We start from the raw sequence: 117,614 nt of genomic DNA, 5'->3' as shown, positions 1-117,614 counted from the left end.
TTGCATCTTCTTCTTCACAATACCCCATAGATTTTCTATGGGGTTAAGGTCAGGAGAGTTTGCTGGCCAATTAAGAACAGGGATACCATGGTCCTTCAACCAGGTACTGGTAGCTTTGGCACTGTGTGCAGGTGCCAAGTCCTGTTGGAAAATGAAATCTGCATCTCCAAAAAGTTGGTCAGCTGCAGGAAGCATGAAGTGCTCTAAAACTTCCTGGTATGTGGCTGCGTTGACCCTGGACCTCAGAAAACACAATGGACCAACACCAGCAGATGACATGGCACCCCAAACCATCACTGACTGTGGAAACTTTACACTGGACTTCAAGCAACGTGGATGAAGTGCCTCTCTTCTTTTCCTCCAGACTCTGGGACCTTGATTTCCAAAGGAAATGCAAAATTTACTTTCATCAGAGAACATGACTTTGGACCACTCACCAGCAGTCCAGTCCTGTTTCTCTTTAGCCCAGGCAAGACGCTTCTGACGCTGTCTGTGGTTCAAGAGTGGCTTGACACAAGGAATGCGACAGCAGAAACCCATGTCTTTCATACGTCTGTGTGTGGTGGTTCTTGAAGCACTCACTCCAGCTGCAGTCCACTCTTTGTGAATCTCCCCCACATTTTTGAATGGGTTTTGTTTCACAATCCTCTCCAGGGTGCGGTTATCTCTCTTGCTTGTACACTTTTTTCGACCACATCTTTTCCTTCCCTTCGCCTCTCTATTAATGTGCTTGGACACTGAGCTCTGTGAACAGCCAGCCTCTTTAGCGATGACCTTTTGTGTCTTGCCCTCCTTGTGCAAGGTGTCGATGGTCGTCTTTTGGACAACTGTCAAGTCAGCAGTCTTCCCCATGATTGTGTAGCCTATAGAACTAGACTGAAAGACCATTTAAAGGCTTTTGCAGGTGGTTTGAGTTAATTAGCTGATTAGAGTGTGGCACCAGGGGCCATCAATTTTGAACCTTTTCACAATATTCTAATTTTCTGATATGATGAATTTGAGATTTTCATTTGTTGTCATTTGTAATCATCAAAATTAAACAAAATAAACATCTGAAATATATGAGTTTGTATGTAATGTATGAATATAATATACAAGTTTCACTTTTTAAATGGAATTACTGAAATCAATCTACTTTTTCATGATATTCTAATTTTATGACCAGCACCTGTATATATATATATATATATATATATATATATATATATATATATATAAAAAAAACTGGCTGTGTCACTAGTATACCAGCCTATTTTCATCTACTTTATTCACTAGTACAGGGAAAAGTAACACGACAATCAGAGCAATGTGTCACTCTATAACATGTCTAAACAAGGAAAGCTGACTGACCTACCTCACACAGCTACTGATCTCTCCTAGAAAACATCTCTTTAAACGTTACTTCATCACATAAAGGGTTTTCTATTTTTTATACTAGTGTCAGTGGTTCCAAAATTTGAGAAATTTAGTGGATAGCCAAAATCCCTATTTAAGAGGGCTTGATAAGCAGCATGATATTCTGGGATGTCACCAAGAACATTAAGTCTTAACACTAACCTCGACTGTTAAAAATGTGTTTCTACCTAATCTAGTAGACATCGCAGGTGACAGGCAGTCAAATAAAACTACCTTAAATGCAGAGTTTGGACTAAAAGGGAGGGTTTAGTAACTCAATGGATTTATAAGTGGACAGATGTTGGCCACCTGCCATCTACTTTTATGCAGAATGGAAGAGCGCATTGATAGCAGAAGGCCTCAGACTCTGATTATGCATGGATACTCAGGATGTTGAAATGTTTCCAAGTCTTTCATTTCTGTGGTTTGAGGATCAGTTGAACCCTTCCTCCTTATTAGGTACACCCATTCAGCTGCTTTTTAACACAAAGCCAATCATATAGTGGCAATTTGTTGAAGAAACTGTTGCTTTAGTAGAAAATCAATGCATTGCCATCACTGAGGATTACAGTTAATGGCTCAGAAAAGAACAAAAATTTGGTGTGAGTGGGAGCTTTGCAGTTTCAAAGGGGCTGAATGGCAGCCAGTTTCTAGCACTGTTGCCTAGCAAGCGGGTAACTGGTTCAATTCCTGGCCTAGGGTCTTTCTCGTGGAGTTTGCATGTTCTCCTTGTGCATGTGTGGGTTATTTCTGGGTACTCAGGCTTCCTCCCACAGTCCTAAAATCATCACTGTTAGCTTAATGGAGTCTCTAAGTTGCCCTTATGTTTGAGTCTCCATGTGCATGGTCATACAGTATGTCTTTGTGTTGTCCTGCAGTGGTCTGGCAACCTGTCCAGGATGTCCTATAGAATGCTGGAGTTAGGCTCCATCCTCCAATGAAGGATTAAAATCTGCTTCTTTTTAATGTCATTAGGGTGAATGCTTCAAGATAATTTGAAGACCACAAAAGCCCAAACAACTATTTCTTACATCCAAAGAATGCAAAAATCATATCAGGAGGTTCCACATATTCAACCTTGAAGCAAAATATGGAACCAAGGCTACTTTTAACAGAGGCTCAGCAGATTGGACATAGCGGTAATCAGATTGTAAAACTGTTCGCTGCAATGATTATTCTTAATTCCAGCTGGGACATTCTGATGGAAGGGTCAGAAATAATTATGAACTACAAGACAGTATGAATTTATCCTTAGTTGAATTAGCTGTTTTAGCTGAAGGTGTAATGGTTTTCGAGATAATTTTTTGGAAACCATTTGGCCCTTTAGTACTGAATGAAAATTATTTAAAAAGTTAGACTAGTGTCGACCTGTAATGTAACTGTATTCATCGTACTTTTCAATTACTTCCTTTAGCAGGATAATGTGCCATGTCCAAAGCTTAAATTATCTTAAAATCCAATCAGGTGCTAGCAGGATCTACTTAGTCAAATGGTCTGTTTGTGTTTATAATGGAGGCTGTCCAGGTGAAGCATCTGCTGTCAAGTCACAGAACACTCAATCACTCATTTTGATGTATTTAAATGGCAAAGCAAAAGGAAAATCAAGCTTTTGGTGTTAATCAATATGCTGAACGCCCATCAATCTTTTCAAATTTGGCTGGCAGCTGGTTAGCCCAGATGTTGGTTCAAACTGTCGAGCCTCTGCGGTCAGAGACCTTGAAAAGAGGGTGTGAGAAAAAGCAAGGCCTGGCACAGCTCTGTATCCTCATTAGAACCTGAAATGTGAAGAGGTGACTTTGTTACAGCAGGAAAACGATGACGCAGCTGTTCTTTCTTCACTTCCTGAAATCTTTGCATAGTACCTGACACTAAGGATCTGAAAAGGATGTGGTGGGAAAAAATGCATACTGCAAATTTCCTCTCCTGGGACAGAAGATATTGCATGATACTGGCTACATGGATACCCTTAACAGTCATTGCTGAACCTGGTCATTAAAATTATATTCAGTCTATATTCTGAATCCTATATGGGTTAGACATACAACTATTTCCTAGAACTTTTAATGCAATTCAGCATTTTAACTGAGATGTGTGAACAGTTTGCTCATTTTTAGCTGTACATCTTTATTCTTTGCAGTGTGACTCAGGGTTTATGGATAATTGCACTGCAACAAACATCACAATATCCAGTAAACTAAACATCTAAATTATGTTCAGCTTTTTAATGGCAATTACTGATGTTCACAAACTGTACAATACTGAGCAAAATGCACCGTGCATGCTTGTATGAGCAAATATTACAACATGCAGATTTGAGGATTATCTGTTGTTATCCCTCTCTCAGACACGCAGGTATGATGCAATGCATGTATCGCAAACTTTATTTAAAAACAATTTTGCACTGATTTCAAGCCCCAAAGTAGCACAATATAAAATGATGTCAGCATACACGTTTTCTATTTACAATATATATGTTTAAATGTGTTGAAGCAGAAAAAAAAAAAAAATATATATATATATATATAGGATGTCACTGAACTGTACAATTGAACCTGTTCTTTAGTAGCCTCTAAACAGGTACTTGTGCCTCTACAACCCATCCAAATGATAAACAGCCATCTTAATAAATAAATAAATCATAAATGTATCCTTATGTATGCCCATATTATTTTGGATTATTTCCATTTAACTAAAAACTGAACTGTAACTGAACAGCTGTAAAGAAAATAAACTATTACTGTATAATGTAAATAATATTTTTTACTCTATCATTTATTCATATCTTGGAATTCTGTAATACACAATAGATTATGCTTGTTTTGAAGCTATGGAAGCAATAAAAGGAATAAAAAGAAAGTTTGAAGTTGTGTTACTCTTTTTTTTACCATTTTCCTTAGCATCTTAATTTACTTAAAACATAAGATTTTTGTTGCATGTTTTAAATGTAATATGATAATTAGAAATATATTCAATCATATTTTCTAAGCTTAAGGTGTTGTTGGGTTAAGACAAGTGCTAGGTGAGTAAATGGGTGGCTGTGACCATTCAGGGCTGAATAATTGGGATTTGATTGAATGACAAAATGATACAGGTTAAGAATGAGGGATTGATCCCAATCAAATGTATTTGCATCTAAATTGTTGTCATAAGGAGTAATAAGGTTGGTCAAGCTTTGGTCTTAATCTAATGTATTATTCTGTACTTCTAACCACTATATGTACAAACTCTGAATGGTTGTCAAGGTTTTGCTGGTTTTGGGGGCGTGACTGCGGGAAGATGGGGCATGGAAAGCTAAAATGGCTTGTCCAGACCAGAGGGCTGGATAAGGGGATTTTTGGTGCATGTTATCTGCCTAATCTGAGAGGATTTTTTCTGCGTAAACAACAAAAACGTGCTCTGGGAGGCTCATTGTTATGGTTCACAGGGGCAAATTACTGCAAAACTAATAAACTAAGCTACACACAGAGGCATATATTTTTAACAACTATTTGAAAACGCAAAATTCAGCTTCTAAAAAAATGTTTATATTGCATAATACAGAAATGTTATGTAATGGTCTACATGAGGAAGACTCCTGACAGCAGACAGCTACTTACAGGCTCTACAGGAAGGAGAAGCCAAAATGGTACAGCTGACTGTTTGCAGAGTGAGCTATCCAGGCCTCTAAATGGAAAGTTAAAGCTACAGTGTGTAATTTTCAGCGACATCTAGCGGTCAGACTGCAGACTGCAGCAACATGAACGTCTCCCCCCCACCGCTTCTCCCCCCCAACAGTACGGCGAGCGTTGGGACAAAATGTCTTCCACGACGTCCGCATCACCTACCTTCTCAAGTGATGAGGTTTGTTTACATAGATAATTTTACAGATAGTATTTCATTAGTCTGTGTAGGGTATAGATTTCATGTAGACTTAAGATAATAAATATACCCGTTATTTTTTCTACGTCGTTGTGACGTTTTGGTGAGCTGCTTTGCATGGTGATATAAACAGACGAAGTAATTGTAGTCATTAGTTTAACAGCGAGATTGTGTTCGCTGGAAGAATATATATTCCCCGTTTACAGAGTCCAAGTCTTGTTTGTGGCACGGGGGTTACAAGGCAAGGAAGAGGGAAAGGAAGAGGGCAGAGAGGCCGGGGTGAGCGTGCAGCTGGGGCCAGGCGAGAGAGGGGAGCCAGCGGGGTGAGAGCAGAGGAGGAAAGGCTTGAAGATCTCCAAAGGAGCCGGAGAGAAGTAACCGAGGTATATATCCAGAAAATTATTTTACAGAAAATTACTGAATCATTACCTGTGAAACGTCAGGGACGTTGCTGAATAAGTATACTGGAGAGTAACAGCATCATCACGCAGCATGTTATTGTTTTAGACAGGTCTGAGCATCCTGTACTCCAAAAACTGCAGTGATATTAGACAATTGTGTGTGTAGGATTAATTACCTGTCCAAGAGAAAACTGGCAACTTGAGCGTCACTTTGAAAACCTTTTTCCTCCATCAGTGACTTCCATCGTGTAAATGCCGTGCCAATGTTGATCCGTGTTTTTTGTCGTTTCTTGTCACTCTTGCGTTTATTCTCGTCGTGTTTCCGCTTCTTAGATGACGGGGGTTCGGTGTCCGCCGCTTTTCGTTGTGATACAGAGTAGGCATGATCCTCCATTCGTCTGATGTTTGGCCACACAGTGCCAAACAGTTTGCAAAGTCACTCACGCCTGCCGCCTTGTTTACCTTTCTTGTTACCGAGGCGCAGTATACCTGCTTCTTCTTCTTCTTTGGTTTCAGGCAGACTAAACGCTTCTCAGGCATAATACTGCCATCTACTGTTCAGTACCGTCTCAGTTCATCTCTCTCAACTTGCCGTAGTTATTTTCGAGCGTCATGGGAGATCTCGCAATCGCTAGTTTGTTGCCTCTGCGCTGCCGTAGCGCAAAGATGTCAGCCTCCATGGCTGCGAGACCCGCTCCTATGTAATTATAAATAACGAATTCTAAGGCAACGCAAATGTTATGGTTGAAAGGCTGAGCTCATAGGTGATGATAAATAACATAGTTATGTATAATATATTAAATTTCTGAATTTATATGCCTGTAATTATTACAGACTGTAGCTTTAAGTGGAAGAAAAATGTGTGGTCAAAAAAAGCTGTACAAGCAATAGGTATAACCATAGCCTTAGATGATTTTGAACAAAGCGAATTAAAAAGTTTGGGTGATATTCACAAAACAGACTGCAGCTGGAATCAGAGTTTCAAGACCCTCTATTGTCTTCATTTCATTGTGTCATTAGGTTAAGACTGGACTCACTTGATGAGATAAGTGGAGTGGAATTCTCCTGATGGAGAATTTCAGTTGAGCCACTGTATCATAATGATCGTATATATAAGACAAAGATGCACATCTATTTATACAGAGATCTAAACCCTCTGACCCTGCCGCGGGAGCGGGCGGCTAAGACAATAGAACAGCTGATAGAGCTGGAGCTGGTTGCTTCCCCTAACTGACCAATAGTTGTGGAGCTTAGCTGTGAAGGCTAGTGCACCTTATTGACAAAATGAGACATAAGTGCATGAATTAAAAGATAAAATGTTAAATACATTTTATTAAAGAAAGTTTAAGGAGAGAAAAAAGGGGGGGAAGAGTAAAAAGAAAATAAAGGGGGGACACAAAAGAAACAGATAAATCTATAAATAAAGTAAAAGAAAAACATATAGGCCCACAATAAGAACAAATCACATTATTTAATGTAAAGAAATGCAGAATAAAATAAAGGTAAACTTATTCATAAAATATGTTGTAAATTAAATGTAATATAAATTGATTCAAAAATTTTTTAATTGTTTTATTGGTGTATATTTGACTTATTTTGACCATTGTTATATTTAAACTTTTATTATTAATTATGTCAGTGCTGGGCTCCGTATTTCAGAGTCTCTATATAATTCACTATATAAAAGCTTTTACTAGCAGTATGTGACAACCAGTGGTGGTTCTAGACCAAATGTACCAGGGGGCCAGGAGGGGGCCAGAGTGTTTTCATGAGGGCACAGAAAAACATGAAATAAAAAACATGGCAAGGGATTCAAATGTATTAAGAGAGCTGCATGAAGTGACATTTTTATTCAATGAGTTTGAATTAAAACTATATTTCTTAAAAGGTCAATATACATTGATAATTTAGGAATTATACATATTTTTCCATTTCATTTAAGATAAAAATACAATTTTCTATAAAATCTGAATTAGAGCTAAAGAAAAACTGATCAACTTAAATGTAAAAATAAGAGTTTTTTTTGTTTTTTTTTGTTCTGAAAAAAATATTGAGCAGATGAAAACTGGGATCCTATCTCAATAGGACTGAAACTATCACCTGATTGTTTTTAAACAACTAGTTAAACATAATTTGTAAAGAACAAAAATTAAATAGATCCAAAGGACCTATCAGTAACCATTTCTGTTCCAGCGCATATCATCATTAAAATTTCTTTTAAGTAATATTTCTTCAGTACAGGGGCCACAACAGGGGCCAGGACATGATTTACAGGGGCACGTTGGCCCGTCTAGAACCACCCATGATGACAACCTTTAAAAACACTAGAAATAAGTAATTTAAACTCATCACTCTTTAATTATTTTATATGAAATATGAGTATTGTTGTAAATTTAAACAATAGAACAAATTCTGACGCACTTATAGTAAAGTGTTGAATCGTTTGTTAAGCGTGGTTTAAATTACTGTATCCAACAGTGCCATCTAGTGGCCTCTCTCAGTAATTACCTGTGTTCAAAGAGAAAACGGAAGTAAACTAGTTTTGCTTTCCTGGGTTTTACGTGTCTCTGAATAATCAAAAGGCTTGGACTTTATTTTGATCCGCAGCGATAGCCTCTGTTATTACAGCTGAGTCACGATGGATTCCGAAAACGACGAAATACACGTACGCCTTATTGAAGACTTAAGACATAAACTTGAAAGTATTATAAAAGTAGAGGAGACGCTGATATATTTACATTTTATTACACAAGAAAGAAAGGAGCGGATCAGCCAGAAACTGAAGGCGGAGGGTAATGCTTCGGCTGCAACGTTGCTTATTAGTGAGGTGGTTGAGAAGCCGCATACACAGGGGTGGTTCAGGGCCTTTGTTGACGCCTTGCGTCAGGGGGGCTCTGTGCTGGCTGTTGACTACTTGTTAAATCCCCCAGACCCCGAAACAGAGGCGGAGAATGATTACTGCGTTAAGCTAATTCAGTTACTGGCGCCCAGCCTGGTGGACATGAAAACGGTCGAAGTTTGTAATCACTGTTTTTCAAAGGAACTCATTACTGCTGCTGACAAAGAGCGGGTAAGTTGGACTGTAGAGAGCTGTACAGAAGTTTAAATAACAATGAATGAAATCGGGGCTTTCCGAAATTGTTTTAAATATACAGCTGCATGGCCACAAGATGGCGGTATTGAGCCATTAAGATTTTATGGACGTTATGGTCTAATTTATTCATTGATTCTAAATATAGATTTTGGCTGAAACGAGAAATAACGGGAACAGAAGTGGAGCCTCTGAACTTCTGAGCAGAATCGTGAGGTGCCGACCGGGTTGGATCTCTGATTTTCAGGAAGTTCTGCGCCTCACTGAACACAAGGAGCTCTATGAACTTACTGGAGGATCAACTGAGTGTGTGAAGCCAAGTAAGTGTGTGGCTAGCTGACAAGCCTTGGCTGGAGATATATATATATATATATATATATATATATATATATATATATATATATATATGCATGCATACATATATACACATTTATATATACATAGAAACATATATATACACATACCGGTATATACATATATACATTCATATACACACACATATATATATATATATATGTGTGTGTGTGTGTGTTTTATTTAATCTTTGAATGAGATCCTGCCTAAAATGTAACATTTTTGAAGTAAAGAGAAACATCTTTAATAGTTAATTATATAAGTAATAGATAATTATTTAACAATGATAGAAAATTATATTTATTTATAGATTTCTACTTGTGTGACATGTTTGAATTGGACCACAACATGTTCTGGTCAGCATCTTTAAATATTCAAGGCTGTACAATAGAATTGTCTATTTATTCACTTCCACCCCAGAGTTTTTGCAGCCAGTGATGGAGCTGCTTCCTGACTGTGTACAGAGGGGAAGATTCAGGTTCTGTATTTTCCTGTCTCCACCTGCAGCACAGCCAGCCTTATGTATAGCAGCTTGACAAACTTCAGAGAAACTGCGACAGCAGCATAACCAGTTAGAATAAATGGCTTTTGGGGGTACCTCCCAATACTGTTGTGGATAATTGAAAGAAAGTAATAAAAGATTTATGCTCATACAGATTTTATGAAACTTAAGAATGAAGCTCCAATTTCCTTGTAAACACCTTTAAAAAATAATAATATTTGTGGCAAAAGATGTAGGAGGCCAATTCAGGGCCCCCACTCTACCCTGGACCCGGGAAAACTGGCCCCGGTAAAGTTTACTGTCCAAATTCTTATGAGCAAATATTTCTACTGCTTTCTAATAACAGTAATAACAGTGGTTAACTCTAATTCATTGTTCGTCTGCAAGAATTTGGTGTCAGCTTAATTTTGAGCTGTAAAAATATTTATTTATTGATTTTCAGAAAATGGAGCTTCAGCAGAACCGTTGGCTGAAAGCTGTCCGAGTGTGGAGTCCATGGAAATCACCATCGCCGAAGAACCTGACTCCACAGGTCTTACAGAATATGTTTGATCACTATTAGATATTTAAAACTAATCTGGGCCTGTGGTTACTGGAGTGAGCACAGCCAAAGTTTAAGCAGCTTCTGTAAAAATGTTCACTATTGGCCTTAAAAAGATTACATTTACAGCTGAGACAAGATATCTTTGTAAAGTTTACAATATAGCACATCAGAATTTTACTTTTTTAAATAAACTTTTCTTCTTCTAGGTTCAGTTAGAATTCCATAAACTATTTTTAATTTACCAGAATAATAATTGGAAGATTATTTTAAAGATTAGATTTTTCACCTTCTCTAAATGAGGTTAAATTAAAAAACAGTTTGCATGCATTTATTTGGTAGAATTACCTTTTTAAAGCTCTTAAGACTTGGAGCAAACATTTTAGACCCTCTTTCCTTGAGCTTCTTATTCTTATTCGGTGGAATTTGCTCCATTTCTCATAGTAAAACTGGGTTAGAATATTAGACAGCCTCAGTTGCACTGAGATCAGGGCTCCTCCAGTAATTGAGCAACTTCTTTAACTTAATTAGTAATATGCTTATAGTAATTGTCCATGAGGTAGACCCATTTGTATCCTGTCTCTGATCTCATGGCTAATGCCTTAAGCTGCATCCTTAATATTTCCAGTGATATCATCTATTTTGTGAAGACTCATGTAGCTCCACAATACTCAGCAGCACTGCTGCTTACATGTTATTATAGTAGACATATTCATTTTAAGAAATGTACATAAGCAAAGCCTTCAGTGGCCCTGGCAACACATATTGTACTTTTTCCAAAAAAAAAAGACCAAAAAAAAAAGAGAATATTTCATAAAGCAATAAAAATTTGCATCAAAAAACACATCCCAAAATAAAGATTATCCAAATGGGGAGTTTCTCAAAACGTTTTCATTGTTTTTTTAGAATAATTTGTGTGATGATGTTTCTGATCTAGTTTTTTTTTTTTTACATTGTCTTTTCTGGTTTTAACCCTCACTTTTCAACCCTTTTGTTTAAACATTGGGGAGTTTTATTTGCAGCATGTTAATAATCTTTTGGATTTACTTTAGTTTTCAACAGAAAGTCCGACACAAAATCTGGCCTAAATTAGGATGAACAGACACTTTGATCTGTATTCTGTGCAAAAATGAGTTCAGATTTTTTGATTTTCATGAGTTTTTTTCCCAGTAAATATCTTTTTTTTTTTTTTCCAGGTCTGTATGCATGTGCTAAGCCTTTGAAAAGCGTGGAGGACATTAGGCCAGGTGAGACTCATTTCCCCTCACCAACATTCTTAACATTGTTACGACTCTGAAATGCGCTGCTGTCCTGCCAAACCTAAGCAGCCAGTGTTAAGTTAGTTAAGGTAATTGTATGGGGAAAACAATAGGCATTTCTTTAGTTTGTAGTTTAGTTTTTAGCACCAAAAAAAAAATGAGATCAGCTGGAAGATTGTTGTGGAACATTTTCATGCCTTTTGGTGGGGCATGAATATGTTCCATCTGTGAAGCTTTAAGAACCACAGAGAGGTCAAAAAGGACTGAGCGCAGCAGTGCTTTAAATGAGAACCACATGCTGACTCAGTATTAGCAGATCCAGAAGGAATCTGTGGAGTTTAGCCTTTCGTTAACTTTCCTTGCATGCTTCGTTTTGCCCAGTCTTACAGGAGAGTTAGGAAAAGTTAAGTTGCAATGTTCTACATCTGTCATCAGCCAAGAGGTAGTGTACACTCTGGACAGAACATCATATATCACAGAGACTCACCGCCATCCATTCTATATAGACTCTTTGTATGCCAGATTTTGGGCTTTAGGAGATGACAGACATGTACCCTCTTTCCCAGGTTCGACACAGGGATATTGTCAATGTGAGGAGAAGTAATTCCCTACTTTTTATGTTCTCCTTTTTAATCAACTTCCATCAATGCAAGTTTATATTTCTTTCCAAAATCTTGATTCTAATCCTGTCAGTTCTCATAGTTCAAACTGAATCTGTCACATGTATGCTCGCTGTTGTCTGTCTTTAGTTTCCCATTGAGTAAAATTTAATAAAGATGAGTATATATAACAAATAATTACAGTGTTTTTGACCTGCTGGTAAACTCGGAAGCGCCTCTGGAGCACATTTCCTATTGTTGATGTTCAGGCTCTATCTCTCTATCAGGACATACTTGTATTTAAGCTGATTAGGATAATTAAAAAGTGCCTGCACTGAGAAAGAATAAGATCTCTGAAAAGCTTTGAAAAAGTAGTACAAAAAAGTACAGACATTGGTTTACTTGATGTCTGTGGCTACAAAGCAGCTCTCGTGCTCTTTGTGGACAGAGAGGGTCTATTAGCAACAGTTGTGATGTTTTGCCACATATTCCACTGCAGGTTTTGGCGGGACTTTGACTAAGCGATTCTAACACATTCCGAAAAACCTTGTCAGTCTTTCAGTGATGCCTTTAAGTAATGGTTCTATTAACTCAATAAAACATGAAAAAAACATCCAGAAATACTTTATTGGTCTCAAAGGGAGATTAAATGTTGAAAAAATCATGAGCACCTTTTCAACAAGTTGTTATAGTTATTGATAGACCAGTTTCTCCACATCAGGATGCTACCATCACCCTGTAAGATGGGGATAATGTGATTAAGTTAATTAGTGTTCACTAGAACATAACGTTATTTAAGTTGTCCAAAATGCTCTATTTTGGTCTCATCCTTGCAGAGAATCTGTTTCCTCTAAAAGGTTGAAGGCAAACCTCAACCTGGATTTCCTGCACCTTTCAGTAAGGAAAAATGTGTTTTTTTTTTAAAGGTTGGATTCATTTCCTCATGATAAATAGACTTTAACTACTTATTAGGCAACTACTACAGCTAATCAACTGCTTTTGAGTTTTGGGGTAAACAAGTAAACTGGAAGTTAGGGCTGCAACTAACCATTATTTTTTGCAAAATCGATTAATCTTTCAACAATTTTTTCAATAACTCGATTAATAATAAGGGAAAAAAGAAACCAGGTTAAACTAAAACAGACAAAAACATATTTTTTTATATTAAATGCAAAATGTTTATATATTTTGTTACAATTTTGATATAGTTACTGTTCTAAGTGGTTCGCTCTGTCAGCTAAAGGCATTTTCACAGTTTCTATACTCCAGTTAACGGTTAATTGATTACTAAATTAGTTTAATAAATGATTAATCCTGATTAACCCAAATCATTGTTTCAGCCCTACTGGATGTCCTGCCTGTCAGCCACACCTTTTAGATTTTCATTAATAGAAAGAAGCTGAAAGCCATGTTTAATTCTTATGTTACTCAAAAATGATTAACTACTTTGTGTTGGTCTTTGTGATACATTAAATCGCAATTAAACAACACTAAGGTTGAAGGTTATAAGCTGACATAGCAAAGACTTTAGTAAGCCCCTTTATTTTAAGGCTTTATAAAATCTGGTACAATAAAAGTGTTAAATGCCTTAGTGGTGCATTGCTCACAGTCCAAGCAGAACAAATTACTCACTTCCTCCCAGCAACTTTAAATCCAGCCAGTGTGGGTCATATAAAGTCTGGTTTTCCTCAACAGTGTGTCTAAATTTTGCCCTATACAAGCAACAGTTAAAATAATACCGAAGTTGAATGCCATAGTATGGTGGAGTTTTTATGAATCATTTTAAAGAAATATATTATTTTATGCATAATTTCTCTGGTTGATGTCAGGGTGCACTATATTTTTTTTATAATTTATAGCTATAGACAACATGCTCTGTGAAAAAGCAGGCTGATAATTTTAACCGGTTCATCTGTCTTTCTTTCTGCTGTACTTTGTGTAAAACTGGTGAATTTGAAGTTTTGAAACTTCACATATTTTTCAAAACATGTTTATGTTATAAAAGCACAGGAAAAGTGCTTCTGTTTATAAACCGCTGAGGATATTTCATAACCAAAGTGTAATTGTGGCTTCCTTACATAGACAAAAGTTGTTTTTCCCCTAAACCTTTGCTATCCTTTGCTCTGTTTTGCAGATCTGAGTGAACCTCCAGCAGCAGAAACAGCAGGAACCACAAGCGGAGACTCAGAAGAAACAGAAATCTCTCTCCGAGATTATCAGATGGAAGTAGCCCGGCCTGCCTTGGAGGGGGAAAACATTATTATTTGCTTGCCGACAGGAAGCGGTAAAACCAGAGTCGCAGTGTACATTACCCAAAAACATCTGGACAGCAGGAGAGCAAAGGGGGAACCAGGAAAGGTGGTCGTCCTGGTGAACAAGGTACTAGAATCAAGCTCTGGTGTGTCTTGACTTATAGGCTTTTGCCTGCTTTGCTTCATTCAGATCCAAAGAAAACACTGAAGACATCCACCGCAAATTCCATGCCATATGTTTTATATATCTCAGTGCACTTTGCTGCTATTTGGCGTGTAGTAGTTCTGGACTGAACTTGGAAAATGAAAACCATGGGGGGGGAGGGGATTCATAAGGCCATAAAACTATCTAGTAGCAGTTTTTAAAAACAAGTATATAAGTAACTGAAAGCCAGTTTAGTTTTTAATCTTCATTCCTGAGCAATAAGTAAATCTGTTTCAAAAACACAAAAAAAGCTTGTGTGCTCACTTTGTAAACAGTGTGCAACAAAATCCCCTTTAGCCTCTAATTAGAAACCCTGCCTTAAACAAAGAGAATAAAGCTCTGAACATATTTAGCTGTGGTGGGCGTCAACATTGCGCCCTTTAGATCTTGGACAGCTCTATAGTGGCCAGAAGTAATTTAGTCATTTTATAAAAGAAAACCATTTCTATAAAATATTCTCTTTTGCCCCGTAGATTCCTCTTGTGGAGCAGCATTTTTCTACAGAGTTTACACCCTTTCTGAAGCCCAAGTACAAAGTGGAGAAGGTCAGCGGAGACTCCCAGCTCAAAATCTCCTTCACTAAAATTGTGGAGAAAAATGACATCATCATCTGCACGGCCCAGATCCTTGAAAATTTTTTGGAAAGGGCTGACAGCGGAGAGGATGATGGGGTGACACTAAGCGGTATGGTTTTCTAGCACTTCATTTCTAAATCACAAGGTTTGGTGTGAATAACTAGTGTGGATTATTCTCAACTAAAATCAATTGGCCCGTGGAAATGGCTTATTGGAGTTTAATAGTGTTTAACTTCCTGTAGCAGGTAGTGATGCTGCAGTGACAAAGCCAGCCTGAGTCTAAAGAGCACATTTGGTTTTATCATGTTGTTTTCATTGTGATCCTCTGCAATATCATGGCTGGAGCAATTTCTATTTGAATATATATTTTTTTAATTGAAAAAATATGTTCTTTAGGACGGAGTATTAGGGCTAGGCTGGAGATTTTTGTTATTGTTTTATTTTAAGAATAAATCGTAATATTATGTGAATAAAGTCATAAAATTCCAAGAATAAAGTCGCAACATTACAAGAATAAAGTCATGAAATTACGAGAATAAAGTCGTGAAAGTATGAGAATAAAGTCGTAAAATTACAAGACTAAAGTCGCAACTTTACGAGAATAAAGGCGCAACATGACTAGAATAAAGTCGTAAAATTACAAGAATAAAATCATAAAATTATGAGAATAAAGTCCTAAAATTACGTGAATAAAGTCATAATATTACGAGAATAAAGTCTTAAAATTACAAGACTAAAGTCGCAACTTTACGAGAATAAAGGCACAACATGATGAGAATAAAGTCATAAAATTACATGAATAAAGTCGTGAAAGTATGAGAATAAAGTCGTAAAATTATGAGAATAAAGTCGTAATTTACGAGAATAGTCTTAAAATTACAAGACTAAAGTCGCAACTTTACGAGAATAAAGGCGCAACATGACTAGAATAAAGTCGTAAAATTACAAGAATAAAATCATAAAATTATGAGAATAAAGTCCTAAAATTACGTGAATAAAGTCTTAATATTACGAGAATAAAGTCTTAAAATTACAAGACTAAAGTCGCAACTTTACGAGAATAAAGGCACAACATGATGAGAATAAAGTCATAAAATTACATGAATAAAGTCGTAAAATTACAAGAATAAATTTGCAACATTAGGAGAATAAAGTTGTATTTTATCACAACTCTTACAAGAAGCACTTTTTTCTCTAAAATGAGGAATGTTGAGCATCATGTGAAGTTATGTTTTGCCATCAGTCTGTCAGATAAAGAAATCTTTTACACACCAGCAACTTTATTCTCATTATATTACAACTTTATTCTCATAATGTTATGACTTTTATCTCATAGTTTTTTAACTTTATTCTCGAAAATAAAAATTAAAAGAATCTCTAGTCTGGCCCTAATACTCTGTCGTAGTTCTTTCTTTGTTGCTGCTAACTCAAGTTAATGTTGAGTTATGGGCTAATGAACAATTGTATAGGGATTTTTTGTAATTAAAAAATCTGATGTTTAAATGCTTCTTATTCCTAGTAGACATACAATGTACAATCAAGCTGCATATTGTTGCAATGTCTGGAAATTCTTCCAAAATCTGTCCTGGACATGACTTCTGACACTGATGTATTCTGGAATAAATAATCCCCCCCGGGGACTCGGAGGAGGGTTTTCCCTCGAGAGGATCTTGTCAAATTCTTCCACCTCTGGCGTTTATTCCTGTTGGCAGTCACCAGTCCAAGGTGGAATAGCCACCTCAGAGGAACATATGCTGTTTATCGAAACACTTGAAATCATACCTTTTTTTTTTCCCTCTTCCTCCTGGCTCTCAGTCCTCATGTCTGTTTAAGCCATTGGTGTGTGGCTGGATATTCACAAGAGACCATCTATCACAGCCCATCAAGCTGCCACTCTGCTTCTTTTTCTCTTCTGGGACAAATTTGAATCACGCAGTTTAGACTTGAGTAATTTGAATTCACCTCACTTAGATCACTTTGAGTTTCTCAAAAAGTAGTGCTTTTTGTGGAATTATAATTTTTTTTTTTTTATAAAAACTATTTCTATAGCACCTTTTCAAGCCAGGGGACTCCAAAGCACTTTACAATAAGTTATTCACATTCAAAAATTGATATGGCATTAAGGGGCTTAAATCAGCAACAGAAAATATAGCTGTCTTTGCATGGAAAAAGATTGTCTTTGTTGTTCTAATTTCTATGATGTCTTTATAATTTAGGGTGTAATCCTTTATGTGGATATGAATGTCTTCTAATATGTCTTTGTCTTTTGCAGATCTGTCACTGATCATAATAGATGAATGTCACCACACTCAGAAAGGAGGAGTCTACAACCACATCATGATGCGGTACCTGAAACAAAAGCACAAGAACATTAAGCTCAAGAAGGAGCAGAAGAAGCCCGTGCTACTGCCCCAGATCCTGGGCCTGACTGCCTCTCCAGGAGTCGGGGGTGCCAACACACTGAGCAAAGCTGAAGAGCACATCCTGCGAGTAAGTGCTGTGCTTAGTAGTTTATCATCCACCGTTCCTGTAAAAAAATGAATGTATACACATTTCAGGACTTAATTCATTGCAATTTATTTCTTTCAAGTTAGTTGCTGCTTTCACGACTGATCTAACACCTTAAAAGTTTGATGGGTTTTAACATTTGGATCTTTTATGCCAAGCTTTCAGATTCCTGATTTAAGGAAGGCTTCAAAGAATACTGAAATTGTCTATATCTCGACTGCATCACAAATAATTGCAAATTTATGTTGTTGTTTCTTTTGTTTGTTTATTTTAGATTTGTGCAAACCTTGATGCTTCCAAAATCATGACAAGAAGCCTTGGAGGAGATAAAAAGGTGCAAAGAAAATCCATTCTGGCTGTCGAACCAAGAAAAGAGGTAAACTATCTTTTCAGAGTAGACTCAATGGAATATTTACACTTAAACAGTTTGGTGTTAGTTTTGTGAAGCGGAGTTGATTCTGCATTTACCTAAATATCATTAGGATCCCTTTGGCCGTGTGATCAAGACAATCATGAACGCCATTCATGAACATGTTCTGCTTAGTCCCACCTGTGACCTGGGCTCTCAGAATTATGAACAGTGGGCTGTTCAAAAAGAGCGACAAGGTAAGTGGAGAACATTGCCCTATTCTAATTCTATTCTCTACTCTATTCTTATTACTAAAAGTTATACATCCTGGCCTTTTTTTTAAAGTAAAAAAACTATAAAATTTTCAAAGATTAGAAATAAAAAAACAAGGTTGTGTTTGAAATTAGTTGAGAAATCCAAAAATGAGTGCTATATTCAGGTATATACAGCTTCAGACTTTTATTTTTATGACATCGATCTGACAAATTGTAAGTGCCCTGTACTTGTAGGGTGTTTCGATGAGTCTAAGAACCCCAAAGCACTTTACAGTACAGTCATCCATTCGTACACACATTCAAACGCTAATAGTGTCAAGTTACATTATAGCCACAGCTGCCATTGGGCAGGCTGACAAAAGTATTGAAAATCTGTACATTTCCCTTTACATCTGTGGGCCTTGTTCCTTTTAGCATTATTTATTGTGCCTGCCAGTTGGGGTTTCATTTACAATGTTCTAAAGTAATATTACTTCATTCTATTTTAGCTGCCAAGGAAGGTGACCAGAAGGTGCGGGTCTGTGCTGAGTATCTGCGGCGGTATAATGAAGGTCTGATTCTGAGCAACACCATTCGCATGTGCGATGCCCTCAGTTACCTGAACAAATTCCACGAGGAGCAGATCAAGAAGAAAACGACTCCTGATGAAGAGGAGAACATACAAATCACAGAGACGGAGAGATTCCTGTTCAATTTGTTTAAAGGTGATTTTTTTTCCCCCATGGTATTATGTGCATTGGTATTAACTTTGACTATAGATTTTGTTTTTTCTGTATTTATTTTGATTGATAGTCATTGACCTGTCCTTGCTTACTTAGCTGAGTCTAGAGATGAGAAACTAAGTTAAATATTTCCTGCAGAGCTGCCAAAGTTGATGACTGCATCAAATTCTTTCATTTATATTCAGTCGAAAATCCATAGCGTCATGTTGTGTTTCTTGGATGCACATATATGAACTAGAGTGACGTCCCATTTTTGATCCATTATGTTTAACATGATGTTGCTAAAATCACTTTTATTGTTCTGGAAAAGCTTTTAACAAAATTAAGGGACATATCTATTAGAGTTCTGGGCTGTTCCTCTGAAAACATATTTGTGAGGACAGACACTGATGTCGGACAAGAGTTCCTGCCTTGTTGACCCTACTCTGACTCTTCCCAAACATTCTCTGTCAGCTTGAGGTTAGGGTATCCAAACTTCTCATTGACCCGCTAACAATCAGCTTTTCGCTCTTTCCCCATTTGTCAGCAGTGCTTAGGAGTGGTGGGGCACAGTGGCCACACAGCTTGCCAGCAAGTGGCCACTGTGCCCCACCACTGCATGTCTGATGATGGAATCACTGTTGGGTGAGCGTTGTCATTGTGGACAGTGTGACGAAAATAAGGGAAGTAAATTAGGAAAAGCAGCATAGAGTGCAGTGTGCGTGAGCCAGAGTGTAGTCAGTATTCTTTACTATTTTGCTTTTATATCTGTCCGAATGTCTGTTATCAGTGCTGCGCCATGTTTATTGAATATAAACAGAGTTGTTTCGGCTTGTGAGCTCAGAGTGGTCTGGCACGGTGTGTTGACGTCCGTACCTTGCGTTAAATGGTGTCACGTAATTTGGCGGGTCAGCCCGGTTCTGGTGTTCCCACAGCATACCGATCAGAGACATGCTTCAGTGAGCTGTTCCCACTGCTACTAAAAGTTGATTGTACCTGCGTTTAAATGGGTTTTTCAGCCACTGTGAAAGCGGTATCAGGGTGGTTCTATCTGTGTTTCTATCTATCCGGCTGGTCGATTTCTCGCCAGTGTGGAGTAGAGTAGATCATTCAGACAGGAAGTAAGTTGCTCCCAAGCAAAGTGGATCTGGTGGAGTTTAAAAGTTAAGCACTACATGTGCACATGCATTTTACTCTATAACATCAGAACAACCTTACCTGTGGCTCCAGCACAGAGCTTGGCAGATTCTGCACCACGGACATTCCGTACCTCTAATGCTTTCTGTGGAACCCCGGGTTAGGGGCTAAGCTCAGCCCCTGAAAATTAACCTACATACATTTGTCACCATTGACCAGTGTCTCCTTACCCTGCTCTGTGATTTTGATTGGTCTATAACTTCTTGGTTGAGCTTCTGTTTTTCCCAACCTCTTCATTGTTATATCACCAGCAACAGTTGGGTGTGGAATATTTAGCAGTGAGGAAATCTCATGAGTGAACTTATTGTCATCATATCACAGTACCAAGCCGGATTTCACTAAGCCCCTTAGATTAAACCTTTTTTGCACAATTGTTTGCAAAAGTAATCTGCATGTCTAGGTGTTGGATTTTATATACCTGACTGTGGAAGTAATTAAAACATCTTAATTCTTTGATTTAGATTTAGCATTTTGTTTCCCCATAAAATAGGCAAATTGTTATGCTCTGTACTTAATTTTTAAGTTTGTGGACTTTGTTTGGGAAAAAGATTTGACTTAATGTTTCAACTTCTCACTGCAGAAAAGAAGGAGGAGCTGGAGAAACTTGCGAAGGATCCAACGTATGAAAACGACAGCCTCTCAAAACTCAGAAGTAAGATTTTACAGGAGTTCAGCAGCAGGAAGGAGGCCAGAGGGATTATTTTCACTAGAACACGTCACAGTGCTATAACTCTTAGCCAGTGGATTCAAGAAAACCCCAAGTTTGCTGACATTGGAGTGAAGCCCTCTCATGTCATTGGAGGAGGAGACCAGAGCGATACTAAACCAATGACAGCTGTAGGTCCTATACACGAACTGTTTTCTGGCTTCCGTGTCTGAAGTACTTGATATATGACGTGCAGTCTTATTCCTCAGGCAGAGCAAAAGGATGTCTTAAAGAAGTTCAGAACTGGTGAACTCAACCTGCTTATTGCTACAACAGTGGCAGAGGAAGGGTTGGACATACCGGCCTGCAATTTTGTTATCCGATACGGCCATGTGACCAATGAAATTGCTATGATTCAGGTTAGTGGAATAAATATCAGTGTCTACAGTCAGTGATTAACTATGTGATTTGATTCATATTTTATTTAGTACAAACCATATTGCATGAAGAAGATATTCAGTAAACCCTTTATAAGCTTTAAATCTGGCTGCACGACCCGCGACCCTGCTTGGGATAAAGCATGTCAGAAATTGGATGATTTTCCTTTACTCAGTAAGAGTGTCATACTGAAGAGTGTTGTTACTGCAACACTTTAGTGTTTAGGTATATTGTGTTCACTTTTTAAGAAATCAGTATTGAAAAAGTTTACTGTATTTTCTTCTGATAATTTCAAAAAGCCATACCTAAACTAGTTCACACAAAAGAAAAAAATCTCAAATGTGGTTAAAATAAATATCTGTTGACTCTCAACAGAACTTGTATGAATTCCAAAGTCATGTTTATTTTATTTTGACCATTAAAAGCAAAATACAAAAAAAAACAAAACTAAAAAAGTTTTACCATGCCATGAGTGCAAACTTTTTTTCTGAATCTTTACCACAGCAGACGGATCTGAAGGACAATTAGAGGAGATTACAGATGACCAACTTTAAGAGCCAGGGCTTGCATCCGAAATATATCAGCAGCAATGGATTCCCTAAAGGAAATACAAAACTTATGTTTGTAGTTGTCAAAGTTCAATTTAGCCTCAGTTCAATTTTTTGTTCTACTAATACTTTGGTTTGCCAATAGATGAACCGAAGTGCATTTACTTCATTAGTGGAGAGAAAAAAGAAAAAAGTTTGATCAAACTCTGTTGTTTGAGGTTAAAAACTGTTACCCCAACAACGTTTTAGTTTGCTGTTATAACTGAATAGTAAATAAATAAATTCATAAGTAAATATAATAATCATTTAAACAATCAAATTATTCTCACCTTATTTCTCAGATTTTTCATGAAAAGGTATAAGCATTCACCAACAGTGAGTTTTAAGGCAGTTTGCAAAATAAAGTCTTGATCTTGGATTCTAACTACATACCTGGGCTAACAAATACACCGTTTTTGCACCTTCATAGTACATTATTATAGTTTGCAAAAAGCTAGTTTAGAAATTGGGACATTGATTCTTGGAAACCAAGCCTCTGACTATACATTTTGCCATTATTTTACTTTTCACTTTCAGGTCAGGAAAAAAGAAAGCAAAAACAAACATATACAAAAAAAAAAAAAACTTTTTTTAATCCAGATTTTTTCTTTTTTTCCTCATATGTCCTATAGGGCTTCCGTAGAATCCAGCTGTAAATTCTAGCAGCAGAGCATAAATGCATATAAGATGTAGGTTGATGTTCAGCGGAACAACTCACCATTTTTTCTATTTTGTTTTGCAGTCTCAAGGCAGAGGAAGAGCTGACGACAGCACATACACCGTTGTGGACGTAAAGAACACTGGGGTGGCTGAAAAGGAGTCTGTCAATGAGTACCGTGAGCAAATGATGAACAAAGCCATTCAGAAAATTAAAGCCTTGAATGAGAAAGATTACAATAAACAGGTACAATAAACAAGTATTTTTATTAGGTATGCATTTTCTTCCAAAGACTTCTTTTTCATTGTTTTTTTTCTGCACGTTTAGATCACTGAGTTTCAGATTCAGGCTATAATGGAGGAAAGAGTGAGGCAGGTGAGGCAGAAGAAGAAGGCTGTCAAGGATGAGAGCCCATCTGCTCTAGAGTTCAGCTGTCGAAACTGTAGCCAAAAAATCTGCAGCGGTGAAGACATCCAAGTTATCGAAAACATGCACAAAGTCAATGTTACGCAACAGTTCAGGTACAAAAATTTTTTTATATTTATGACTAGTGTGTTTAATTGAGTAACTAACTTTGCTTTTGTGTTTTTCAGGAAACTTTTCATTCAGAGAGAAAATGTATCTCTTCAGGAGCGTCGTTTGGATTATGAAACCAACGGTGTGATAGCTTGCAAAGGCTGTGGCCAGGTACACATATTGTATGGTTTATAGATTATCTGTGTTGGGCTTTGTTAAAGGAAAGCTCTTTTCTGTATAAACTCTTTAAATAACACTTCATAAAGTAAATTTATTGAATAACCATGAGACATGAAAACATAGTTTGAAGAAATTGTAATCTTACTCAGACCAGAGAAATTGCTTAGGTTTAAAGATGGCAGCGCTTACCAACCATGAAGTGGGCCCTGAATCACAGTTGAAGAAGTATTTTATACAACTCCAGTATCACAGCCTGCCACATCCTCACAGATCACATTACATGTTGCATGTTTGCAAGGTGGAAACGTCCCGCTCCATTAAAATAATACCATCTTCTTTGGTCAAGGTCATTCTGAATGCCCATTGAGAGATTGCTTGCTATTAGGATTCATCCACTCTGCCTGTAATCTCTGTTATGTGCATAATGAACATATTAACTACATATTCTGTCAGAAGAACTGTCCTAATTAGATGAACTGCTTGGAAAAACATTGGTTAAGATGTGTAACAGGCAGGTAATATTAGGGTTTAACAGACTCCCACATCATCAATAAAAATAATCCTAGCAGCTTTAAATAAAGATTCATGCTAAAATCCTCATACCCATGAATCCCTATTTCATATTGTCACATTACCATCCAAAACAGTAATTTGCTTTATTGGGATTTCCTATGGACGAATGCAAAACTCAATTTTTTTTATTTTTATTTTTTTAGCTTTTTTTTCCATGATGCATGAATCATTTTCATCCCCAAGGAAATAACTGTAGGTTTGGTCTACCAAATACTAAAGAAATGTAAACCCCTGAATTTGAAGAAAGACTTTAGAAATGCTAAAAACCAATTCTTACAGTTTGGACATTTAGCAAATAGAAGTGATAATGCTAATTGTATCTGATTTATACAGGAAGCGTTAGGTCTGACTCAATGTCAGACAGTGAGGGGAAAAGAAAACATGTGGCCTTTTATAGTCAAATCAAATATCTAGAATATAGCTGGCAAATTTGCCATTTGCAATAAAATTGCTATTTTACAAAACACAATTTTTAAATTGCAGAGGCACTCAGTTTAGTTCAGGTAACATTTATCAGGAGGAAGACAATGACTTATGAGTTATGATAAGCTAGCAGAAGGATTTACAGATCTGAGATAGATTCAGAAATAATTTTTAAGTGCAGCAGTTTGTCCTCCTGGGTTTTGGATGGAAATATTTGTAAAATAAGCTTTAAATGATAAATCATCTTCAGCGAGCTACCATTTTTCTAACAAACTTCCCTGAACAGAACCATTTTTACTAAAATTAAAGTAAAGACAGGTGGCTTTTTTTTACTTCTGAGATCCTTTGCAGCTGAAGCGCTAGATTTTCTTTTGGTAAGTCTAAGTTTTATGAGCCAAAAACCGCTAAAATCAGTTGATGTTTGAAATTGTAACATAGAAAATTGAACAATGATTAGGGGGTATGAATATTCTTTCTAGACAACGTATATATTTCTCCTGGTAAGAAATATAAAAAGAATAAAATTTTTGAATACTTTCCATTATATCATATTATTGACATTGGCTAAAATGTGCTCCACTTTTGTTTTAACTTGTGTTGCAGACATGGGGTTCAATGATGATGTACCGTGGAATTGACCTGCCGTGCCTCCACGTGAAAAACTTTGTAGTCAGTATAAATGGGAAAAAGCACAGCAACTACAGCAAGTGGAGCGACCTCCCCGTTAAGTTTCCTGCCTTCGACTACATTGAACACACCAGCCAGATGGTGCAGAGCTCGGATGATGAAGAAACAGAATGAACCCAACAAATCAGTGTACTTATTTGAGCTGTGGCTTAGTTTTTCTTCTGATAATGCAATTGGCCTCCTCTGCAGAATGCATGGATGATGGCCTCTTTTACTTAAGTTAGTGTTTTTATTGATTTCAAGTGCACTTTTTTTCTTTTTTGGCACTTAGGTGGGGTAACGCTTCATTTTATTTTATTCCGAATCGACTGACAAAAACAGTAAGGATTACACGCTTTTCAGAAATCATTGCTTTCCCATGAGATGGGAGGCAGTGAGCCTGTGATTGCCCCTCAGAGCCCACCTGTCAACTCAGATGCACACAAACAGCTGCTGTTGACTCTCTTTAAATCACCCATCAGTGAGTGACTCACAACTGTTGAGACTGAGCTATTTAAGGAGCCAACAGTTTAACCTATGTGTCTACATCCCTTTAGTTGACCTAATCGATTGAGCAAGTTTTAATGATCTTTCAGGGTTGTACAAATGAGCACTTTTGGTTGAGAGGAAAAAAAAAGCTTAGGATAAAATTGCACTGAAATTTCTGTAAAAGAAAGTAAAAAAAGATAAACACTTATAATTGAAAAAAAAATATATAATAATCCACACAGTGCACTTTACGTATAATATGGAGCCTCTGAGTGTCTTGAATATGTGTGACGAACACAAAAACGTTTTTTTTTCTTAATAATGTTTTAAAATGTCAAGTTTTCCCCACAAATGTATTGAAATACTCCCTCTGCTTTGTTCCATCACCATCCTGTTGTCAGGAATTTATCTAGTTTTATATTTTATATGAATGCCCTCCATATTTTAAGAGACAGTGAACCATGACATTACAAACTGAAGATAACACACATTATCTAAACTCACAAGAAAAAACAAATCTTTATCTTGCAAGAAGAGAGGTATTGTTGAAGTTTTTTTTTTTTCTTTCATTTACAGTCTTCAAACTGCCCTCTTAGATTTAAAAAAGACTCTTATGGTTCTTATATATAATAGAGTCATATAAAATAAGCCTGCATTGTAACCTAATTTCGGTTTAGGTTGTGGGACTGTTTCTGGAATAATGTTTAGGATTGAATGAAAGCTTACGAGGAGGCGTTTATTGTTTGATTGAGAAGCTCCTTTTGGACTTTTAAGGAAATATTTACGGTATCTGGAATAAAACAAGATAATACAAACATTGTCTTTAAATTGTTATTTTTGAAGTTTTATGTTCTTTCCTCATTAAAGTATTGATTTGCCTTTTGTCTATTTTCTTTATATTGAACAACCAATATTAGGGTAATTTGAGTTGTTATACTGAATGACCACAATTTAGTAATGCATAAAAGTGGAATTTTTTTTTTTTTTTTTTTTATGTTGTTTTACAATAATGTATAAATGGGGTTTGCATCTGTATTGAATACCTTTCTTTTGTCGTTACGCCTAAATAAAATCCTGATAACCAACTTGCTGCCAAAATCATATCAGTATTAAGCTCTAAGTTTGAAAATAATTGTTTTGTGAAGGTCTCTGTAAAGAGCTTTTTTTTTTTTAAGAAAATGGGGCACAGGAACCATCATAAAGACATTGGCATGCAGACTATTTAGGGATACATTTAAGCTTAGACAGGGGTCAGGCTCTAAAAAGAACAACTCAAACTTTGAACATTACTGTTTTGATGATTGAGATGTTTTTCATCTGAAAATGAGGAAAAATGGCACAACTGCAGATCTACCAAGAATAAACCAACATCCGAGGCAAGGAAAGCATTATTCAGAGCTCAATTGGAAATACACTATATTGCCAAAAGTATTTGCTCACCTGCCTTGACTCACATATGAGCTTAAGTGACATCCCGTTCCTAATCCATAGGGTTCAATATGACGTCGGTCCACCCTTTGCAGCTAGAACAGCTTCAACTCTTCTGGGAAGGCTGTCCACAAGGTTTAGGAGTGTGTTTATGGGAATTTTTGACCATTCTTCCAGAAGCGCATTTGTGAGGTCGCACACTGATGTTGGACGAGAAGGCCTGGCTCTCAGTCTCCGCTCTAATTCATCCCAAAGGTGTTCTATCGGGTTGAGGTCAGGACTCTGTGCAGGCCAGTCAAGTTCATCCACACCAGACTCTGTCATCCATGTCTTTATGGACCTTGCTTTGTGCACTGGTGCACAGTCATGTTGGAAGAGGAAGGGGCCAGCTCCAAACTGTTCCCACAAAGTTGGGAGCATGGAATTGTCCAAAATGTCTTGGTATGCTGAAGCATTCAGAGTTCCTTTCACTGGAACTAAGGGGCCAAGCCCAGCTCCTGAAAAACAACCCCACACCATAATCCCCCCTCCACCAAACTTTACACTTGGCACAATGCAGTCAGACAAGTACCGTTCTCCTGGCAACCGCCAAACCCAGACCCGTCCATCAGATTGCCAGATGGAGAAGCGCGATTCGTCACTCCAGAGAACGCGTCTCCACTGCTCTAGAGTCCAGTGGCGGCGTGCTTTACACCACCGCATCCGACGCTTTGCATTGCACTTGGTGATGTATGGCTTGGATGCAGCTGCTCGACCATGGAAACCCATTCCATGAAGCTCTCTGCGCACTGTTCTTGAGCTAATCTGAAGGCCACATGAAGTTTGGAGGTCTGTAGTGATTGACTCTGCAGAAAGTTGGCGACCTCTTCGCACTATGCGCGTCAGCATCCGCTGACCCCGCTCCGTCAGTTTACGTGGCCTACCACTTCGTGGCTGAGTTGCTGTCGTTCCCAAACACTTCCATTTTCTTATAATACAGCTGACAGTTGACTGTGGAATATTTAGGAGCGAGGAAATTTCACGACTGGATTTGTTGCACAGGTGGCATCCTATCACAGTTCCACGCTGGAATTCACTGAGCTCCTGAGAGCGACCCATTCTTTCACAAATGTTTGTAAAAACGGTCTGCATGCCTAGGTGCTTGAATTTATACACCTGTGGCCATGGAAGTGATTGGAACACCTGATTCCAATAATTTGGATGGGTGAGCAAATACTTTTGGCAATATAGTGTATGTGTGTCTGTTCGTCATGCACTCCCCTAGGAATTGTTGATTATTTTGGTAGCCTTAAGTTTTCCATTAGTCAAACTAAAAATTATAGTTTTAGGGAATTAACATTTTAAAATAAACATATATATATACTTCATTGAATTACACCTGTATGAATATGCAAATATAAATCTAATTTATATAGAAAGAAACAATTGGACCCTTAATGACATTTTTATGTATATATATATTTTATGTTATCTTTCAGCAAATTGCATTCTTAGTCTGTGTACCTTTACTCTAGCTAACAATTCGATTTGATTACCAAATTAGTTGACAATTTCAATAATCGAATAATCTGATAAGTTGTTTATGCCCTATTCTCCACAAATTGTAAATGAACTGAATTTATTGCTTTTTCTAGTCAAAGGACCACTAAAAAAATATCTCAAAAGAATTTAGCTTCAACTTAAATGAATTGCTTAAATTGGTAACATTTGATTGAATTAAGTTTAGGCAATTTAGCTTTTTTAAATTTTATTAAAAAAGAAGTTAAACCATATTGAAATATTGTTATGATAAACCTAATTCAGTAACTTTTTACCGATTGAAGCAATTTGTTGAGGTTGGAGTTGCATTTTCTTTTTAGAGTGTGCATTGTCATATTGAGCCACTCAGACAATCACTCCTTCATTAACCAATATCAAGTGACAGAAGGAATTTGGAAGCAAATGTACAACTTTGGGGATTCAAGTGGACCACTTTTTCTTCCACCGGGAAGATGTTTTATTCCATTTATTCTGCAGAAAGAAAGCCATCGATGAAACAAACTATAAAAAGTCTCATTTACTTTACTCTGAACACTCCATTCCCCTGGTGAAACACAGTCGTGGCAGCATTATGCTTTAGGTGTATTTTAGTAGCAATATACATGCAGTCATTTACAGATAAATATAGAACAATCTTGCATAAAAACATTCAAGAAGCTTCGAAATACTTGGAACTGGAACATAAATGCTATTAATGTGAGAATGGATAGAAAAAGTAGGCTACATCTAAATAAATAAAAAAGACATTAAATGAATGCTCACATATGTTCTCTACATTTTACTTTGAAAATTGTCATGAATTACCATAAACAATAAAGTTAATGTGGATGTTTTAAGGTGACAAAGTGGGTATTAATATTTTGCAATTGTACCTCTAGGTAAATAACTTTAGAGACAGAGCCGGCTTTTCCTGCTTTACCGCGCCAGTTGCGCTCTGGGTAAGGAAGAAGCCACTTCCTTTAACCAGCGGCTGCATAAAGTTGTGCGCTCCTGGAAAGTTGTCCTCCGGACTCCAAGCAGCTTTCTAGCGCAGTGTGCGGATGCGTCAGGGCTGCCTCTAGGTATGCCCAGGCAAGGATAGGAATCTTCGGAGCTCAGCTTCATGTAATTGAATTATAATTCAGTGTTGGCGGTAGTTCTGCGAGGGAGAGTATGCTGAGCAGGCTGCGTGTCCGAGGTGAGACTGCAAACCGCGACTTCTGAGGAACATTACGCGCAGCGCAAAGCGGCAACTTCATCTCCATCATGGTCAGTAAACCTTTTAAACCCCACGCTAGATCTGTAAAAAAGAATATATCAAAGGAGTGTTGTTATTGAGTGTGAGATGTAAATAATAAGAAAGCTCCAAAAAAGGATACTGCAGCGTCAGCTTGCCTTTTTTTTCCCCTTTCTTTCTTTCAGGGCTGCAGTAACAGGCTGAAGTTGGGAGTGATAGGGGCGGCTGTCGTCATCACGTTAATAACAATACTAGCAGTTTATTACAGCAGTAAGTTCTGATTCTGAAATGTCCTGTCTGTTTCTTGGATGCATTAAGACTTAATCCATTTGCCAGGGTGACAGACCCTTTCCCCTCCTTCTATAGGCACTTTAGGGGTTAAATTATTCCACTGTGAAATGAAAAACTGTTCCAGAGTGAACACAAGAACTCTGGCATTTTTTGGGATCTAAGATACTCAAATAAATCTTAAAAAAAAAAAAAATCCAGTTCTTTTTTATTCAGGGTAAGAATGTGATGCACAATGTCCATAGCAGTTCCACTGTTGTATGGGGCCTTAGGGAAATTTGATTTAGGGCCCCTTTTATAGGAAGAAAAATCCAAGAACATACATTTTCAAAGTAAGACCAGTCTTATAATGCTTGCACTTAAAACTTCTGCTTTCTTTTTAACGTACATGGATACAAAAAAATAGAAAGGCTCAAACTCTCCAGTCTAAAACAGATCAACCCAATTACATTGTGGAAGATGGTAGTTTATGCTTGTGCAAGAATTATACATAATCTAACAGCTTTTTTCTGTAACCACAACAGTCAGGATTGTAGCCATATGCTCTATAATATGTGAGTAATGAGCTATATGGATCTTTAAACTTTCAACTGGCTGCTATAAGAGGTTTACTTTAAAAAAAAAGTTTTTGCTTAACATCCATAGGTATCTGACTGGTTCTAATCTGTTACCACTGTCTCTGTTAGTCTAGTCCTTTTCCAACCTTTGAAACTGGGCTCTGTCAGCTCCTTTCCAGTTAGTCTGGCTGGCAAGGCTAAGTGAAAACAAGAGCACACCAGCAAAGATTATAACCTTGCCAGCTGCACACTGTCATTCCATCAGCTGGAATGGTTGATTTGTGATGATACCAGTCCAACCTGTATACAAGCAAAAAGAATCCGCAAGCAGTGAAGAGTAAGTTGCAAAAGGACATTATGGATCTGTGCACAGAGCAAAAGGAACAAGCCAGAAGACAAAGTACCTTTGCAAGATTTAATATATTTAAAGTTGATTCATGTTTTTAGTGCAGACATTACACGTTTGCACTCAAAAGTTCAAGCAGAAGTTTTGACCGTAAGCACATCAAGATTCTGCTCTTAAATTAAAAAAGTGTGCTCTTAAATTATGACAGAAACTGCCTCCTGTAACCTCTTTCTGCAAAGAACATCACCAACAGTTCCAATGCAGAAGCAGAAGACTCTAAGAGGGCTCCAAGTTAATATAAAATCATGCATAATTGATTATTATTTAAGATGAATCTGTGAAGAATAGAAATTTAGATGCATAAAAAATGTTAAACTTGTAAAGAATAGTCTTTGCTCTATTATAAAATAAATATTTATATTTGGCTGTGCTCAGGAGTGGGTATGATCAGAGATGTGTAAAGCTGAGAAACCTTGGTATTGGTACTGAAAAAGCAGAAATGAAAATGTTTGGAAACTTCGTGTTGAGTCGAGCTAAGCCAGGTGGAGCCTCAAACACCAGTGAGGTGAACAATAGGGTTACATTTTTAATGCCATAAACATCAGATTTTGGTTTAAAAGAACTTGTGCATGTTCTCTGTCCAGGACCGGGGGCCCCCAAAAGACCATTCACTCTTCAGGATTACTTTAATGACACCATCAGAAAGAAATCCTACAATTTGTACTGGCTATCAGGTACAGTAATACTGTTTGATGAATTGTCTCTCTCATCATGCTGGTTCCATTATTCCACAAAACTTTGCAGGTTTTTTGGTTAATTTTTTTTATTTTTTTTCCTTCTCTTAATGCTGCAGATACGGAGTATGTGCATAAAGAAAGAGATGGGAATGTTTATCTCTACAGTGCTGAAACCAAGAACAAGTCCCTGTATTTGAGCAATTCAACATTTGTAATGCAGCAACTCATTCTTAAATATCAATTTTACCAAAAAGGTTTTTAAACCATTGCTAATATTAAAGCTATTATACCTATTTTAACTTCAGGCCAAAGTGGATGCCACTGACTACTGGCTGTCAGGGGATCATAAATACATTGCCTTCGAAAGCAATTACACTAAGGTAAGCAGCCCCCAATGGATGTTTTATGCTGTATGTTTGCCATATCAGATTTACAAGTATAAAACAGTTTCTGTTTTAAAATTCTACAGAAATTTAGACATTCCTACTCTGCTTCATATTCCTTCTATGACATGGAGAAATCGTGAGTAGACATTGCTTTGTGACTTGCAGCTGTGTAAAAAAAAAATCCATTTGAGGGTTTTAAAATAGGCAACAAACCTACAAGAATAGAGGAGAAACATAGAATATAAAAAACTCAAGAGAAAGGAAAAAATGTTCGGTTGTACATAAAGGGAGAAAGTTTGATCTCTTTTAAATAGCAAAAACCTGAGATTTATATTGCCTTGTCTTTGATATTTGACACCCACTTCAGTATTTTGCAGAGCAGTCACACAGACACCACATGGTAGCACAAGTCAGCAGCCCGACTTCCACTAGGAATTGTGCAAAGACTTTAACTTTGACACTATCCATCAATGAGTAATAATCTTTAAAATGTATTTTTCAGTGACAAACATTATAGTCATTTGCATAGGTTAAAAAAACAGACATAAACAGTCAAAGAATCACTAAACAGAGTACACAAAATGATGAATGGGTAAAACTATTATAAAGACTATAAAAGCACACTTAGAGCGCAGACCTCCGCAAAGCAGCAAACACCTATAGCTACAACTCACATGATGTGGATCATTACCGGATTTTAATGAATTGTTCCTTGGCATGAAGAGCTTATTTAAAAGTTTATAAATAAGGCACGTGTGCCTGCAGCCTCTGGTGTTTGTCCTGCTCTCACCTTCTTTATTTACTCTTCTTTCTTGTTTGATCAGCACATCTTTGAGCAAGGAATGGCTCACCTTTCCTTCAGATAGTAGAACGTTTTGTCCTCAGTATAACACTTCTGGACTTTTTTGAGTCCGACGCTGAAGTTGTCTTTTCTCACTACTGCTACTTTCTGGTTTAGGGTGGAACTGCTTGTTTCCCCAAATAATGTAAAAGAATCCCAAAAAAAAAAAAAAAAAATGCCTGCATCCGGATTATAATCTGGATTATGACCAAAATTTCTTGAATTGCTGAAATGAAGTTTCTTAGTGTCAAGTAAAAAACAACAATACCTAGACGTACGGTAAATTATGAATACATTTTATTACAATAAAATGTACACTACCAATTTGTTATGCCACATGTTTTCTGAATCCACAATTTTTGACTAGTGCATTTACTGTATGTTATTAATACATCAAATATTAGTTGTGTGGAAGAAAAATACAATCATGCCATATGAGTGGTTGTAGTGCCTGCACTAAAACACTTGAATTTCCTAAAAATGCTAGCTTCTTTTGAGACAACTTTTAATCTAGCTTTATTTGTGTTTCTCTCCTATCTTGTCATTCACTTGACAAAGAAATTTTAGATGTATTTAACTTTTTTGTATTTAGGTTTTTCTTTCTTTTTGTTGTGTATATTGCAACTTTATCCCTTCTGGGTTACTTTAAGCTCCATGCAATAACAATTATTTTTCTAAATGTGTTTTTATTTCTTTTCAGAACATTTGTTACACCAGTGAGCCTTCCACGTGTGTTGCAGTACTTTACCTTTGCGCCAAAAGGGAACCAATATGTGAGCCTACAGTCTTTGTTCTTTAAGATATAACCTTAATTAAAAACAGTGATATATAATGATTTGAAAATATGGCAATATTTTTTACTGTGTGTAAAAATCTGCTTATAGTCTATTCATTCAAATTTTGGACTAAACCTTTTGCAGAAACCTTTACAAAAATAATTTATAGATTCTACTGTCTTCTACTCTGCAGGCCTACGTCTCAGACTTCAACATCTTTTTAAACTCTAATGTGACTGCTCAGCCAGTACAACTGACACATAACGGGAAAAAGAATGAGATCCTTAATGGCATCCCTGACTGGGTTTATGAGGGTAAGTAAACTTGGTGTTAATATGCATGAAAAAAAGTTCTAAGTCAAAAGCCACCAAATTTCTTTTGTTTTACTATCCCAATCCTGGGTTCAACATGGGTCAACCTGACCCTTGATTGTTTTAACTCCACAAGTTCAACTAATTGCAGACTAATTGCACATTTTACGACTAACAAAATGTTGGTCAAAAATGTAATATTATACTGTAATAAAGATGAGTCTGACTTAGCAATATGATGATAAACATTAAATAAAAAATCATAACATAACAATCATAACATTAAAAAGATAAAGACAACAATTAAATATGAATTTAATTTCTGCTCAATATTTAACACACACTCCCAAATATCCATTTATTTCTCTCCTCATTACATTTTCGGATTGAAGACATCTGTCCTGTCTTGACTTAAAGCTGCCGTAGGGACTTTTGAGAAAACCTTGGACTTAGCCAAAAATGTCAACTTGCACCCCTTATAAATGAAAGTGGATAAATAGCTATGGCACACACTGGTCAGGAACAAACATCACTGATGTATTTTACATTGACAGCTGCAGCACATCAGCAATATTGGCTTAGCCAATGCTACAAAAGGGGCTGTGCAGGGGAAAAGTGCATACACAATTGTGATTGATACTGCTAATACAACCTTTTCTGGCTCTTCATTGGTTGATTTTGAGTGGATTATTTCCGCTAAAAGCAGTAAGACCACTGGAACGAGAGCTGGATTTTTTTCTAGATTATGTCTTGTAAGTTAAAATCAGGACATAGTGACAATCTTAGCTAATATATACAAAAATAAATGTATTATCTTTAATAACCAATTCTTTGGTCAAGTTATGAGCTTTGAATACTGCTATATTAGCTTATACTGACTACGTAGTAGGTAAAAGGTAAATAAACATGTTCTCTCTCATGAATCAGTCATTATCAGTTGAATATCACCACAATTTTTTTTTGCTAAAAAAAGATGTAACCAAAGAATTTTTCAAGACAAAAATGTGGTAACATAATTAATTAAAAAGATAAGATCTAAAAAGATAAGGACAGAAGAAGTTAAACTTTTGACTACAACCGAAGGGCAAATGAAGGGCTCAATAATATAAAATAATATAAAATTGTTTGAAAAAGTAGCTAATAATATGAATTTGTGTGCCATTAAATGTGACAAAATAATAAAAACAAAATATTCCTTCAACGATTGACCAATTATTCATCAATAAAATGTATATTTTAACTTTCGCTTTTATTTTTACTTTTCTTCTTCGTTTCGATGCTGTCCTTATTTTTAACCCACTTCTTTTCTGTTATACATTTTTGTTGAAGTCTTTATTTTGTCTTTGTGTATTTATTGCAAGTGGGGTTTTTTGTTCCGTATTTCCACTCCACCCTTTTATTATTTTTTCATATTCATTCACACCAACATTTTTAAAAGATGTTTTTATTTTTGTCTCATAATTATTTACACCACAACATTCTTAAATCATGTTTTTACACCACCATAAATATTTCCTTCTACTTTATTTTAACCTTCTATTTCTGAAAAAAATATTTATTTCTACCTCTGACTTTTCTGTTTGTTTTTTTTTACCCTAAGGATTTACGCCTGCCCTTTTATTTCCTTCTCTTTTTCCACTTTGTATATTTCTACTTTGTGTATTTTTACTTGCTCTATTTCCACTTGGTCCGTAACAGACCGGAAACGGTTACTGAGCAGGAGTGCGCATGCTTGGAATCTAACTCATCCAATCTGTTGGCAGCCTCTCTTAATAGATCAGAAATGGAATGTCTCGACGGTGCCGCCATACCTAAGGTCCTGGTTCAGTTTACCAATGGAGGGAGGCTAATACCAATTAGGGAGGCTAATTTAAGTGCAATGCAGTGTTGGCAGTTGTTTTCACTGATGCTAAACCTCTAAGTTACCAGTCTACCAACCCTAATGGCTAAAAGTTACATACTGTTGTTTTAAGAGAGCGATGGGGTTGTATAAAAGTTGTAAAAATCGATGGTATTCAGGACCATGTCAGGGCTGGACTATTAATCGTATTTTAATTAGTGTTGCACCGATGCCATTCTTTGGCCCTGATGCAGATACCTGGCTGTGCAGTATTGACTAATACCGATACAATCTGTTTGAAATTGATGTGTGTGTGTATATATATGAAGAACTGTATACTACTTGGATATAAAATAATTGCCATCATGGCTTTGTCAAGCTGCTGCCTACCTTTGTGAAGCAGGAAAAAGACTAATACAAAATGAATCCAGTAGAACTTTTTATTGCCTACCTGGAATGGTTAATTGAATAAACTTTAAAAAGGGTATCGGTGCTCTATTTGTCGGTACTCGCCGAAACCAACATTTTAGTGCTTGATCAGGGCCCCGCCCGATACTGGTATCGGTATCGGTGCAACACAAATTTTAATGTTGATTACAATATGGGTTTTAAACTATCAAAACAATGAAATGATTGATCATTTTGTTTCCATACAGTTCACTCTGCTGTTTTCTGTTGCATGTCAAGCAGCCCTCACATTGCAGTGCTCTGCTGTAGACTTGTTAAAATTAAGTGGATGTTTTTTTAATTTAATATTACTATCTGTAAGTTAAACTCTGATTGTCGGACGAAGATGTAAAAAACAACGTGACCAAGCTGCTCTTGTACCAGTAGCAGCAATAGCAGCAGCACTCTCCTCCAAACTGTTTACATGTTGGTCAGATGGCTCTAGAGGCTCTTTGCTGTGGGTGCATATTGCATCTTTGATTTTAAGTCAAATGATCTGGCAATCTCTGAGGAAGTGTTCTGTTTACTTTGTCTTAAATAAGTCATGGTCAACTGTGTCAACACAAAAAATCTGAAGCAACAGTGGAAAGCAGCGCATTGTGCTGCCAGTTTAGCTGGTTAATGCCATGAGTCGTAAGCGCAGCTGTTAGATGACATCATGTAGTGTTGCAGAGAGGAAATGATACAGAGTTCAAGATGACGTTTTATGAATATAGAACTCCTTAACTGGCTACATTCAGTTCAGCATCACAGCCTCCTTCAGAGAAGTCAACTTCTGGATCAACAGGCTGCTACGTGTATCATATTCAAATGAAGCATAGCCAGAAGTTCAACAGAAAAAATTGAATCACCTATCCACATTCAGTTAGAGGCTCATCCGTCTTCAAGCCAGTGACATTGGAAAGCACCTCCTTAAAGTACAATCAACATTCAGAGTTCAGCTTTAAAGACTTATAAATCCACAACTCATCCTGCTTCCCAACCAGTCGTTTGCACAGTTATCAGATGACCCTGATTCAACCTTCCATCCCCTTTTTCCTCATCTTTGACAAACTTCCTCTGTCTTCCTTATGCTGCTGTACTTATTCAGGGGTTTCCTCCGGACTCATACTGCATTCAAGAAACTTACCCTGTCAATCTTGGCAGAAGACTGCCATGTTGAGATTTGCCAGAGATTTCTTCCCTTAAGGGAGTGTTTTTCTCTCTATTGTCACTTCATGCTTGCTCATCATGGAGGTTGAACCTGCGCCTTATCAAGCTCACAGGGTGAAGCTCCAGGAACAGCTTAATGCAAATAACTGGGTCTCACCGTGTTAGCGCAAGCATATTTTCTCCTTAACCTACAGTTATAGAATGAACTATTCTTCATTCTGCCTGCGTTCCACCACCAGTTTCAGGCCTAGTGAGATTCATCCCTGGCCTTATTCATTAGCTCATGTATATATTCAAAGTACATTTTAGTGCAAATTTTTTCAGGATGATCTCCAGTTTGGCTGCTGATGTTTTGATTTGTAGTTCTTTGGGACTCAGGCAGAATCGAAATCTTGTTAAAATCGAGATATACATTTCAGTCAGAATAATCATGATTATCATTTTTGCTATAATCGAGCAGCCCTAGAACACGGTCTAGATAAGATTTTTCTACAGGATAATTTTTACAATTTCTTATGTCATCCTTTGGAGAAGGTATAATCAAGTCTAATCAGACTGTGAATTTTAATTAAAAAAAAATTTAATTAACCCTGCATTTTGTTTTTCTTTTCTTGTGAATTGCTGTGAAAAAAATCTATTTTCTTTTGATTTTCAGAGGAGGTCTTTGCTTCAAACGGGGCAATATGGTGGTCCTCAACGGGAAAATTCTTGGCTTATGCACAGTTTAATGATACAGAAGTTCAAAAAATTGAGTTTTCTTGGTACGGATCCGAGCAATATCCCCAAACTGTGGCCATCCCATACCCAAAGGTTAGATTATACGATTTTTTTTTTAACATCATATAAAACAAAAATTATACGTACACAGTCATTTAAAATTCGAAATGTAAGTGGTTAATAACATATTTTATTATGGGAAGTTTATTCATTATTTTTTGCATTCAGTTTCATAAATTATCTTCCTTGTAGGCTGGATCAAATCTTACCAAGGTGAAACTGTATATTGTTGACACAGCATATCCCAGCCGCCAATCACATCTCGCTCCTCCTGCTTCCATTGCTATTGGGTCTGTATATGTATATATTTATACATTCATATTATCACCCAAACCTCATTTTAAGTCAGAGGTATATACCATGTTTTACAATGTACAACCTGCCCCTGCTAAAGACCTTGTCACTTTCTCTTGACTTTTATGCAGTGATCACATTTTGTGCTCAGTGACCTGGGCAACAGATGAACGTGTCGCTGTGCAGTGGCTCACAAGAAGGCAGAATCATGTGGTTGTTGCCGTCTATGACTTCGATGGAAGCAGCTGGACAGAAAAAGAGGTGGCTGTCACGATTTTGATCACCTGAAGCATCTGGAAACTTTCACTTGTTTCCAGTGAGATGATGCTAAAATTAAAACTAATGTTTAATAAAAACATGTATTTTACAGACATTTGAGCAAAAAAGCACAACAGGCTGGATTGGTCATGTGAGTTTAGAAAATTTTCTTTTTTTTATTTTCTTTATAATAAATATTCAATGTGTAATTATTAAATAATTATTCCCCTCAGTATATGCCACTGCCTCTTTTCTTTGCTGAGGATAAGCTCAGTTTCTACAAAATAATGAGTGACAATCAGGGCTACAAACATATTCATTACGTAAAAAATGTAAGTTACATATATATTAAGCAAAAAATCCCTTTTTAAATAAAGTTTGAACGCTTTTTTTTAAATTAACTTGTTTTCTTTTTCTAAGGGTAAAGCTACACCCATTACATCTGGAAAATGGGAAGTTATTTATATATCAAAGTTAACCAAGGATGCCATGTAAGTGAAACAAACTGCACATTTATTGCACTAATATACTTAAGCAATTTCAAAAAATACTTATTTTGAATTTTTTTCTATAGATATTTTGTAAGTAATCAGCACCAAGAGAGCCCTATCAAGAGAAATCTGTACAAGTAAGTCATTCTGTTAATTATGTTTTTACTGAAGAACACAGGTAAAGTGATTCGGGGGTGTAATGTAAGAAAATCATGTTATGATTCATGATTTAATATTACGATGAGATATTTTCTCACTGCTGTTTTTCTATTGTATGCTTTTAACTATCTTGAACGATATGATCTGTGTTAGATAAAAACATCTACTTTAATTAGACTCAGTGAAATTGCCTGAATGTGCTATTAGCATTCAAAATGTTCATTAATTACACTTGCTATATGTATTTAGTAATAGCAAACAGTTATTTTATTCCAATATCTTGCAATTGCTGCCAAGTCATATTCACTCTGCCCACTTTTTTCTTATTAATCCAGTCTTTATTATGAAAAAAAACTCCCATTTACTCTATAAAGCTGCATAATCTTTACATTATGTTATTTACGCTAGCTGTTCCAAAAGCGGGGTTGCAAGATTCTTAGCATGTGGTCATAAGGTGATTTTCTAAATCATTGCCAAAAGGGAAAAAATGTAAAATATATTGTAAAATAATTAATATAAATGTTCAGTTAGATACTTAAATGCACCAATATATGGTCTTTTGAGTTATTCAGTTTTCCTTTTATTATTGCATACATTACACATTAATTAAGTATACGGTAACACTGAATACAGAACTGCCGTATTTAATAGTTAAATGTATAAGTAAATATATAGGAGAACATGTAACAATTAACTTACTTTAGTCATTCGTTTTGCCCATCTCTTCAAGGGGTAAGATAAAGCATGGAGGGCTCAATATATACATTTAAAAAGAAAAATACTATTGAGGATGCTAACTAGCTTCTTATAAAATACTATTTAAATAACTTAAATAAGAAATCCTGTTTTTTTTTTTTTTTTTTTTTTTTTTTTTTTTTTTTGCATCAGGATTATGCTTGGAAGCACCTCATCAACCCCCCAGTGCCTCACCTGTGGCTTGCATGGAGAAAGGTGTCAGTACAACTCAGCTTACTTAAGCGTTGACGCCTCTTTCTACCGAATGGACTGCTATGGTCAGTTAGCTTTATATATTTTCGCAGACAATAACTCAACCATGCAAGAAATATTTGTGAGCAATGATCAAGGTTTTAACATCACACAGATGACTTATATTGTTGTCTTGTGTCTTTGTGGATCAATGTCTTGTTTTGTTTGGACTAGGACCTGGATTGCCCCTTTATACTCTTATGGACAATAGGGGCCCAACTGAAGGAAAAGGTCATTTTTATAAGACTTACTGAATCTTTTGTGCCTTCAAGTGCACAAAAATGCATAAAAGTCTATAACTTTTTTAATCTGATGTTAATTTTCTGTGTTCCATTTAAAATATATGTGTATTTTTTTTTTTTTTTTTTTGCAGAGATATCAATTTTGGAAGACAATCAGGATCTGGAAAACCTTCTGTCTGAATTTCAAATGCCAACATGGAATTATGGCACCATAAAGATTGCAGGATTAGGTGAAAAAAAATGCATATCAAAACTTATAAATGTGAACTTTTATTTAAAACTGCATGATTCTTTCATGCATCACTTAAAACAAGATGATAGAGTTCTTCCTTTGTGATAAAAACAACCTTTTCCATTTAATAACTCACAGTTTAAAGAATACAGTAACTGAAAAGTTTGTGAGCTCAGAAAAGATCTGAAGCTTTCATTTAAAGAAATATAGAATAGTATAGACTTATTTTCTAATGACATAATTTCAAATTACAAAAAAAAAAACAAAAAAAAAACTTGCAAGTTGTTACCTCAAGCAAAAAAAAAACAACAACCTAGATACATATTAAATATATATTATGCTGGTATGAGGCTTCAGTAAAAGCCTATATTAATACTTAGACTATGGTTCTTCCTGTTTTACAAATAATTTTTTTCTATCAACAGATCTGTGGTATGAAATGCTGTTGCCACCAAATTTCCAGAAGTCCAAAAAATATCCACTTCTCATAAATGTGTACGTAAAAACTGCTCATACCTCAAACCTTACCACCTTTGAATGCATTAGTGACTGTCTCTCCCTTACAGGTATGCTGGCCCTTGCAGTCAGAGCGTGAGCTATGAAAACAAGCTAAACTGGGGCACATACCTCTCCAGTTCGCATGGAATCATCGTTGCCAGCATTGATGGAAGGGGGAGCGGTTATCAGGGCGACAAAATACTGCATGCACTCTACCGGCGCCTTGGTACATTTGAAGTGGAAGATCAGATATCAGCTGTGAGGTGAAGCAAAAGCACTTCTGATTCACTTTTTTGATTCATGCTTTTTTAACTACTTTCTTGCCTCCGTTTGGTATTTTAAGTCATGATTTCTATCTTACAGAAAATTCATTGACATGGGTTTTATCGACAAAGATAGAATTGCAATATGGGGCTGGGTAGGTTGCCTTTTTTTATGATTCATTTTCTCCATCTTATTGATCATGTTTGCTTTATTTTTAAGTAAACATCTCTAAAGCGGACTTAAATTGGAGGCAACTGGATTTTCACTCAGTATTTTATTTATTTATTTTTTTTGTCTGTAAGACGTTTTGAGCCAACAGAACTAATAAAGGCCGCTGGATCCAAATGTCTTACAAAAAAAAAAAAAAAAACGGAATAAAGTCCCTCCGTTTTAAGTCTTTTTCCTAGTTGTCATGACCCAGATGACTGAGAGTTTACAATGGTGTATACATCTTGTCTTCAGTCATATGGTGGTTATGTCGCTTCAATGGCTTTGGGTGCGGGCACTGGACTCTTCAAGTGTGGGATTGCAGTAGCCCCAGTAGCCAAGTGGGAATATTATGGTATGTGATCAGAGCTTTATTGCTAGTACTTTAGCACTATTGTGTGTTTCCATTGCCAAAGCATTGATTTGCCCCCAAAAAACAAAATTTCTGTCTCATTTTTAAAGTTATTCCTTCCTCCCTTTCTTATCCTTATCGTATCCCCATTTCAATCCCCTCTGCTCTCTCTAGTCTCTTTTAAAGCCCTCCTGCTGTATAAATATCTACAACAAGAGTGGGATTTGCTATGTTGTATCTTTTTAACTGTCATTAAAAGCCAACATATATGAGGAATTGTTTTATATTTTTACTTGTAAAAAATATAGGCTTCCTGGAAATAGTATTCATGGTTCTGACTGAGCATCTTAATATGGGTTAATAAAGTGTTTTGTTTTTGCAGATGCAGTTTACACTGAGCGCTACATGGGAAAGCCATCAGAGAATTCAGACTCTTACCAAGTAAATAACATACTATCAACCCTATCAGTCTTTTCCAGCTTGTAGCTCACTTTACCATTTAATATGGAACTTTTTAGCTAGCAGGTTTTTTTTTTATTACTTATCTATTTGAAAAATAATGATTTATATTGTTTTATAATTTGAATATTGGTAGTTTGCATTGTTCTAAAAAATAGTTACCCTTAAGGATGCAGTGTTCTGATTTAAGATATAATGTGCTTCATTAACTCTGCATTTTGTCCTTCCTGTTTAACAGAACTCCACAGTCACATCAAGAGCAAAGAACTTCAAAAATGTTGACTATCTTCTTGTTCACGGCACAGCAGACGGTACACTCAGCGGTTTCTCTTTACTAATTCCTGTTTTTGAACATGAGCTAACCATTTTTCCCATCACCTGGTAACAGAATAAAGTCATGCACAAATGATTTGTATTTGCCTGAAAAAGATCTCAACCCAGGCATTCAGTCACGTACCGATTTGCTGTTCTTCCTTTAGACAATGTCCATTTCCAGCAGGCTGCGCAGATCTCCAAAGCCCTGGTGGATGAGCAAGTCAATTTTAAGGCAATGGTAAATATTGGCTGGGTGAAGTAGACTAATGCTGGTCTTGGATGTGCTTATTTTAAAGAGTCTCAAATGGAAAAAAAAAAAAAAAAACATTAATTACTACAGTATGTAGAAAAAGCAACATATGTTTGATCATGTAGTATTCAATATCACAATGTCTTTACTTTTATCTTGTTTTATTTTTGATTTCAGTGGTACACTGACAAGGATCACTCTCTCAGGGGACCAGCCTTTCATCATACATATACCCTCATGAGCCAGTTTCTGCAGACATGCCTTGTGAAGCCTGAGTACATGTGAAAACTCACACCTTCTTTATAAATTGCTTTTAAGCAGTTATTTTCAATGAAATGTTGAGCAGTCAGGTCAATTTTCCATGTTTCATTACTCAGAAAGTTCAAACTCACAAAGGATCTTCGACTTTTAGGAAAAGCCATTGCATGCATTTAAACTTGTTTTTATATGTGAATGTGATAACGTACGGCTGATTAATCACACTGCACTGATTTTTGTGGGGTGGTGTCTTTACACTTGTGTATTGCTATGATGAGGATATAATAAACATTGTATTTAAATATGAACAGGGTCGTTACTTTTCACATAAGCTTGTCTTTGCTTAAAGGACAGAGGACACATTTAGAATAGTTATCATTTTAAGGACTACATTTTAATGCTTTGTTTTAAGAAGCAACAATATATAAAAATTGTTAGGTTGATGAGAGTTAATAAAATCATATAACCATTGATAATACTGCCAATGCTGTCAAACAATTAAAGGATGAAGAATTGGGAGTCTGTAGGGAAGTAAAACAAAACCAGGTTCTCGGTGACGGTTTTAGAACAAATTCACCAAGGGGACCAAGATGGGACCAATATTATTTGATGGGGACCTAGAAAAAAAAAAAAAGAAAAAAAAAACAGGACAACTGTTTATTATTTGATATATGAAGTGAGAACAAAACGGAACTGAACAAAAGAGCCACTTCCAGCTGTGAAGCGAAAGAAGTGGAATGTCCATGTCATTAAGTTAAATTCAACTTTATTTTGCTCCAATTGATACATTTTATTTCTGGATAATTTCATTATGCTTAAAATAAAAATCCCTTACTGTAGAAAAAAAATTTGTCCAAGTAAATATCTGCTTCAGGTGAAAGTTCAGTGTTAAATGACCACATGATGTCTCTCAGATTTTCTGGTAAATGTGAATTCATTAGATGACAATTTGATGGTGGCTATGGTCAGCAATGCAACCCCATGATCAAAGTTGCCGTTACACAAAATAATGGGTCGTACTCATTCATATGATAGTAATATGTAAAAATGAAAGAATTTAATTTGTAAAAAAATACGTATCGATTGCATTGCTGAAAGTCTAAGAACAAAAATGGGAGCCAATCAAAACTTTTGAGATAAAAGACTTTTCTCTATGGCCAATAAAGGAAGTCGAAATAAAATTATATTTTGAGTTTTACAAGACTATTTAAAGTCTTTGGAATAAAGAGTAAAGAGATAAGATAAGGATATTCTTTGGAATATCTTTTCAATATACTGTACATTCAGAAATAACACACATTTTTGACAATTTAAATGTGAATGATCAGTTTTGATTAATTAAAGATTAGTAAATGTAGTAAAATCATTGTTAAAACCGAAATAAAAAGGTTAAAAAAGGCATAGGTGCAAGGAACCAATCAGTTAAGGTTTCTTTGCCGTTGCATATCATCATACAGTAATAAATTTTACATTATGTTTTTAGTAGGAGTAAAAAAAGGAATGGTTCTATGGGGCCATTGGCCCCTGTCTAGAACCGCCAAGGCAAAACAATACCTTTAAAACACTTTTAAACATGTTATTTGTCATCTATAAAAACTATTTCAAGTTACACATAAGAAAAATCTGTTTATTATATCTGAGTTTAGCTTAAGGTCTTCAAAATTATATATCTAGAGAAAAAATAGCAGTGTTTTATGGAAGCTTATCAGGCAGTGATTTTTTTTCCATTGTTTTTAACTTGAGGTTAATAAATTGATCAATGGTCTTATGTGTTAGATTACATCAGTTTTATCAATGACTGTATTAATAATTTTTCTCAGGTTTAGCCTTTATTCTTTAATAAGGACTATATAGTTTACTTATATAGCTACTTTAACATATACATGTTAAAGTCGCCTATGTGATATTTTGTTTTTAGACACTTGAAATAGCAGATTTCTTTCTCTTTGACCATCCAGCTGTCATGCTGTCATTTTTTAACCAAAGTTAAATATGTTCAGGGCACTGAGCCAGAAGCTGACTAATGGCTTGAGAATAGCCAGGATGTGCAAACGTTTTTGTGACGGAGGGAGTCACCTGAGAGAATACTCCCTAGGTCTGCTATATAAGAAAGAGCAGATGAGGAGGGGATCATGAAGAAGCTCCAGAAACACGAGAGAAGAACTATAACATTCAACACAAAGCAAGAGCTATCTGTTAAGAAATCTGCACAAAGGAGCTAAGGTGAGAAATCTTTTTAAAAGCTTAAATACCTAAGTAAAGTAAATGTACTATTTTTTATTAATTTGTGCTTATTTTCAGGCAACTCAAACAATGAAAAGTGCTCAGTCTCTTGCTGGACTTCTGCTCCTTATCATTATCCAAAGCAGCTGGCAGGTGCCTGACCAGGACTCAGACCGAACACCACTGTAAGACCCTATTCCTATGATCTCTCTTTTTCCTTTATCTTGGAATTTTATTTTTATTCTTAATAATGTAGTAGTTCTTTTTATGTTGCTTAAGAAGAGTGAAGTGAATATATATATATATATATATATATATATATATATATATATATATTGTCCAGTTTTCTCATTCACCCACTTTTTATTATTGATATTGCTATTATATAAGCCAATAAAAGGACCAAACAGCAAAAATGTAGACAAGCATTACAAAATAATTACATATTTTAGTTTTACATTTTTACACCCAATTAGTATAGATAATAATAATAATAATAATAATAATAATAATAATAATAATAATAATAATAATAATAATAATAATAATAATAATAATAATAATAATAATAATAATAATGTAGTTATGATATAAAGTGCAGTTAAACAAATATTTATATCCCAGGACAAATGTGTTCACCTGCATCTTTCTTGTGAACGGATGTATTATTACTTGGAGTGACCCTGTCAGAGTTAAATCTGAAGTTAAATCTTTTGAAGAAGCTAAAGATTCTATCTTACCACCAAAGATGTAATTTCAAACTATTAGTCGAATTTAGAAAAGAAAATGCAGTTATTACTTATCTAGTTTTCCACTGGTTTCTGTGTGGTGGACTAATTTTTCCAGCAGGGTGCCTGTGTTCTGAAAGTGCTGCAAGTTCCCTGATTTGAATCCCACAGAAACACGGGGGTCCTTAGTCAAGACCCTAAACCCCAAATGACTCCCTGGATGCTGTGGCAGTCTATCGCTCCCTATAGGGATGGTTTAAACGCAGAGGACAAATTTCCTTGTAATGTTTAGAAATGTGCAGAATGAATATCAATTTTTTCGCATTTATCTACGTATATCAATAATATTTCCAAGTTGATTATTTATTTATTATTTTTTTAGAGATGCCTCTCTGATGTTGCACAAGAAGCTAACTTTGCTGAGTAATATCTTTGTAAATCCAAATGTGAGTCAAAATTTTAAATCAAAGTGCAAGTTTCAACTCAGATTTCTCCATTTTTTGTTGTTTAGCTTGTTGAGTGAAAATTCAATTTTCACTGATTCCATCCCATTTCCAAACATGAAGAGGCACTCAGAGGGAACTTTTTCCAATGACTACAGCAAATACCTGGAGACAAGAAGAGCACAAGACTTTGTCCAATGGCTGAAGAATTCAAAAAGGAACGGGTGAGTGCTTTTAACTGTTAGAATAAAGTCTCTAGCATATAATTTATGCAATGTTTTCAGGTGTAATAAAATAAAATGTGAATACTGACTGAACCCTGCAAAACTTGTTTTTATAACAGGAGCTTATTCAGGCGCCATGCTGACGGCACCTACACCAGCGACGTGAGCTCTTACCTGCAGGATCAGGCAGCCAAAGAGTTTGTCTCCTGGCTGAAGACTGGCAGAGGCAGAAGAGACTAAACGTCTCAAGCTGTTGTTATTCTAAAAAACAATACGTAAAAATCTGAAGCTGTTTTTTCACTGAATCTGTTGAAGTACACATGTCACAACCTGTACACCATCTCCTGGTAACGCAATTAAATTCCTCTTCACAAGAAGCCTTATCGGCCTTCCGTGGATGAAGGAGATCCTTTCAGAAGCATAGAAAAAAAAACAAATGGGGTTTGAAATGTTATGGACTGGAACATCAGCCAAATATATATATTTGATTACTTTATTATTTACATAAATATTTAGGATTTAAATTATGTTGTAGGTCCAAACTAAACATCTAGCATTAAAATATCTTTTCATGTGTTTTTCAGTAAAGAAATGTGTACAAGTTTTAAGTTTCCTCTTTAATATACTAGCAGGGTCTATGTCTCTCTAGAGGATCCGAGATGTTTTTTTTACACAGGTTCCACTTTTTAAGATCCTTTAAAAAATAATCCAATAAAATGCAATTTAAATGCTGTTCCAAGAACCTTTTTCTTTATCTTCAGCGAAAATAATCGTATGTTGGAATGTTAGTTAATGCTATGAGATTGGAAGTTCCAGTGAGCGACACTTGTTTCCTGTTGTGTTCCCTCGATCATTCTTGTTTAAGGAGGCAGAACAAAAATCAATAAACATATTAATCCCCTGGGAGAAAAATTCAGAGAGATTTCTGCAAGGTACAGGGATGATATATTTCACCTGTCAGCTTCTTACTGGAAAAAGGATCTCCCTATGATGATCATGCCCACCAAGGACATTTATGCTAAATAAAGGGAAGTCATGTCAATCAGACTGGCAGAGATGGGTGGCTAGGTTAACACTTTTGATTTCCTTGTAACGCTGAAAAGGAAACAGTAATTCACATCAGTAACCAGCGTGACACGCTCAGGGGAGGTTCCACCTCTCCAAGCTGTCATCTGCAGCACATCAACCCATCTGTTGATTGCAAAAGAGAACCTTTGCCCACTCCTGTTCTGCTTGATGGCCAAATCTGTGATGGCGAAGCATCTCCAATGACACTGGGCGTTCTTGTCATGTCATCTACAACAAATGCATGCATGAACGCATTGGGACTAATCTGCTCGAGGTGATTTGATGATTGATTTGAGGCTAACACTGGTAATAGAAACATTTAAGTTAAAAGCTGCAGATTAATTTCATTTTCAAATTTTCACATCATTTCTTAACATATTCTTTATTAGGATTTCTCTCAACTATATACAGGAGAATTTCATCATTTTACAATATCCATTAAACATTCAAAAAGTGAAACTTCTTTCATTTACAGAGGTCAGTACAATGACAACATACAGATAATAAAATATTTCCATTAATACTTTCAAAACAGTGTACTACACAAGTCAGTTTTATCCTTGGTAAAACATTTGACAAAGTAAAATGACTTATTGTTTCAGGTAATTTAATATTATTATAACACTAAAGATTGAATAACTGTCACTATAACATAAATACAGAAATAGCCATATGTGGTGGCAGGTACTGTTGCATTAATATGGGTGAAAATACCCTTACAAAACATCTATCACATAAACAGAAATTTGTGCACATTACATGTAATAACCATATGTATTTTTAAAGTTGCAGTTTTATTGGTTTTTAACTAAACTGTTTATATATTAATTTAATTTGAAAGTTTAATCCTTAAAGACTGAAAATGGAAATACATTCCATCACCGAACAGAAAAAATCTGATAGATAGATAGATAGATAGATAGATAGATAGATAGATAGATAGATAGATAGATAGATAGATAGATAGATAGATAGATAGATAGATAGATAGATAGATAGATAGATAGATAGCAGAAAATGCTAGATAAATATCTAAGTCAGTATCATTGAAACACAGTGTTCCTACCCTGTTCATGGCCACAGATTTGTACATTCAAACGTTTAGGCCCATTGATTCTACAAGCATTTGTGAAAGAAAGAGCTGCTCGCAGATACTTGATTTATTCTAGTGTGGTACTTTGATAAAACCCCAAACATGATATAACTCCATTCATAAAATTCTTCCCTCCTAAATTCCACAATGAGTCGCTAGTGGCGTTATAACAAAGTTGAAGCAAAAATGAAAATAGCAATTTAGCCACAAAGTGCTAGCCAACATTAAAACACAAATCAGCTCAGCAGATTCAGAGGCGTATTGTGTTTAAATGTGTGTGACCATTCTCCAGGGTTTGGGGTCAATTCTTTAGTTTCAGTGATCGAAGCTCTGGCTGTGTGAAAAAAGCTTTGGTATGTCTCCTTTCAGATATATATTTCCTCTGTTTTTTTAGATTTACTTTACACTTGAAAAAAAAATCTCTACAGATAGTTTTCATTTCTTATGTTACAAACTCTTTACCAATCTGTGTTTACAAGAATAAACAACCTTACCAAATAACTTTGAAAGCCAGAATAGCTGGTTTTATTTCTGTTGTATTTTCCTCATTCATTGGCATTCCAAGTATTTCCAAATGAGCCTTTTGACATTTCATCTGTGATGTTGATGATGGGAATTCCTCTGTATAAAATTAATGAGAAATGGTTAAAAAAACGTAAAAATAATTTAATTATCTTTAACTTTCTTTACGATGATAGTGTAACTCACTTGTACCCCTCGAGTGGCACTTCAACAGCTCCTTCATCTTCTGCAAGAATACTTTGCTCTTCTTCCTAAAGATAAATTGCCAAGAATTTTAAAACGGACATTGGCACACATGTTTTATAGTAATGGTACATGGTGAAAGAGTTTGTAAGAAGAGAGTTTTCCAAAAAGAGAAATTTCACCTCTTCAGCATCCTCGAGCTTTTTCTTCTTGCTTTCTGGCATGAGATCATCCAGCCAGCTCAACTCTCGCTTGGTAAAGATACAGTCCAATAACTTCCTGATGAACACCAGAGCCAAGACCTAAAGATTTGACAAGGTATTCAAAAAATACCTCCAAAGGAACCACTGTATAGTGGAATTGATAAAAACAACAGAAAACACTGACAATAATTAGTCTACATGTAGTCACAAAATATGTGTCATGTCTTGTCAAAAAACCAGCAACCCTAAGGTAATTCCTTATTTTTTTGTCCTGGTGAATTAAGGTTTAAGTATAATCTAAAATAATTTCAGTACTTGGTCATGTATTGTAAATATATATATATATATATATATATATATATATATATATATATATATATATATATATATATATATATATAGATACTGTATATATGTAACACATATTAAACAAAAGAACTGCAAGGACAAAATCAGAAAATAAATCAGGAAATAAAAAAGCGTGATTGGCTCTAAGGAGAGCGGAGACACCCAGAGTTTCCTGAATAAAACCTGTTCCCAACCAGGTTAGCTCTACTGTTACTACAGTAACAGACGTTGAGGAAACTCTCTTTGTGAAACGGAAAACTGATTTCAGATTTAGAAAATCTAAGAGTTTTCAGTAAACCTGCTTCATGAAACAGATCCCTGTACTTTGTTGCACATGGTACCTTTAATCTGAATACCAAATGTCTCATTTTACACACAACAAATTCTCAGAACTTAAAGTTAAAAGGAAAAAACAACTTATGCTGTATAGGTAAAATCAGACCAGGAAAGTCAGGACTACACCTGTAAGAGGGAGGTTTTTACAACCAATCCAAATTTTGAAAGGAAATATATTTCAACTCTTTAAACCTGTAGCATTAGCTTGGGAGTTAATGCATTCCTGGAACCCAAACTTCCTCATGCCTTGACAAACCTTGTATAATTTGTTAAATACTAAAGTTTGCTCACAATAGGCATGCCAACTTTAATACTAACTTTCAAAATGAAATGCAAACACTGTGGACAAAATCAACTGACGTTGATTAAATTAAATGAAGGATATTGTAATGGCACGAAATGTTAACATTTCTAATGAGTTTAATCAAAAAGCAAAGCATAGCAATTAAAAAAATTATTTAATCCTTTACAGCTCTAAGGCTACGCTCACCGCACATGATTGAAGCAGAAAAAAAGCACGCGTTGTTTCATTTTTGATGCTTGTAAACATTAAGGTCCGACGATTTTTTTCAGTCGTTGCTACTGCTGACAGCTCACGATTTATGTGAGCGGCCCAACGCTCTCATGCGACCTGCCTGCTCACACTGTACGACTAAATACCATGTCGGATTCAGCTCCTCAGTGAGATGGAGCTGCTCTGACTCGTCTATCTAGAAGCCAAACAAATAGAAGAGGAATATGAATCCCACTAGAGTGAAACGGGCTGCCATGGCAATTTGTGCAATTTTGTGCTGAAAGCCCTAAAAAGAAAAAGCGACGGTTTATTTGGAAAAAAGACATGGCTGAACAAACATGGCTACTATGGTCTGTCAATTTTACAGACAGAACTGCATTTCACTCATTGCATCCCTGCCATGCTGCTGTGTTTACAGAAGAATCCTTGTTTGCGAATGCGCGCACTGAGCGATTTGCCCACGACATTCGGGAGAAAATCAAACATGTTTGATTTTCTCCCGACCTCACGATTCCTGATTGGGAGGTGGTCTTGAGTGGCCCCTGTACACTACACGACTCATGATCAGGCTGAAAGTCGGCCAGATCGAAAGATTGTCGCATGACTGGAAAATTGCTCCGAAAATCGCACAATGTACGCCCGGCTTAAATTGTGTCCAGATGCGTCTGATGTTTCTGATGCTCCAGTGTTAAATAACAGAGAACGGCTTTGCTATATTTGCCTCAAAACATCATCTGTGCAGTCAGTTCATGAAGAAACGATCCTGCCTTCAAATATTATTTCGCTGTCGGACCAGCACGAAACCCCCCTACACCCGTGGTTCACTGTCACTGAAAATCCCCAGCAACAGTTACCTCTGGCCCAGTCGCCTCTTGGGGGTTTCCCACTACTGTTCGTGGTGGCTTGAAGGAGATGCTAGCAGGTTTTCAGGTACGTAATCCAAACTACAGGTACAAGGATAATAAAAGCGAATATATTTTGCTGGCAGATCTCAACATTTTATGTTCATTCAGGCGTTAATAAATAGTTTCAGGTGAGTGATAATAGCAATCTCCATCAGCAGTGCTGTGTCTATCTGCCTGCCAGCTCCTAGATCAACTTCTCTGATTGGATGATGTAGCGCATTGAGCAGCAAAAGTTAAAATTTTCTAGCTCCAGCAGCTGCTGCTTGCAAAGGGTTTCAAGTGCTTTAGATAATCAGAAGCTGATGAGGCACTGCTCCTGCTACTCTAGATGCGCTGCAGGACTTTTTGGTGCACTTTGATGCACGTCAACTACAGTTTGCATGTATACCAGCTGCTTTTTCTGCTTCCATCGCATGTGGACTGAATGTAGCCTAAGCTTTAAACCCACACATATCACATTAATTTGAGTGGAAGGTTAGCAAGATCACATCTAATACCCACCATCATGGGAAAGACAATGGCAGCCCTGGAGGTCTTGATAACCCAGAGAAGAACCAAACAGCTAAGCTGGATGATAGTAAAAAGGTGCACCTTCCTTAGGGGTACATGTCGTAGGTAGATGAAGTCTGGCTGATGCTTGGCTGGCATCCCAAACAACGTGAGACGATCAAAAAACTGCAGGAGATCAATTGAACACCAAATTTCAGGTTACATTTGGGTCATAGATATGTATGAAGTATGAGTTTTATGAAAATCTCCCAGAAGTACATACAGGCTTTGATGGGTAATATCGTACCTAAAATGTATTTAATATTGTCTCATTTTTTGATTCAGTTTTTTTTTCCTATTTGTGTCCGGTTCTATTCAAACTAACACAATATAAGATGTGTAGTTTATTACCGATTTGAAAGACTTGTTAGCTGCCAGTTCTTGAAATAAATGAACTAGAATCAATGTTTTTTGTATAATTTTTTTAATATCCATTTTTTAAATCTCATTTATTGAAGGAACCCTAGATACAAAAGACAATTATTTCATGGGTTTAAAAATATGTGTACTTTTTCCATAATGTCAAAAACAAGAAATCAATCACTCAAAATTGCTTTAATATATTTCCTTGCATTAGAAATAAGAAATTTAAGCAATGGGAACAAATTCTTATTTTTGTAATAAATGTGATGAAACACTCCTCTTGATTTAATTCTTTATCTCTCCTTTTATTCCCCTGACTTTGTGTCTTTACAGTACTATTTAATTCAATATTTTTCTATCCTTTAGGATAAAACACAAAATCTTGTGTTTTGTAGATGACTATGCATGTTTAGTTTAATGGGATCCTTGTTTAGATATTACATTTAAGACTGAGTCACACTGGGTTACTTCTATCTACGACGTCGATAGTCTAGCTCCAAAATCATCCTACACATGAACTGTATTTGATAATCTTGTTGTTGTCAAGACTTATATCATGTTTGAATTCTTTGTTTTACTCTTCCTTGTTATCTCTTTTAAGCATTTTGTGTATTAGTTATTCCTTTGTGTAGTTTTAGTTATTATTTCTCTTATCATTAGGTTATGTTTTCCATGGCTTCAGTTATCTCCAGTCCTTTCTCTTCTAGTTTTTTTTCATTGGTCATTCTTTTTTCTAGTCATTGGTCTGATTTCCCATTTTGCTTCCTTTATCATTTCCTTTTTCAGTTTTAGTTAAGCCATGTTTAATCATTGCTGCCACTTAGCTGCTTCTGTCCATACCTGCTCCCAATTAGCTGATCACTCCACCCTTTGTTCTCTCTCCTACATATACTCCTCCTCTGCAGCTCCTCAGTGCTGGATTCTCTTCATTTCTTTTTGTTTGTTTCTCCTGAACATCTCCTAGTATTGGTTTCTTGAGTTCCCTGTCCATTATTTCTGGATTAATGTTTTTGCACCATTTCCCTTCCCACTAAAATTGCAAGAAACATCTCTGCCTTTGGTTCCCCTACAAAACTCCACAGATCCTGACAGATACACTGTGTTATATTAAACATCTTTTTTTAGAAAAGTTTTTTTTTTTATTGCCATAATTATCTGACCTTAGATATGAATATAATGTATAATCATCATGAATTATTTTGCAATTCATGAGCCTAAATTAAACAGTGTGAAACCAAAATAATTTTACCTGGATGCCTCTGAGAGAAGATGCCCCCATGTAAAGGAAAACTCCATATAACACTGGCATAGGAATGAACTAAAACCAGCAAAAATTAAATGAAATTTGATTTTAAAAATGAATGTGTCCAACAACAATCGTAACAAAACTGATGCTGTCCCACCTTTAGCACTGACGTCATGAAGACCGAGCAGCCCATGAGCATGAAGATCATGAGGCCTGTTACACGTTGCTCCCTGATGCCGAGGAATTTCGGCTGCTCCCCAGGGGCCGAACACTGAGATTCCAGTTTTAAGCTGTTAACATGTGTGATGGAGAGGACAGTAGCTGCTACAAACCATGGCAATCCCATTATGGAGCACACACCCAGCATCATCCCAACCATCAACAAGTCTAGGTGGTACCCACAACCTTTCTGTGGAAGGGAAAATCAGTAAAAAAAAAAAATTAGGCAGTTTTCAGATTTCACCATGCATGTCATGAATATAATGGTGAGAGGAATGCAGGATGACTAAACCTTGAGTTTGTTTTCCTTCCTGTTTATGATGACTGCTGTAATTTGCTGGTCCATGAAGATAAGGATTGTACAAAGTAGAGCTGGTATAACAGATATGACGGCTGTCCACCAGGGGTTGGGTCCCAAGGGGTTTATCAACCAACCTCGATCATCTCTGGTTGGCTGTTAAATCATTAATAGTGAATTATTTAGCTTTTTGATACATTTTGTTTCATTACAACAACAATGGTCTGTTTTATTATGGCAGTATTTAACATGTTTACATAAAAATCTGAAAAGCAAGACAAACATTTGCAACCAACAGACATCACAAGTCACCTCATATCTAAGGATATTAAAACTGCATATTATAAATTCTATGCACAAACAGATATTTTCTGTGGATTTTTCTGAGATTTATAAGAGAAACTTAGTGGATAAACACCACCATAAAGACAAAGGACCACCGTACAGCAAACAGGCCCTAAGGTAGAAAAAAATTATTTGCACTTCACCTAGACAACATCTTCTGCAAGCATCATAGTAACAATAGTTTTTGGTTTGTTTAAAGAGAGCGAAGAGGTATTTGAGAGTTAAAAAGTATATTAATTGAAGAAAAGATAAGCCAATTCTAAAAGGAATTATGTTTGTAACTGCAGCAGGCTTAAGATGTCAATAAATATTCACCTTCCAACAAGACAATCATCCTAATTATACAACCAAAAATATTCCCACTGAGCCTGGTTCTGCTGCTTTCCAGTATCGCAACAAGCATGCATGGTGAGAGGAATTGCCTTTGAGTCAAGAGGTCAATGCACTAAGCTAGACTTCCTTAGATATAAAACTTTGAACCAATCTGACTCTATGATCTGGTTGTATTGTCTCTGTAAAGTGCCTTGAGATGACATGTGTTGTGAATTGGCGCTATTTAAATAAACTGAATTGAATTCATATTAGAATGTTTCAGACCTAGTCCAAAGTCCATGGCTAAATAAAGTTGGGAACCAATGAAAATATCTTTTGTAAAGATCACTCTCTGAAGTGTGTTACCTTTAATTAGAGTAAAATGTATTTATTCATGCTACTTTATTACTGGGGCTGAATAAAGACACATGCCACACTTTTAAGATTTTTATTTGTAAAAATGTAGATGCCAAAGTAGAATTTTTTTACATTAAATGAGAAGGAAAACAAATCATGTTGGTTTATTAATAAACCTTTGTAAGAATTTCCATGTCTGTGGTTCTAATCTGATTCTTCATCTCCTTTAGGATGACTTTTAACATCCGTCCAGTGACTGCAGATGAGAAATAGCCCTGGTTAAATAATATTGATTCGTATGCATTGTCCCCTTACTGAAATCAGTAATTAAAATTTAAATTAAAATGAGAACTGTTCTGTATAGAACATTAAAAGTTTTAAAAATAATTGAAAACTCATTTTGGCAACTGACTGTATTTTTTAACCAAAATACATAATCTCCACACACTGGAGCCAAGTTTGTTTTTACCTCCCTACCTTAAACACGTTGGGCACCTTCAGCTTTGGTGAGGGGATCCCAAGAGCATAATCAACCAAGACCATGGTGAGAATAGTGATGAAAACAGCAAAATCACTGATGATAGCCCGCACCTAAAAAGAGATGAAAAAAACAAAACAAAAACAGAAGTGCTAAAAAAACAGAAGTACGTTTTGGTGAAAGCCTGTAAGGAAAAAACTATAGATATTTCCATGATTGAAAACATCTGGTGTCCCCTTGAGCCAGCAGAAATATAGAAATCGAATTACTAGAACCGCCGGATCCATCTTTTCTTGTCCTTGGCTGAGATGTTCTTCCAGAGAGCTCAGGAAGATGTTCATGGACCTTCCAATTCCACACATTGATGTACCTCTCCTTTGTCCTGTTTCTTGTCCCACTCTATTTTCCTATATACCTGTTCCTCTTGCCAAGTCATTCTCTCTCTTTTCCAACAGCTACTTTTCTTCTCATGGGCTCTTTTTCTACACTTGAAAACATCAGTCCCAAAGATCAAGACTTTTATATCAAACTAAAAGATCCTCAAAACATTTTAACATTTTAGAACTAAAATCAACATGTATGTCAGTGAATGTGATTCTCTTTCCACTACTTTATGTAAAAATATATAATTAGTTAAATGTGCATTATTTAAATTTAGTTAAGAGGTTTTAATTTTGGTTTTGATTCTGATTGCAGCATTAAAGACTGCATTTTTTTCTATTTAAGTGACTCCCTTGCAAACATCTGCAAAAAAGACAATTATCTGTGTTTGCTATCAGTATATTTGGGCTTAATGCATGCTGTTGCAACACCTGGCCTATTGAGGCTCGGCAGGCATGTTTTTTGTTTTGCAGGTTCAACTGTGACAGAAACCCCTTCATTGTTGGCTGCCTGAAGGCTGCAGAGGAGCAGTGACCTCACTGGACCAGCAGAGATGATGAGGCCCACCTGCACAATATAAAGGGCTCCTGAAAAGCATTCAATTGGTTTACAGCTAGTAGGAAGAGATTTTTTTAAGCTTGTTTGGATATTTTGTAATTTAATTTGCACTTAACTAATTTGTTGGCCCTTTTCTTTTGTTTTTGATTCTGTCAAACCATGTTAAGTACTAAATAATTTTACATTCCTCTTATTTTCTCTGGAACCCGTTGACCTTTGGGGCATAAAACATGTGGTAAAACAATGTAAATAGTTTAGAAATGTGTTCACTGGCTGAATATTGAAAGAAAATATTGATTATCTTAATGATATGGCTATCTCAGGCTGATGGCTATTTGCATTTAGACTTCAAATTGGACAATAAATTGTTAGGAACTGAAAAAATTCTCAAGAAAACATCAATGATAACTTTTTAAATTTATGCAATACAAGTTAGCTACCACAAGAGTGTGCTGCTGTACTTTGCAACCAATGCATCCTTTACCAGCTTGAATCATAATACTAGCAGAATGAACATGCACATATTGATTCACAGTACCTTTGTTGGGAAGTAATTGCTGAACTTGAACTCCTTCAGGAACGCAGACATAATAACGGTAGAAAAGAAAAGAACGACACACCAGAAGAGAACATCAGGAACGTAGGGTCCATTTGGACCGCAGGCAGTTCCTACAAACTCCCCTCTCTTTTCAATACAGTCCTGATGGAAAAAAAAACAGGGCAGTCATTAAGGCATTATATTAGCAACAAATTACAGGGTTCATGAATTTTTATGCCCATGAAAAAGAAAAAACCTTCTCAGACCAAAAATGTGCTTTAAAATGATTTTTAGTCTCCTTTAATCTAATATAATCCAATATGATCCAGTCCACATGTCCTTAATCTCGTCTCATCTCATCCATCTGGATCAGCATGCCACTTTAAGATAAGAAAAAAAGCTTTTTTCCCTCCCTGTTCTTTTGTTGAGCAAGATGGGTTTTTTTTTAAATTTTTTTTTATTAATTCAATAGTGTTACCCCATTTTTTAAATTCAGTTTTTAAGGAAGCTTTATAATCAAGCAGCAGTTAGTTATACCTTAACCTCCAGGGCTTCCCAATAAATTTCAGAGGCAGTTATGTTGTTGACCTCCCAAAACTTCACAGTGCCATTAGTGGGGTCTGAAGGCTCAACACAAGCGCATCTGAAACAGCAAATGAAAATGTTGATCCCTTAGTAATCCAGGATCATTCACTTATGCAGTAACTTCAAGAAATATGCTGTCTACATGCTTAAGATGCATACTAACGAGTATGTGGTGAGTTTGTCCAAATTGTTGTTCTTGTTGAAGGGATATTTTTCACCCAGGCGCAAAAGTTTTTCTAATGCTTCATATATGAAGATGATGCAGATGAGGGAGGCGAACGCTTCCTCTGTGAAACGGGTGATGTAACAAACAAGGGAACTGGCATCTGTGGCCACCAGCAGAATACAGAGAAAAGCAGTCCACAGGCCAATACAGGTTCTCAATGACAGATAGGACAAGCCATACTCCCTGAGGGGAGATTAACACAGAGAATAATGGTATTAATTATTGCCTGTAATGTGATTATTTAAATTATCACAGTGACATTTGAAGTTCATTGCAAACTACAGAATATAAGAATATAACATGCAAAATCTGACAATATACAAAAGCCATATATTATGTTAGCGGCCAAAAAAAAACAAAAACTTGGAACTTTGGAAATCACAATATTTTAAAAAGTGATTATAAAATGATTTTTGGGGTTGGACTAAAGCAGGCTAAATTAATCTGAATTAGCACTGCAGAACTTAACACAATTTTTCTTGACAAAACGTAATTTTCAAATGGTAGACAGACTAAATTTTGGTCATATTACATTTAAAGGGAGTAAGACACAAACTTTTTCTCTACAGCCCTTTAGGTGGTTGTAATATGCTGGATTTGCTGCCACACTGAAGGGAAGAGAGAGTTATTGCTAGTATACACATATCCATGCATGGGTTACGATAAAGTTCTGCAACAATGGACTCTGGACAAGCAAACATTTAAGTTTATTTCCATGCATGTGCTTAATGCAAGAAAAAAGAATTGCAATTGCAATATTGGAAGAAAACACATGCAATTCTGAATTTTTGTCAATATTTTTCATTCCTAATATGTATGAATATGCACATGTATATCCCAAAGAGCAACTTTAAATTATGATAAGGTCATAAAAACAGTAAATGGTGTTAGCAGGACAAATGCCATTCTTGAAATAAATTTGCAACTTTAAGGGTTGACCTTTTTTAATTAAATTTAAAGACAAACATGTAAACTTTCCTGCTTTCCAAGAGGTTTTAATTTAATAAATTGTTTATACTTGTCTCTTTAATTTGCCATTGGAAATAATTATAACCATTGTGAAAGATAAAAAAAGTTGATTATATTTGGGCATTAAACAAAAGAAGCTAAAAATGAATCATCATCTCAATAATAATACACACATTTATTAAAATCTAAAAAAGCATACTTGCAGAATTTAAAAAGTATTTTTTCAAACACCAGCACAGGGCCTGTGCTTCCCAAAATGGTGAGAGGCTGTCCAGCAAACAGCGAATAGACTATTCCAGTCAGTGAAGCTCCAAACAATGACTCAATGGCACTCTGGGGATGAGAGAGAAACAAGCCACGAACAAGCCAAGCACAGGTTTGAGAGTTGTCAATTGTGCATTTGTTTAAAAATGAAATAAAAAAGAGACAAATAAAAAACATACTATTCTTCCCTCTGTTGCCTCGCCCAGCAGTCCTCCAAAGGTGATGACAGGAGACATGCAGGCACAGTAGAGGAACAAGAAGGAGGCCACACACTGCAAGCTAAAAGCATCATAGTAGTCTGAAAGGTAGTGGGGAGCCTTCCGTTTGATGTCCAGAATAAGGCCACCAAACCATCTAAACAAATAAAAAAAATATATAAAATACTTTCATTTTCTTAATCCTAAAGTTCCAGGAGGGAACGAGACTGAGAAAAAATCTTGACTTGGTGTGATAGGTTCTGTGATGAAAAGAAGAGCTGCGAATAGAGATTTTGAAGAAAAAAAGTTTCTATGGAAACCACTTCCTGGCAAAACTAAAACTCAAATTTCTCCAGAAATAGTTAGTTAGCAGTAGAATGTAATCTAAAATCACAAATCTATTAAGATATTTTTTTCATTATTGGGCAAATGAAATGAATCTAAATCAGAGACAGCAGTTTACTATAGTCACTATAGTATAGCAGTATATTTCAATCAAATGTCACTATAGAGAGTCCCTATAGTGACATTTGATTGAAATGCAGAGACCACATCTTCTCTATGTTTCATCCTCCTAAATCTCTCCTTACATCTTAAAAATGATTCATGAAGGAATCAATAAACTAATGAATGAAACTATATATAAATTGATTACTGAAGTTGTATTTTATTATTACAAATGTCTATTTAAAAGAATATTTAAATCCCAATAGGCACCAAGTGGTGTATAATGCACTAATTGATATTCAAAATTTCTCCACTTTCCTTGATGGGTCCTTGGCTGGTTCCCTACAATTTCTTTTTAAACATCAATCTTGGTACTAAAATACTCTTTCTGTTATGATTTATGGACATTAAGAGCTAAAGAGAAGCGTTATCTCATGGTCAGACCCTGAAATTCAGTGAAAGAGTGAATTGTGCGCCCAGGAGTAGGCTAGTGGCTGGAAGTTGGATGGGATTTTGCTGGGAGCTTCAGGGAGGTGGGCTGCCATTTGGCTGGCTCTGTTAAATTGTTACACTTCCAACTGAATATTAATAGAATTTATTGACTTAATGCCAATAGTAGTATTGCAGCCTCTTGTAATACATTTTCTTTCCCAAAAAGGTATGCAGAAACTGTCTAGAGATGATAAATGGGAAATAAAACATTTCCTTCAACACTTTGCTTAAAGTTAATTTTGTGATCTTTGTGCTGTTGTATTATATGTTAGCATCCTCATTTCTGAATACCTTCCAGTGCGCTGCAGTTCAGGACCACCATGGCCACTGTCTTCATCCTCCTCTTCACCCTCTACTAAGCCGTTTGGTAAAAGGTTGCTTTTCTTTCTCTTTTCCTGTTGGACAATTAACTGATTATTTTATCCTGTTACACTTTGTCAACCGACCATATCAAACAGCATTTATACTGACCTGAGAAGGTACATTTTTTGGTGGCTCTATGCGTATTGAGGGATCCCATTCTCCTGGAGGAAGGACAGTCACTTGATCAAGGAACTCATCAATCCCAGCAATTAGGTCATTCCGGTCTTTAGCTTTGTATGCAACATCATGGAAAACCTAGACATAGAGAAAGAATTTAAAGCTCTGCTTTTAGGAATCATACTGATTTAGATGCTTTGGTTCACATTGCCTTGGGAAAGCATTCATGTATTAATGTAGTTTGTTACACTCCAGCTTGTAGTTTATGTGTTTTTATTCTTATGTGATGAATCTACACGAAAAAAAGTGGTATACAAGCTAACATTTAAGAAAATAAATATGAGAAAAAATATGAAGGCATGTTTCAGGCCCACAAACTTAATAATTCCCACAAATGTAACAAAGCACATACGTAGTAAAAATATACAGCTTTTGTAATACTCTAATACTTTTTACACGAATGTACCGGTAATAATTGCTGCATACTACAAATGAGAAAAGCGATTTCCCACAGATGTTATACCTATTACATTTGCAAAGTATATAATTTCCTGCAAATGTAAATAATGTAGCGAATTGTCATCCCCCAACCCTGCTCACTCATTTTCAGCATAAAGTAAAATACAGTGCATAAATTACATCCAACATACAGTAAACTAATTAATGACCAATAAACTTTTTTATATAGGCCTTCAAGCTTTGCTTGATAAAAAACATCAGCTTTTCTGCTACGAGCTACTCTTCAATCACAGCTTCAAGACGAGGGAAAGATGGATGATGTTAAATCTAGGGATAGCTTTAAACTAAACCTGTCATTCTGCATGAAAATGACTTTAAACATACTATTAAATCAACACTCGAGTAGTTTATTGTGAGCATTTAAATGTGTTCAGGAAAGGGCAAAAATCTCAAGGCAAGTTTTTGCCCTTTTGTTTGTTTCTTCATTAAACAAATGGCAATCCTTCAAACTTAGTGACATGTTAAGATAAGATTAGAGCATACGTTTTTTTTATTAAAGTGCCCATTATCAAACAATACTTAAATAAATAAATTCCAGGTGCTGAGGCAACAAAAGATTAACAATGTGAATATGGCTCTGAAAAATTTTGCAGACCACTATAAAATGTTTCTTTCTTGTTCTAGCTGTTTTTAGGATTTTAGTCATGCTGTGGGGTGAACCCTCTACCCCAGGCTTGAGTTTTCTACAGATTCTAACAATTCAAAGATTGTCTTGTATTTTGCTAGATTAAGTATCTCATCAACTCCTAATAACTCTCATGTTTCTGCCCAAGAAATGTATCCCCTTAAAATGATGTTGCCACTATGTGTGGAGTACAGATTTATGGAGTGCACAACTGATGGTTATCCCTTCAGGAGACGCCCAAACTCTAGCTGTGAATCTCTTCAGCTACACAGCTGTGTCTTGGTATCTTGGAAGTTGTGCAGAACACAAACATTCTTACTGATATTAAATTTGTCAGATGGACTAAAACTGTTGTCAGGTGGCCTTTAAAGGTGACTACGGTAGTAACACTTTTTTTACTTTCTTATTTGAAAGTAATTTTCCACAGCAGCAACATTAATTCAACATGGACACAACAAATGAATAGAATCACTGGACCTGTACAATGTGAAACTACCCTTTATCACAAGTTTCTGTATATATTTTTTTCAATTAAAAATCCACTTCAGTCTGGATATTTTTTTTTTGACAGTCTTGGAGGATGCAGCATAATTTCTGGATAAACTTGAGGGCTGACTAATTGCCAACATCAAGTTATGAAAGCTCTGAGCTGTGCTTCACACTTAGTAATGTTCCACCACTTTAGGGTTTGTTCTGAGTTCGGCTGAGCTGCAAATTATTCAGAGTGTCTGAGAATCTGAGAATGACATCTGACTAACAATAAATTAGAAAATATATTTTTTATTGTAAATATTTGATTAGAATTGTAATGCATGTAGACTTCAGGGAATTTTTACCTCATCTGTCATGAGTGTTGCTATGGATCTTCCAATCTCATGGTACTGAGCCCCCCTACCCAAAGGTCCGAGCAAAATAAACAAAAACCTAGAAGCAAAAGCATAGATAAATAAATGAACAAATACAATGAACATGTTAAATATAAATACGTATCATATGTGATCAACATTGGCTGCTTATGCAACACTGGATGTCAGGTAGGGTACAGAGGGTAAATCAGTGTGCAGAAACCTTGTGGCAATCGGGACTTCAGTCAAGCCATTTAGCAGGACTGCAGGAGAAAGGCGAACAAATGCCACCACTGGCTTGTTCAGAAACTCCAGCTCTCCAACCATCACATTACAGGCCTCTGCCCCCGGTGGGATTTTCTTCATGAAATGAAGGTCTATCTGGAAAATAAAAGGCACAAGGTGCAATATCCTGTACCATTAAACTATGAAGGTGTGGAAATATTCTATGTTTTTTCTCTGTCTTTTCCCTCCTGTCTGAAAACACAGCAACGTCATGTGGCAGAGCTTCTCTATGATTGGTTGGTGCGTTGAGCACCAACCAAAGCACCAGCTGGAGTTGCTTCTGAAGCTCATTGCACGCATCAGATGCTGAGAAATTCATGACGCGCTGCTTTAGCTGCCCAGATGCGCTGCTCCTGCTACTCAAAACGCACTGATGGAACTTTTGCTGTGCCTTTATATGCATCAACCATTTAATTTGGATGTAAACTAGCTGCTTCTGCTGCACCTGCTGTGTGCGGTCTGAACATAGCACTATATGTTCCTTCATTGAGATGATGCCTCTAAAGAAAAAAGGCTAAAGATAAATTCCACACTGCAAAAAAAATGTAATCTAAGTAAATTTTTCTTAAAATCTTAATCTTCTTAAAAGTGCATTTTTTTCTTGAGCTAAGTGTGACACTTTGCCAAATGAATAGGACAATTTACATTGAAGATAAGAAAAAAATATTTCATTTTCTTATTTCAATATATCTTGTTTTGTTAGGGCAAAGAATTCTAATTCCACTGGCAAATAATCTTATTTACCTGCTCAAGTTCAGGTTCAGGTTCGTCCTGCTCAGATCATTTTTACAGCGCAATGGTAACTTTGTTTTGATCTCTATTATCTTTAATTTCAAAAAGGGATTTGTTTTCCTATTATTTTATAGAGAGATTCCATTAATAATCTATAATCTCTTCTAAAGATTAGCACAGTTTATCACAAATGTTTGTGGACTACAGTTGGCATTAAACATAAAACCAAAACACTTATTATGGAAGTTTCTGCAAGTATGGAACGAAATAAACACTCACTGGCACAAAATGTTGAATTTATATTTTCAGAATATTTGTCTTTGTTTCTTTCTTTGTGTTTTGGTACTCAGTGTTGACACACTTTTTATTACCTAACATAGTTATAATCCTAATCCCTCACTCAATGGTCTTCCTCTAAAAGATAACCTCCTAATGCATTTTCCAAAATGGACAGTTGCATAACAGTCTGTTCTGATGTGTTATATAGGTCTGCTCCTGATGTTTTATTCCATCCATCCGTTTGTCCATCCAAGATCGGGTCCATGGATTGGGATTCCCCGTCCCAAGCAACATCCTCCTGCTCAGTCTGGGGTATCCCAGGGCATTTCTAGATCAGATAGACTATACAATCCTTCTAGCTACTCCTGGCTTGTGTTTGAGGTCTCCTTCCAGTGGTCTCCACTACTCCCCTCTAAAAGAACCCAGGATGCATCCTAATGAGACGCCTGAACCAATTAAATTGACTAATTTCATTGCAGAGAAGAAATTACTCTACTTCAGGCTTCCTGAAATCCGGCCCTTGAGGTCCTGTGTCCTGCACATTTTTATTGGTCTCTGCTTCTGCACCTGAATTAAATTGTTGAATTACCTGATCCGCTGCAGTCAAGTTTTCCAGAGTGACCCTAATGACTTGATTATTTTACTCAGGTGTGTTGAGAAGCAGTCACATCTAAAAGGTGCAGGACACTGACCCTAAAACCTTGAAGGATGAATCCAGCTATCCTACTAAGGAAGCTAATTTCAGCTACTTTTATCCAGGAGCTTCCTTCAAGGTCCATGTTTCATGACCATAAGTGAGAAACATAGACAGACCAGTAAATCGAGAGCTCTGTTTTTTGACTCAGCCATTTTACCACTACAGGCCAGCAGGGCTCACTTTATTGCACGGACAAGCTGCCTAATAATGCTCACACCTCTCTGTCTTAAATATATCTACTAATGACCAGTAAGATTTAAACTTTTTACATACTCCATAAGGAGCGATAATTTCTTTTCTCACTCTCACAGTCGTAAGAAAATTGACATTTTGATTTCACAGCCTGTCTTAGGGTTTCTAACACAATGCCCGGGATGAACTTTTTCTTGCAGCATGTACTAGAACAGATGTGCCATCAGTCTGGATTTGGGTGGGTATTGTTTAATAGGAAAAGCTGAGATGATTTCCCCCTTTTTATATATATATATATATATATATATATATATATATATATATATATATATATATATATATATATATATATATATATATATATATATATATATATATATATATATATATATATATATATATATATATATATATATATATATATATTTATTTAATTTGGTCATTACACTCAAGAGAGAATGGTCCGAAAATGCGCTGGTTTTGTTGGTCAAAACAAGTTTCTACTTGCTAACATTGGGTTGTGGGGAATAGGGAAATTTCTTTTCATTGGTGTATTGGCCTTCTGAGTGATTATTTGTCATTTCCTACCTTCTATTTTAAACCTGATAAAATAATCTTTTTCTGAAAATTGTGTTTCTTTGACATTCAAATAATAATTTTTGAGGAAAAAGAAAAAGAAAGCACTTTTAATTGTTGAAATTAGTACCAGAATGCTAAATAGCAAGGCAGTTAAAGTGGAGAGCATTTAGTATGGAGTATTGCATGTCAAATTAAAAAGTTTTCACCACTGACTGCCACCATCAGAAAGATTAATTGGCTGTTGCATGAACAAAGGTGGGCACAGCCACAGAATTTGAACTTAAAATTCATTCAATTAAAAACAGACGTTATTCAGATTTTAACTTCACAATCAAATTGTTTTTTTTTTCGCTACCAATAACAGAGAAGTGTATGTATCTACAATCCAAGAAACACTTTCTAAGTTGACTGACAAAAGAAGATGTTAAGAGCGAAGATTGATGTCAGACTAAAATGCCCATAGAAAACAAAGACAAAGTTCAAGACATCTGAAATACTGTTTTTTGCACAAATAAACAGGGTGTAATATATTCAATACTTTAAACACAGGTTAAAAAAAATAAATAAACATGTAGTCTCACTACACATACCTTGCTAAAGTCCACAGCACTGCTGTCTCTGCTGATGTCACCTTTGCCATCAGGACCCGCTAACTGGGACTGAGACGCCGTTAACTGACCTGGCCAAACCACAAAACAACATTTTTTATCAATTCACTTCATTTTTAAGCTCTAAGTATCATATCAATAATACCATTGACGTATTTACAACTAGGCAATAATAATATTAAATATTAACTTTTCCCAAATGAAGCTTGGTAAAACTCATGTTCATTTAAATTGCCAAGAGAAATCTATCTATCTATCTATCTATCTATCTATCTATCTATCTATCTATCTATCTATCTATCTATCTATCTATCTATCTATCTATCTATCTATCTATCTATCTATCTATCTATCTATCTATCTATCTATCTATCTATCTATCTATCTATCTATCTATCTATCTATCTATCTATCTATCTATCTATCTATCTATCTATCTATCTATCTATCTATCTATCTATCTATCTATCTATCTATCTATCTATCTATCTATCTATCTATCTATCTATCTATCTATCTATCTATCTATCTATCTATCTATCTATCTATCTATCTATCTATCTATCTATCTATCTATCTATCTATCTATCTCCTGTACCACATGCTTCTGGAGAATGAAGGATTACTAATTCAAAACTTGAATACAACATCTAGCCCTTTCATAATTGAATTAAACTTAAATTATTTGCCCCTGAATTATTTTGAGCGATCTGAATTAAATCCGGACCAAATAATAATCGATATATATTTCAAATAAAAAAGCAGCTGAATACTTAAATTCTTGGATTTAGGCTTTGAATGTCATCGATCCAATTACACACAGAAGCAGAACTAGCTTTTTTCTTATTTTGTCATGTAGAATCCTACAGTGTAAATTTATCTTTTCATATTACATTTCTTATTTGAAAATACCACTGGTTGTTATCTTTAAGATATTCCATGAGTTACGTTCGTTACGGTCTGTAAAAACCACTTCTCTCACCATTCTTGTCCAGATGGAGCTCTGACGCTCGTCGGCCAATGTCAGCGATGGAGCGCACAATCGGCAGGCGGTTAGCCAGCTTCTTTTGGTTCTGGTGATGGTGCTGCTTCAGGAGAGTTTCGTGCACCTTTTTTCTAATTTCATCTCCTAGTGGTGAATATAACTCTTGGTGATCTAAGACCATTTCTGGGGAGGAAAAGAATATTAGTTCTGCAAGAGAGCTAGAGACACGTCTGAGATATTTGGTCAAGAGGAAAACCAACATTTTTGGGGTGCATAATTCACACACAATTCATTTCTCAGTGATTTACAACAACAATAAAGAAAGAGAGGTGGAGAACATAAAATCAAAAAGTAAAACAAATATTGCCATGTACATTTAAGCATAATACAAAGAGAAAAAGAACTGTTAACACAAGAAAAAACACTGATATAGGGATTTCCTTTTGTGGATCTGAATAAAAATAAAAGTGACCATGGTGACACAGACCCTGCATGTGGTAGAAGATGCTGCAGAAATCTACAATATGATTGCTCAGGAGCAAATAAATATTACATAAAAAGGACAATATAATGCTCAGATCAACAATTGCCATACGATAAAAAGAAGTACAGATCTGTAAAATAGGATCTGGGGTGGTCTACTAAAGTATCACATTTTCCAGGCTATAAGCCAGCATACTATGGTTAACTTAATTTTAAAAAAATAGATATAACCACTGCATCTATGAGAGCCTCAAAGTTCAAGGAAAAATCCTCTATCATTATAATACACTATAATACTTTCTTTCAGTAACAGAGGTTCCAAATGATAAAAATCACATTACAGCAGTTACCTGCAATCTCTTCAACGCAATTTGCCCTCATGTCGAACAGTACAGTGCCATTAATGATGCAGCTGCGCAGTTCAAACAGACTGTGGAGAGACAGCGTAGCTACGTAGGGTTTGCTCCATCGCTCCCCCCCATCCTCCACATCCTCCTCAAACTTCAGCCACCTGTAAGAGGAGTTTGAGCTGCCATCAAGTACTGCCAGCAGACGGCAAACTGGCTGACCATCTGTTCTAGCTGCAAAAGCAGCACTCGTTTATTCTAGAGGCCCTCACATGTAGCTCTCATTTCTCCTTTTCCCTCTCAGCTTTACTCATTTACTCTCATGCCTTATTGCTTTTTACCAGGGTATCAATGTAAATAAAATATGTGTTATTTACCAACAGTACACTTTACACCGTAATTTTATAAAGGTCACGGATTAAATATAAGAAAATTATGTGGAAATACAAGAACAAGCTGTTTAAATGCAAACATTAGAATATGCAATCTACATTCCTCACAGATCTCTTCCTCCACTGCTCTGCTAAGACTCATTTGACACTGTTTTCTTGATATCAAGCTAAAAAAAGTGCTCACACCTTTTGAGGATTTTCATATTTTGAGACGTTACAACCAAAAACTTCAATCTATCTTTGGATAAGTTGTACTCAAAGACATCAAGTCTTCATTAATTGTTAAATTCATCATTGTTGGAAGGAAAAAGAGATTTTTTTTTTGTTAATTTTGTTTTTCATTGTAGATATGTGTTTGTTCCCCTATTTCAACACTTTGTACGAGTTCATTTCACCCAATTTAAAGCAGCTTGAGATTTTGGTATTTCTATAACTGTTTTCCACTTCAGAGCAAATTGATGATGTATTAAGGTTGTGGTGGCCCAGCTTTGACAACACGAAACATTCCACAAGAGCCACAGATGCACCTTGGACAAGTAATGTACACAGGCAAAAATAAATAATTTCTTTAGGTAAAGTCCTTTAGTATTGGGGTTTATTTTTCCTTAAGCAAGCAAATACAAAAGAACAAAACATTTCCTCCACGCCTCTCTTTTGCTGGTAAAAAAAAAAATATATAAACTGTTAGGATTCCAGTATGTGTGGTTTTTTTTTGTGTTTTCTTTTGTTCTCCCTTTCCACCACTAGATGGTGCCCTCTCATCGTTTGGGCTCCTCGCACACCTGCGGCTCATTGGGTCATCACCAGAGGAGTATTTCAGCAGCGGGCTGTCACTAACTCGACGCCAGAGTGTTTGCCAGTATTGGGTACTCTAGCCAAACTGAAATTAGCTGAGTCTAATTATTGCCTTGTCTCTCTGAGTCTAAGCTTGCCTTTGTCTTTGTTCTCCGGTTGGATGCCTTCGTGATCCACTGGATAAGCCTGGACCTTCTACCCCCCCTGGAAGGAATTATTTGATTCACATTGAGCAAGGGGAAACCTCCACCAGATCCGTTCAAGTCTGCTTCAGGAAAACTGGTGACAGTCCGCTCCATTGCTCCTCTGGACCCAATGCTAGTCTGCCTGTCCGCCCTCCAACGAGTTCATTCATCACTGGATAAAACCCCATAAACTGGATCCTAAGGAAAACCAAGAACCCCCCAAACGTGAGTCCCATTTCCACATATTACAAATCTCAGTCAAATTTCCTATGGGCCTTGAACTGATCATTGTGATTTCCCCTCAGAGTTTCCGGTTCACCAGTCCACTGAGGCTCAACTGAGTTAACCGTGCTGTATAACCTCTCACTCTGTTTTTGTTAACCTACAAATAAACCAGTTAACTTTTAGCCTTGGTTATCTGAGTGTGTCTCTGCATGTGGGTTAGAACCTTAAAACCCTTCATGACACATACACCCACCCATATACATGCTGGTCCTACTATTGACAGCCTATTTATAAACTTAATTCAACCAAATTGCTCATAACTAACCAGAAACACAGAAACATAACTAAATAACCAAAAAACATAATCTCAAAACAAATATCAAACAATAGAGTAAAATAAACAAAACAAATTATCCACAAAAATAAAAACTTAATTTACAAAAACTAATTGACTCCTGCAAAGGTAATGATTTTACTCTATTCTATTTAGAAGTGTTGGAAATACAGGGCCAGAAAACAAATGCTTGAGTTCAATTGTCAACAAATGAGTTCAATTGTCAAACATAATTTCTTCCACTTCGCAAATATAACCTTCTTTTTTTATTTTTAAAGTCTTACTGCAACAAAATGTGAAAAAAATCAAAGGGTGTGAATGCCTTCATTGGGGTCTCTATATGGATGTGTATGGAAGCAGTCACATGATCATTCACATCACCTGGCACTTTCCCTCCACTCAGAGTCCTCTCCATCCCTTATACAGATTTCATCCATTTCTGTGAAGAGGTCATGGGGAATGTGTTCCTCATCATCGTCTTCTGCTCCCAGCAGGAACTGCACCCTCTGGGAAGGAGTGTCTGCAAGTATTTGCAATAAATTGCAAGACATCCCAGCAGATACATAATGATTTTATTAAATATAATTAAATAAAGACCAAGTATATCTATGGCCTATACCATAAAGTGGTGACTCTCTTCCCTCCACCAAGGGAAAGGTTCGCTCTCTGCTCCTCCTCCAGTGTTTCTTTCCATGGTGACGGTGCCTGTGATGACTACGGTTCCTGATACTACCTAAAGGGACGTGAACCCCAATGTAGAGAGTCCTGTGTCCTGGAAAAAAAATCCCCAAGGATTAAAGGCAGGAATAAATAACCTCGCTTTGAGAGTGCAGTTTTTTCAGCTTTGCTGCCTGTTATTAATTGTAATAGCCTCTGTTACATAGGATGGAAAAGGAATTACACCAGGCTAATTTTTGCTATGTTTCAGCCAATTCATTTTTCAGGGTTCTATGTTTTTATTTCCTTATTGCCTGATTTGTTGCTGATGGGTTTGTTTTGAAACCTTTTTGAAATATCCAAAGGAGTTTTGTGTTTCTGTGCTATTAAAAAAAAGTTATAAATAAATAAGTGGCTTTTTAAATTATGCATACAGGTTCTAGAGTTGAATAATATCTAAAAACCCTCCAAATATCTAATTTATTTTCTTATTTTTCTTTCTCTGGCTCCTTCTGAATGGTGCAAAGTAATGCATCACTTAGCCAAATTAATAGTATCTCATCGGTCACCATTATAACTAGTACAACAGCTGACTAGTTCTGACTAGAGCTGGCAAATGGGGGCAGAACCAGTAGCTTCCCATTGCCAGTTCAGTTAGCAGAGTGACTTCCTGATGTTCCTGTCAGCCATTAGGAGCTATACACTGTGGTGGATCCTTCTACCTCCACCACAAAGTTTGTGTAGTTTCATAGTTCTGAAAATGCAGATCAGCTAAAGGTGGAAGCAGCCAGGAACAAACCACTTTCCCAAGAACTGAGGGGGGGAATTTGTTTAAGTTTACTTTAGTTTTTTTTATCACCTTGATATTAAATTAATTGTGCTAAGTTAAAGAGTTATTTTTTTCATGTTTTAGTTTTGTATGGACTTTTTATTTATTTATTGCTTTTCTATTATATTTGGGAAGTTTAGGTTATTCCACCCCTATTTAAGCAGCCTCTGTTCTTTTTCAGTAGTTCAGTTTTTTTTTTTTTTTTGAGTTCCAAATAGGTTTTAGTCCAAACTAACCAATCATCATGTGCCATGTGTTCATTTTTGTAATGGCATCTGAATCCCCTCAGTTCCACTGGATGTAGAAGCAGGCCATATTATGCAGCTATGCTGAGCTTTTTACCAGGTAACCTACTCCACTGGGAGCAATTTCAGTGTGGCGTAACTCTGTGCCTATATCTAGGCTTTATTTAAATCAATAAATGAGTAGTAGTTATTTGGCCAGTATTACCCGTGTCTCGTGTACCTCCTCTTTATCCAGTTACCTTAACTTGTTTTTGTTGAATCTATCATGTTTTTCCAGTTATTTTTCTATTTCAGTGCTCAAATTTGTTATTTCTGTTGATTAACTCTATAAACCAATTTGCTATTGAATCAAAGACCAGACTGTGATCAAAAGTCTCTTCATGTAGTATTTTGCTTTCAAACCTGACTCGTTTTGCTTTTCATCAATTGACCTCCCTAAATGACCTGCTCTTGAATGACATATTTTGGGTGCTTCAGAAACATGCTACACCTGTTAAAAACCTGGAAAAATAAATGTTATGTTCAAAAAAAGGAGATAATAGGATGCAGTTAATTTGTGCTTTCAGAAAACAGTTGATATTTGCTTTTCACATGTCTGAACAGTGGAGGCTGTTCTTAACGGTTTCCACTTAATTCGAAGAAATTATCATTTGAATACAAATTTTGGTGATTCATCTTCATATTTAAGTTTGAAGTAAAAGCAAAAAGAAAAATCCATACACAGAGAAACGAGTAAAAAATAAACTATCAATGTTTTTGACAAGATATTAAAACAAAGTTACAAGTATATATGATCAATTACCACCTGTACCTCTTGGTTCTACTTTTATCTGCATACAACTTGATTATAATCAATAACCTTTTATCATTTGAGAGATAATGAAAGCTTAAAATCCCTGTATCAAAACTTACTTTAAAAAAAAAAAAAAAAAAAAAGATTACATTATTTTTAATCAATTCCTACATTTTTTAATGACTCGTTGACCTAAAGTACTCAATATAATACAGTTAAAAGTTACGTTTAAATGACCAGTTATCTGTTACAGCATGCATACTGCTTCAGAGACTGTACAGCTAGTTATCATTGAAAAGGTTCCTTCACAGATCTCCAAGTTAAAAAGTATAGTGACAAATTAAGATTTCTACTTGCTTAAATGTCAGAACTATAATCATGTCAACATCAAGGTTACATCATAACAGCAAGTCTTGCTTGCTCTTATCAATGAGTTCATACCAACATTTAACAGTTGGCTGTCACCTTTAGCTTTTTATTCCATGGATTTTTTTTATTGCACTTTAAACACTTAATTTCTTTCAGTCAACATTGCTTTCTAATTACTTGCTGTGACCGGCAATGGTTTACATGCATAAGTTAATTGTGCATGGTTTAAAGGTTTTTTAGAGTAGATTGGACTTAGCGGCTTCTATCACATGGGGAAAAAAGGACAGAAACACATCTCTGTTATGTCGTGGATTGTGATATAAAATGTCAATGATTGATAGGTTATTGATGTACGTAACATTATGACCATTACCCTAATTATTTTTTAGTCACTCTGTACTACAACAATAACCCAGGGGTAGTTGGTTAAAGGGACCTCAGACAGGTTGCTGTTGTCGAATACTAAGATGTTATCAGTAGCTTGTTGCAAGGTGGACCCTTTCTTGATCACACTTTTTGTTCATCATCTTCCAAAAATTCTAGTTTGACTAAGATCTGAGAAGTCAGTGGGCCAAATGATTTATTTCAAAATTATTCTTCGGTTTTTGAACCATGTCCACTTAGCAGCAGGGCACACTATCCTGATAAAAAAATGATAAACCTAAAATGAAGTTTTCTGAAATTACAATACTTAAGATCTATGTCTATATTTTGATTACAGTTTAATGGAAATGGTTCAATTCTTTTTTAGCAACGAACATTTAAAGTTTTTGTTTTGATATATTTAATCATTTGCAGATTTTAAGTTTGTGGTTTGTGGTAAGTGTTTAGTTCAAAATAGTCTTCTGAATGTATCATTTGTAAAAGCTTGCTATTGAGTTTCTTACTGAGGTATAATGTTGAAACATTAAAGAACTTTGCAAAATTAAAATAACTTCAATTAAATTCAAGCATGTTTGTCTCAGCTGATTGTACTGTTTAACATTAATCAATTTCTATGCAATAAGATTAATAATGCTTATTTTTTATAGTTAGTTTGGTGTGTAAGTTATTTAACTTACACTTAATTATGACACAAATAGTTTTGATTAGACAAAAGATTTGTATTAAATGTACTAAAAAACAACAACATGATACACTGACTCAGCATATCTGATTTGAAATATTTGAGTTTCACCAGTTGGCTTTACAGTGTACAAGCACAACATATTTTGGAACTGCTCTGAACCAGTCATTCAGCCGTAAATACACATCCAACCCACGCCAAACAAATATATATAATTTTAACATAAAAACCTTAAGGAAATTGACTTTCTGTCCAACATATCCTGCCTACTACAAAATACTATGATGAAGATAAATAATGTTGTAGTGCTCTTCGGTGATCTAAGTAGGACATGACATAATGCTTTATAAGTCGTGCACATTTCAAATGAAAATAGATATGCTATCCAAATTGTTGCTGTGAGCGAAGGAGCAAAAGCAGTAGGGTGTTTTTTTTCAGCTTCATGTAAAAATGGTCAAAAGGTTTTATGGTTAAAAGTTGGGCAGGTTGTTTAACTATTTACAATAATCTGAAAAGGGCTGAGATGAAGCTTCAGAGGCAATGTTATCCTATTCTGCAGAGAGAGAACATTTAGCTGTGCCTTTAGTCATCCTAATTTACTCAGCCCCACCATTTGTAACTGTTTAGGACCTCTTTGTTTTTCTTTGAGTGACGATAAAATTACTGATGCAAACTGAGCTCACCCACAGTTTCTGCCTCCTACTCTACTCCTATCTTAACAGCAAAAAAAAAAAAGAAAAAGCTGTCAAGAGGGAAAGCAGCAGTTGTTAGGACAGAGTGGGTGGATTTAGCAGCAGCAGCCTGCTGCTTTGTGCTTGTTGGTACCTTCAAAATCTTCCTGCTCAAAGTCGGCTCTTAGCTGAGACCGCGCTCCCCCTTGGTCCACCACTGCCTCATCATCATTCCTCTGTGGGACACATGCACCAAAGAAAGGAAAAAAAGATCAGCACAAATTTGTACAGCAGTAGAGATGGAGAAACAAACAAGGATATGGAAATCCTGCAATGTTGCCTGGAAAACAGCGTCACATAAAATCTCTGTTGACATGGTGTTCCCTTACAGCTGAGGGCATTATGAACACACATTACCCCCCTTTGGATAACACAGTTACCTTGGAAACTAATTGCATGTCTTTATGTTGAGAAGAAATGGTCCAAACAGAATGTTTGTTAAGATGGGAGCCATATAAGACCCACTAACTGCAACTTCTATTTTACTTCTGTTCATGAAGCTTGACTCATAGCACTTTGAACCGCTCTGTCATTTAATCTCATCTCATCTTTTAGATATTATGAGCATAAATACTTCAAAAGAATCAAACATTTAGTGTTATTACAATTATTGCTATTTATTGTATAAATTAGGATTACAAATTGGCTGTTTGATATAATGATTTTTATAACAACTCAAACTTATACTGAAAGTGTCTTGTGAGACACCATCTGCAAATGAGAGCTGTTTGCTGATAACTAGGGTATAAATACCACTTTGCAGCAGAAAAAAGAAAAATCATGACATCACATGTTGTCTGCAGGGTCTGCAAGGTACACCTCTGTCTAAAAGACGATTGTAACCACTTCATAGAATACCACCGGTATTCTTTCCTACACTGTTTGTTATGTTACCTACTGTAAATTAGGTAAAATAAAGTTTACAAGTGATGTTAAAGAAGTAATAATCTAATAAAAAGGTTACAAGGTTAAAAGCTTATTGAAAAAGTTACTAAGCTAAGTTAAAAAGAAAAATGTAAGTCCCTGTATCAGTATTAATGTTCTGAGGGCTATGTTGTAAGAACATTTGTTTATATCTTTCTTCCTGTAAGTCACATTTTGTATAACAGCACTTTTTGGATTTTATTATTTACCACATCAGGACTAGTGTTGCGCCGATGCCATTTTTTGGCCCCAATACTGATACCCGATACCTGGCTCTGCAGTATCCGCCCATACCGATACCATACCAAAATGGTATTCGTGCGCTATTTGTCGGTACCACCATCCACATTTAGTCCAGTATCGGGACCCTGCCCGATACTGGTATCAGTGCAACACTAATCAGGACAAGTGTGTGTTTTTGGTAATTACACTGACCTTGATTTTTGCATTGAAAATACTTTACTACTTTAAATGTCACAAAATTAATAAGGACTTGTTCTGTAATCTGATATCCTCCTTTAGTTGAAATTGAATTTAAAAGTATTTCATTTAGTGTCCTATAAATGGTAAAAGATGTATTAAAAGACATATCTCACCAAAAATGGCAGATATTTTTTTTTCTTGCAGTTGGCAGTCCAAAGTTGGTTGGAAAAGACGCTGAAAGGGATCCTTCATTGTATGAATATCAGTTATAAATGACTGATCTAGATAGCAGGTTGCACAAAAACAGCTTTAATATTGGAAAACAGTGCATTGCTGCAAGGTTGCAGAAATACTGTGACACCAGATAGCTACTGTTTTGGAGTGGAGAGGATAACTGCTGCAGGAATGGATCAGTAAAGTTAACACAGCTTGGTGTGAACTGAGGATTTTTCTGCAAACTGAACAAGTAACATCTGAATTTGCTGTAGACGTTATGTCAGAGGGTCTGATATTTTACAGACCAAGAGGACCTGAAAGGGAGATGCTACTTCTATGGATGTTGATATATCTAATGTGAAAAGCTCGTCTAAGAAAAGGTTGACACTGGACAGATCGAGGCTCAGCAGGTAAGAAAAGGTCCTTGTTTCAAAAGTAACCTTATGGTTCTTTCACACTGAACTGGCTGCGACAAGAGTGGTAGATTCACATACTGTCCCTATGAAAGTTGCGTGACCAAGAGTAGTAAATTCCATGCGGTGAGAGTGGGAAGGCACCACAGAGCAGAATGTTAACAGCCAAAGTTGAAAAATGTGAACTTTTCTGTGAAATTGCATTGCGGTAATGGATCAGGGGCTTGTTGTGGTTGTGATGTAGGTTTTTTTACTGCCACGTGGCGCCGACGGATCTGCTAGATGCTCCAAGACATACAGAGCTGTGCTCTAAACTTGTGCGCAATAATCTGATACGATTGATGTTCCTGTTCTTACTCTCTTTTGTCCCTTTATGATAGTGACTGAAATGTATCGCTGGAAACATCTAATTCTTCACCTCTGTGTTGTCACTGCAGAAGTAGTCAGTTACATTCTGAGGTTCCCTTTCCATGTCATTAGAGAGCACAAAAAAAAGTCTTGGGGCTTTTTTTAGAATGATTTCAACCATATTCATCAATAATTGCTAATTTTACAGTTGAGACAATTGTTTCAACAACATATATTGGACTTTGGAGAAAAATATGTCACAAGCACTTTAAGCTAAGAGAAAATCAATTAATCTTGAAATCTTGAAAAAGGATGATGATATTGCTTTGATATTTTTTGATTTTTCTCATTTTACATCAAAATATCCTATATAGTTTTGCCAATCACCAACAAAAAGCAGTGCATAATATGATAAAAAAGAAAAATGCAGTACTGGTTTTTGTTTATTTGCTCTTTTCCAACACCATACATTTCCATCAAACTACAAAGCTTAAGAAAAACATCTATTTGGTTTTAAATTCCCCTTTGAGTCAGAGTCTGCTAGTGTATGTTTCTACCAGCTTTGCCTTTGTCCTCTCTTCTTTGCAAAATAGCTCAAACTTAGTTAGATTGAGAATTCGTTAACATAAACCTTTAGGTGTTACTGCAGATTATCAGTTGAATTTAGGTGTGGGATTTGACTAGACTGTTCTTAATCATTCACTGGTTGCTCCAATGCAAGAATATGAGCCACAAACTCAGGCTAAAGGTCTTTGCAGAAATAGGTTTCCTTCAATGGCTCTTTTACACTGGGTTTCCTGTGACTATGGTGCAGCTGAGGTGTGGGGAAAGCAAGGACCCCAAATCAATAAGATCAATATGTACACCCAAATACACCTTGCAGTGAAGCAGAGATACCAATGCTGTGCGGCTCAACAAAGAGGAAAGAAAAGGAAAGTCCTGAATTTCACAAGCCAACTGGAAAACTCTGGTGCCACAAAGGAAATAACCCTGTTGAATGTCATAATAAAATCAATTGGCCAAAACAAAATAAGCAAGGAAACCGAGGGTTTATTGGAAGACAAAAATAAGGATATTTATGTGCACAGATTACCAGATTTACCCATGGACTTGCAGAAAGAGTATAAACCCATGTAAACTGTTTTTCTGCCAGCCTGATTACCATCAAGTGTTGGTGACTTTTTTGCAGCACCTCAGCACCACGGCTGCACCATTGCCAGTGTGAACCCAGGGTGTTTAGCTCCATCCATTTCCCTATCAACTTTAACCAGCTTCTCTGTCTCTACAGAAGAAAAACACTCCCACAGCATGATGCTACCACTACCATGTTTGCCTGGAGAAATTTTTAAATCAGATCAATCTGAATCTGGAGTCGTACATTTTCACCACATAATGCGTTTTGATTTCAATACAGAAATCATTTGGCTCTCATCTGATGATAACACATTCTTCACCATATTCACTTTTTTACCCATGTAGTTACTGGGGTAAAAAAGCATGTAAGGCTTCTTATAATTTTTTTGCTGATATTTTTCTTTTTAAAAAGGTCTTGTTCATGTTTGTCTTGTCCTGCCAAATGGCTAAAAGAATATTTGCAACTTCTCTAGTTTTATCACAAGCTTTTTACTGCTTCTCTGGTTAATGCCCTTCAAGTCAGGCAGGCAATTTATTAGACAACCTTATCTTAGTAGACTAGCAGTTGATTCATACCAATAAAGAATCCAGATGATGGTTACAACCCTACAATCTGGGTGCTATGATATGTTGACCTCTGTAGACAAATGGTTGCACTAAATATGAAATATCAGAGTTAATGGGGTTAAAATGTTGAAGTTTTTTATTTGTAAACTTTTTTTCGAACCATGTATATTTTTAATTCCGCTTAACATTTATGCACTACTTTGTGTATCGCATGAAATCCAAATAAAATACATTAAAATTTAGGCACAAAATGCGGAAAAGTAAAGGGATAGGGATGCTTTCCCAAGGCACTGTATATCAAAATAATATCTACTGATGCAAATGAAAAGATTTGGATCACAGAAAAGAAAAATGACAGTTTGCTGTTGGGGTGATTATGTAACACTTGTGAAAGGATACGAAGAAGAGATGATGAAAAGCTTTTGATAAAATCAGCAGACACCATTAAAATCCATTCAACAGTGTGTAAAATCATATAAATGTATTATTTTACCTTTTCATTAACAAAACAAATCTTGTCCTGATGGGTTTTTGTTAGGTTTTTGTTCAAGATAAAAATGTTTATCACATTGTGGAGCCTTCCAACTACTAATCACTCAAATTCACAAATTGGCATGAACACTCCAAGTTGAACTGTGCAGCCTCACAGACGCATGGCCATGAGGAACTCGGTGTGTACAAAGGTGACATAACCAGTGTGATAAGTGAGAAGGAGGAGGAGGAGGAGGAAGAGAAGGAGGCAACTAATTCATCAAGTTCAGAAACTCTGTGTTTGCACCTTTAAGCTTTCCTCTCCCCGATTCTTTCCTGAGAAACTCTTTAAATATCACTTCATAATAATTCTGTATTAATTAACAATGAAACATGACAACAGATTTTGACATTAATTGTAATCTTTCTCAGACCAGAGACATTGCTTAGGGTTGCAGAAGGCAGCGCTCGCTTCTCCCAGAAGTCCATCCCAAATCACAGTTAAAGAAGCATTTTCAACAACTCCAGTATGTCACATCATCACATCATTACATTATACACGTTTGTAAATGAGGAGACATCCCTCGCTGCAGCCATATCAAAGTATTACACAATGTCCCAGATAAAAGCACAGAGAACTCGCTGTTAAGAAAGATCCACTCTGTCTGTGACCCCATTTTATTTCCAAATCTATGTTGTTTACATTATGAACTTCAAACTGCATATGACAGAAGAACTGTCCTAAATAGATAAACTGCTTGAAAAGACATTATTCTTCATGTAACAAGCAGGTAATATTTGGGTTTAACAGACTCATATCATTAATAAAAATAATCCTAAGACAGAGAAATATAAGCATTTCCTCTGTGTTAGGAATCCAGTTTTTGTGGGTTGTGTTTTTTGTTTATTTTCCTCCACCACCAGGTGCGCCTGGTTCTCGTTGGCCTTCTCACACACCTGCGGATTGTTGCCTCATTACCGGAGGACTCCTAAGCTGCTGACTGCCACTACCTCGATGCCAGAGTGTTTGCCAGTTTTGGGTACTCTAGCCAAGCTGAGTTTTGCTGAGTTAAACTGAGTTTTCTCACCTGAGTCTTAACCTTGTTCTTTTTGTCTTTGTCTCTCGGCAGGAAGTCATCCTGCAAACTGGATGTTTTGGACCTTCTCCCCCTGGAAGGAATGTCTGAGCGTCAAACTGAGCTGAGGATTCAATCTGGTGGTTTGGATAAACTTTTCCCCAAGGATTGTATAGGCTTCTCTCTGAGCAGGGGAGTCATCTCCACAAGAAACCGTTCAAGTACCGCAGGAAATCTAAGTGGCTATCAGCTCGTCTGTTCCTCAAGGACACACCTCAACCTGGTTAAACCCTGTGCGCCCTCCAACGAGCAAGACTATGACTGGAACAACCCACAACGACTGGATTCAAAGAAAGACACCTTTTTCTGGAAACTCTCGGTTCGCCAGTGTTCAGAGCAGCACTGGACCCTTCTCTACCAGCTCACAATAAACCTGTTAAACCTTCCCCTGGTCTCTCTGCATGTGGGTCAGATCTTTGGATAAAATCATGACACTCTGATTTGAAAAATTCATAAAGAGATAGAGTCAAGTAACTACTTACAGGTAAATCTTTTAATCAGCAGAACAAATACAGGTGCTGGTCATAAAATTAGAATATCATGAAAAAGTAGATTGATTTCAGTAATTCCATTTAAAAAGTGAAACTTGTATATTATATTCATACATTACATACAAACTCATATATTTCAGATGTTTATTTTGTTTAATTTTGATGATTACAAATGACAACAAATGAAAATCTCAAATTCATCATATCAGAAAATTAGAATATTGTGAAAAGGTTCAAAATTGATGGCCCCTGGTGCCACACTCTAATCAGCTAATTAACTCAAACCACCTGCAAAAGCCTTTAAATGGTCTTTCAGTCTAGTTCTATAGGCTACACAATCATGGGGAAGACTGCTGACTTGACAGTTGTCCAAAAGACGACCATCGACACCTTGCACAAGGAGGGCAAGACACAAAAGGTCATCGCTAAAGAGGCTGGCTGTTCACAGAGCTCAGTGTCCAAGCACATTAATAGAGAGGCGAAGGGAAGGAAAAGATGTGGTCGAAAAAAGTGTACAAGCAAGAGAGATAACCGTACCCTGGAGAGGATTGTGAAACAAAACCCATTCAAAAATGTGGGGGAGATTCACAAAGAGTGGACTGCAGCTGGAGTGAGTGCTTCAAGAACCACCACACACAGACGTATGAAAGACATGGGTTTCTGCTGTCGCATTCCTTGTGTCAAGCCACTCTTGAACCACAGACAGCGTCAGAAGCGTCTTGCCTGGGCTAAAGAGAAACAGGACTGGACTGCTGGTGAGTGGTCCAAAGTCATGTTCTCTGATGAAAGTAAATTTTGCATTTCCTTTGGAAATCAAGGTCCCAGAGTCTGGAGGAAAAGAAGAGAGGCACTTCATCCACGTTGCTTGAAGTCCAGTGTAAAGTTTCCACAGTCAGTGATGGTTTGGGGTGCCATGTCATCTGCTGGTGTTGGTCCATTGTGTTTTCTGAGGTCCAGGGTCAACGCAGCCACATACCAGGAAGTTTTAGAGCACTTCATGCTTCCTGCAGCTGACCAACTTTTTGGAGATGCAGATTTCATTTTCCAACAGGACTTGGCACCTGCACACAGTGCCAAAGCTACCAGTACCTGGTTGAAGGACCATGGTATCCCTGTTCTTAATTGGCCAGCAAACTCTCCTGACCTTAACCCCATAGAAAATCTATGGGGTATTGTGAAGAAGAAGATGCAATACACCAGACCCAACAATTCAGAAGAGCTAAAAGCCACTATTAGAGCAACCTGGGCTATCATAACACCTGAGCAGTGCCACAGACTGATCGACTCCATGCCACGCCGCATTGCTGCAGTAATACAGGCCAAAGGAGGCCCAACTAAATACTGAGTGCTGTACATGCTCATACTTTTCATGTTCATACTTTTCAGTTGGCCAACATTTCTATAAATCCTTTGTTTTTATTGGTCTTCAGTAATATTCTAATTTTCTGATATGATGAATTTGAGATTTTCATTTATTGTCATTTGTAATCATCAAAATTAAACAAAATAAACATCTGAAATATATGAGTTTGTATGTAATGTATGAATATAATATACAAGTTTCACTTTTTAAATGGAATTACTGAAATCAATCTACTTTTTCATGATATTCTAATTTTATGACCAGCACCTGTATAGCTTGACATTTAGGTTTTAACACAAAGATATCTGCCATTCAGCTCATATTAGACGTATACAGATTTATTTTTTCATTTTGTGTACACGAATGTCAACAAAAAGAAATTTCATTTAAAACAGCTCTAGACAATTTCATTTGTTTTAAAAACATTAATAAATATTAGCATCTATTTCTAAAATAAAAGCCAGAAACTAGCAACCTTTGTTAACAAAGGTGACAGAGCCCATCTTGCACCTCCAAGGATCAATAATTAACATCTTGTTTGTTTTATCAGCACCAAATCCATAGTGTTAAAAAAACAACCAGCAGTTTTTCATGACTGTCTTTTTCTGATTATTTATTCATAGGAAGTAAGACACATAAAAACTAAGACTTGATGAAATGTGAAAAAAAATCTACACATAAAAATCCCACTACACTAAAACACTAAAATATCCGTTTTAATCAGCATGTGACCTATCTGGATTCAGTCAGTCGTTGTGTCTGAATATGTCTATTTTTAGTATTTTAAAAGTAATATGAAATAAGTCAAAGCACTTATCACAGCAGGTACTTTATCCTAAAAGCTCTTTCCGGAGCCATCTTGACCACCATTTGACCATCGAGGCATTATTTTAATGAAGAAAGCTGCTGTTCGCAGCTGCTACGCCACATGGGCTAGCCTGATGCTCCTAATCTGGACTACAGGAAATGGATAAACATTCCTGGTCAGATTAAAACTGTCCGTATCTCATACTTAACTACCAGACCTTTTCTACATAATCACATTCATGCTCACATTTTCGCATAGAGGGAAAATATTCAACCCTCAGTTTTATTTATTTTTTTTTCCACAAAAGATTAGTGTGCCATAATCAGTCACATCCAGAGACAAATAGCTCAAAACAACAATCAAGGTGATTTTTCCAAAACAATATGAAAGCACAGATAATTATCTTCTGTCAGATAAAGATTTTTTGCTGTTGGTTTTTCATATTATCCTGATAGAAACTGAAATAGTTTTAGTAATTTACAAAACAAGAATTGGGTACACAAGTTTAAATATACTGAAGCTGATTAAGTAGATAACATTTTTTATCTTATCTATGAACATCTTACTATGATAAAAGTATTAAGAAATAAAAATGAATTCTTTAAAATAGAATAAAGTATCAAGAAAGATGTAACGGCATAGCATGAAATATATATATATATATATATATATATATATATATATATATATATATATATATATATATATATATTTCATGCTATGCCGTTACATCCGTTACATCCAGTGCTGCTCTGAACACTGGCGAACCGAGAGTTTCCAGAAAAAGGTGTCTTTCTTTGAATCGTAGCCGTTACATCGTTACATATATATATATATATATATATATATATATATATATATATATATATATATATATATATATATATATATATATATATATATATATATATATATATATATAAAACTAAGCTGGTGTGCGGACCATGAAACAACTAAATATATTAGCAGGAAATGACAAATTATAGAGAGAAGCAAAGACAAGTATTAATATAGGTAGAGCACGAAGTTTTTAATAAACATGGAGTCAGAATAGTCCACACAGACTTAAATGTGTTGATTATGTGTCTTTAGCAATTTGCAGAGAAACTATTCATTCTTTGTAGCCTTCAAATAGCTTCTAGCATAATTCTGCCAAGATTTCTGAGCTGGTTGGTCTGTTCCCCGTATACAGGTGCTGGTCATAAAATTAGAATATCATGAAAAAGTAGATTGATTTCAGTAATTCCATTTAAAAAGTGAAACTTGTATATTATATTCATACATTACATACAAACTCATATATTTCAGATGTTTATTTTGTTTAATTTTGATGATTACAAATGACAACAAATGAAAATCTCAAATTCATCATATCAGAAAATTAGAATATTACTGAAGACCAATAAAAACAAAGGATTTATAGAAATGTTGGCCAACTGAAAAGTATGAACATGAAAAGTATGAGCATGTACAGCACTCAGTATTTAGTTGGGCCTCCTTTGGCCTGTATTACTGCAGCAATGCGGCGTGGCATGGAGTCGATCAGTCTGTGGCACTGCTCAGGTGTTATGATAGCCCAGGTTGCTCTAATAGTGGCTTTTAGCTCTTCTGAATTGTTGGGTCTGGTGTATTGCATCTTCTTCTTCACAATACCCCATAGATTTTCTATGGGGTTAAGGTCAGGAGAGTTTGCTGGCCAATTAAGAACAGGGATACCATGGTCCTTCAACCAGGTACTGGTAGCTTTGGCACTGTGTGCAGGTGCCAAGTCCTGTTGGAAAATGAAATCTGCATCTCCAAAAAGTTGGTCAGCTGCAGGAAGCATGAAGTGCTCTAAAACTTCCTGGTATGTGGCTGCGTTGACCCTGGACCTCAGAAAACACAATGGACCAACACCAGCAGATGACATGGCACCCCAAACCATCACTGACTGTGGAAACTTTACACTGGACTTCAAGCAACGTGGATGAAGTGCCTCTCTTCTTTTCCTCCAGACTCTGGGACCTTGATTTCCAAAGGAAATGCAAAATTTACTTTCATCAGAGAACATGACTTTGGACCACTCACCAGCAGTCCAGTCCTGTTTCTCTTTAGCCCAGGCAAGACGCTTCTGACGCTGTCTGTGGTTCAAGAGTGGCTTGACACAAGGAATGCGACAGCAGAAACCCATGTCTTTCATACGTCTGTGTGTGGTGGTTCTTGAAGCACTCACTCCAGCTGCAGTCCACTCTTTGTGAATCTCCCCCACATTTTTGAATGGGTTTTGTTTCACAATCCTCTCCAGGGTGCGGTTATCTCTCTTGCTTGTACACTTTTTTCGACCACATCTTTTCCTTCCCTTCGCCTCTCTATTAATGTGCTTGGACACTGAGCTCTGTGAACAGCCAGCCTCTTTAGCGATGACCTTTTGTGTCTTGCCCTCCTTGTGCAAGGTGTCGATGGTCGTCTTTTGGACAACTGTCAAGTCAGCAGTCTTCCCCATGATTGTGTAGCCTATAGAACTAGACTGAAAGACCATTTAAAGGCTTTTGCAGGTGGTTTGAGTTAATTAGCTGATTAGAGTGTGGCACCAGGGGCCATCAATTTTGAACCTTTTCACAATATTCTAATTTTCTGATATGATGAATTTGAGATTTTCATTTGTTGTCATTTGTAATCATCAAAATTAAACAAAATAAACATCTGAAATATATGAGTTTGTATGTAATGTATGAATATAATATACAAGTTTCACTTTTTAAATGGAATTACTGAAATCAATCTACTTTTTCATGATATTCTAATTTTATGACCAGCACCTGTAAACCCAAGTTTTCAACAGGATTGAGTTCAGGGATATTCCACAAAATTTATGTTATCCTGCTTTAACCAAATGCAAACAAACTACCAAAAACTACTGCAATATGCATTTAGGAACATTGTTCAGAACAAGATACAGACAGTCTTAGTTCAAAAGGACCTGGTTTGAGTGTTTAACGAGCAACGAAGGAACAGCCAGGTCTTGAGAGTAAATTGAAAGACAGATGTTTACTACACTTCAAAACTATTTTCCTACATTGACAAGCCAATTTTATTTCTGAAGAACAGTTGTACTTATAATCAGTAAATATTCAAGTAAAGTTTTAAGGTCAGGTTTCCAAACATAATAGTTTACTTCTCATAAATTGTAAATAATAAAGCTTCCTCATGCGTCAGAGATCTGATCAATACTTATGTTTGTAACAGAACACATTACTCCTAAACTGTTTAGTGGTGGTTCCTAGAGTTTCTAAAAGTAGAATGGGAGCTGGAACTTTTAGATTCCAGGCTGCTCTCCAGTAAAACCAGAAGTTCCCAATCTTAGTTGTAAGATTCCCTCTCTACTTTTAAGAATAATCTCAAAATTCTCCTCTTTAAAAAAAAAAACCTTATAGTAAAGTCCAAGGTTATCTTGAGTTAGCTGAGCTGTTGAAATTGCTTTTTTCTTTTTTTTTTTAGAAATAATTTATGATTAGATGTTATTAATTGTTCAGCCCTACTTCAAACTTTTTGAAAGTTGATCAACTATATGTAAAATTCAGGAATCCAACCAGCTTAAATCAACTCTACAAACTCTAAGATTAGCGGTGATCCTTCGAGAATTATCCCAAATAGTTGTGGATGGCAACAAAAAGCGCAGGGTTGAGATACATCGTGTCAAGAAATAACCAAACATTAGTAAGGGTTGCTGCTTTAACATTGTTTTTTCAAGTTGAAAAATTTGAATATTATGTGCAATTTTGTCTTTGATATGTTTAGAAAATAAATGGAGCCCAGGCATATATTTACCCTGGAAGACTCTGTCAAGCTCTACCTGCATCTCCTCCTCTGGTCTATCTCTGCCATTCTTCTTCTGCTCTTTACGCATCCACAGCAGCCAATAACCACCCAAGACTCTAAAGCTAAGCCCCCTCATCCATTGTTTCGTCTACTCTCCAAGATGCAACCTCCCTCCGCCCCTTCACCACCCCTGACTCCATCCAGCTCCCCTCCTTCTTCGATTCCATCTCAAGTGTCTGGGAAAAAGACGTCTCCATACTTCTATATCTGCCCATTCTTATCATCATTAGCGATGCTCATCTCTACGTCTTCAGTTTGGGTCTTAGTGCCAAAAATCTTAATATTTATTCATGTTAATAAACTCTCTAAATGCCTCCTTATCTCCGTGTGAGCCTCTTCAGATTGAATAAAATAAAATACCAAAACAAAAAAAATCAGATGAGGATAAATTACATTGTCACTAAAATTATGAAGTAAATTATATTTTATTACATTTAGATAAATAAAATCACATCAAAGAAAACAAAAAAAGGGTTTAAGTATATTATTAATAGGCAACAGTTCCAATAAAAGTAATGCTAGTGATGAGTGCATTAAAACCTCTGACCCACACCAATCTGACCTGTTTCAAAGGGTAGATATGTGAGAACATCAGCATAGCATTTCCTATTCTACTGTCAGCCTGAGCTGTGATTAAAGGGGTAATCAAAAACAACTTTTATCTATCCTTTTATATCAAAAACCACTACTTAAAATATAAATGATGGGCTTTTAATAAAAAAAAATATCTTAGTGGACTAACAAAGCACACGGAGGACATCATATGACAGGATGAGACACATGCTTGAATCTGTTCCCTGCAGATGGCTGTGGCACGAGTGAAAGCAGCTCTGCAAAATGCATGGTAATCCTTAGACGATTCTACTTTCAAATACTTATTCCGTACAATCACCGTGATCTCCTCTCCCCCCTCTAGAGTAGCTATTTAAGGGCTTGTTTTAGCTTTAAGTCATCATTTGTCTGCTCTCATTCCACCAAACAGCAAAATATTGCCAATTGCGATGATTTTATCAGGCTTACGTTGCTCAGACAGAGCAGAGGAACATTCTGCTGCTCAGATACACATTCTCAATTGCACTACATCCATGCATGCATACACAAATTTCACATTTCAAGACCCAGACTCAACCTTGCCCTACCTGACCGTTGAAGCCCCAGGGAACCTGTAAAGTACTGGGATGCATGTGCTCTCCTTCTCCTTCTTGCTCAGTAAAACCAGTTCTCACAGAATGTGCCACTGTCTATAAGGCAAGCTCTGAACCAACTCCTGCTGCCCTGCTTCACACCATGTCTGATCAAGGCTGATGCCCATCTGTTGTGTCAAACAACTGGAATCTGTGACTGAGCAGCCAAAAAACTGTTTCACTTCTCTCTGATTGTGAGATTATAGATTAGATGGCTGCTGCCCAGCAATAGTCTGCCATAAAAATGAAGCACGGTTTAAAACACTGTGTCCTCTAAAGACGAGCCACGGGGATAAGCTTTCGCAGTATCAAATCATCTTGGTCCATGCCAAACAATGCTATCAGCTCATGTCTCAGTCAATCCTCTGTCCTCTGTTTTTATGCTGTGGATTGCTCTTTTTTTTCTTTCAGAACACAATCATAATAAGCAGTCTCACAATAGATTTATTCAGCTTAATATAAAAATCCTAAACAAAAAGAAAAAAATTCAAGGAAGAACTCACCAGGCTTCTTCGCCTGATTGATGAAGCGAATGAAGAGTTAACCTACAAGGGAAAAAAGCATTTATAAATGAGTCCAGGTTGTGCCAAAAATTAACATTTATAACTGTTCTCATAATCCTAATCTTTAAAAGTGCATCAAATAAAATCTTTATTTGATTTTTTCTTGCTCTGCAAACATAGGGAAGATTACCATGATTGCATGTGGTCTCTCAGGATCGGGTTACAACATTACATTAACGGCAAAGCTCTAAAAGTAGCTTACGAGAAAATATGTTCTCATTCTTGCTCTTATGGAAGAAATTGTTTTGATATAAACAGCAATGTACACTTTTCTTCACTAACTATTAAAAGAGCCAATAAGTATATATGAATTTATCTGAGGACAGCCTCCTATGGCTTTCACCTGAATTAGATCTAATATATTAAACCATTAAGGCTTATCCTGATTAGAGATAAACCGATGCAGGTGTTTTACGGCTGATACCGATTTAATATTAGCCTAACAACTGATCCCCGATATGTACTTCTGACATTCTTGTGTTGATCTTGATCCCACATTGCTTAATTTCCTCCATTTACATAATAGAAATGACACAATAGCAAATGTTAAAGACGTCTAAATTCAAACAAAAGAAAACATTTATTAATAAATCAAATGAAACAAAAACAATAAATACAGATGGAGAGAGACAGCATTACATGCACTTCACAGAATCGCAAGGCATGGCTGCTGAGTGCACTAATGAATCAGCCAATGCATATACTGTGTGTAACGGCAGATACTGATTCAAGAAAAAATATAGACAAAATATATCGTCCATCCGATGAATCAGTCTATCTCTAATACTGATTTTTAAAAAGTTCAGGATTGAATAAATGTGTTTTTGTTTAAGAATGTGATGCAACATATGTACTAGTTCAATTTAGTCTGACCCACTACATCTGACTAAAGATTCTAAAACAATGATATAAATAAAAGACAATAAGTACACATTTTGAGCAATATGTACATCTTAGCAAAAGTTCTACAAATAGAGGTAACTTTTTTATCAGTGTGAGATATCATACCAGACATAATTATTTTTATACATTCTTTTACTACAATTGTCTCTGGTTCCTGAATACCTGAATGATGGGTGAGAGAATTCACTTTTTTTTAATCAAAATCATGAGTCTACATGCACTAAGATTACTAGGCTTTTAAACTATTTGAGACTATATTAGTGCTTCTATAAGTGTTTTTATATGTTCATTTGCAAAATGTTGGTTAAAAAGAGAAAAAAAACAATGTTTATTCTTTATCATATTACAAGGTGTGTTCAATTATGAGAAAAATATTTTTTTTATTAAAATAACAGAATGGCATATTTCCACAACTACTGTTCATCCATTTTTATAACTTGTACATAAAGCTAAGTGCTGCTTTGTTCATCCACATTAAAAAGTCTCCTGTATCAATATGGGTTAAAATGCAACTCAGCAAATATTCTATAAGCAAATTCAGAAGTTTAAAATGCACTCCAGGACAAAGCTTAGTTTTGACATACGGTTTAATACAATTAAAGTCTTTAGTGATTACGACCACAACTACATTTGTTGCTGAAAGGAGATATGTAGCATATACCGTCCCAACTCTTACCTACAGAGGTGGCACCATCATGATTTGTGTAATTACTGCAGTTTATTTTTTACATTGATGGCTCATTGGGGAAAGAAGACAATGTTTAAATAAAATTTTAAACTTAGATCGAAATCAATTTTCCAAATGTACAATTGCCTTAACATGGCAACAAGTTAGTTAAAAATGGCTAAACAACAGCAGTGATCCCCACAAAGCCATGATGCTAACAGAGACAATTTGTACGTCAGAGCTGAGAGGATGTGTTTGAGATAAACTTCAGACCTAACTCCTTTATAGCCGTTGTCTTGAAAAGTGGATCAAAACTGACATGCAGTTTAAAACAAATACTACTAAATATTAATAAAGTCTATACCAGTTTCCATCAATGAAGAAAGTACTTTAAAAGCCGATCTCTCTCTCTCTCTTTATTCTTTATTTTATCAATAGAGGACCAAAATTGTACATATTAACACAAACAAACTGACAGTTAAAGATGATCTATTCAGAAAAGCAGTTTTCTTTACCGATAGCAGCAGTGGCTCAGCCTGAGCTCCCTGTTCAGTGGTGTCCATCCTCCTCCTCCTCTTCCTCAGTCAGCAGTAATGCGCTTCCAGAAGCAGAAGGAGCAGAGACCTCTGCTGTGTGTTATCCTGTCAGGTGCCGCGTTGACTGAGTCACATGTTTAGGCTACAGATCCTCTCTGCACATGATTCTTAGGTACTTATAGAAAATAAAGAAATAAACCAAATGAATCTCAACAAGCTGACGTGGTTCACTAAAGAATTGCTATGTCTACACTGTCTGAAGCAAAAAATAAATAAATAAGGGCGTTGATTTTGGATGAAAACCATTACCTTGATAGAAATCGGTGATTTTCCTCCAGTGTTTGCCTGATGCAGAGGACTTTAGGTCCATGATTACACAATCAGCTTCTATCTGACTAGTTTTTATAGATTCTGACTCACATGGGGCAATTTTAGCAAGGAAGGTTGGAGTGATACTTGACCATATGCCAGCTTTCTGCTTTTTGCATTCTTTTTTTTTTAAATAATGATGTAAAATTTTTAGTTTATTACCTAATTCCACATATAGTAAACGCATAAATCCTTAATAAATGTACTAACCTCTATGGTCTGGTTTCTGTTGTAGCTTGCATTCTGTGCAAAATAATGTATTGAATAATCAATTCAACACATTAACAAGACAAACCGTTTTTTTGGTGGATTTAAATTTCACTCTAAATACAGTATGAGAGGGCTTATCTTGGACATTTTATATATATATATATATATATATATATATATATATATATATATATATATATATATATATATATATATATATATATATATATATATATATATATTTTTTTTTTTTTTTTTTTTTTTTTTTTTTTTTTTTCAAACATAGTCTCAAGAAAACAAGTTATTTAACTTTACTATTAATAATAATGAGTGTTTTACAATCCAGTGAGACAGATTATTGTACTACAACTGAGCATAGCCCTAGCCCCTATATGGCAGGCTGTAAATGTAGGAAGCCTTTGAGTTTGCAATACTTTTTTATTCATTAATAACAAACGTTTCTGCAAATGATATATTTGCAAAAGTTCAATGTTTCAAAAGTTCACCCTTTATAATACATTCTGCTAAGTAGCAGCACACCATAGAGGTCCTAGCCTGCACTAGCTGTACAAAACAGGAGTAGTAGAGCCTGAAACATATTTTCTTTTGGCCCTGCAAGCCCTGTAAAAAATGTATGTGACAGAAATTGTTCATTAGTTATGTAATTTTGCTCAGAAATGCTAATTGATAATTTATTTATTTTTTTGTTAGTTAGATGTTGTTATAGTTTAGTCAAACATAGAGCAGGAATGTTCCTATAGATAGCTATTCAAACTTTCAAATCTTCATTGTATTTATGTAGTTACTTATTGATTTATGCTTTAGAACCTGTGAATTTCAGAGGAATAATACACTAAGGTGTTAAGTCTTCTAGATCTGTGTCCATAGAGGCATATCGAGTTGAGTGTTATCGATACAACCGTATATTTTTTTGTTTTAGGATATTGACTAAATACATCTATGATCTGCCATACTGGTTAATTACCCTGTTAAATTTGTGGCACAGGAACAGGGCACATATGCAGCGTGGTACTGCTGCCCCTCTCTGGTTGATTAGGAGATGGCAACTTGTGTCCAGTCTTGCAATATACCTTCTACTGACTGCACTTTCAATAAAATTTGAGATTGATGCAATTAAATAAATCGAATTCCCTTAATGAAACATGCATATTGCTGTAAGTATATAGGGTCCTTGTTTAATGAGGGTAATATGCAATTAGCCTCATTTGAAAAAGTGTAGATATCATTACAAAACTATGATTTATGATCCTATTGATATATGGAATGGCTCTTGAAAATCAGAATATAAAAAAGTATTACAATAAGACTGTTAATAAGACTGTGAAGTAAAAAAGATAGAACCAAGAATAAAAGTTTAATAAGAAAAAAATAGAAAAACAGAAAGGAAAATACAGAAAAACAAAACCACAAACATAATTGGGTGAAAATGTGTTGAATTAGCAAATTGTTCCAAAAAAAATTAGAAACAGTCCTGGAAGCTTTTTCAATTCAAAATGTCAGGAATATAAAACCTCGAACTAAACAGTATTCCTGACATTTTGAATTGCAAAAGCTCCCTGGATGGGAAGCAAAACGTTTTCAAACTTGGAAACCAAGTCCAGTGGACTTTTATTTTTTTTGGAATGACTATGACCTGGGTGCCTGAGAACCTTCACCAGCAATTAGCAAAATATATATCTTTATAAATCTATAGAACCCTAATAACAGGAAATGTGGAAAATTCAGTAAAAGCATGTTTACAACAAAATATACTGCCATGAAAATTCAAATAAGAAGCACAAATGTATCCAAAGCTGTACAACTGAGAATGAATTGATCAGCTAAACAAAACGAATTAATAACCAATGAGCAATGGTGAAATATAAGCCCTTATGTTAAAGAAATTGTCAGATGATGCTACGAAATAATAATGAGAAGCACAAAACATTTCTCAATGTGAAAAAAATGCAAAAAAAAAAACACTGCATAAAAAAAAAACAAGACCTACACTGCAAAAAAAAATGTAGAATTAAGTAAAAGAATTCTTAAATTGAATATATTTGCCCTTAATTTGAGTACATAAATAAGATGATTTGCCAATGGAATTTGTATTTTTACTCCTAAAACAAGATAATTAGATAATATACACTTGAAATAAGACAAAGCATTTTTTTCTCTTATTTTAAATGTAAATTGTCTTGTTCCTTTGCACGGTATCTCAATTTCCTTTCTCAATTCAAGGAAAAATGCACTTAATTTAAGCAGAAACTACTTAGATTTCCATTTTTTGCAGTGTATGAACATGATTCATATAAGTACAGCAACATTTAATTGTTTCTCCTTTTGTGTTTTTCTAATTTTCCTTCTTTAATTTTTTTTTGTCATCCATCATTTTTCCATACTGGGATCTGTGTTTACAAGCGTGCTTGTAGAGGTTATCAGCTTCTGGTATGAGACTGAAAACATTTGAGTGTTCTGCCCAGCGTGAATTCCTTTGACTGACATCAATAGTAAAGGATCGCCATCTGGTGTAGATCACCACTCCATGTGGAGCTCAATCCAGAGGAGGAACTTAAATGTTTAGTGACAGAAACAGGGGAAGGAACATATTCCTGATTAAAACTTCAGTTAATGGGAGACGAAGGAAGAAAAAAACAGATGCACCTTTGAAAGAGCCCCTTGGCCAATAAACTGAACGCGATATATGCTTAAAAGAATCATAATCACTGCATGAAAAGTGGGATTTTCGTCAATATACGGCACTGTAGATTGTCGTGGAACTTCAGGTTAGCGGCAGTTTACGGCAATTTGCAGGCCTTGCCGTAAACTCCCGTAAATTGTCAGAAATTGACGTGGAATTTCCTAGGCAGTGTTCCCCCCATGCCTCCCCCCCATGGAATTCTAGGGGAGGCTTTAACATGTAAATTGAACATGCTGTGAGCTATACAAATGCAAACCAGGGTTGCAGGGGGGGTTTTACCCCCCCCTGCAACCCTGGGTAAGAAAATCTCTGATACAAAGAGATCAGGTATAGCCTCTTACATTTTAGCTTGAATTGATTTATTTAATTAAAGTATAGAGACCAAAACAGATCTTTAGCTGACAGAGCAATACATTTAGAGCAGTAATTATTTTTTTTTTAATTTGCATTTAAGATAAAAAATAAAATGTTGTCTGTCAATATGCTCAATTCACAATTACTTAAGTGGAAAAGTTTCAAGAAATGATTCTGAGATGATTCACTTTATAACATGGCGCATTATCCTGTTGGAAGTAGCCATCAGAAGATTGGTACACTGTGGTCATAAGGTCATAGGTCAGCATGCTAAATTGGTTTTAAGTGGCCCAAAGTGTGGCAATAAATATCCTCCAAATAGATGGTAGAAATAGATCAGGCCCAGTATAGCCTAATTATAGACTCTTACATTTTAGCTTGAATTGATTTATTTAATTAAAGTACGCTAGATTACTGTGTATGCAAATGTTATGTAAAAGAAAATACACAAAATAATTTACTTCAAAAATTAGTTTTAATCAGAATCAGTTGGCTGTAATGGTTAATTTTTTTTTTTAGATTTCCACTTTTTTTTTTTTGTTATTGAATATATAAGAAAACAATAACAATCTCAAACAACAAGTCAATAACAAATATTTCAATACAAGAAGAAATATCACAACTCCTGCTTTTGAAAAATAAAATTAAATGCACAGGCTGGAACAAAGTATAAAATAAAATAAATAAAAATAAATAAAATAATAATAGGGTTTAAAGTAAATTAATCAGTGGGGACTACCAACTGAAATTCTTCAATTAACTCAAACAATTTAATTGCATTTAAATTCTGCATCTTTCTCAGACATCTTTTGAAAAGGGAAAGTTCATTTTTGAGAGCAGAGATTGAGAGGGAGCATTTTGCATAGCGACATTTATGGATATAATACTTTGTTACAATTATTAGAATATTGATTAAAAATTCCAAATTTTTTTTCTTTAATGGATAAACCGAATTGAATGTTTTGCCAGGAAATAAAATCTAAATTTATTGTTTTAGAAGACAGAAAGGTTCGAAGTTGATCCCATAAGTTTAATACTTCTTTACATTCATAAAAAAGATGTTTAGTTGTTTCCAATTGAGTTGTACAAAAGCCACAATTCTCAACATTAAACTTAAATCTCTCTCTTAAAAACTCATTTGAAGGATATATGTTATTTATTATTTTAAATTGTAATTCTTTATATTTAGGAGGAATTGGGAATTTCAAATAATTTGTCCTAATTTTGACTATCATAGATTTCTTAAAATTTTGTTAGAGAGCTGTGCTTTTTGTTCTTCCTGGGTACATATTATTTATAGAATATTGATTCAAAAACTTGTTGTTGCATTTATTATCTCTAATGTCCACCTGCTCAAATTCAATCTTATGGAGACAAACAATTGCAATTGCAAACAATTTATAGGTGCATTACCGCCACCTTCCAGAATGGAGCGACGCGAGCTCTTCTCGCGAGTCCTTCCGTATAACAATGACGTTGTATGTGATTGGAGGAGCCTGATGAGCCTTCGGCCCCATCGTCCAATCACGTGTGAGCTTTTGTGCACTACGACTTCTCGCGAGACCAGCATATTAGCAGACATGTTTGTGTTACTACACTTAGAAGAACTTCATCTCCATTTACCGTGTTTGTATTTTGTTGTTACGTGAACAATGGCTGCACGACGTCTCGCGTTCAACTCGCCTCCAACTGCTCTTAGTCCACAACTTTCGGCCAGCCCGCAGACTGACGAGAAGAAACTGCTGATTGCTATCAGCGGACTGTCTCGTCAGCTTGCCCAACATACTGCCGACATGAATGAACGCCTCACTCAGCTGGAGAATTCGATGCGCTCCAGGTTGTAGTCCATAGAGGACAAGATGGCGGCTCTGCAGTCGAGCAACTTTGCAGGATATACGAACTCGAGGAAGAGAAGACGGGTGAACAACGCCACGCTAGCGGTAAATATATGTTCGATTACTGGTAGCTATGCTAAAAGCAGCCTAGCTTAGCTAGGCAAGCTAAAGACAACCTGGCCTAGCTAGGTAAGCTAAAAGCAGCCTAGCCTAAAGCTTTATTAAAGTGTATTTTTTGTGATTCACAGGAAGCAATATGCCGTCTTAACAACTCGGAAACTAATTGCAGGCGCTATGAACCGGAGCAGGGGTAAGGTTTAAAGAATATGCGGTAAAAGGACATGGATACGGATGGATACCGACCATAGCTGTACTTTTTTTTTTTTTTCACAGACTACAGTCGCCTCACAATGAGGCGGTGACCTCCTATTTGCTCAGATTTGCACGATGTTGATAAAGACGACATTGTGTGTAAGTGACTTGTTTTAATGTTTTCTCCTTCCTTGTTACTGTGACTTGCGTTTGATTTTTTTTTTTTATTCATACCACTCTCATTTAATTGTTTTCCAGCTGCCTGTAAGACGTATTATGAGACGGTATGCAGGAGCTTCAGATACACGCTGCTAGCCAGCACGCTGCGTGCGGAGGCCGCCAGGCTATCTGCTCGGAGTCGGGCCAGAAGAAAGAGAGTAAGACTTTATTTGGTGACTATTTTTCAGGTGCATTGATAGATGTGTTGTGTCCATATGCAGTGCGCTGATTCATTGTTTTTTTTTCAGCTGCTGAAGGCGAGGCAGAGTGTGCTATCAGATGAGGAAGTGGAACTCTGTAAGTCCGCCACCGTCGACCTCATGTCCGACGAAGAAGATGGCGTCGTCGGCGGTGTCTCTGGATGGATTGTACGGTCGCCGCCATTTCGTAGGCCGGATCTCACTGAACTCTGTGTTAAGCTGCAGTCCCGGTTAGAAGCGATGCCGAAGTACAGGGCCACGCACAGTAGGCGTCTGCACATCGGACCTGCCTCGGAGGGAATGCTGCCTGTTACCTCCAACCCCGAGGAAGCAAACGGACCGTTCATGGAGTTGTAATTTTTAGATACGCATGTGTTTGGATACGCGTTGTATATAGTTGGGTGTGTTTTAATAAAGCTCTTTCTTTGCATAAACAGCTTCCTGGCAAATCTTCATTTCCTGTATAAATTCATTCATGTCCTTGATGGTAGCATAATAATTGTGTAGTAGTGTAGGATAACATAAATACACAGCATATGAATGAATAAATATATGAATGAATAAATATATGAATATATATATATATATATGAATGAATAAATATATATATGAATAAATATATATGTAAATATATATATATATGCCAACCAATCACGAGCGACTTTACTTGTTTAAAAGGAAGCGGTTCCGTCCAATACTCACTAAGAAAATTAAAGCCTGGCGTGGCCACGTGTGGTTTTGCTGCCAATCACGAGCGATTTCACTTGTTTGAGAATAGTGGTTTCAGCCAATACTGAGAAGGTTATTCAAGCCAGACCTGGCCAGCCGCGCGGGTTTGCTGCATTCATATGCTAATTAGGGCCATTAGTACAGCTGATCGCTCTCCACATACGTCAGAGTCCGTTTCCGACAATTTGTGGCACGTCAAACGCGGACAAGCACGGGTTGCAAATTGTCGGAAACTGACGAAAATCAGGCAGATCTGCGGGAGTTTACGGGGACGAAAATCTCACTTTTCATGCAGTGAATGCAGTTATCGCCATCTGCTGTCTATGGCTGGAAAGGCCTGTGGATGACAGAGGAGAAGCTAAATGCCACACCTCTTTTAGATAGCTGGGAGCCTTTTCCTCTCACTGAATGCTAATTAACTGAACATTGAGCTCAATGCACCTCTCTCTTCATTTAGGAAAAAAAATGTCTATGTTGTTATTTTAATTACTGCACATGTGTGCTTACTTTATTTTTCAATCATGATATAACATTCACGTTAAAGCAGAGTTTAAGCATGAGTTGGAGCGCACAGAAAACATTTAAAAGTAGAATTGTTTTTCAACATATGATCAAATAACAGGCATTGCAGCTTGATATGTCTCGGTGTGTCTTTTTTCTCTCCTTTTGCTTGGTTCTTATTTTTGCCTTATGGAACATTTGAAAGCCATGATACACATCACTCACTATGGCATCATTGTAAGGACCCTTTATACGAAAGTGAGGACACTTGCTTTATTGTTAAAGTTGTTTTGTTGTCAGTGAAAGAGAAAATCAATGGAGGTCAATGTTAGTCAGCCCTTGGTCCTCATATAGCAACATATATATATATATATATATATATATATATATATATATATATATATATATATATATATATATATTGCTTGAGTCATGATTTTTTACTTAACTTTGGAGCACTTGCCTGTTGGTGTTGTACATGTGAAAATATACAGATACATTTGGTCATTTGTCTATCTATCTATCTATCTATCTATCTATCTATCTATCTTCTTTTTTATCTATCCATCTATCTGATTTTTTTCTGTTCTGTGATGGAATGTATTTCCATTTTTAGTCCTTTAGGTTTAAACTTTCAAATGAAACTCATATATAAACAGTTTAGTTAAAAAATCAATAAAACTGCAACTTAAAGATTAAATTTCAAATATAAATCTAAATATTATCTATCATGGGGGAGGCAATATAGTTTTATACAAAGACAATATATGAGTTCTACCTTATATTTATATTTAGAACGTCATTTCCAGGAGCCTTTAGCTTTATGAATACCAATGCATCCTCTCTCAAACTATTTCTATTATATTGTTCTTAAATTTTTTTTTCCTAATTTTTCACAAATTCTCTTGTCATTTCTTTAATTTTTGCCTCAATAGTTGCGTAGCCGATTCATTTTATTGTTAAGTTATACTGATAGAAATAATATAAGACCGAGAATTAATTATTTTTAATTTTATTAAAAAAAGAAAGAAAAAAAGGTTGTTGAGGCTCGCTTTCTCAACAGAGGTATTGCATGTTTTAAATCTTCATGCGGGTCATTTCAATTTATCAAGGGGGGGGGGGGGAGTACATAAAAAAACATAAGATCTTTTAATCGGTCGGGATTAAGCAAGCCTTACACCGATAACGACATTTTTTTTTATTGTTTTAGTCACGATACAGCAAGTACGGTCATTTTCACAAGAGTAGAGTATACAGGGGCTATGAAAAAAATGTATCTGGACTTCATCAGAATGAACAAACAAAAGGCAGTAAATCTACAACATTTAAAAACACTTTAGCCACGTCTATCATCAGTTTAGCTGCGATTACTCTTTAAAATCCATCAGTAGTCATCAGCTTTAATTAAATACATATTTACTGGGGTTTCTTTTCTTCACCGGCACGGACTATTATCATGCCAGTAAATGCTACACAAAACCATGTCATGTACAAATTCCTAAATATCTTTAGTTACTAACAGTTGAGGCTACTCAACAAAGGACACCCCTCATTTTAAAATTTCTACTGACTGCTTTAATATTAAGTTCGTTTTCTTTTTTATACAGTCACTATCACAAATGTCCAGCTGTATGTACAGTATAAACATAAATACAATGATTCTGACTCAACAGTTTGTATAGATAGATAGATAGATAGATAGATAGATAGATAGATAGATAGATAGATAGATAGATAGATAGATAGATAGATAGATAGATAGATAGATAGATAGATAGATAGATAGATAGATAGATAGATAGATGCACTGTAAAAACAATCTAGAAATAAGTTTAAAAAAATGTAAATTAGGTGAATTTGTCCTTAATTTCGATAGGTACGGCAAAGAAGATGATCTGCCAATGGAACAAGATAGTTTACTATTAAAATAAGATAATTAGATAATACGCTCTTGAAATAAGACACAGCAATTATTTTGTGCTTATTTTAAATGTAAATTGTCTTGTTCCACTGGCAAAATGCCTCACTTACCCTCTCAGTTCAAGAAAAAAAGCACTTATTTTAAGAAAAAATTACTCATTTACATTTAGTTTTTTGCAGTGCAGATAGATGATAGATAGATAGATAGATAGATAGATAGATAGATAGATAGATAGATAGATAGATAGATAGATAGATAGATAGATAGATAGATAGATAGATAGATAGATAGATAGATAGATAGATAGATAGATAGATCTATTCTCTAACTGTGAGGATAAAAACTGTAGTAACCAATGTCCTTTGTACAGTTCTTCTCGCACTCTCTTGGTGCCAGCAGCTCGGATTTTAATGGGGACACTGTCTCTGAGACCGGGGTGGCAGAGGGTGAGATCCGTCTCCTCTTGGTCTGCTCAAAGATCCCAGAATCGCTCGAGTCGATTGATTTAATCGACGACGGCGTCTCTATCCAGCTGGACTCTGAGGTGATGTCTTTGGGTTTGGTCTCTTCCGAGCCACCGATGGGCGACCTTTCCGTGGCGATGGAGTCTCCCTCCTCCGACAGGTAGTTGGTGCCCGCTCTGCCTCCGAGGGAGTTGGTGGGCCAGCAGGAAAAGACCGAGCTGGGTTTGCTGTTTACGCCGCAGTACTGCGGCGGCGTGCGTCCTCCCCAGCCAGACGGGTCTGCGTAGTAGCCAAGGGGCCGGTTGGAGCAGCCCGCTGTCGGAAGGGGGAGAGCCTTTACTCCGGCCGCTGCGTAGGACAGCAAGGTGGCCGCGTTACCGGCGAAATCGGCCGCGTCGTATGCCGAGGCGGCAAAGTCCAGTCGGTTGTTGGCAGGGGTGACAAACCAACGCTGCGGGGGGGTGGCAACAGTGGGCTCTTCGCTTTGCTGCGGGGACAGCAAGCTGTTGCCGAGTGGGACGCTGCGCTCCGTGCCAGGACCAGTCCCCACGCCAGGGTGAAAGCGAGATTTGGCATAAGTGCTGACAAATTGGTCCTGCAGGAAAGAGCTGGGCATGGCGTATCTCGCACCCGGCACGATCTGTGAGCGCGGAGAGTCACCCGGTGATGGAGTTAGGCGGTCAATGTCGCAGCCTGTGTATACACTGAAGAAGATGGAGAGAAAAACAGAAACAATTCAGAGCTAAATGGTGCGTAGGCTACTTGCTGAAAAAAAAAACAACAACAAAAAAAACGAAAAAGGACTTGAGTTAAACCGGTTAGATTTGAAAAGGAAAAGGTTTAAGTCTAATTGTGTCCAACTGACGTCAAGTTTCTCTTTTATTGTAAAGAAAAAACTGAAAAACATGTTTTTAAACACCGCATCATCGAGAAGAAATTAACGTGTTTTCAATATATTTAACAAGATTTCTATTTCAGATTTTATTCCACTTAAAACATCAGAAAATACATTTTCAGACAGGATTAGTTTTTCGTTGAAAGAAAATTGGATCACAAAAAATATCCACAAAATCTAAATAAAATTTCCTTACACGTATCTGTTATTGTTTTAAATTAAATACAAATGTTAATAGAATAACTAGAATTGTGTTTTCAACATAAAAAAATCTTACTTCAACTCAATGAAGATATATTTTTTATTTTAAACGAGTAAAAAAAAAAAAAACAAGAATATGAATAGCAATACAAAAAAAAAAGAATAAACTTACGTGTCATAATTGTCCCGAAATCCTTTGGCGAACGGGTTGTGGTCGATTTTCAGTTGCGTAATCTGCATGAAAAAATATATATATGTATATACATTAATTCCGAAGAAATAAGAGTAAAATTAATAATAAAAAATGGAAAAATATTTAAATAAAAAAATAAATGTAAGCATTTCAAGAGGTCGTGATGAAGCGCAAATTTCACAGATAGATTAGATAATAAAAGTAATTAAGTGCAATTTTTTTCTTATTATTTTTCGTTTAAAGTTGTTCTCTTTTTTCCTTTTGAAAGAAAGACAGCAACCAAATAAGATGCGCCACAGTTAAATTTATATCTCGCCTCAAACAAGAAGCCTTACGTCTGTATTTTGGTAGGCGGTGACGGCGATGAACTGCGTCTCCGTGAAGGTGAAAGTCTGAACTCTGCCCGGTTGGCTGGTGTCCTCTGTCCCATCTTCGTTCACTTCCACCACATGGAGCCTGGGCTGGTACTTATGGAGGGACTGGAGCACCACCATCTAGAGGTTTCAACCGGGAAAAAAATACAAAAACACACTTTCAGAGCAGCACTGCTGTGTTCCAAATCATTAAAAATAAACCAAGTAAACGAAAATAAAAAAAATTACGGCATTGAAAAAATAAATAAATAAGCTTATTGTTTTACCTGGCCTGTGTTGTTGGAGGCACCTTTGTTGTTGGTGAGTTTGAGTTTTCCAAAGGATATTTCCTGACGCATCCAGTGCGCACCGGTGTTTGGTGAGTCCGGGTGCATGTAAACTCTATTCCCTTCAAAATTGTGCAAACGAATAAATTAAAAAAAAAGATAAATAACACGCCTAATGTTATTTAAAAGAGCAAAAACAGAAATAAATAGTAGACAATACGTAAAAATTATAGAAAAAAATTAGTCTTTCATCTAATAATGTTTTTAGTTGTGATAATAATAATACAATAATAATAACAATGTGACTACCTATGACATTTGTGTCCGCTTTCCCACACGGCACCCACTTTCCTCCTTGGAATCGCCAGTGATTCGGATCGGCGAGTATTACATCCACAAATATATTGTAGTGAGCGGTTGGGTCTAGACCAGAAATGTTGAAGCTTAAAAATGGAAACATTCGCCTGCAGAAAAAAAAAAAGAAATATAAGATAAAAAAAATATATACATTTGGTATGATATGTTTTTATATAAAAAAGAGGTTAATTAAATATCATTTTTAATGTATTTAATTCAAATGAATAAATATTCAAATTTCTGTTTTTATTTTCTTTGCTTGTTTTTCTTTCGTTTATTTTTTTAATTGCACAGAAATTATTTAGATTAATTTTTGCTGAAACAATTGAGCAACCAATCAATTGCCAACTCACCGTCCCTGTTTAGTGATGATCATCTCCGTTTGGTGCCTGTGAAACTTCAGCCACAGGGCCCTGTTGCACAAGTACACCTGCGCCTTCCCCGGTACCAGTCCCGCCTGCGCAGAGGAGAACTGGTAAAAAGCTCCCCCTTGATACGTGTGTCCATACTGCTGGGCGTAAGAGTAACCTGCCGTTGGGTAGCCTTGCGGAGAGGTGTTGGTTAAAAGGCTGTTGTACGCTCCGTTAGTTATGACCGGATGATGGGCCATGTAGCGGCTCGGACTCCCGATGGAGAAAGCCGGGTGCGCCGGTCCATGCTGACTCGGATATGGAAACATGGCAGTGGGAGCTGCGGAGACTGACGGCTGGGCGGACGGAGAAAAGATGCACCTTTCTCCTGCAGATCCATCGAAATTATGACGGATGTCAGAGACTCCGTGGAGATCAGGAGAGAGTTTGCCCCTCTGGACGTCCCCCGACGCGTCCTTGGAGTCGGGGAAATTGTCTGCCTCTGACTGATTCGTCATCTCCCTGGAGTTTTTTTTCAGAGGTGAACTTCTCTCCAGGTTGTCACTCGCAGATATAATAGGATGGTCCTGCAACGATAGCTCCTCTGATCCATTGGAGCTCGCAAAGCCACTGCCCACATTCATAAATTTCTTTGAGATTTCACTCGTCAGCGAGATGCAATTCTCCACTTGCATGGCTCTATTAGCTCATCCTATATCACAGACTTTTTGCACACGCCTCTCCTAATCTAACACGACTTGGAATAAGGAAGGCGGCAAATTAGCCAATTGACACCATCCTGCAATCAGGATGGATTTTCTCTCTATCACTCTGCGCGCTTTCCTAATGAAACAACCACTGCTATTGCTTAACTGGGGGCAGTAATTTAATTAGACAGCTCTTAATTAGGATCTCTGTGAGGAAAAGTGTGTCACGTGCCTATATGTGAGTAAACATATAAGGGCTGACTGTTTCTCTTTATAAGAAAGACATATATAAGAAGGATGATCATTATTAAAGCTGCTTTTATCCATCTCTCTGTTGCGTTATTTACCTATTCATGCACCATGAGTGCCAAAGTGTGTCCCCTGAAGCAAACCAGGATGTATTATTTACATGCCAAAAAATGACAGTCCATGACAGGCAACCTTAAAATGTTTGTGATCTGGCGTGAAATCACTGCGTCCAACCAAAGATGTGTTTATGAGTCCCAGCGCTGGTAAATATTTTATGCGCACTGAAAGTTAGGAAGCTGGGCGCTGATAAGAGGGAAGAGCAGGCAGCAGCCCATGGGGGAGGTGAAAAAAACCAAATATGTTCTCCATTAAGAGTCATTGTGCAACAATTTAGTTAATTTGGCCGCTGCTTTTTTTAAAGAGGTAATTGGAAGAATGGTAATTAGAGGAAAAACACGTTTTTCATGAAATATATTTCAAATAACGAGTGAAATTATATGTTCTTAAGATATGTAATTAAAAGCTAAATCGTTTAATCTGACAATCTGGAGAGAAAATAATTAGTTTTCCTCTGCAGATTAGAATTAAATGAGTCGTTTTGATTGAGAGGATGGAACAAGTTAGAGGAAACAGCTGCAGCTCTACCTGCATGTTTATTTTTGATAAGTAAACTCATAATGCCGCGTGGTTTGATAGTAAATTCTATTATTTATTTTTTTCTAGAAGTGAACATTTTAACTACTTGTCTTCTTATTTTTACACACGTCTGTTTAAGATGTTTTTCTTTTATAAGCAATATGTACAAAGCCACCCAGAGGCACAAGAGAAATGTATTGCAGCAAAGGGCCCTTGGTTGGCAACTTTTTAAAATATGTAATTCAGTTTCTTTCTTAATAGATTGATGTTTTGCAAACAATGTTTTTTTTTAAGAAGTTTCCATTTAAAATGTAGTTTCAAGCAACTGTTAGGTGTTTAAAGTTGTTCATTAGTTATTTATATAATGTGCAAAATTGAAAAAAGGTTTAAACTCCCTTTTATTTAATTTCGTTATAAGACATTGTTCCAAACCATTGCAAAAGATTTTTATTGGGGTTTATTGTATTCTTATTGTATTGTCTTTTTTATGCATTTTTAGATCACAGAGTTTTGGAGACATTTTATTCAGATGTGCTGCTGTTAGACAAATAAATGCACTTTAGGGTCCATATTTGGCCTCTGTCCCAAAGTGCATTTGAAATGACATATAGTTGATCAAACCAAATTGTAAATGTTCAAAACAGTGGCGCCAATAAAAAGAGGTAATTTTGTCCCCTTAGCAACTCAGCACTGTCCCTTTCCAAACACTCTTATATACTATTGTAATTGTAAGGATTTAAGAGGATGTGATTTTATTAGTACCAAACAAGAATTTAAAATTTAATACGATTGCCCTCTTTCATGATTAGTGATATTTCAAATGTTTTTTGGGGAAGATTATTCAAACATGATAACTTTATACAATTTCAAAGTTATTGTATTGGTAGATATCATTGAGAGGTTTGGATGTGACATGTTGTTTGTGACATGTAGACTAGGCTACATGTTACAAACATTGCCAATAACCCAGATGTCATGCCTAACATCTGTTAAATTTAATGTGCTTATCTCAATACCTCTTAATTCGTTTTTGACATATTTCTATAGGAACTTCACATTGTGACATACAGTTCTGAAGTGGTTACTGCTATCGAATCATTATTTTCTTGTTGTAGTTTTTTGAATAAATTAATGTAATTCTAGAAATGATAGTGTGTCTATTAGCAGGTGTTTAGAAAGCCCCAATACTAAATGATGGTTCAGAAAACGATATTTATGTGTACATGGTTTACAAATGCTGAAGCTGACAAAATATAACTGAAAAAATTTTTAGGTTGGACTGCAATGCCAGCTCTGCTCCTTTGTGTTTGTCTCCTTGTGTTGTTATGCATTTTTTGTTCCTCATGTTTTTGCATCTCTTTATCAATGCTGCAGTTTTTATACATGCTATAGAAATAAAAGCAAGGACATCCATTTTTAGCCCCATTTGCATCGGCCTCCTTGTCCTGCTGCAAACTCTCTCCAGTGCGTTTTCATTGTCCTTTCAGGCTGTGTTCCCCATCTCCTGTCCTAGTTAGTGTTTGTCCCTCCACCCTGTGTGCAGCTTGTCCATACCCTATTTGTAATTTTGTCCTCCAGGATGTGTGCACCCTATCCTGTTCCAAGTCTATGTTTGTCCCATCACTCTGTTACTATTCCCACTCCAACAGTTCTTGTCCTCTTGTGCTATTTGCACCCTTTGATGCTCCATTTGAATCTGTCTGCCACACCGATTACAGCTTCTTTCTTCTCTGTTTGCATCCGTCTTCCCGTTCCTGCATGCAACCTCTCACCAGCTGTTCTAAGTTTGTCCTCCTATGCTGTGTGCACATTCTCTCCACTCCAGTTGCCTTTGCCCACTGACATTGTGGGGACCTTCTGTTCCCTTCTTTTGTGATTCTACACTATCTGAACTCCATTAAGTTTTCATATGCAATTGCCACCTCAACATTCTGTTAACCCTATCTCCTCTCCATCTGCATTGGCCCCCAATGCTGTGTGCATCTTCTCTCCCAGCTCAATTTTTGATTGTCCCTCAACACTTCATGCACCTTCTCTCAACTCAACTAATCCTTGTTCCTCAAAACTTTCTGCACATTTTCCCCATACTGTTTTTGTTTTCCTTCCAGCCTATGTGCGCTTTCTCCCGCTTCAGTTCCACTTGTCCTTGTTCATTCTGTGTACATGTTTTAGACCCATTTGCATCTGTCTCCCCATGCTGTGTGTACCATTTTCTCAGTCCCTTGTTGGTTGTCCAACTACATAATGTAAACCCTTTTTCTTCTCTATTTTATTATTCTCTATTACGTACATATGTATACATGTCCTGTCCTTCATCCAATTTGCTTTTGTGATTGCCCTGCATAAAAATATTTTGGATCTTAATGTCAGTAAAACTCTACACAAAAAACTGATAAGAGTTTACTTAAGTTCTTTAACAGGAGAAAAAAAATATATTTTAAGAGCTGTAGTTTGATCTCTCAAGCTAATATTGGCTCTATATCTACTACCTAATTAGCACAGGCTGAGGTAATTATGTTCAAGCTTCAATATTTGGGACCAAAGAAAGGGTCCTGAGACCTAAGAGGAAAACCTTCATATACTGTATTGCTTCATATTTGATAATATAGATCTTATACCACATTCGATTTATGTTTTTTTTTAGATAGGAGTATTTTAATGGTTTAAGGCGATTTTGTTAAACCTGAAAATGACTAATCACTCAAATTTCTAATTAATTGAAATATATTTTTAAGGCTGTAATACAGCCCTGTTGTATCCAGGTAACCCCAAACTGAATTGATATATATCTGATTGAATGGAGAGGTTTTGGGGATGCAGAGGAGTTTAGTGTGGAAAAAAAGACTCAATGTACAACTTTTATTAAAACTTCCACATTGCATTATTAGCCTATCAAAGTGCACAAGATATTTTAAACCAACTATGTACTATTTTACCGGTGGATCTAACCACCATGTTATATCTTTAATGAACAGCCATGAGTCTCTGATGCTAACAAGAGGGGTCATTACAGAAGGGCTACTGGGTCCAGCAATCTATTTCTGAGAAACATGCAAGCACAGGCTTGTCTGTGTCTAAGGAAAAGAGGCCACTCTCTATTCTGCTCATTACAGGATTATGGTTCACTTCCATGGCTGATCCTTAATAAGCAAAGTGGGGTTGTTTTTTTAGTTGTTTTTTTCCTCTCTGTCTCCCACTGAAGAAACCAGTTGTTGAATCAACCATGCAGCAACTTGGTATGTCTCCCCAGGTGCTGGTGCCCTGTTTATCAGACTAAGTCATCCCTTTATTTTCTCAGCTAGGACCAGTGGACATAATCAGTGAGGAGGGGGCTCATTTGTTATGCTTGTGGCCAGCTTTGTCCCTCGGGGAGCTATAAAGCGGTGCAGGTTAGGATGGCTGCCTCCTGTCTTTGCAAAAAGCCTTGTTTGACCAGCTGAGCATGATGCAGTGACTCACCATGAACAGCATCTATAGCTATTTATATATATAAAAAAAAAAAAAAAAGATCTAAATGCTAATATGTGCATGCATGCATATATTTACATGTTAACATGTAGGCCCATAATATACAGTGCTATGAAAAAAGAATTTTCACCATATATTTGTTCTGATTTTGCTTTTCTTGTTGCAATTATACATTTCAAATTATCAAAATAATTTTCATGTCAGACAGAGATAGCTTACAATTAAAAGAAACTATGATAAAAAAAAATATTTGATCAAATAATGAATAGATTAAGTAGCGAAAAGGCTTTACAGACCAACCTGTTTATCTTAACAAGGAATTTCCAACCCTAAGCAGCCACTGGCAGTGTAATGTATCCTATTGGCCCCAGGAGCCACTGAAGCCTCTAGGAACAGTTATTTTTGTCTAAACAATCACTTTTTCAACATCACTTATAGTTAGCAATTTTCAAACAGGACTTAAACTTTAACATGATTTAATTTAAGTTTAACTGAGTAAAATAAATTGTTAAAGTGCTTGTCTCATGTCAACTTTGGTTTCATAAGAATGGAGATGAGCCAAGAAAAGCATTACCTGATTGTTCTTATACCTTAATGAACTATGTGGCACCATGTGGGTGTCTATCAGATATGATGTGTCGTCATTTGATACATTCATCACATCACCATCCCAGGTTTATGTTCCCTGCTGCACCTTTTTGCCACAGGATCATTGACATGTGTCCCCCTATTCAGCCTGGCCCTTTAAAAGAATAACTTCATTGTTTATTATTAATACAGGCTATTATATCTATTTAAGTTGCTCTGTATCTTCCCATTAATTTCCCCTAAGCTTGTGACTTTACAAAAATATGATAACTTTGATACCAACAGAAGGAATCACTCAACTAATATGACTTTGAGGGACATTTGCCAAAACGTGACTATTTATACCTTAAAACATTATATTGTGGGTAGGGAAAAATATTTAATTACTAGAGACTGATCTATCATATTTAACAACTTATGTATTTTAGAGTTTAACCAGCCTTTTTATGAATGTTGAAGATTAAGCCGAACAGCAGTAACAACTGCAATTAAGCAACTAAACTTCTACATGAAGACCAGTGGATTTTACCTAATTCTTCTCTGCTAACCTTTTTAGTTAATTAACCTTTCAGGGTTTATTCTCATCTGTCACATGTACTTTTACTTTGCCACTTCAGAACTTAACTTGTAGGTCTTTGTTAGTCATTCAGAGATGTACCAGCTGTGGAGCATCAGGTCTTTGTCTTGTTTCTGAACTTGAACTGTATTGACGGTTGAACGTTCTGCATTAAGGCCTTTTTTAAAGAGTGAAATTCCTTACTCCATCATTTATGGCAAGTCGTAAAGGTTCTAAACAAGTAAAGCAGTCTCAGACCATCACAATACCATCCCTATGTTTCACTGTCTGTATGATGTTAAATTTATACCAGACGTTACAGAACCAATAACTTTAGAAGAATCTGTCCCATCAGTCCACGGAACAATTTGCATAAAGTCTTGAGGACCATCAAGATTTTTATTTTGGTCAGCGGTGATTTTTACTAGTCTTGCGCCAATGCCATTTTTTGGCCTTTATACCTGGCTGTGCAGTACCGGCCAATACCAATACCATACCCTTACCATCTGTTTGAAATTGATGTGTAGGCTGCTGCCTACCTTTGTAAAGTAGGAAAAATACTAATACAAAGTGAATCCAGTAGAACTTTTTATTGCCTACCTGGAATGGGTGACAATATTTGAATAAACTTTTGGCTCTCAAAATGGTATTGGTGCCCTATTTGTAAGTACTCGCCGATACCAATATCACCATTTTAATGCAGTATCGGGGCCTTACCCGAGACTGGTATCAATATTGGTGCAACACAAATTTTTTACCAATGGGTTCTAACAGAGAGGCCATCTTTGAAAGCCTCTATCTTATTGTTAAATCAAAAACACTTTATCTGAGGCTAGCAATGTGAAATTCCTTGAATTTCTTTTTAAGCTCCTTGATGATGCGTTGATGCTTAATAGATACATTGTTCTTTAATTAGTCTGTTGTTAATTTATTTAGATTGAGAGATGGTTTGTTGACTTAAAAAATATTTAAGCCTTCTTTACTTAGCCATGAAGACACAACCAAACTGTGCTAAATCTAGTACTAGTTCAACAGTAGGGCTCGGCACGTATCAATTGTGGCTTGGTTCTCTGATAACAAAGAGCGCATGAGCAGGCCGCATCATTTCCTATTTACAGTCAACTGACTCATTTCATGGGTTTTCTGCCGTGTCCGGCTTTGTAATTCACAGATCTCTTCTCATTGAAATTTGGGTGGAGGACGCTATCTAGGCACATGCGCAATTCAATTCAATTCAGTTTATTTATATAGCGCCAAATTCACAACACATGTCATCTCAAGGCACTTTACAGTTTAACCAGATCATACAGTCAAATTGATACAAAGTTTTCTATCTAAGGAAAACCAGTTGATTGCATTAACTCATTGACTCAAATACAATCCCTCAGACTAAGCATGCTTGTAGCAACAGTGGAGAGGAAAAACTCCCTTTTAACAGGAAGAAACCTCCAGCAGAACCAGGCTCAGTGTGAGCGGCCATCTGCTGAAGCCAACTGGGGTTCAAGGAGACAGAAGCAGAGACACAAAAAGCAGCTGTAAAAGGCGGCCCCGTCCAGGAAACACACAGCCGTTGCTGAAGGTTATGGTTGCCGACATTTTTGTTTGCGTGGTTCACACCTTCAGAGCTGCAGTATCTTTGTCCGCTGAGAGGAGGCAAGAAACCATGCTAGTGTGGTGTGTAAATGGTCGTAAGGAACCAAACTTGGCACAGTTAATTGATCCAAGCTCGGTCCGAACTCTGGACAAATTGGTTTCAGAGGGGAAGTGTAAATGGGTCATAAGAGGCTTCATATATGTTTAGAGGTTCTTTCTCAGGTTATTTCCATAAGAACATGTGAAGTAACCTGAATTTGCAATTTGTGATGTGCCTGCTTTGTTGATGAAAACAACTCTTACTTAGTTGTCAATTTATTTATGTGCAATAGTTTTATACTGTGTAGTCAGCTAAATGCAGAATGACCTTTTGATAACCCTAAATTGTTGGTGCAGAGACAGGACCAATGGAAGGAATGCACGACTTGGTACGTATTGAAAGAGAGGTCTCCCAAACCCAACTCTAGGTACTTTCACCCCAGACCTTTAAGTGTTTTTAACTGTGCCAGAGTCTGGTTTCTGGTGCAGAAACACATTGGTCTTAACCCGATCCAGGGGCCTGAATCACACCCTGGGACCACACCCTGGCTTGTTTACAGCTGCGGGTCTTGATATAGCATATCTGAAACCTCGAGTGGTTTGGCTTCAGTGTCAATGCCTACCTGTCTCAGAATACTGTATCAATACTTGGAAAAAAGGGAGAGACATCAGTTCGAAAGAAGAGGAAAAACATATCAGAGCTTGAACATAAAGAAAAATAGTTTGTAAATGTCTCCAGGGGCTAGTGGAGATGCACAACTGCACTTGTAAACTCAAGTAATACCTGTGAAACTGAGTTTCTTCTTTATTCTTTACAACAACATAATATTAAATCAATACTGTCCCCGAAAAAATCCAATTGCAACTGCATGAAATTGTTTGCCGCACCAACAGAATCGTGTAACTTCCTTCATCCCTGTTCCATGGACCAGACAAGCAATGTGAAAGCACCTCTAGCCAAGTCAACTGGTGTTCAACTGCTTCATTTAGTCTATAACTTTGTTTTTGGCTTAATTAAAGCTTCTGTTTTGTGTTTTTCAATGTCTGAATATATATTGAATACGTTAAGGAGACCCTCAATAGATTTTTTTCTAAACAATTATGAAGATGTGGTAAAACTTGTGGTTAACAGACCTGTTTATTAAACAGGTCTGTTTAAACCAAGGTGGGGTTTACTTGTCTTAAATGCACTTTTTCTTTTTGATGAATCAAATCATCATATTTTTTGTACTTAGTCAGGTCAGCTTTGTCTAACTTTAAAACCCATTTAATAATCTGAAACATCGATGGCCAAAAACACAGCTGAATAAATCTCTAACAAGCAAAATACGTTTTCATAGCAGTGAAGTTCAATGAGCTCAGAAGAATAAGATTCTTTTTTTAAATGCATCATAAATATATCTTTTTTCCACAAAAACGTATCTTGTTAACAGTGTTAATTTCACAATATAAAGATGTTAGTTTTTAACCGTCATATCACAGTTTTCTTATTGTTGTGCCAAAGGAATCTGTACGCCACCTGGGTCTAATCCAATCAATGTGAATGACAAGGAGAGAACAAGCCTGAAAGTGAGCACCAGCTCAGGGACTTTACCTAATGCCCAGCACTGTCACTTCAATGATATGATCACAGCACACAAAATGACAACAAAATTATAACCAGCAAGGATATTGGGACATAGTGTGCTCCTCCAGTCAGGTGAAATTGCTTTATGTGACTATGAAATGGCATGTCTCTTGTCGGATGGGTAAACATTTCCTTGTCAGGCCAGTAATAAGGAATGAGGCGCACTGGGCTGAACTAAGAGGGTAGAGCCAAGGTTATTTGGGATTCATGACAGGTAGTGGCTTATATTACAGTAGTTTTAAAAATTTCATGGGAATGCATTTAAGATGGCCTTTAAGTTATTTATATGTTGTTTGCTAGATGTCACATTGCAATTTCCATCAATAAATCAAAGTAAAGGGTTTTCTTTATCATTCTCCACTCTGGTTTATAAAAAAGAAAAACAACAAAACTGGTATTTAACTCATGTCTTTAATTAACAAGCATTACTAATCTGAATCATTGGGGTTGTGCTTTAAGCCATGCTAACATGACTACATCCCCCTGTGGTTTGCTGCCATCAGTGATCCGCTCTGTCAGAGGGAATCAGGGTGCTTTCTGACAGAGATCCCAGCTGGAGGTCTGCTAAGGGGCGGAGTGGACAGTTGTGGCTTTTAAACCCTTATTAGCCATCCTCCCTGGACACGGAGACACGCGTCTACGCAGAAGTGCACTCCTACACCTGCTCATTATTGATGTCTTTTAAGGGTCGGCCAGTCAGACCAGACTCAAGCGTGATTCTTTACCACAAAGCTCACAGCAAATTAACCTCAGGCCAGGTGATCATGATGTTCGTCGGAAATGTGAGTGACTGGTATCATGTGCTAATACCACACCAGAACTGCACTGTGGGGGGGTTCACTGAATACAAAATGTGAATAAGTAGGTTTTTATCAAGCCCAAAACGGTATATTTATATTCAGACATTTCACATTGAAAATAAAAGTATTTGATATTTTTTCTATGGCTTTAAATGGATAACATATTTTTAACTGTATATGGGTATGTTTTATTGTAAATTGCCCATATAATTTATTCACATGATGCATACAAAATAACTGTCAATATAAAATGCAATGAAGCAATGTAATGTAAATTTAACTGGAAAAAAAGCATGCATCTTATAATTAGCATCTTCCAAATGACTTGCTTCTGTGATATTGCCGGTTGGTGGACTGATAAAGACTGTTTAACCACAGTTCGGTACATGCAAAGTAGTGCCCTGTTCTCAAGGAGGGAGTGTGTTAATAAGCAGATAATTAACCTGCTGAGCAAACTTGAGAAGGCTTACCCTTCATATTACCAGCAACAGGCAATACAGTGATAACAAGCTGTGTATGTATGAAGTTCACAGCTTTTTTATTATTTTTTTATCAGAATACGCAACCAAGTTCTGTATGTTTTGTTAAATTTGTAAATTCCAACACTCTAGGTAACAATGTTATAATTACTTTTTATTTCCTAACTAAAAACCATAATCTAATGAAGAGAAAATGTTAAGCTTGAATACACAATCACAATCAGCTGTGGTACAGTGAAACAATAGACTAAAAAACTCGATCATTCATGTGCACTGTTATACACCACCTGATTTTTTACCCTCATTCTTGTTTTATTTTAAATATGGGAGCTTATTCAGTACATTCAGTCACTGTGTACCCTGTTTTCTGAGGAAATTTTAAAAAAGCATCTCTTTTGAATATTTTGCATATTTTGTAATTAATTTGGGGATTGAGTAAGTTACTACATACTTTGTGGTTATAACATATAAAACATTCAATTCCATCATGAATCCAGATTTCTTCATATCTACAAATCTGTTTGCAGCTTGTTGTTTTGATGTGTGTTTCTCCTCACCTTCGCTCATCGTAGGGTGCGACTAGCAGGTGCTCCCACAGCTGCAACTCATCAACCTGGAAAGCTGATGCAATCTCAGGCAGATGCCAGATTGCTTTCCTCATATACCTGGTAATCAGGCCTCCCCTCTTGGTGTCTTAATGTTTTTTTTTTTTATTTCCTCAAAGTTCTGACACTTACCTTTGTCATTCCTAATTCCAGCAAAAATGTCCCTCTTTCTGTTTCCTGGGCTCCCGTTCTCATTCCTTATGAGAATTTGAGAAATACTCTAAATGGTCTACCCACAAATGTCCACAATGCTCTTCTAGTTTTGCCCTAATTTTAAAAACTGGACTTATTCACCAACTTTGCTTATACCCCTGTCTGCCCACCTTTCAATATTCTTCAGTCACAAGATCCTCCAACATTGAAGGAAGGAAGAAATTAAACAATAATCTAGCCACCATCTACCACTACTTGACTACCTGAGGTTTTGTGGATAAGATTCCCTGGAGCTGCAGCATGGACCTCCACTGCCAGAACCTTTCTCCAACCTTTTCCATTACCTTTTAAATTGCACAAATTGTAATTGCAAAAATAATTCGCTAAATGGAAAAACTGCAATTTCGAAAAAATATTTCATTAAGTTAAAATGAAAACAACTTTTCTAGATCAGGTGAGTCACATGATCTGGGATGGAGCTTATTGCTGTGTAATAAGACGAAGAAGAGGACCAGAAGTAGTTGGAGGATGATGTTGCTCACTAAAGCCGTGGCTGAAATATGGGCTGTGTCCGAACATCAGAGATGGGAAGTAACGAAGTACAAATACTTCGTTACTGTACTCAAGTAGATTTTTCTGATATTTTTACTTTACTTTACTACTTATTTTTATGGCGACTTTTTACTTCTACTCCTTACATTTTTACACATATATCTGTACTTTCTACTCCTTACACTTTTAAAAATTGGCTCGTTACTTTAGTTTTGAATCATTTCAATGGAGTTACCGTTATTATTTTTCACGTCATCAATACCAAATTCAATCTAATTGGATGGGAATCTACGTTGCATTTGACGCACCACTACAAGATGAATCGACAGATTCGGCGGTATTCATTGGCGGCAAATCATTGCAGCTTGGTGGCGGTGGCGTTAGCATAGTAGCATGGACGACGAGATGATTGAAAATGAACACAACGGAGATCTAGTCCTATTGGCAGACATCCATTTAAAATGTAGGCAACGGCATGAAAAAAGTGGTTTCTACTTTTACTTTTATACTTTAAGTAAATTTACAAGCCTGTACTTTGGTACTTTTACTTGAGTAAAGAAGTTTAATCAGTACTTCCACTTTTACCAGAGTATTTTTTAACACAAGTATCTGTACTTTTACTCAAGTATGGAAAGTGAGTACTTTTGCCATCTCTGCCGAACATCTGCCCTAACCCCTATATAACTTGCTATTATCTAATATTTTATAAAGAATACATGACTGTATTATGCTGTTGTGTAGAGAATCAAACTGAAGTAAATTGGGGAGACTCACCCTCTACTAAGTTTACATTGCGGTTTTGCCTTACGTTATTTTCCTTTGAAGGTTTGCGAGTTAAACATTCATCATGTATGATTAATTCGCCTGTAAAAAGTGAATTTAATAATGAAATAAGTACAAAAAATGTCTTCTTGCCTTATGCTGCAACCAGATACATTGTAAAACATTGCAAAGAAAATCCCATTATATCAATTTCAAATAAGACTTAAAAGCTGCACTTTTGGTTTACAGTATTGTAAACAGTACAATGCTACTTTATAACTAAATTCTAATCATTGTACAGTTATCAAAGTAGCACTTGGAAAATTTAGCTCGAGATTAATTTGAAAATCTTTTGAATCTTTTGACTTTTTCGAGCTTTCTATCCTATTTATTATTGCCATTTTATTTATTTTAGCAAAAAATCTGACTAATCATGAAATTGTGTTGTGTATTAAGGATACGCTTGCTGTCTTGTTGTGGTATATGCAAAGTTGATAAGCAATAGGACAAAATGGCATACAATTATTGTTCTAGCAACATCTCACCTAAATTTAAGAGATTTCAGACATACCTATATGATCCTTTTTTAACTCATGACTGGTTCAAGAGATAGAAGTGTATTTCTTGTAACCAAGGGGTTGCAAATTTTGAACTCCTGCTCTGTTCATCTCTGTTGTGTCCTTAGGTAAGACACTTCACCTGCGTTGGTGGTCACATGGCCCGTTGGCGCCAATAGGAGCATTATATCATTATTATTTTTTTTATTTTGTAGGTTGTATATTTCATCCTTGTATATTATTACAACAAAGATGCAGGCCATGGATGTGTGACATATGATGTAAAATATTTATATCATATATATGTCATTTATTACTAGAATTGTATACTTAAGCACGTACACTATATATTTCTATATATTCTGGTTTCTGTTCACACTGCCTAATTGTGACAGCTTGGCAATAAATATGATCTTTTGGAAATTTAAACACATTGGTGCTGGATAATCAACCAAGAATTATAGCAGTGATTCTCAAAAGCCAGCATAATTTGAATTAGGAGGACGGGAAATGAAATTCATGCATAATTATAAATGTGTGAATGTTGCCTCATCACAGTTCTGTGACAAAATAACACTTGTGAAATATTTTCATCCTCCGAGTACCAAAGTCCCTCAGAGTAATGCCTGTAACCGCTTCACACTTACTGATGTGCATTATTTGGCCTAATAAATTGTGGGTAAATTTTCTCTGGAAGCACAAATTTAGCAGAAGGGCTAATGTCCCTACCATAACTTCTTTTATCACCTGT

The 117,614-nt window shown here is 36.2% G+C and overlaps 4 protein-coding genes across 4 annotated transcripts; 3 read left to right on the top strand and 1 right to left on the bottom strand.

Moving 5' to 3' along the window:
- Positions 1 to 8,176: 8,176 nt before the first annotated feature.
- ifih1 (interferon induced with helicase C domain 1) lies at positions 8,177 to 26,116 on the top strand. Its single transcript, XM_038289738.1, has 16 exons — positions 8,177 to 8,724; positions 8,894 to 9,065; positions 10,044 to 10,133; positions 11,339 to 11,389; positions 14,135 to 14,379; positions 14,931 to 15,141; positions 17,305 to 17,522; positions 17,815 to 17,916; positions 18,023 to 18,146; positions 18,653 to 18,868; positions 20,643 to 20,899; positions 20,978 to 21,127; positions 22,476 to 22,637; positions 22,719 to 22,912; positions 22,985 to 23,078; positions 24,687 to 26,116. Exons 1-16 carry the CDS (start codon positions 8,293 to 8,295, stop codon positions 24,882 to 24,884), a joined length of 2,916 nt encoding a protein of 971 aa, XP_038145666.1. The 5' UTR covers positions 8,177 to 8,292; the 3' UTR covers positions 24,885 to 26,116.
- Positions 26,117 to 29,126: 3,010 nt separating this feature from the next.
- Positions 29,127 to 43,453, top strand: LOC119786436 (fibroblast activation protein, alpha). The gene is made up of 26 exons (XM_038289779.1): positions 29,127 to 29,453; positions 29,607 to 29,691; positions 31,257 to 31,346; positions 31,466 to 31,560; positions 31,655 to 31,729; positions 31,819 to 31,871; positions 33,277 to 33,349; positions 33,546 to 33,666; positions 37,758 to 37,912; positions 38,072 to 38,169; positions 38,305 to 38,434; positions 38,544 to 38,582; positions 38,665 to 38,763; positions 38,852 to 38,922; positions 39,006 to 39,059; positions 39,970 to 40,094; positions 40,243 to 40,299; positions 40,442 to 40,540; positions 40,968 to 41,037; positions 41,109 to 41,303; positions 41,404 to 41,458; positions 41,767 to 41,866; positions 42,246 to 42,304; positions 42,561 to 42,633; positions 42,802 to 42,875; positions 43,065 to 43,453. The coding sequence occupies exons 1-26, from the start codon at positions 29,451 to 29,453 to the stop codon at positions 43,170 to 43,172; spliced, it is 2,256 nt and encodes a 751-aa protein (XP_038145707.1). The 5' UTR covers positions 29,127 to 29,450; the 3' UTR covers positions 43,173 to 43,453.
- A 1,786-nt stretch (positions 43,454 to 45,239) lies between these two features.
- Positions 45,240 to 47,664, top strand: gcgb (glucagon b). The gene is made up of 4 exons (XM_038289773.1): positions 45,240 to 45,368; positions 45,447 to 45,553; positions 46,608 to 46,763; positions 46,883 to 47,664. The coding sequence occupies exons 2-4, from the start codon at positions 45,459 to 45,461 to the stop codon at positions 47,001 to 47,003; spliced, it is 372 nt and encodes a 123-aa protein (XP_038145701.1). The 5' UTR covers positions 45,240 to 45,368; positions 45,447 to 45,458; the 3' UTR covers positions 47,004 to 47,664.
- A 542-nt stretch (positions 47,665 to 48,206) lies between these two features.
- On the bottom strand, positions 48,207 to 104,320 carry LOC119786422 (sodium-driven chloride bicarbonate exchanger-like). The gene is made up of 30 exons (XM_038289752.1): positions 103,496 to 104,320; positions 103,095 to 103,249; positions 102,786 to 102,907; positions 102,481 to 102,639; positions 102,125 to 102,186; positions 100,722 to 101,560; positions 88,328 to 88,425; positions 75,131 to 75,212; positions 70,966 to 71,118; positions 70,728 to 70,866; positions 68,419 to 68,579; positions 67,583 to 67,768; positions 66,583 to 66,671; positions 63,452 to 63,609; positions 63,220 to 63,307; positions 61,231 to 61,377; positions 61,051 to 61,154; positions 59,803 to 59,977; positions 59,559 to 59,692; positions 58,328 to 58,573; positions 58,117 to 58,222; positions 57,580 to 57,741; positions 56,102 to 56,215; positions 54,605 to 54,766; positions 54,251 to 54,502; positions 54,097 to 54,165; positions 52,437 to 52,610; positions 49,812 to 49,931; positions 49,633 to 49,697; positions 48,207 to 49,545 (listed from the first exon to the last, which is right to left on the bottom strand). The coding sequence occupies exons 1-30, from the start codon at positions 104,185 to 104,187 to the stop codon at positions 49,470 to 49,472; spliced, it is 5,289 nt and encodes a 1,762-aa protein (XP_038145680.1). The 5' UTR covers positions 104,188 to 104,320; the 3' UTR covers positions 48,207 to 49,469.
- Between the last annotated feature and the right edge of the window lie 13,294 nt (positions 104,321 to 117,614).

This window comes from Cyprinodon tularosa, unplaced genomic scaffold (assembly GCF_016077235.1).
Source record: "Cyprinodon tularosa strain WSP-4 unplaced genomic scaffold, ASM1607723v1 ctg271, whole genome shotgun sequence".
In the NCBI taxonomy this organism is placed as follows: Eukaryota; Metazoa; Chordata; class Actinopteri; order Cyprinodontiformes; family Cyprinodontidae; genus Cyprinodon; species Cyprinodon tularosa.
This window is presented reverse-complemented; position numbering and strand designations above follow the sequence as displayed.

Bases quoted from the DNA above. Each gene is read 5' to 3' on its own strand.
- ifih1 (XM_038289738.1), top strand. From the start codon at position 8,293: ATGGATTCCGAAAACGACGAAATACACGTACGCCTTATTGAAGACTTA. The intron at 9,066-10,043 runs GTAAGTGTGTGG...ATTGATTTTCAG, and splicing joins AACTGAGTGTGTGAAGCCAA to AAAATGGAGCTTCAGCAGAA. The intron at 15,142-17,304 runs GTATGGTTTTCT...TGTCTTTTGCAG, and splicing joins TGATGGGGTGACACTAAGCG to ATCTGTCACTGATCATAATA.
- LOC119786436 (XM_038289779.1), top strand. The intron at 38,170-38,304 runs GTCTGTATATGT...ACTTTTATGCAG, and splicing joins CCTGCTTCCATTGCTATTGG to TGATCACATTTTGTGCTCAG. The intron at 40,095-40,242 runs GTCAGTTAGCTT...TGTTTGGACTAG, and splicing joins CTACCGAATGGACTGCTATG to GACCTGGATTGCCCCTTTAT.
- gcgb (XM_038289773.1), top strand. From the start codon at position 45,459: ATGAAAAGTGCTCAGTCTCTTGCTGGACTTCTGCTCCTTATCATTATC. The intron at 45,554-46,607 runs GTAAGACCCTAT...TTTGTTGTTTAG, and splicing joins GACTCAGACCGAACACCACT to CTTGTTGAGTGAAAATTCAA. The intron at 46,764-46,882 runs GTGAGTGCTTTT...TTTTTATAACAG, and splicing joins AAGAATTCAAAAAGGAACGG to GAGCTTATTCAGGCGCCATG.
- LOC119786422 (XM_038289752.1), bottom strand. From the start codon at position 104,187: ATGCAAGTGGAGAATTGCATCTCGCTGACGAGTGAAATCTCAAAGAAA. The intron at 75,213-88,327 runs GTAGGGCAAGGT...TGTGTCCCACAG, and splicing joins CCTGGGGCTTCAACGGTCAG to AGGAATGATGATGAGGCAGT. The intron at 52,611-54,096 runs GTAAAATTATTT...GATCTCCTGCAG, and splicing joins CTTCTCTCAGAGGCATCCAG to TTTTTTGATCGTCTCACGTT.